General features: G+C 42.4%; 2 protein-coding genes, 1 long non-coding RNA gene and 1 other non-coding gene across 11 annotated transcripts in view; 2 read left to right on the top strand and 2 right to left on the bottom strand.

Moving 5' to 3' along the window:
* The first annotated feature begins 13,588 nt into the window (after nucleotides 1-13,588).
* Nucleotides 13,589-13,695, top strand: LOC113603756 (U6 spliceosomal RNA). Its single transcript, XR_003425443.1, has one exon. It is a non-coding gene; the product is annotated as a U6 spliceosomal RNA (small nuclear RNA).
* A 26,222-nt stretch (nucleotides 13,696-39,917) lies between these two features.
* Nucleotides 39,918-65,291, top strand: LOC128316302 (uncharacterized). Its single transcript, XR_008299949.1, has 3 exons — nucleotides 39,918-40,851; nucleotides 48,913-48,968; nucleotides 64,860-65,291. It is a non-coding gene; the product is annotated as an uncharacterized LOC128316302 (long non-coding RNA).
* Nucleotides 60,995-124,860, bottom strand: SPAG6 (sperm associated antigen 6). Of its 3 annotated transcripts, none has more exons than XM_027073608.2 (11): nucleotides 124,701-124,860; nucleotides 124,520-124,615; nucleotides 105,209-105,375; nucleotides 101,429-101,612; nucleotides 83,293-83,498; nucleotides 82,168-82,341; nucleotides 80,756-80,908; nucleotides 77,465-77,656; nucleotides 69,061-69,177; nucleotides 66,718-66,863; nucleotides 60,995-61,982 (listed from the first exon to the last, which is right to left on the bottom strand). In XM_027073608.2, the coding sequence occupies exons 1-11, from the start codon at nucleotides 124,723-124,725 to the stop codon at nucleotides 61,913-61,915; spliced, it is 1,530 nt and encodes a 509-aa protein (XP_026929409.2). In that variant the 5' UTR covers nucleotides 124,726-124,860; the 3' UTR covers nucleotides 60,995-61,912. The 3 variants fall into 3 exon arrangements, with proteins under 3 accessions (XP_026929409.2, XP_026929412.2, XP_026929411.2); XM_027073611.2 differs by lacking the exon at nucleotides 124,701-124,860 and adding an exon at nucleotides 109,120-109,153 and having other exon boundaries at nucleotides 124,520-124,605; XM_027073610.2 differs by lacking the exons at nucleotides 124,520-124,615; nucleotides 124,701-124,860 and adding an exon at nucleotides 109,120-109,171.
* A 14,512-nt stretch (nucleotides 124,861-139,372) lies between these two features.
* BMI1 (BMI1 proto-oncogene, polycomb ring finger) overlaps nucleotides 139,373-144,179 on the bottom strand; it is a 9,532-nt gene continuing 4,725 nt past the window's right edge. For 5 of the 6 annotated variants that reach the window (XM_027073604.2, XM_015085439.3, XM_027073606.2 and 2 more), the window contains exons 2-10: nucleotides 143,866-143,996; nucleotides 143,421-143,517; nucleotides 142,762-142,817; nucleotides 142,618-142,668; nucleotides 142,345-142,453; nucleotides 142,221-142,266; nucleotides 141,689-141,787; nucleotides 141,303-141,383; nucleotides 139,373-141,214 (exon numbers count right to left, since the gene is read on the bottom strand). In XM_027073604.2, coding sequence (XP_026929405.1) covers nucleotides 140,885-141,214; nucleotides 141,303-141,383; nucleotides 141,689-141,787; nucleotides 142,221-142,266; nucleotides 142,345-142,453; nucleotides 142,618-142,668; nucleotides 142,762-142,817; nucleotides 143,421-143,517; nucleotides 143,866-143,977 — 981 coding nt within the window. In that variant the 5' untranslated portion in view covers nucleotides 143,978-143,996 and the 3' untranslated portion in view covers nucleotides 139,373-140,884. The remainder of the gene's footprint in view (nucleotides 141,215-141,302; nucleotides 141,384-141,688; nucleotides 141,788-142,220; nucleotides 142,267-142,344; nucleotides 142,454-142,617; nucleotides 142,669-142,761; nucleotides 142,818-143,420; nucleotides 143,518-143,865; nucleotides 143,997-144,179) is intronic. The other variant, XM_053225380.1, reaches the window with a different exon arrangement.

Here is a 144,179-nt window from a genome sequence, read left to right as displayed (position 1 = left end):
CACGAGTGACGGAAGCGTCCGAGTGTCTGTGCCACATAAAACCCAGGAGGCATTACAGGTCTGAGGCTGTTGAGTATCTCATGCTAATGAATGTCTCACACCCTGCAGCTTCTGAGGAGGACAAAACCTGTCCCAGACCATGGCCTGCACTGCTAATCATGGCTGGCTGCCTGGGCCCGTGTCCAGTGGGTCAAACAAGGGTGGTAGGGAAGGAAGAGGAGAAACATGGGGACCCATTGCCTGGAGGGGGAAATCCCTTGACCCCGGCTTTGCAAAGAGGGGTTTCCACTTACTTGCGTAACATCCCCAGCGGGAAGGCTTTGTCCTGCGGAAGGGCCTGGTTCCCACCTGTGTCTTTGGCTCTGTTGTCCGAACTGCACCCAACTTCTCCTCAGGCCCCCACTGGCCTCTCTGCCTCGGAGAGACACGTTGCATCCACTTCCTGCCCCAGGAGGAGTAAAATACCAATCAGAGCTCAAAGTGCCTACTGCTGACCTTAAAGTGACAGGTGTGTAAGCAAGAAAGAGCCGGAAGACAAGGCTCACCAGACCCCCCCCCCCCATTCTCTCCCTGTGGCCTTCACTTAACCTCGCCAGGCTTCAGTTTCTTCGTCTATCGGATGCAGATAACAAGTTGCTGGAAGAAACCAGCAATAATTTTGTCAGCTCTAAAGTCTTACAAAAACGGAAGGTGTTATGTTGTGATTCCTGTCACAGCTCCAGGGGTTGAGGGAAGATCACTCAACAAAGCTCTTGTCTGGTCCAGTCTGGCACCTCGAGGCCAGACTCAGCCGGCTGGTGACAGACCCAGCAGCTTTCTGGGTCCTGTTCTAGTATTGCATCATCTGGGGAGGAGCGAGGCTGAGCTAGCAGAATCCAAAAACAGCTTCCAGACTTTTACTGCCAGGAGGACTTAGAGCAGTGTGTGGGGTTTCGGAGAGACAAGTTGGTAGGTGGCTTTGATCTTTATCAGGCGAGGGAGTTTCACACAAAATACAAAAAGGGCAGATTTGCCAGTGTGTGTGTGTGTGTGTGTGTGTGTGTGTGTGTGTGTGTGTGTGTGTGTGTAAAAGGGCTGGGTGTAAGAGAGAGAGAGAGGGAGAGATCCCAACAGTGTCAACTAGCAAAGAACGAATTTCTAAACGCCTGCCCCAGACTTGTGAAACCCTTCTTGGTAGAGATGAGTTTCCAAGACAATCAGAGAAATCCTCCCACTGACAGATTTCCAGATGCCTTCTTTGCTCTAAGGGGACAGGAGGCCTTTGTATTTGCCCACATCCCACCACTGCCTGCCTCCAGCCACCGCAGCAGAAAGGACACTGGAACAGGACACATATTACCCCATGTAGGCTCTAGGCCTGATTGGAAACCAGGCAGCTCAGGCTGAACTCCCCTTTAGAGAAGGCCAACCCCACACTGTCTTCCTGCAGTTCTGGGTCTTTTAACATTCACTCGACACCTGCTGGTGCAGGAATAACAACAAATAAAAGCCATTCCTGTCGAATGCTGCCCACTTCTCCCACCTCCATTTGTCTGGCTGCTCCTGGCCTCATCATCGCCTCCTCCTGGGCCACTGACCATAGCTTGCTTTCCCCCACTGCTGACCTGGGTGCTGTGGGAGCACTGACCTCCTGCCATGAACACCTGAAATGGGTGCCTCCCCCCCCCCAACCCCCACCCTGGGCCCCAGTTACCCATTTGCTGCCAGAATGTGGAGCCTATGCTAATTTTACAGGAAACTTCCATTTGGTGAGCAAGAGCTGGTCCTGCCTCTGCAGTGGCTTGCAGAAGCTGCCTACAATTCTCACAGCTACTTTCCAAGTATCTGACTCCGTGGTGGACTGCTTTTTGTCATTTCAATGGACAGTTAACTTTCATGACACTCAGTGACCACGACCGTCCAAGAGCTGACACTGGGGCCTCCAGAGCACATAGTTTCTTTTCATTGGGCCTTCCTGATGGATCTTGGGCTTCTAACGGAAATATAATGGGTACTAATTTAACGGCTGTGGGTGTACTACCTAAATCCTTATTTTGCATTGTGGACTTTCCTCCTGATGCACTTTCAATGGAAATGTATCGAGTAAAGGGACATTAATGTTTTTAAATGATCACCACAATCCCTAGAGAGTGGACAGCCAGCAGCACCTGTCTGCGTGGGGCAGCTGTTTTCGTTGGCACAATACTTCAACAGCAGTAAGTGGGCAAGAAATGGGCAGCTCCTCTTGGCCTACGATGTTGCCTTACTGAGAGCGACCAGATTGGCGCGCAGAAAGCAGGGCCTTCCCAAGGAGCCCACCCGCGGCGTGTGCTCCCTAAAGGGCTCTCGGCCTCCGCAGCTGGGCCTCCTCCCGCGTCCCCGGTGCCACGGCTCCGCAAAGCCTCCTGCAGGAAGCGAGGGGGGACCTCCTCTCGGCTCCCTAAGCCTAGGGGACACCCAGGGGAGGCGCGGGCGGGAGTGTGGGCCGGTGCCACTGAAGCCTACGGAGCAGGAGGCGGGAGCCCGCACCCCGGCCACTTCCAAGTGACCCCCAGCGTCCGCCCGCCTGTGAGCCCGCCGGCGAAGAAGGCCTCGGGCAATGGGCCAGGGCAGCGCGGGCCTGGGCGCCCAGGCGTCCCTCGACCCCCCGCTCTCGGCTTTTGGGGCGCGGGGCAAGAAAGCGCAGAGAATTGCAGCAGCCCACGACCCCCACCTCAGCCTCCAACCCCCGGAAAGGGCCCTGAGGCCCAGAGCAGCTGCCCTCCCCTCCCTCGGAACCCGCGTCCTTGTCTACTGCGAGGGGGGTGGGGGTGGGGAGCTCAGGGGCACAGGGAGGGAGCCCTCGGGGCAGGAGCGGGCTGGCGGGGCACCGACATGGAGGGGCACCGGCTAGGCCGGGCCGCAGCGCCCTTCTGGGACCCTTCTGCCACCCGCAGGCCTCGCCCCGAGCCGCCACAGGTGCCTTCGGGTCAAAATCAGGGCGAATCCCACCCCTTCCAGGGGCCACTCCTTTGTGCCGAGCTCCTCAGGCGATTGCTTTAGTAACAGGAGGTCTGGAAGGAAGAGAGGCGGGGTCCCCTCATGGCAAGGAGACACGCAGGAGCCCCGAGGCGGCCCGGGATGCAGGCGACCGATGAAAAAGCCAAAGGGCGTCAGCTCGAATCTCTCAGAGGGCGATTTTAACTCGCAGAGAGGCTCAGCATATGGTTTCCATGTTGGGCGGCGGATACAAAGAACCACTGGGAGCCAAGGGAATCTCCTGACATCGCAGGCCCAGCCATCCCGATCTAGGGGGCCTGAGTGGCAGCGGGCTGGATGTTTGGTTGAGTCGCAATTAAAACGAGATCCTTACGCCGAGCCTCTCAGCTTGTTAATATGTATCGCTGGGAGCGACAGGACTCCGCTCCCTCGAGGCGGACTTTTCAGGCCCGGGAGGAGCGGAGCCCGGTGTCTCTGGGCCTGAAGCTTCACCGGTGACCCGGGAGAAGAAAGTTTGGTGGGTAAAATGGGAGTCGCTCGCCTTCGCCGTTTCTGCTAATAACGTGAGCGGGGAAATGTCTGGCGGGGATGCGGCCGCGTCCTGCGGGAACCTCTCTGTCCGTGCGTCCTGAGGGCGGCCGAGCGGCGCCCAGCACCTCGCAGGGCCGCCCGCCGGGTCCAGGGCGGCGAGCGTTTCGGAAGCCCCGTTATTTGCTCTTTATTAATTACCCAAACATTGCCTTCCTGCAATATGTTTCCAGTTCCTGGGACAGACGGCGTGTTAGGAAGTGTTCCAATAATTAGGACTCGGGCAGGATTTCTTTTATGCTGCCTCCCTCATCTTTGAGAGCCTGTAGGGCAGGGGCGAGGGATTAAATGTGGCCCTCGCTCCGGGGAGGTTCCGCAAAAACGCGCACGTCGGGCCTCTAACTTTCTCCGTCCGAGGGTCCCTGCAGGGTGCGGGGGCGTCGGCGAAACCCTGGACCCGCGGGAGGAGCGCTCAGCGCCCGGGATCGCGCCCCCGGCCCAGAGCGGCGGGGAAGGGGGGCTGCGCGGGGCTGCGCAGCGGCCTCCACCCGGGGCTGCGCGCCCGGGCTCGGGGCTCGTGGGCTCGGAGCGGTCGGCTCCCGGCCGGCGGCCGCGCTCCCAGACACAGGGCAACGCTTTAGCAAGGGTCTACAGGGCGCACACGCCTCTGCTTTCTGCTTTCCCGCAGGGGTGCTGGGGCGGGGGGCGGGGGCGGGGGTGGGGGGAGGGAAGGCGCGTCCCTCCGCCCCGAGGGCGGGGGCAGCGGCGGAGCCGGGGGATTCTCCGGTCACAAACGCGCGGTTCCGCGGGCGCGCAGCTGCGGTTCCCATGGCAACGCGGTGCCGCGAGGCAGCCGGCGAGTCCCCGCGGCCCGAGGCTGCGCTGCGAATGGAGCTCTTCGCTGTGGCCGCCGCGGCCGCCAGCCTCTTCCTGCTCCTGGTCTTCCTCATCGTCCTCTCGGTCTACGTGGGCTCGGGGCCTCTCCACCAGCCTCTGGCCCAGAGCTGTTAGCCGAAGAAAGAGGAATTTGTAGTCGCAAGGCGTGTTCCCGATGGAGCTGCGCGCCTCCAAGGAAGGCTCCTGCTCGGTCCTGTGGGTACCCTGTCCCTGGCACCCGGGCCCAGATGTGGCGCCACCAGACAGCGCTTCGCGGATGTGCTCGGCCCGTCCGAGCCGCTCCGAGGGCGGGTTAGCACTGACCCCAATAAATGACGAGGGAGACTCCCTGTTTGTTAAAAGGGGGCCCGACGGGACTTGATTATGATGGTTTGGGGTTACAGCATAAAGGCGAATTTTAACCAAGAGACGTAGCTGGCAGTGGAAGCGAGTTTTCTTCACACATCTCTCTCTATACACACACGCACGCCTGGCAGGCACGAAATGATTCTGTTTATCCACGTAAAGAACGTGTGTTCACCCACGGATGGTGGCGTTTAGCAGCGCGGAACCGTGGCACTGGATCATTTACAATGAGGAAGAGGAGACCTCAGAACTAAAAGCAATCCTGTGTATCCAGTCCATTGCCATTGCTCCGTGTACAGCTCTTTTTGAGTTCGCCCAGTTTGAAAAAACAGTGTGGTCATGATGACAATCTTCAGTTTTATCACAGGAAAGTCAGTCTGATAGAAGGGTAATCTATTAGATGCTGATTTCCGGTAGACAAAACGCTTGCTGTTTGGGGCATATTTACACTGGCTGCTTCAAATCGATACTGTATACCGATGTTTTCTTTTTCACTTTCTTGACCTTCCAGTAGTGTCTTGGGTAACTGCCATATTATCCATTCCCCAACCCCCTTATCCTGCTTGTTTCTATTTTTTAAAATAAGCTTTTTAAATTTTAGAATGGGTGTAGGCTTGCCGAAAAGTGGCAGAGTTTTCCCACACTCAGCCCCCAGTTCCTCCCATTAACATCTCACATCAGTGTGGGACATTTGTCACAACTAATGAACCAATACTGATACCTATTATTAACTAAACGCCATACTTCATTCATTTGGAGTTTCTTCATTTTAACAATTTTCCTCTTTCTGTTCTTAGATCCCATCCAAGATACCACATTACATTTAGTTCTCATGTCTCCTTAGGCAGTGACAGTTTCTCAGACTCGTTTTTTGATGACCTTGAAAGTCTGAAGATTTGTTTAAATTGGGAGATAACTTACCTGTAGTGAAAGCAGAGACCTCACATTATAATTTTATGAGTTTCAACAATCGTATACACCTGACACAACCCACCTTTGCATAAAGAACAAATCTTATATTGGAAATCTTGTCACACAAATATTGCAAATGTATCTGTATAGATACACAATTTGCTAAAAAATTTTCCCACAGCCTTTCAACTCTACCTTAATATTTTAAAATTTGCAGTTCCAAAGGATGTTAAAGAGGTATCAGCCCAGTGTTATTTTTAATGGTTTGTTGCTCATTTAGTTCAATAGTCTTTTGGACACAACTTAAGCTACTAATTGTTCTCTGTTCTAGAACATTTTCTTCTCTATGGAGAGTACAATGCAGGCATGCTCCTTAAGAAATCAGACAAATTGGGGGATGAGTCAGTCTGGGAAGCTTACTGGGGGTGGCTTAGCAATTTTAAAAACACTTTGTTTTTAAGTTCTTAATATCGAAGCAATAATTAATGCACTCATTCATGCCTAGCTCTTGGGGGAATTGTTTCTCAGCAATTTTGTCATAGATCACTGATTCTCCTAGTTGTAAAAAAAAAAAAAAAAAAAATTGTTCCACACTTGAGAATTTGACACATGATGTAACCCCCAAACTTATCTTTTTAAATGATGTTAGCAAACAGGAAAAAGGAAACAAAGGTCTTACACCATTGTGAACATGGATTCTATAACCGAAAACTTGGTGCAGACATATATATTTTAAATCAGTGAGTAAAGCATTCAGTTAATAGACTCTAATTTCCTCTTGCTTCTGTGGTGTTTTATCTGGCAGGCTCAGTGGCTCACGTATTTATGGCTGGTAATACAGAGGTGTGGATAGGAGAGAGAAAATGTAAAATTTAAAGTCACAGGTCTCTTTGCCATTCACCATTCATGCACAACTATTTTTGAGAAACCCACACACTTGTCCAGTGGGGTAAAGACCTTCGGACCACAGTTAGTTGAAGCTGATCACATCCAAGGACGCGTCTGTCCGTAATTCCAGGACCGGCCTCTCAGAAGCAGTTTTTGACTAACACAGCTTTTCAGGTCAGACCATTTTGTGCCAACACAATTCGTGTTATCTTCCCTAGTCTACAAGTAAAACCCAAGTCAGTGAGGGTAGAACACCGTTCAAAAAGTGTGGGTGACAACAAGCAGATGATTATCGTTCTTCTATCACAACAAAAGAAGATTTAAAAAGTCTGTGTCATCAAATATATTTTCTGCCCATTGTAAAAAAAAAAAATCTCAATCCCTACTCAAACCACATAATATGAACAAATATCAATCTAGAAAGATAACTCTGATAAGCATATTAATTTTTGAGGGGTAGTGCCTTTCTAATGAAGTCCTCCCTTAATTACAGCTGAGAAAATACAAAATGGTTAAAGAACTTAGCATGTGTGCTATTTGAAATTATTTGCCTGAGTTTAGGTGAGCTGTGACCATTGGCAAGGATGTCAGAAACAAAGATCTGCGTTTTGCTACGTGCGTCTGAATCGCATGTCAGCAGCTGTCACTCATTGGCTGAGGGCTCAGCCTGACTGAGTCACATCTGCAGTGTTCCATGCAGTGGAGACGAACGAATGTGATCTCTGAAATTAGACAGCCAGGTCCCTACCTGGTGCCATCACAGGCTCGCAGGTAACCTTAGGCAGGTCACTTAACTCTGTGCCCTCAACTGTAAAATGAGGATAATGCCAACTTTGTAAAATTGTTGGGAAGATTAAGTGAGATATACAGGGGTGCCTGAGTGGCTCAGCTGGTTAAGCATCTGACTCGATTTCGGTTCGGGTCATGATCTCACACTTCGTGAGATCGAGCCCCGAGGTGGGCTCTATGCTGACATCACAGAGCCTGCTTGGGATTCTCTCTCCCCCCCTCTTTCTGCCCCTCTCTCTTTCTCAAAATAAATAAACATTAAAAACATAAATGAGATATACATACCAGTCAGAATGGGAAGCGCATAAGGAACATTGAGCAAATGATAAATATCACTGTTTTTGTTGTTGCTAAGTTTTGACCAGCTACTGAAGTATATTATATGCTGTATGTATACGTAGTATATTATCTGCTGGGTTTTCAGGAATGTGGAAAACAGAGGTGTTACTTCGGGGAACCTAAAAACGGAATCCCTTAATTTGTGCCCCATTTGTCCTGTTTTAAGAAGCACTTATTTCTGACCTAGGATCTAACATTCTGCTAAATGGTTCATGTTGCCGTGTTCTTGTTCATTATCACAAAAGAGTTACAAATGAAAAGGAAATGTAACTCTTGGCCAGCCTATCCAAGCCCCTACGTAATCACACACAGATCCTGACCAGATTCCCCCAGCAACACCAAAGACTGGATCGACTGTAATGTCTCCAGTTACTCAACAGACATCAGCGAGCAGTAAGCAAGTGCCAGCCGCTGTTGGGCGCTGGCTATTATTCATAAATAAGATCCAGTCCCCACCCTCACGATGCTTAGGGTGCAGTGGGCAAGATACAAAATTGAACATACAGTTAGGGTTCCCAGATTAAGTGTCGCGACAGATATGCAGGAGATGTTGTGTGAACACCTGGGGACACCTAGCCCTGACCGAGGGGTGCGGATAGGCAAGAGGAATCTCCCAGAGAAGATGCCTGATGTGAGCGTTGAGGAAAAACCGGGGCCCTGATCCAGCTGAGGAATGAGGAGAGCTGAGCTGAGAATGGACTGCGGATGGAGAGAAGGGATCTGGTTCTATAAGGAGAAGAGGCAAAGCCTGGTTACCAGCTGGATATGAAGAACAAGGGAGAGAAGACAGTGAAGGAAGATCGCAGGTTTCTGTTCAGGGGACTGGATGGATGGTGGAGCCATTGACCAAGAGGGAATTCTGGAGAAAGAGCGGGTTTGGGGAGGAAGATCTCTTATTTGATTTCAGATATAAGAGTTTGAGGTGTTCAGGGCACATGGCCATAGAGATGCCCAGTCTACAGACAGTCACAAGGTTCTGCATGTGTGAGGGTCGATGGGAGGGCCAGTCAGAGTCCGTCCCTGTGTCCATACGAATGAGGGGCCATCTACCCAAAGTGGTGGAGCAGAAGACATGCTAACGGGTGCCACCGTCACATGCAATTCCCAGTTCTAGAAGGTACAATACATGTTCACTCCAAAGAAAAACCAGACTTTGAGAAGCCAACCAATCTTCTGGGGTGAAATCCCTATGGCCTAAGAAGAGGGAAGATACAACAGTAGGAAAATGGGATGGAGAGGTGATACCTGACTTGGGAACATGAAAGACTGCTACAAGATATTCTAGGGTGTCCTGTATGATCATTCCTATAATCTCAATCCTTTTAGGCCCGGATAATTTCCTGTGAAAAATACACTTACAGTTTTCAGTGGGAAATTAGCACTCATTCTGGAGAAAGCCACTTTACAACCAAATTGAACACATATTCCGTTCCTAAATAAAGGATGTACAGAACTATAGGTAGTTCTCTTATTTAGCTTAAACTGTTTATTACAGGGTGTCTGTGTGGCTCAGTTAAGCGTCCAGCTTTAGCTCAGGTCATGATTTCACGGTTCACGAGTTTGAGCCCCACATCAGGCTCTGTGCTGACAGCTCAGAGCCTGGAGCCTGCTTCGGATTCTGTGTCTCCCTCTCTCTGCCCCTCCCCAGCTCATGCTCTGTCTCTCTCCGTCTCTCAAAGTAAATGAACATTAAAAAAAAAAATTTAATGTTTAACTATTATAAAATTTCTCAAGGAGTTTTAAGAACTGTGAAAATGGATTACAAAAAATACATATCTCCCCTGCCAATTCCTTTGTTTATCCTTCCTGGCACACTGCTAACCAAAATATGAAGTTCTAATACCTATGAACAAAGAAGTCATTCTCGCTGACTCAAACGGCCTGACTGGGGTGGGTGTTGAGGGAGAGAATAATTGGTAACTTCGAAGAGATAATGTGGCATGGCAGATGAGAGGCTGGCCATTGGGGTGATGGGGAAGTTGCATCCTGCCAGGCTTTTCCTCTTGGTAGCTGCCTGGCCTCGGGCCGGGTCATAACCTCTAAATTGGATACCACACCACACTTTTCATACTTGTTATAAAGATTCAATGAGGTAAGCCATGTAATCTCCTTAGCACAGTACCTGCGACATAATAGTCTCAATACTTTGAGCTCTTAGTGATAACTCACTTAACCACTTTGGAGCCAACTACTGTTAGCCTAAGTTGTTAGCTCTTGGGTTGCTTTACTTCTCAAAGTCAGGTTCTTCCAACAAGCCACCCCAGGATTCACTATTGTCCATAGAATCTTGGCTGCACTTACGATAAATGATACCAGAAGGAATGGTGCTTACCTATTCCGGGGCCTGTAAGTTTTCATCGGTAAAAACAAACACAAAGTTTTAGGTGTCGCTTCTTAGGTAAGACTTCGGGTAAAACTGAAACCTGCCTCTACGCTTCTCCCAAAAACTGTAACGGCTGCAGCAACATAAGCCTTTTTCCCTCTCTGATGAAGGCAGCGCTTTCTGGCTTGTGGTTCAGTTGACTTTTCCAACCGTCCTCCAAATGTTTCTCAAAGAGACCTGAAGGGTGAACACTGCAGACTGGAAAACCAGACTGGCCCTGTGTCAATGACTTGCTCTAGCATCACAGGTTTATTAGTGAAACGCATGTGTAAACACTGCCTCTCTGAGGGCTCCGAAACTAGCAGACTAAAACTCCACTGCGAGACGGAGCACAGTTGTCGATGTTTCTGACAGGGGTTGCATTTAATCTAGCAGAAAGTTACCTTTGGCCAACATCCCGCCCTGCTCCTCGTCCAGCCGACAGGGGGTCTAGGGCCAAAGGCCAGTGGGAGGTTGTGCCTTGTAGGAAAGCTGTTAGAGCCTTTCCAGCGTGGGGCGAGCTCAGGAGAGCACCTTGGGGATGCAGGGGATCCGGGGAGGGTGTTGCATTTTGTTCTCAAGGCTTTTGGCATAAACACAGCCTACAGGCCTGTGAGCGGGCAGCAGACAAGCTTCCCCTCCGCGCTCAGGAGGCCATCACTGTGACTTCTGCAGTTCCAAAGCTTTTTAAAAAATCTTTTAAATGTTTATTTATTTTTGAGAGAGATACAGACACAGTGCAAGCAGGAAAGGTGCAGAGAGAGAGGGAGACACAGAATCCGAAGCAGGCTCCAGGCTCCGAGCTGTCGGCACAGAGCCCGATGTGGGGCTCGAACTCACAAGCCGTGATGAGCTCATGAGCTGAGCTGAAGTGGGACGCTTCACCAACTGGGCCACCCGGGCGCTCCAGGCAAAAATTTTTTGTACACTCAGTATATGTATTTTTCAATTGCCTGTTTTGTTTTTGTTTTTGTTTTCCCTTGAGTAAGGAAAGAACTCCACGGACGCCTGGGTGGCTCAGTTGGCTAAGCCCCAGACTTCTGATTTCGGCTCAGGTCATGTTCTCACACTTCATGAGATCAGACCCCACGTCAGGCTCTGCATTGACAGCACGGAGCCTTCTTGGGACTCTCTCTCTCTCCCCCCCTCTCTTTCTGCCCCTCCCCTACTTGCTTTCTCTCTCTTCCAATAAACAACAACAACAACAACAAAATTCCAGAGTGAATCAAGGGGTATGGGGTGAGGAAGGGAAGGGCTCAAGAACCTGGAATCATATCCATGGCTATGTTTTAGGCAGAAGCATAAATATTTATCAAATAAATATTTGCTGAATGCTGAATCACTGCATAGACACATGTCTGTATCTCCTAAGCATTTACTGTAGTGATGATTCAACATCTTTTCCTGTGGGGAACCCTCATATATTATCCCATTTGGGGCAGGTTAAAGTGAGCCACACCAAATTAAGCAATTTCTTAATGATAGCAAAAAAGTCAGCTGAAATGGAATTTCAGATCCTTTAATCATGAGTTGCACCAACACACGTCACTTTCAGTATTAAAAATACCACTTATAGGGTGGCTCAGTCGGTTCAGCATCCAACTTCGGCTCAGGTCATGATCTCACAGTTCTTAAGTTCGAGCCTGCGTCAGGCTCTGTGCTGACAGCTCAGAGCCTGGAACCTGCTTCGGATTCTGTGTCTCCCTCTCTCTGCCCCTCTCCTGCTCACACTCTGTCTTTCTCTCTCTCTCAAAAATAAACAAACATTAAAAAACTTTTTTTGAATACCACATCTAGAATCTTCCTTAACAAAAAATGCAGAAAATAGCTGATGAGTGACATACACGTTAAGTGTTAAGTTGCTTCCTATGTTTTTGTATTAAGTGAAAAGGGCAGAGCAGGTGACCAGAATTCTGATTTTTTTCCATAGTGCTTGCCGAGGATTATTCTCGTTTCTCAGGAAACAGCTTGAACTACACTCACTACACAGTTGTGTTCTTCAAAAATTCATTTTCAGTGTAATTCTAGCACACATCATATGAGCTACTCACGTTTAGAAAGAAGCAGAAGCTTGTTAAGAAGGACAAGTATGAAGCCAAGGCACAAGTCTAATACCGTTAACAGCTCATTATGTACATTATATTTTCCAAACCAAATCCTGGCATCTGATCTGGAAAATGCATGTGGGAACAATATGGCAAATATTTAAAGCCAGAGCAGTTTCAGAGAATTTGGATGATCTTCTGACTGTATTATTAAACGTGAGGAACATATTTTGGGATAACTTGGAAATACATGAACATTCGATTAATATTGACCTTAATTGTACCTTTTCAGTCCTTGTTCTCATTTGCCTACCTCTTACAAACCTAAAATAACTATTAGTAATGACACTTCAACTTCAGAATCTCAAATATTGAAATATCGAATGTTACACTTCACATAATAGACCCTTCATTTTTCCCACAATAAACTCCAAAAACTATATCTATAAAGGCACTGGAAAACTATACGTTGAATAATGTCCATGTGGGCAGACCTACTGGAAAATCACGCAACATCTTTCCCCTTGATTTAAAAATCTGTATTTTCTCTGACTTGCGGGGCTGCTTTTATTTATTCTGAATTTTCGTCACGGCCGGACACATTGTTATTTGCCTGATTTGAAAGAAAACGAAAAAGAACTCAGAGAATTACAGGTGCCTGGATGGATGGCTTACTTGGTTGAGTGTCCAACTCTTGATTTTGGCTCAGGTTGTGATCTTAGGGTCAGGGAATTGAGTCTGGCGTCGGGCTTGTGCTGAGCATGGAGCCCGCTTGAGACTTTCTCTCCCTTTCCCTGTGCTCCTCAGGAAATTATAAGATCTGGAAAAACTTACTGAGCATTTACTGTCCGCCAGGGTCAGTTCTCAGATACAGAAAAAGAACCAACAGCCAAACCAACATATGGCCGATTGGCTCCTGGCCTCAAGGAACCTCTAAGGAAACACACCAATAAGGAGGTAATTGTAATACAATGTGGCAAGGTTTGGATGGGGCTAGGGAAGCACCAGGACCTGGAGAACAGGTACTTACCCTCCGTCCCACAGCCAGAGGTGGTTGGACAACATCATCCAGCATGGTGGGTACCTCTCGGCACTGCCTCTCAAGTAGTTTCCATTGAAGCAGAGTGCTTAGGATTTCACAGAATATATAGAACACTTGAAAATGCACTTATGGAAATAAGATCGGTAGTTGTCCTGAGAAGAAGTCTTAAATCACCTAGCATGCTTCACAGCGATCTGTGTCTGCTCAGTAAGGTTTAATGCCCAGTCTTATGAGTAGGTACAGAAATGGGGAACGCCCGGGTGGCTCAGTCGGTTAAGCGGCCGACTTAGGCTCAGGTCACGATCTCACAGTTCGTGAGTTCGAGCCCAGTGTCGGGCTCTGTGCTCACAGCTCAGAGCCTGGATCCTGCTTCAGATTCTGTGTCTCCCTCTCTCTCTGCCCCAGCCCCACTCATGCTCTGTCTCTCTGTGTCTTAAAAATAAATAAAACATTAAAACATTTTTTTAAATAAAAAAAAGACCAGTGCTCTCTTCAGCAGCACATATACTAAAATTGGAACGATACAGAGAAGATTAGCATGGCCCCCGCGCAAGGATGACGTGCAAATTCGTGAAGCGTTCCATATTTTTTTAAAAAACAGAACAATCTGAGGGTTGGTGGGGGGTGGGAGGCAGGGGAAAGTGGGTGATGGTCATGGAGGAGGGCACCTGTTGGGATGAGCACTGGGTGTTGTATGGAAACCAATTTGACAATAAATTTCATATTAAAAAATTAAAATAATTAAAAAAAGAGTAGGTATGGAAATGCAAAGTACAGCCAAGCTTGATAAGCTACAAATTGTAAGCTCACTGCACAGTCATTTCGATGGTGAGATTAACTCTGATTGGGAACGAACAACGATGCGTTTGCTCATTTACACATTCTAAGAGTTTGACGTTGGCCAAGTTACTAACCTCACTGTGCCTCATTTTCCTCATCTGTAAAATGGGATAATATTAGTATTGACCATTCAAGGCTGTTGTGAGCATTAAGTGGCATAATTTATGTAAAGTACTTGGAATTTTGCCTGCTACATAGTGCGATTCTAATTGAAGCCAAAATATAAATAGTGTCTGAAGTAGAGATATTAACGAAAGGGAACAGATTCAGTTTAAATAATTTGGTTTGAGAGAAAGGCAGAATTTATATTCTGAAACCTTCCTTTATGCCTAGATTTTATTTATTATTCATGCGAGAATCATTTGTTAAAAATGGAGTCCTTAGCTTTCAGAGATTCATACTGAAATATTTGTGGAGGAAATTATGTGATAGCTGGGATTAATGTAAAAATAACACAGTGGGTAAGGGCTGGAGGAGGGAGTATAAAAATGAAACAGGATTAGTCGTACGTTGATCATGGTTGAGGCTGGCAAGAGGCACGTGCAGCTTAGTTAGACGTGTCTTTACTCTTGTGTATGTTCTAACCCATACAAAAAAGTCAAAAAACAATAATAAGGTCGGGATTCATAGCTAGTGGCTGTTCCTATGTATAAATTCTCTGGTGGAGATCGAATGTCCAATTTTTCTTTACAAATCAGGCAAGCATGAATTTATGTCAACCCGGTGCAGAAATCATGTTGCTACGGCAACTCTTCACCACATTAAATAACTGTAGAGCCAAAATGGCAGCAGGTTTCCTTCAGGAGGTGATCTGAGTATCAGAGAGAGAAACCTACCCCAAAGCCTCCCCCCCAGCCTCCGTCCCCTGCTTACCGTAAGGGACTGAGAGGTGTAGACGCCAACCGAGTTTGGAGCCCAGAAGATTAGGGGATGGGGAGCCTCTGGTACAGACTCCTGGAAGAAGTCACCTACATTCAGAGCTCTCTGTGACTGGACTTCCGGTGCAGTCCACACAGCCCCCGGCGGGGGGAAGGCCCCTGGTTGTCAAGCAGTGAGATCTCCCTAGGAAGACAGACCATCCGCGACCATTTTCTTTTATGACCTTTCCCAACATTTGGGAATGAAAACTGCTCAAGGACAAGAAATGGAGCCCAATCCCCACTTCCTGCACAGGGGACTGTTTCCAGAGAGGCTCACTGTGTGTTTTTAGGATCACAAGTGAGCCACGATGTGGCCAAGGACGTCTGGGCATCAGTAAGTCCATGCCCCTGCCTTCAGAAAGATCTTCTCCAAACATCCCATGTGGGGACTTGAACAGCAACGTGACAGCAGAGGGACCCCGGCAAGAGGCACGTGGGCACATTCCACAATGCACAACAGGCTCTCTCGGCTTTGATCATTAAGATTGGCTGTGGTCCCCATTCCTTCACCTGTTTGCCGGGTCATCCTGGAAAAGTCATTCAATCTCTGTGTGTTCATTTCCTTGCTAAAGAAAAAAAAATACATGTAAAAACTCTAAAATCCCAAGGTTCTGACAAGAATGAAACAAGATAAAATCTGAGGAATGTATGGGTGATTGCGGAACCTGTGAACTGGGAAGCTGTGGGTTACAAAGTCACTAACGTCATTGCTTTTCCCTGTTTTCCTTCCTCCTTTCCTTTCTTCTTTCCTCTTCCTTCTTCTCCTCCTCCCTCCCTTTCTCTTTCTCTCCCTCCCTCCCACTTCCCTTCCTTTCTTCTTTTTAAAAAGTCCTACAGGGGCATCTGGGTGGCTCAGTCAGTTAAGCGTCAGACTTTGGCTCAGGGCATGAGCTCACAGTTTGTGAGTTGCAGCCCCACATTGGGCTCTCTGCCGTCCACGCAGAGCCCGCTTTGGATCTTCTGTCTCCCTCTCTGTCTGCCCCTCCCCTGCTTGCACATCTCTCTCTCTCTCTCTCTCTCTCAAAAATAAATAAACATTAAAAATAAATGTTTAAAAAAATAAAACATTCTACAAACCAGCCTGAGATTTTTTTTTTAGCATGTGCCCTGGACACAGTCCTCTCACATTTCCAGCAATTAGTTTCATTTGAAGCTTCTGGGCATTGTCAGGAAGCAACTAGTCCACTGCACCCGAGCCCTTGGGTTTAATCGTCCAACACATTCCCGGATAGCACCTCGTACCCTAACTCCCAGTGCTGTCTTTCTCCTTTAACCTCCCTTAAGCCAGCTGAATTCAACACTTTTTTATGCACACGGCTGGGAAGTGTCTCTGAAAAATTGCCTACACGGTACGACCTGGAAAGCTAGCTACCTGGAATTTCATCCACTCGATCAAGAAGTTGTCTTTATTATGGGAGTAATGGAATGTTTATTTTGGCTAAGTCAACGTGGAGGGCGTTTTTTTGTTTTTTGTTGTTTTATGTTTTCCCAACACTTGGTGCTGGCTGCCGGAAGCCCCCAGCATCCTGCTTGGCATCAGGGATTCAAAACATTTTTAAAGTGACAGAACGTCTGTGCTGGTGTGTATTTTAATATAGCTCAGTGGTTTTGAACAGGCTGTTTTTCACGAGGCTGCTTCTGTTCTGTTTTTTTTTTTTTTTCTTTTTTATTACAGGTAGAAATGCTGGCAAATGTAAACAGTCCTCATTTAAAGCTTTTTTATTTCTCCTTCTTTCCTTTCCACCCTTGAAAACAGTAATTCCAAAGCCTGCCTTTGGTTTTCAGAATGTGTGGTGCCCGTCAGGCCACTGAATGGTGTGTTAATTACAAAGTGATTGAGCGTGTCTTCATTTGGTTGCCACAGCGGGCTGGCTATGAGAAGTGAAGTACATTTTGCCTCGTGAGCTCCCCACAGGGTCGAGGCCCCTGGGCAGACAGGGGCTGAGGCCTGAAACGCAGCACTTGTAGCCAGGATCCTGCGTGAGGGAGGGGAATAAAAGCGTAGGCCAAAAGTCTCAGTGGACTCAAAGGGCAATGGGGAGCCACGGTAAGTCCTAGAGCACGACACAATGACGCCCATTAAGAACCATTTGTCTTGCAGTCCCTGGTTAGTCTGGTAGTCTATTAACCATCAGATCAGATCGTAAAGCAATCTACTTGATGGCCAAGCAGTCAAATGACAGATAATGGTCTAGATGGGGTTCAAACCTACTAAATCTAAGATGTGTCAGTGTTAGACAAAGGAACCGACACACGGTGAGCATACTTAACCCAAAGATTTAAAAATAGCTGTGGAACATCTTCCTCATTTCTAAGAAAAACATGCCAAGGATTTGTTAAGAAGAGGGTCCTCTGGAATTAAAGAGCTTCGTGAAGAAGATCCCTATCTCTTAGCCATATTCGCCATCGTCGTCAAAAACAGGCATCGAAATTCATGCCCCACGTTGCAACATCCTACACGAAGAAACAGGTCAAATCTCCTCGTGAAAGAAGGTTAAACTCCAACTCAGAAAATACCTACGTAGAAGATGCAAGGCCCATCCATCACACATACAGACTATTCATATACCGTAAATGTAAGCCCTATTCCCAGGTCCACCGGCTCGGGAGTAAAAACAGTGTCCAATCAACAGTCACCGTCTCATATTTCTTGGGACACAGTGTTACTCACTCAGCGGGAGCTCTGGCCCTCCCCTCAGATCCCCAGATTCCTCCCAGACGCTTCCAACACTTGGGGAGGAAGGGATGGCTGGAGAGAGTGGAAGCTGTCTTCCTTGGTTTCCATGTCTGTTGTGCAATGTGCCTTCTCTCCTGCCCCAGCTCACAGCAGGCTGTCATGTACGGCGGGGAGTGGGACAAACAGAGCCTGCCTCCGTCCCCATGGGGCTAGCTGAGGCTCCGTGTTAAGTATAAGTAGGCCTCCACCTCCACGGCCACTGGGACTGCCTTTTTGGCTCTCTGTGTTCCACGGAAATTTTAGTGAAGGTGGCGCTTTGTTTTTTTTTTCCTTTCCTATTTACCCTAATTATTATAAACAAGCACTCTGAAGTCAGACGCACTTGGGATTTGGGTCTCAGAGACTCTTCTCTCCAGCTTGGTGGCCTAGGACAAGTCACCGAGTCTCCGTTTTTCCAGCTGCAAAATGGGAATGATCACAATGGCACCTCTGTAATCGGGGTGTCCTCAAGACTGAACTGATTTCAGGTAAAAGGCTAATCCTGGTCCTTGATCTTGGTCAGGCACTCAGTGAATGGGTTACCTGTTTCCATCAATGTTTCTGTAGTTGTCACGGTTGCTACTGTTGCCTACAGTCCCCTTCATACCGGCATTTGGCCGTGAGTCCGTGGAGACAAGGCAAGGGAATGGGGTGCGTGATCCACACAAAGCTGTTGCAAGAAAACCCAGCCTCGTAAAGAACCTAACGCAATGTCTGGCACATGGCACCTCTTCAATAGTGTGGCTTTCCCCTGTTGAAAGAGTCCCTCCCATCTTGAAACGCATGTCTGTCACCTGCGGTCTGAAGGGCGCACTTCATTATATCCTGTTCTTGGGTGTTTCTTGTGCTCATTTTGATCTGAAACAGTATATCTCTTAGTGTTGTTCTTGTAGTTAACCTTCGCGTGCCCGGGCGCACCTAGCTTGTTTCCCTTTCCACCTGTTGGAAAACTCCTCCCACTCCTGGACACAGACCGCTCAGCAGCTCCGCACTGTGAGAGCCCCTACCTTTCTCCTCCGTCACCATCACAGGAAACGCGAGGAGTCCTCAGCCCCCCAGCGCGGACATCAGCTACTCCCCTCTCCTCCTCCCCAGATTTTGTTCTGCTCAACAAGCCTCGAGAGTCTTCATGGCAGTGAAGGAGTGCTTAGACTATGTTAAATAAACTCTACACCCAACATGGGGCTCGAACTCACAACCCCGAGATCAAGAGTCACATGCTGTACTGACTGAGCCAGCCAGGCGCCCCTAGACTATTTTAAACATTTCATAAAATCTAACAATAGTCATGGGCGGGCCTGCTGTAAAAGTCCCCGTGTCCGATTAAATTGCCATGACCCAGATGGGGCGCCTGGGTGGCTCAGTTGGTTAAGCGCCTGGCTTAGGTCATGATCTCACAGTTGGTGAGTTGGAGCCCCGCATCCCCCTCTCTTTCTGCCCCTCCCTCCCTCTCTGCCCCTCCCCTGCTCTCCCTCTCTCTCTTATAAATAAATAAAGTCATGACCTGTGGCATTAGGTAAGAAGTACGTCAGCAGTGTGGGCCATACTGCTGATCAGATGCTCTGAACTTAAAAAGTGGACAACCAATAAACGACACGTCTCTTTTCCATCGTGCAAGGCAATAGAAAGAGTTCTTGGCGGTAAAAGGCTGGACGCCTCTGCCTTAGTCAATTCCATTTTGCCAATAACACACTTGCGTGAAAATGACACCGAAGAGGGCAAAACAGATTATACAAGACTGTAAGGATATTATGAGCCTTTAAGGGCCAGTGCCTGGTTTCCCTGAAACCCAAAAGTCTGGCTCCTTTTAGGCTAGAGGCACCCAGGCAGCCATGCTTCACTTCATGAGGGCAACGCACTGGTGCTTTTCAAGAGAACCATACCCTAAAACCCTTTGTAGTTTTTTGACCACCCAGCAGGTAAAGGGAAGAGACACCTGGAGGAATACTCCGGCGCTTTTCCATTGCTCTTCCACCCTAGATCCACTCCTGCCTCACTCTTTGTTGTCAGCAGACCCCCTGTGATTGGCCACTTACGGCGAATGAGTAGGAATCCTCTTCTGCCCCAGAGCCCTGTGGGTATGGGGGGGGGGGGAGGGGGATAGGACTAGACTCCTCATCCCTCCCTAAACCAAACAGTCAGGCACAGAATGAACTGTTGTGACCAACTTGTAAAAGAACTTTCATTATACCTTTATATTTTTCCTGTGATGATTCTGGCCACACGGCTTAATGGGGCTTCCCAATCCATACCACTCTGAACCCGCAGGAGAGAGGCGGAGCCTGGAGAGACTTTTTCACGGTTGGGGCGGGGCCTCATTAACTCTCATTCTTAAAGTTTATTGTTCTCTGAATCGATCATCTTAATACATAAAGCATATGGAGGGAAGAATCTCTCCTAAAAAAGGAGCTCGCTCATCCTTGAAAGTTTTTTTGTTGTTGTTGTTGTTTTTGTTTTTTTTAAGTGCCTGCTTGGGGAAAATGCTGTGGTAGCGTTAACAGACAACACCATTTTAATTATGAATCTAATATATTTGTATCACAAAACCTGGCATTTTCAACGATAAAGCACCGTGATTACACGAAGCATTTTCAGAAGTAATAAACCTCTGCTGAATATGCTCAGGAACCACATTAAGATTCAATTTCGGCTCTCATTAGTAATATCAACTAATATGGGTGGGCTGATTATTTTAAAATGTATTAAATGCAAATTGATTTTGTATTGTCAGAAATAATACCAAGGGACATTCTGTAGTCACTTTTATGCATCCTACCCCAGCCTCTGACCAGTAGGTTTCTTTCTTTCTTCTTTTTTTTTTTTTTAACGTTTATTTATTTTTGAGACAGAGACAGAGCATGAACAGGGGAGGGTCAGAGAGAGAGGGAGACACAGAATCTGAAACAGGCTCCAGGCTCCGAGCTGTCAGCACAGAGCCCGACGCGGGGCTCAAACTCACGGACTGTGAGATCATGACCTGAACCGAAGTCGACGCTCAACTGACTGAGCCATCCAGGTGTCCCTGACCGATAGGTTTCTAATCACGGAAGATTTGAACAGCATTTTCATTCTTGTTATGTTATCCTGACTGCCTGAAAGCCACTTGCCATGCTTTGCTTACCACCAACCTTGGGTCCAAGATGGGCCAGGGTCCAGTTTGGGGATAAACACAGAGCACCAAGCCCAGGGCAGATCTTGGGGAGACCAGGGCAGCATCCCAAGTACAGGCTCATGAGGGAGCTGCGTTGTTTCCAGGTTTTTCCTCTTCCGGGACCACTGGCTCTGATACTACCGGGGCCGGGACCACGCCCTCAATCACAAACATGAGCTTATCATGCAAGAGTTCAGATGTTTTCAAATACGACTTTACTCCACTTTTGGCCGGATCATGAGGCACCGATTGCAAGGTTCCCTGGAACCTGCAGCAAGGGATCCGGGTACCTACCCATAACTCCTCGGTTGGCTCATGAAATACATTTCAGGGCATGGTTAGTAAATGTGCTAAGATAATCCATATGCTTCCTAGGACATTTCATCTTCTGCCCTAGATGAACATGAAAAAAAAAAAAAGGAAGCACATGGAAAATTATAGCAGAATGCAAGGCCTTCACTGATTAGCTGTATTGTGCAGAAAACACTTGTCAGGGAGGACTTGGGGGGGCACTGATGTGGAGAACAGAGAAGCATTTTCTGGGCGAAAGAGCAGAACATGCAAAGGCCTGGAGGCAGGATGTATTGGAGAGCAGGCTGGTCTGACAATAGCAAACCACCGTGGAGGTGGGAGGGAGGCTGTGCCTAGCTGGGAATTGCCTTAAATTTCAGGCTTTTGTCTAAGGACGGGAGTGGGGATTATCTCCAGGAACACATTTTATACATAGGTTGTTTTGTTTAAAACAAAACAGAACAAAACAGAAAACCCCATAGATGTGGTTGGTTCTCCATACCCTGTGTTATAGCCTCTTTCTCACTTAGCTATATCTCATACACATGCTCAGTGTTTTCCATTAGAGCCATTTTAAAATGCAAGATGGCCATTCAACATTCCCTTGTAATTACATGTTTAGATTTTTTTCAACATTTTTTATTACTATGAATTGGTGTAGTGCTGAGTAACTTGCCCATAAAGCTTTTCATCCTATTTAAAAGTGATTCTGGGGGCATCTGGGTGGCTCAGGTGGTTAAACGTCCAGCTTCGGCTCAGGTCATGATCTCACGGTTCGTGGGTTCGAGCCCTGCGTCGGGCTCTGGGCTGACCGCTCAGAGCCTGGAGGCTGCATGGATTCTGTGTTTCCCCTCTCTCTATGCCCCTCTCCTGCTTGTGCTCTGTCTCTCTCTCTCTCTCAAAAATAAATAAACATTAAAAAAATTTTTTTAAGTAATTCTGTATCAGAATATGTTCCTAGACGTCATACCAGCAATATGGGGCACTATTAATTTCCTTGCTAATGTGCCTATTTATGTGACGGTGGAAAATCACCATCTTCTAATTTCAATTTACATTCCTTAGATGACTAGGAAGACTTAATAGGTCTCTGTATTTTCCAACAAGTATTCTTAGAATGGTAGGTAAAGTCATAAAGTAATTTAGTGAGTAGATAAAGAGAACATCAGTTTGGTACCTCACCTCCCAGTGTATCTATGGAATGCACAGACCAGCAAAACAACTTTAGACTAGGCTGAAGTTCTCTTTAAAGCTATATTACTGTTTTAAAAGCAATGTGCTTTTTAAAGGCTGAAGTATTCTTTGGAAGAAAGGTAGTAGGACAAGCTATTAAATTATATCTATAGGCATGTACAGATAGTGAAATCCAGTATCCACAAGGCTTAGATACCAGAGAAATCTGTTTATGTGGTTTAGGCACAAATCTATGCCTAAACCACTGTCCGAGCCTCTAAGAACGAACTCGCCGTTTCTGTGAACAGAAACATCTTCTATTTATTGGCCTCTGGACAAGTCTGAAAAGATCTCATTGGAGGGGGGCGCTCTGGGAAACTCCAATGGTTTCATTTATTTATTATCATCATGACTATTTTATTACCATTGTGACCATTTTTTTAAAATTGAGATATAATCGACATATAAACCAACGGTTTTAAAGTAGCGGCTTCATCGAGCCACCCCACGCAGGAAAGCCGCGTTTTCCAGCCCATGAGGACAAACTCCCAAGTCAATTTACAACTGTGTTCACGAAAAGCTCAGAGCAAGAAAGCTGGCGGAGACCACTTCAAAGCTCCAGTTCTAAGAGGGGATTTCTCCCCCTCCGGCTGCCTCCAGGACAGGACCCTTCTCTTAAAAGATTTGTCTGAAATGTATGTCAGATCGGACCGGTTCTCCGCAAAATAATTACCACCGCTGAGCCCAAGCCGGGCCTCGGATGCCACAGACGCCTGAGGTCCGGCCATCACGGGAAGGCCGGTGGGTGGAGAGAGTTTCTGGCGGTGAGTGGGTCCATCCTCTTCCTCCTGGGGTTGTTTCCCACCGTTAAGCTGACACCCCCCAGAGGCCAGCCCTTGAGCCCTGGAGCCCGGGCACCGGAAGCCCCAGTAGACCAGGGCAGAGCTGGGCCCTGATGGCACAAGCTCTAAAACCCTGGGCATGGCCTCTCAACGGGGGGACTCGGTGACAGCACTGAGTCGTGGACACAGAAAGCTTTTGGAGTCCACAAATTGCCACCGCACGACGTAGCCCTCGGCCCTGACATTAGCCCGAGCCGTGGAGAAATGGTTGTGCAGAAATCTCAGCGGGCTGTCGCCCCGTGCGGCCCGCTCCTTTCAGGTGGCGCGGGGCGCCACGTGTGCGCCCTGCAGTCAACGCCCAGCGTCCATTTAACACTTTAGGAAAGCCAGTCGTTTAAAACCGGTTTTAGAAAGGGCCGTGAGAACTCTGTATGAGCCTCCAAACGCCAACCCTGAAGGTAATGACTCCTCTAGGCCCAGCCGGCGTAAAGCCACTGGGGGGTAAGGTTTAGTTAGCCTCTTGGCCATGTTAGTTTGTTCTTACCTTGGAGCCTCCGACGTGCCGTTCTGGGCCACCTCCGCGTGCATCCGACGACTGAAGGAGCAAGAGAATTTTTGCCAAAGCCCTCCTCGTGGAAAGCCAGCGTGACTAGACCCTCCTTGACTCACTTACTGTCTTCGGTATAGCCAACAAGTGGGGCATGAGCGGAGGACCTGAGGAGGTATGAAAAGTCGCTCGAATGTACTTTCTGCCTCGGGACATAGGGACTGTTCATTTAGGGGACTTGTTCTCTTCCATACACCTGAAACTGGACACCGCTCTGGGGAGGGAGGAGCGTGGAGAGCTGGGGCAACACAAAGAAAAGGGTAATTAATCAGGTCGTTCCTTGGCCCACAGCCATAGCTTCCTTGGCAACATGGATCCTTCAGCTGTCAGCAATCAGACTACAGGCAACTTTCAATTATCAACGCTATGGGAGGGGGCAGTGATGTGGATAATCCAAAACAGCAGATAATCCCTCCAAATCATTTAATTTATCTTTTGAATGGTTTTCACATGTACACATATGCAAACACACGTGATTCTTTCCTTGCTCATTATGTTCTGCGTAGGCCAAAAATAAAATTGATGTGCTTTCCCTGGGCATACACCAACTGATAAGAAGGTTGACTGAAGGAAGCTAGTCCTTGGATTAAACGTTTTCTGTGGATCATCCACTCATGGATAATCAAGGGTTTAATATATTGATTTCATAGACTCATAGCACTGGAAGGAACCAGGAAATCATCCAATTCGAGCCCTTTGCTTTGCAGAGGAAAAAACCAAGTCCTGACGCATTTGCCTAAAACCCTGGGGCTAGCTGGATGCCCATGGGTTGTCATTATTCTCTTCACAAGACTTCTCCTTGACATTATTCTCGTCACAAGACTGTTCCTTTAACCAGTTTGTTGCACAACTGGGGACTATGGAGGAAGTGATAGGAATCGCTCGCGGCTTGCATAGTGTGATGCTAAGATGCCAGGCCCAGACCGGAGGCCCCCAACCCTGGCAGCTCGTTAGCATTGCCCAAGGAATATTCAAAAAAATTTCTGACCCAGTAAACTGGACCCTGGAATTGGGGTTAGGGGTGGGGTGGGGCACAGTGCAGGTGAAACCCAGGCATCAGAGTTTTAAAAGCTCTCCAGGTGAATCCAGAGTGTAATCGAGGTTGAGACTCACTGCCCAGAGCCAGGATCCTGACTCCCTCCCTTACCAGCTACATGACCTCAGACAAACCTTCTCACCAGTCTGTGCCTCGGTTGTCTCCCCTATTAAATGAGACAATGAGGATGAGAGTTTAATAGTGACCTGACTGAGTTGTTGGCAGGATTAGATAGTTCCATACATGGAAAATACCTACAGCAGTTGTGTTATGGCTGAATGTATCCCCTCAAAGTTCCCATGTTGAAATCTTACCCTCCAATATGAGAGTATTCAGAGGTGGGGCTCTGGGGAGATAATTAAGTCATGAGGGTGAGCCCTGATGAATGGGATTAGTGCCATTATTAAAAGACATAAGAGAGGGGCGCCTGGGTGGCTCAGTCGGTTAAGCATCCGACTTCGGCTCAGGTCATGATCTCGCGGTTCGTGAGTTCAAGCCCCGTGTCGGGCTCTGTGCTGATGGCTCAGAGCCTGGAGCCTATTTCAGATTCTGTGTCTCCCTCTCTCTCTGACCCTCCCCCGTTCATGCTCTGTCTCTCTCTCTCTCTCTCTCAAAAATAAATAAAGTTTAAAAAAAATTTTTTTTTAAAAAAAGAGAGAGCTTGTTGTCTCTCTCTGCTCTTTATCACGTGAGAATACGAGGCAAAGTCAGCCATCTGCACACCGGGAAGGGACCTCACCAGATACCAGATCTGTCAGCACCTGGGTCTGGACTTCCCAGACTCCAGAACCATGAGAAATGTTAGCTGTTTAAGCCAGCTGGTCTATGGTGTTCTGCAAGAGCAGCCCGAATTGACTAAAACAGGTTCCTAGGACATGAGAAACATCATGTAAATGTCAGTTGTTATTATGATTGTGGTGGTGGTTATTATCCCTACTGGTATTTCTGAGGCCCTCAAGAAGGAACATACTATGGCTACTTCTGGAAACCCTGAGCTAAAAGGAAACCCCTTTTGAAAAGTTGACTTGGAATCTTGAAATCGAAGTTGGTTTCTCTAGTACCCAACATATCCCAGGAGGGGAATGTAAGTCACGGAAGAGAGAAATCAGCTTCTGGAAACAGATTTCCAGTTCAACTTGGTGGGAGAGGAAGAGCATTTAAACGGGCTGGATTTCAGTGCTGTCTCTGTTTTTGAGTTACTGCTGCATTTGGCCATTTTCACTTCACACTTAGCATATTGATTTTAATCACACAACGGTCTATGGTCAGAGTCTGAATTTAGAGCATTGCTGAGTCTGTTGCCTTAAAGTCACAGCTCCCTTTGAGCACCTGTGATGCACCTTGCATTGGTAGAAATGTCAAAATGAGTGTTTGCTTCCCAAGACCTACAGTGTCAGAGAACAGTTTGCGTATCTGTTTACTTGTGGTTTTAAGAAGTTGTGTATTAAAAAATAATAATAATAAATAAATAAATAAAGTTGTGTATTATCATTTCACTCTGATGCCAGGAATTTTTCGATTTCCCATTTTATTAGCAAACTGACAGATTAGAAATTATCAGTTCTTTGCCATCAGAAACAGACCTATTTACTGTTCCCGAGCAGAGTGGTAATAAGTTTCGTTCTAAGGAAGTAAAACTCTAAAAGCAGTTTCAGGCTGATGAAACTCACATGCTTCTCACTAAATGCTTCTTACAAAAATGCTAGCAAGTACGTTCCTTTCTAAACCGAGAACTACTGTTCTGTACAAGATTTTTGAGACAAATCATTTCTAATAACACAGAAAAACATCGTGATAGTTGTATATTATAAGTGCTACAAGATTTCAGAATTTAGTTCACTTCCCCTAGCAAAGAAGCAATGTCAGAGTTAATTTGTGATGGTAAAGACTTTAAAGAGAAGTGTCACTCGTTGCCCATTGTTTTGGTAAATTGTATTCATCTGTAACATACATACAGAAGAGTAGACCTGTCATAAGTGCACAGCTTGATGAATTTTCAAAGTGTACAAACCCGTGTAATGAACAGCTTTCTCAAGAAGCAGAATGTGACCAACACCCCGGGGCCCACCATGCCTGATATTGCCCCCACATAATTATAATCCTGATTTCTTTAATTAATTAATTATTACTATTATTATTTTAGGTTTATTTGAGAAAGACAGAGACAGCAGGAATGGGAAAGGGGCAGAGAGACAGGGAGACAGAGAATCCCAAGCTAGCTTTCCACGGTCAGCACAGAGCCCGTCACGGGGCTTTAACTCATGAAACTGTGAGATCATGACCTGAGCCGAAACCAAGAGTCAGACGCTTAACTGCCTGGACCACCCAGGCACTCCTACAATCCTGATTTCTAACACCATAGACTAGTTCAGCTTTAGAAAATGTTCTTCTTTTTTTTTTTTTTAGTTTATTTGCGAGAGAGAGAGCATGGGGGGGGGGGGAGAAGAGAGAGAGAGGGGGAGAGAGAGACAGAGAGAGAGAAACCCAAGTAGTCTCTGTGCTGTCAGCGTGGAGCCCAATGTGGGGCTTGAACTCACGAACCATGAGATCATGACCTGAGCTAAACCCAGAGGTCAGACGCTCAGCAGACTGAGCCACCCAGGTGCCCCAATGTTCTTCTATTTTAATATAAACAGCAACTTTTCTGGAAATGGAATCATACCGTATGGATTCTCTTGTGCCTGGCCTCTTTTGCCCAACAGGTGACAAACACACAGCCGCAGTTTCTTGCTGTGGCTGTCGAGTGTCCCCTTGCAGGAAGACGCCACAACTTTCTTATCCATTCTGCTGGAGGTAGACATTTTGATCGCTTCCAGTTTGAGGCTAATCGATTAGCGCAGGTCGGAGGATTCTAGTACACGTCTATACCCTTCCGTCGGCAATATGCCCAGGAGTCAGATTGCCGAGCTCGGAGTATAGGGCTTATATGTGTTTAGTTCTAGCAGGTGTTCCCAGTTTTCCAAAGTGGTCTCACTACTTTATACTCCTGCCGGCAGAGTAGGATCATTCCAGTGGTTCCACATCCTCACCGACCCTTGGTATCATATTTTAGCCATTCTCCCGCTGAATGTCTTGATAAAAGAAAAAAAGGAAGGATTTTATGAATGATGCTTTGGGGAAAAGCTGAGCCTGTCCTCACACTGGGCCAGGTCCGTCAGCCTGCAGCAGAATCGAGAAGGGCCTCGAACAGCATAATCGCAGCAGCAGGCCCGGCATGTTCCTGGCTGAGCTCCTTAGGCAACAGGAAAGAGAGAAGATTGTGAACAGGGCCCTGGTTCTCACTCAGGATGCCCCCTGGACGTCACACACCCTGAGCCGTGGAACAGTTCACAAATATTTGCCTAGCTGCTCCCATGTTAGAGCCTTGTCAGGAACCCAGGACGTGCCCTCACGCAGTTTACGGTAGGTCACGTTGATGCCTTGGAAGGATGTCTCTGGCGGCCGGCCACGCTGGGCACGGCAGACCGGATCGGGGAGGAACTGAAACAGGGAGGTGGCACACGTCTAGGTATAGAGGAACACGTGCTAGAAACAGTGAGGCAAAATTTCCAATGGTTTCACCTACTCACTTTCCACCTCCCTAGAAGCGAGTTTCCTTTCTTTGAAAATTCAGACTCTCGCCTTAAAGTGAATTCACTTTCTTGGCTTTGCCACAGGAGCTCATTAAACACAAATCTACTTCCCTGATACTACTTACCGGCCATCCTTCCCTGGTGTAAAAACCTATGAGAACACGCCTGGGATTTGGAGTTCAGCAGACTAATTTCTGACACTTCCGTCTGCAAAATCACAGCTCTCTGTGCCTCAGGTGCTCCATTTGGTTCTCTGAGGATGAAACTAGCTAAGTTGTGTAAAATTTTTAGTACCGCCCCTGGCCGACATTGGGCATACGGTAAAGAGTAGATAATATGATTAGCTATTATTTAACATCTCACCAACAGGATATATACAGAGAGAGAGGCAGAGACAGAGATGGAGAGATGGGGTGGAGAGGGGAGATTCATCATAACTGACTGGCTCACACAGTTAGGTAGGTTGAAAAGTCCTAAGATCCACAGCCCGCAAGCTGGGCACCTGGGAGGGCCAATGGTGTAGTTCCAGCCTGATTCCAAGTCTGAAGGCAGGGGAAAACCAACAACCTGGCCCAAAGAGAGTCCATCAGAGAGAGAATTCTTTCTTCCCCTGCCTTTTTGTTCTATGCAGGCCTTCACTGGCCTGCATGAGGACCACTCATGCTGGGAAAGGCCATTTGCTTTACTCAGTCAACAGTTTCAAGTGCTAATCTCATCTAGAAACACCCTCACAGACACACCCAAAATAATGTTTAACCACATATCTGGCCCAGTCGAGTCGACACATGAAATTAACCATCATATGTGTCAAATCAGAAGGCAGTTTGAATCAGGTGCCTCATTTCTGATGAGGCTGCTCTGACACCGTGGAGAAGGCCACCTCAGGGAAATACTCCATTACGGCCACAGGAGGTCAGGCAGACAGCCGTGCGCCGGGGAAGGGAGTCCAAAGCAGTGGTCTGGTTGCATATTTATCTTGGAAAATTCTGTCTTCCAGAAGCTCGGGTGTTGCGACTTACTCTCAGTATTCTAGGAATTTTCTTCCATGGCTTGTTAATGTCTCCACTTGTTCTGAAGCAAGACTGCGTAGTGAAGCCCAAACTGCATCAACCTTTCTGGTTGGCTTGTCATTTCCCAAATTTAAATCACTTTTTCTCAAGCTTGACCCTGCTCTTTGGCATCATTCCTTTTCCCACTCTCCCTGTGTAGTTGTTTTTTAAGTTTATCTATTTGAGAGAGAGAGAGAGAGAGAGAGAGAGAGAGAGAGGCAGAGAGAGAGGGAGAAAGAGAATCCCAAAGCAGGCTCCATGCCTTCAGCACAGAGCTGGACTCGGGCCTCGACCTCACAGACTGTGAGATCACTGCCTGAGCCACAATCAAGAGTAGGACACTTAACCAACTAAGCCACCCAGGTGCCCCTTCTTTGTGTAGTTTTAAGCCTTCAGCTATGTTCGCAAACATTTTTCTTAAGTGGTTACTGGATAAGCATACATAATCAGTTCCAAGGGTAAGCATGGAAAATGTGGGCCAAGCACTTTCAGTTCCTGGCCTAAGGAGGTTACAACTCTATGACTCTGACACTTGGATGACTTGTTGAGATTATCTAACAAATATTTATTAAACATCCGCTAGGATCAAGAAGCCATGAAGACCCCAAAGACTAATGAAAGACTGTTCTTGAGGGGCTCACAACCTTGAGGAGAAAATAATTAAACAGGTCACAAGGGAAAAGAATATAAACCAGGGTTACCAATACTCATCTCCCTGCTGCACTGCTTGTAAGCTCAGTGACCTTGGACAAGTTCGTTTGTGTTTTTTATCTTCTCTGAGCCTTAATGTCCTCCTCTACAAAATAGAAACAGTAAAACTCTTCTTGACTGTGAATTGGGAGGATTAAATGAAAGAACATCTGAAAAACATGTTCACCGACATAGTAGACTTTCAACACCCCCACTTCCCAGTTATACAGCAACACTCATGCAAACCATAAACAAACAAACAAAAAAATCTCAAGATACATTTAAAACAGAAATCGTTCTAATTAAACTGAGAAATATTTAAGTTAAACTTGCGCATATAACATTGCTATATCGATCAAACGTACACACTTAATGTCAACCCTCGGCCCTGAGGACTAACTGATTCAGTGTCCATAAATCACCGGGTGAGAGTTCCAGGTTGGGGGTGGGGGGAGAAGCACAGGATAATAACCCCTCGTCCTCAGATTACATTGGGCAAGTCCGACAAAAGAAAACGCAAGTTTTGATGCATAATCTTTAAGTTTTAGAAGATATTTATCAGAAAAAACAGCTCGGGCCATGTCAAGTTGAAGATACAGATAATAAAATATTCTTCCTACATAACCCGTAGGGTGCAAACTGATTAAGCTTATGTTTTTTGGTTTTTGTTTTTCAAAAGCACTGCTTGTGTGGGTATCACCACACCTTGTTTAACCACACCGATAAGCACCCTTGGAAACTCACTGTTTAACTCATCGAACTTTGGACTTTGCGGAAATGAACAAACTTCAGAATCTACTTCTTACTAACCCTGCTGGTGACTGTGTTTGGAAGCCATTTTCCCAAATTTGCTTTGTACCTAAACGCTGTCTGCAACTGGTAAGAAGAGTAAAATACTTCAGCTTATTAGTTGATAGATTCAACTAGTAACTAGTATACATGTCCCTTCGAAAAAACACGCGTTTCTAACAATTGGCTAAGAAGGGGAATGTCTAAATACAAAGACTGTTTTTCTAATGGGTTTTACTTATTTTTATTTATTTATCTTAAAAAAGTTTTTAATGCGTATTTATTTTTGAGAGAGAGAGGGAGAGAGAGAGAGAGCACAAGCAGGGAGAGACAGAGAGAGAGAGGGAGACACAGAATCTGAAGCAAGTTCCAGACTCTTGAGCTGTCAGCGCAGAGCCTGACGCAGGACCCAAACTCACAGACTGCGAGATCATGACCTGAGCCGAAGTTGGACACTTAACCAACTAAGCCACCCAGGTGCCCCTATTTTTATTTACATAAAGATGTTCCTTTGGACAATATTCTGGCACAAATAAATAATAAAAGCGCACACATGCACGCATTAAATTTTACAACTTTTTCACATTGAGGTGAGGAATCATCGTTTTGTTATTAACATAGTTATTGTACCATACGATGTGAATGTGAAACATTAAAGGTTTTAAAGAATTTTGTGTTATTTTTAAACAATGCAATAAAAATTCAAGCATACAGGGGCGCCTGGGTGGCTCAGTCGGTTAAGCGGCCGACTTCGGCTCAGGTCATGATCTCACGGTCCGTGAGTTCGAGCCCCGCGTCGGGCTCTGTGCTGACAGCTCAGAGCCCGGAGCCTGCTTCGGATTCTGTGTCTCCCTCTCTCTCTCACCCTCCTCTGATCATGCTCTGTCTCTACCTGTCTCAAAAATAAATAAACGTTAAAAAAAAATTAAAAAAACATTCAAGCATACATAAAAAGAGGTATATGGGTGACTCTTCCTGCATCCATCACTCAGCCTCAGCCACCACCAACCCCGTGGTGACCCCTGCCCATTCACACTCTCATCCACTTCCTCCATCCTGTAGCATTTTGAAGCAAATCCCAGACATTATACAACCTCACCTATAAGCATCTCAGTGCTTATCTCTAAAGTAGAATGTCTACTCTCCTTGCAAGTAAACACACTATCATTATCACGTCTAAAACAATTAATAATCAGCCCTTAAAGTCATCGAATATCCCATCAATGATCAGATTTCCAAAGTTTCATACCTTTTATAATTTAATATTTAAAAAAATCAAGATCTAAACGAAGTCCGTGCTTTGCAAGTGACCTGCTAGATCTTTTAAGTCTCTTATAAATTATTGGTCCTCCTCCATCTCCTTCTTCCCCCCCCCACCCCCTTGCAATTTATTTTTCAAGAAACCAGGCTTTTTATCCTAAAGAGTTTCCTCTCTCAGAATTTTGCTGATTATATCCAGGTGGGGGCCGGGGGGTGGGGGGGGGGCGCGCATTTGGCATCTTTTTCTGCCCTCGATTTTCTGTAAATTGGTACTTGGAAGCTTGATCCATATGTATGATTTTTTTTAAGTGTTTTCTTTGGTTTTCATCCCCTTTTATTCATTCAGTTGTTACTGAATACCTACTACGTGTCCATCATCACTGGTTGTCATGGAAACAAAGATGCCTCAGGAATTTAGATGAGAATGGAGGATATGCGTGCAAACAGAATTTGAATCAATGTGTTCCGTGTTTTTTAAAAAGTGTGAAATAGCTGCTCAAGAAGCCCTAAAGAGGTAACAAGTAGCTCACTCAGGAAGGCTCCTTGAGGAGGTGACTTTTGAACTAGGTTTTGAAAGATGAGTAGGAGTTTTCCAGGTAAAAAACGTAGGAAAAGAGGAAGAGGAGGAAATTTCTAATCTAACACATCAGCACAGGTGAAGGTAGAAAATTGCATAAGAAAATAAGTACAACTCAAAGATCTACCTGGCCAAAGTAGGAACACTGAGGGCCATGTTCCTGAACTGGATAAAATATCTTTAACTCGCTCCCCCTATTTCTACTTCAGGAAAATCAACTGCTAGTTCCCGCCTCCTCAGTCTCTGGAGAAGTTTGTGGCTTTTACAGAGTTGATCTTGCCCAAGGGGAGAAGGAGCAGTGTATGGAAAAGATGCCAAGAGCAGCAGACAGGAGATAAGAGATGAGAGGTCAGGGGATCTGAGCACTCACAGAAAACTCTGGGTGGTGCCCAGCCAGCCTGGCCTGTGGCTGGGGCCTTTGGCATGAAGTGACGGCATAATATTTTGTACATGTGTTCTGAGTCAGTCTTTGGGAAGAGGGTCAGGTGGGTGAAGTTTACTCTTGTCATTTCCTCAGCCCCCTTAGCACACTGTTCTCATCTCTTCTTGCTCCCTCCATCACCCAGCCCCATTAATATAATAGCAGAGTCTGATTCACACCCGAATTAAAATAAAAAATAGAAAAAATAAAACACCTACAAAAAAAGATATACGTATTCGAAAAACGGGGAAATAACAACCCCAAACTAAAATGAAGAAAAACCCAAGCTTCAGAAATCTATCAGAGTGATGTTCTCTTGAAAAAAACTTCTGTTGCTGAATCATTCGTGTGTGTGTGTGTGTGTGTGTGTGTGTGTGTTTTGGTAACTAATTGCAAATATGACTTTATGTGAGCGAGAAGTCTGGATTCCATCCACAGTGGAAGTCCACAGTTCTCTGTGTAAATGCTCGAGATCAGCAGGGTATTACTTAATAATACAGGGCATTATTGGATAAGCATATCTGATAAATGTCTGGGACACTTTGGACAAGGTTTAAAGTCATTTTTTTCTGGGTAAAGACAGTCTACTAAAGATAGACAATGGGCTGTATTCACTTTTTCAAATTTTCTAGGTATGTTTTGACTTTTGCATATGACTATAGGTTGTAATACTATGCATTACTATTTCAAGTCTATCTTACTCTACGGAGCACTTTATGAAAGCCAGCAATAATTTTTACTTCAGCCTGAAAGGTGGGTTTGTTAATTTAGAAAAAACCTAAGTAAATAATGTTTCATTTTGTGCCATAGCTCTCCTTGTCCTTGTCCTTTCCCACCAATACCCTCCTAGATAACCCAAAGATACTATGCGGACAACAGATGCTGTGACATAGCTCTTTTCTTTTTTTCCCTATGGTGTTCTGTTCTATTTATAAATATTGCTTCATCTACCTTTATTTTAGACAGTGACTTATGGAATAGTCATAGGAACTTGTCTATAGTCCCTCAGAACTAGAAACAGAGCACAGAACTCTTGCTCTTGACTTTTGACGCTGACTACTGGACCCTAGAACCTTCTGGAGTGCAAGGGATGCTGATAGCTCTCATGGTCCAGCTCTCATTTCCAGACATACTCACATGTGAGTCTCAGGGAAACAGAGGCCCAGGGCATCCTTTACCCCAAACTTCTAAGAGGCTGTGGGACAAGCGATAGGAAGACGCTGGTCAGAAGTCTGGGTTCCAATCCTGGTTTTGTCACTAATTAGCAGAGAATCCTTCGGCAAGTTCCTCTTTCTGGGCCTTGCTGGGCCATGGACCCGATGGTCTTCAAAGGTTCTATCAGATCTCAGATCTCAGTTGTCAGGTACAGCAGACTGTTTCTCAAGATAATCGCTAAGTCTCTTCTACTTCCCATTTCCTGACCTTTTAAAACAATAATTTACCTAATAATTATACCAAAATGCACACATTTTGACAAATGTATACACCTATGTGTAAAGCACCACAAAGTACGAAACATTTCTCTCATCCCCAAAAGTTCCCTCATGCCCTTTTGTTGTCAGTCACCACCCTCCAGCCCCAGGCAACCAGCGATGGCTTTCTGTCACTCTAGATCAGTTTGCCTTTTCTAGAATTTCACATAAAAAGAATCATGCATAATGTACTCTTTTGTGTCAGTTTTCTTTCATTCAGCATAACCACATCCTTTTTGCAATGCGCCTGGACCATCCTCGCATCAAGAGTGAAGTCTACTTCCCAGTCTCTTGAATCCATGCTGGCCCTCTGACTTGTCTTGACCGATAGAATACAGTGAAAGTAACGCTGTGTGGTCCCTTTCGCACCCTTGAAAGACAGCCGCCATGCGAAAATGCTTGAGTGAGGCCACTGAATTATGTGAGACCACATGGAGAGAGAGAGAGAGAGGCATGTGGAGAAGAACCGGACACGTGGATGAGGCCACCTTGGATCGCCAGCACCAGTTGGTGCCCCAGTAGAGACCACATGGAGCAGAGAAGAGCCGTCCTCACTGAATTCTCAACCCACAGAATCATGGGCAAATAAAATGGTCTTTGTTTAAGCCACTGCATTTGGGGGCTGGCTTGAAACACAGCGATAGTTCATGGAAATGATGGAGTCTGCTGCCCTGTTTTCTTTAAAGGTTCATCAGATTTCTTTCAGACTCTAGGACTATTTGCTAGCTATGCAAATATTTTACCTTTAATCGTTTCTACTTCTCTTACGCCCTTTTCTTTTTTTAAAATGTTTGTTTGTTTGTTTGTTTATGAGAAAGACAGCACATGCGCATGGGAGAGAGAGTGTGGGAAAGGGGCAGAGAGAGAGGGAGACAGAGAATCCCAAGTGGGCTCCATGCTGTCAGCACAGAGCCCAACATGGGGCTCAGACCCACAAACCATGAAATCATGACCTGAGCCAAAATCAAGAGTCAGATGCTTAACTGACTGAGCCACCCAGAAACCTTCTTTTATTCTTTTTTTTTTTAACTGAGGTATAATTGACATACAACGTTATATTCGTTTCAGGTGTAGAACATAATGATTCGATATTGGTATATACCGTGAAATAAAATGATCACTGTAATAAGCCTAGTTAACATCCATCACTACACACAGTTACAGATTTGTGTGTGTGTGTGTGATAAAAACTTCTAACATTTACTCTCTTAGCAAGTTTCAAATATCCCATACAGTATTATTAACTATAGTTGCTATGATGTACATTACATCCCCAGGACTTACTTATTTTATAGCTGGATGTTTGTACCTTTTGACCCCCTTCATCCCTTGCCCCCCACCCCCAACCTCTGGCAACTACCACTTTGTTCTCTATTATGAACTTGGGTTTTTTGGGTTTTGTTTTGTTTTTAGATTCCACATATGAGTGCATACAATATTTGTTTTTCTCTGCGTGACCTATTTCACTTAGCATAATGCCCTCGAGGTCCATCCATGTTGCTGTCTTGCTCCCTTTTCGTGTTATTCTTCCCTCAAGTATCATAAACTGCACTAAATTCTAACTACCTAACCCTGTTACTTCGATGGACTGGAAAACTATAGGGTGTTTTGTTGGTGGTGTTGTTTTAGATTTCACTTCTGCGGTGTTAAAGAAAAAAATCTCAAATTCCTTCCCTCTTCCCTTCGGATCCACTGTCTGGCATTTGATTTACAGCATGTTCTAGAGAAAAGAATGCAGAGTTTGGGAGCTGAGGGCACTCACTTCATACCTAATGAGCTGTATGGTTCAGGGCAAGTTTGAAAGCTTCCTGCACCTGATTTTCTCCATGTAAAATATTTCATGGGCTGGTAGAGAGAAGATAAACTGCCAAAACAGATGGGAAAGTTATTTGAAAGCAAAAGGATTTTTCATTTCCATAACTCTGACAAGGCCCTCTGCAATGGTATTTGTATGCCCTCCAAGTGTCACGTTCTCTGTTATAGGATTAAACATGCAAGATACATTCACCTACCTATCACCTGAAGACAAGATCAACACTCTTTCTGCCTTACGGCTTCTTGTCAGGAGAAGCGAGAGATGTGCCCGTGTGTGTGTGTGTGTGTGTGTGTGTTTTACTTTGCTATTCGTCATATAATGTTCTGTCGTGGGCCACTGTGACTTGTCAGGCAAAATCTGGTGAAGGAAACATTCTCCTGAAAGGGTGAAAGCTGAGGTTTACAGGAAGAGATGTATTGGTTTGTGGGGGAACTTAACTATAAGGCTTAAGACTTTTAGAAGCCACCCCTAGCAAAGAAAGAATTAGGGGAGTCCCATCACTCTCCCGAAATACAATTCTAAATCAAAAATCATATAAACCATAAAATAAAGGGAAAGAAGCCCCCAAAGTTTCTGATTTGCACCATGACAGTGAAGTTCGTAGTTTTGTTTGAAATAAATTCAATCTTTCTGGTTTTTCTTCTTTGTTTCATGGCACCCTTGTTTTGGGGGCTGTATCAGCAGCAGCAGTATCACCTGTGACCTTGTTAGAAGGGCTCATTCTTGGGCCTTCCCCCTAATCCACTGGATCAGAAACTCAGGGTGTAGGACCTAGCAACCTGTGTTTTTTTTTAACAAGACCTTGCGGGTGATTGTTAAGTGTTACAGTTTGAGAAACACTGCCTTAGATACTTGAGTTGTCCACTGCACTGTATCTCACACTGGCTTTCATTCACACTTCATGAGAGCTTTATAAAAATGCAAGTGTTGGATCTCTCCCCCCACTGATTCTAGTGCATTGGTCAGGGGTAGGCCCGAGAAGCCAGTATTTTTTTAAGCCTCCAAGATGATTCTACCATGTTAACCAGGGTTGAGAGTCACCAGCATGTGGGGGACAGTTCCAATCCCTAGATTTGAGCAACCGGTAGAGGAAGGTGAGGAAAGATGGGAAGGACGGAGAGGTCTGCTTCCTCTGTTTTTGGCTGAAGAGAATGAACAGGAATATAGGATAGCTCAGAAGAATGTTTAAGCGTGTTTGAACTACGACACATTTAAGTGTGAAGTAGGGAAGACCGTAGTTAGTAGTTAAGGCATAGTCTTCAGGGAACCTTTGGGCCAGTAAGCATTTTAGTCTGAACGAAAGGAAGAACATTTAGAGAAGATTGCTGCAAAAAAGCCGAGCTAGTACAAGTATGATGATATAGGCTTGAAATTCCTTCTGGTACTCGGTTACGCACTTAGAACCTTGTTATACGTTCATGTTCTGAGTCTCTATATTAACATTCAGTTTACTCCTCAAAAAACACAATTTGGGAAAGGAACGCCTGTGTTCTTAAAATTTTAACATTGCTATTCTCCATATCATGTTTTATTATATGCTACCCTAAGACTGGTCTGGTCAGGTGCAGGCAGGCTAGGTGAAGGAAACATTCTCATAGAAGGGTGAAAGCTGATTATCTTCACTTGTATAATTAGCCGATTGAAGGAATCCAGGAAAGTCATTTTTAAACTATTAAAAAACGATAGCCATAAAAGGAAAATTTGAGAGACGGATTTTTTTTTCCTTTGGCCAAAAGTTAGGTTTTTAAAAGGACTTGATTTTTAAAAGATGTAGTGGGATGGAAGGGGCTTGGAAGTGGAACAACATACAACAGGGGAGAGAATTTGGTCTGTTTTTTCCCCCACTGCTGTATCTGCAGCATCTGGAACAATGCCTGACACATAACATTCAAAAAATGTAGTGTACTTGTTGAACGAATGCATGAATGATCTCCCAGGATGCTTCCAGTCTTGCTCACCAGGATGCCATGATTAGTTGATGCCTGAGGCACCGAAATTAGAAGATCCTAAACTTACTCTTTATGAAGAACTTTCCAACCCGTCCGCTATACTCTGACAGGTGTTCTAAACTTTCCTAGCCAAGGTGTGGTCCTTTCCTAATCAAAGTTCCAAAGAAAGGAGGTTGAGACGGTCTATTTCCTTAAAGGAACTGGCTGTTCTGCTTCTCTTCACTCTCACACACTCCATTTTCATTTCCTTCAAAAAGAATCCATCAGTTATGAATCAGCAGCCTGGGGGGGCCATTTTTTGAAAGGATGTTCAGGTACAAAAAGGATTTAGTCCAGGTATAAAAAGGATGTTCAGGTATAAAAAAGGGATTTAATTTTCATGTGAAACACATTCCCCACATGTGTACTGTACATGACCTAGACACTCCGGAACAGAAAAATATTTACAGAACGTTGACACGTATCTCGTGTTCTGAATGTCCCAAAGCCCCGTGTCGTGCTCGGCAGACAGGGGAGCATGTGCCGAGGGTTACGCAGGAAAAGAAAAGGACTTCCATGCTCCCCACAGATTTTCGGGAGGCTCCCCTCACTCGCACAACCAATCCCCAGAATGGAGGGAGAGCGCCCTGGAAGCGCGAGCTCATTTATTTTCTTGTTCTTCTTTGGAAAATGGAACGGCGGTATGACTCTCTTGGCTGTCCTTATCAATTGTCCTTCCACAACGGAAAGAGCGGGTTTGAAGACACGGATGCTCCTTGCGTGTCGGGCGGCTTTTGGTTTCGTGTTCCTCTTCCCGGTGTCTTTAAAAAATGTGTCACGTCTGTTTCTTAATCACCGATGTCAGTAAATATTTACAAAGCTTCCAGTACTTTGCCAGGTACTGTACTAGGCTCCAGGGAACAACAGGACACAGCAACCCCCAGCTCTCCTAGGTTTGTATCAGGTGGGGAGAGAACCCAATAAATATGTGAAATACACATTATCAGGTGGTTATAAATGCTGTGAAGAGAAAGAAAAGGAGGGGTATGGGAGATAAGCAGAAGTTGTAAATTTCTGGTGCTATCAAAAAATACTCTTACTTCCTTCCCTCTTTTGTCCTTGCAGGTGGCGGACCGGAAGCCCCTTTCTTGGGTCTAGTTGCCTCTCGCCTTCTCCCACCTGGCATTTGCAGTGGATGTTCATAAAAATCACACGATTATGGGATCCCCCCCAAAAAAACTTTAACCTCCCACAGCCCTGCCCCCCCCCCCGCCCCGCCTTCCTCCACACCCTCACCCGGGGCTGTTCCTGGTCGGAGGCACCAGGGTCGGTTCAACAAAACAAACCATCCGTCCGTCCATGTGAGCATCGCCCACCTCCACAGCTTTCCAATTCCATTATTTCTGAGACAGCAGAGGCCGTTTAAGGATTCAAAAAGCACTCGATTACATTAAAAAAAAAAAAACAATTAGAAAAGCTAAAAAATAAAATATTAAAGGAGATCAAGTAAGTTAAGGCGGCTGGCAGCTCTTTCCTGCGGCCGACACTCAGGCTCCAATTCGAATGAAAAAGGTGGGGAGGAAAATGCAGATTTTTTCCTTTCTTTAATTGATATGGGGGGAAAAAAATCGCCTGCGGTCCCCTGCGCGGTCCCCGCTGAGGGCGGCCGGGCGGCCATTCAGGAGAGGCCGTTTCGCAACAGCTCTTTTACTGCAGACAAAGCCTCCTTGTAAGTCCCTCTGCTGCCCCCGAATAACCACGTTCGGAGTAAGAAAAATAGAGCTGCTGCGCCCGTCAGGCAGCCAGACAATAGCGGCGGGCGGGCCGCTCCACGCCACAGGGCAAAACACCATCATCTTTGTTTCCACTGCGTCCCTAAGATGAAGTCTCTAGATACTATCGTAGCGACGCGGCCGCGGAGGGGGAAACGACCGCGGCCCGCCGACCTCATCCGTTCCCTTCTGGGGGCTGGGCCGCGGCGGCCACCTCTGGAAGCGGAGGCCCGCGCGCTTCGCCGTCGCCCCTCGGAGGCGGAGGAGGCAGCGCGGCGGCGTCGCTTGGCGCCGCGCCCACGCCGACGACCCGGCTCCCGCGCCCGGTGGCCGAGGAGGGAAGTAGCGCCGTCCGCGCGCGGAGGGAAACGCCGGGGCGGCGCGGCGTGAAGCGCCCAGGCACGCGGCCCGATCGGCGGCCCGCGCGGTGACGCGGTGTGGCGGTAGCTGCGGCCGCCCCTCCGCGCCCCCGGAACTCCGCGGCGGTCCCGCCTCCGCTCGTGGAAGTGGCCGCGGCGGGCCGCTCAGCGGCAGCCGGCTGCTCCCCCGAGGCCGGCGGCTGCGCCGGGGGCTCCGACCTCGGGGAGCCTCCGCGCGGCCTGAGTCCCGAGCTGTCCGGCCCCAGCCTGTGCGAGGCCAGGCCCCATCCGCCCCTGGAGCTGGACGGCAGGTGCCGCAGGTCGGGCTCCGGGGCGTGGTGTGCGGAGCCGCCGGGCTGACCGACTGGCGGGAGTCGGCCTGGGGCCCCTCCTCAGACTCCACGGCTGGGCTCCCTGAGCCTTGGGCCCCTCCACGGTGAAGCAGGATGGTTGTGAGCATTCCAGGTGAGATAATGCAGGTAAACATACCCGACCCTTAGCACACATGGGGAGTTCTCCAAAACAGAGGCAAGAGGGACGTACCGTTAATACATGCAGCAACATGGATGGAGCTGAAAAACCTTGTGCAGTGGGGGGAAAGGTAAACACGAATGGCCTCAGTCTGTATAATTCTGTATGTGACATTCTAGAAGAGGCAAAACTGTGGTGACGGAAAGCAGTTGCCTGGGATGGAACAAAGGAGCGGATGGGAACTTTTGGGGGTGATGGAACAATCCCACATCTTCATAGGAATGAATTGTGGGTGTAAGACACGTAGTTGACGTTTTTCGCACCGTAGCCTCCAAATGGGTGAATTGTATTATATTCAAATTACACCTCAAGAAAGGGGGAGAAAAGAGTTAAAGTAGTGTCTAGGGAGAGTGGAGGAATAAGGGACACGTTGGCTTACAAAATCTGAGACCTAAAATGTGTGCTCTCTCTGAATTGAGGGACTCCTCCTCCCCTAAGAATCAGTGAACACCACCACTAGGAATAGGATACCAGACCCAGTTTCTGCAACTCCCCAGATTTGCTCAGTAACACCCCCCCCCCCCCCAGCCCCCTTAGCCTCTTGCTCAAATGCAGAGGCCTGGCCTCTGCTTCTGTGGCTTCTTGGGACAGCAGCCCTCTAGTTGAGAGTCAGGCTTCAGCACTGCCTCTCTCATACCCGGGTTCTGATGGTAGGAGGCTCTGGCTCCTCCCATCAGTCCTAGATTCCGGTGAAAAACCTTGAGGTTCAGCATGCTCTTGCTTCCCAGGCAATAGCCTGCAGAGGTCATGTGGCATACCCAGGAGAGTGGGGGCATTAGAGCCCCATGAGGCAAACTTGCACCAAAAAGGACAGAAAGCAAGAAATAGGCAGCATGTAAACTCCTATTTTTCCATAGACAGACAATCTCAAGATAGGATGGCTTTGTATGGTTTGTCTGGAATCCCTCCTTTGGGACTGAGCAGTCAGCTGTACTTTCTTGTGAAGTTGTTTTCAGCCCAGTGATGTGCTGCCTTGTATTTGCTTTCTTTGCATTTCCCCCAGCCCTTGCTGCCCTGGGATTGTACCTCCTAATAAAATCTTAGCACTTAAACTTGGCCTCAGGCTCTGCTCTCTAGGTAATCCTTCAGCAGCATTTAGGCTTTGGGTCTGTGCTTTACTGAAAATTTCACAGCCACAGTAACAAACAAAATTGAGGTTATTTTTGGCTCTGGCTTACTGTCCTGTTAACCCTAAATTGCTTTAAAAGGCAACCAGTTAAGACCAATACTGAATACATAAATTTATATATACACGCCTCTGTTTGAAGTCCATAGAGATAAAAGTTTGCTTTTTCATTTAGTGGTTCCTTAATGTCTCAAGAGCAAATTCCTAGAGTACAGTCACTTATATGTTTTAAACATTTGGAAGCTTAAAAAACTTAAAATGCAAGTAGGTGCAAAAGAAATATATATATATATATACACACATACATACATGTATGTATATGTATATATGTATACACATATGTATACATGTATATATATGCCTACATGTATATGTATGTGTATGCATACATATATATAAACATGTTTTCCATCATGATCATAAAATTGTTGACTGGGGGGTGTGTCTAGTTATATGTTTTTGGTTTATTCGTAAAGCCATGTTCTGTCTTTCCTAAAATTTTATGTAAAAGCCTTTAAAGCAGTTTTTTCAGGAATGCTTTCAAAACGGATTTTCTTTGCATTATTTTAAATATTGAAGACTTCAATAAGTTTGCATTTTTAATGATAACAGCCACTTGCTTTTGGCCTGTTTATTGCAACTCTGTCAGACCTTTCTGTTTCCTCCGACCTGCCTTGCCAACCATCTGTAACTTGGTCAACAGTTATTTGAGATGGGACTGGCCAGGTTCATCCTTTAAAAAGGACATTTCTACCTTCTTGACCACAAAATTCTTCCTTTCCTGGCCATTTAAATACTGTTACATAATCTACAAACACGTGGATCTGATGATCTGCTACATATGTTGGCAAAGGTCACACCTGCAAATCTATGTTTCTCTAGGCACATTATTTTTTATTACTTCTTTTTATTGCTTATAATCTGGCCTATCAGAGTGTTAAAAGTTGTTTTAAAAAAATGTTCTGCCTTCATCTACATCATCATAGTGAATTGGTTTTTGCAGAGAACACTTTGTCATCCTTTCATGTGAACACTTTTTAACCTTTGCATTTGAAAAATCTACATTTGTATTTGACACTAACTTCAATTACAAGCAAGTAAGAAACCAGGCTGACGTGGAAGGCGTTTAAACACATTTTCACAAAACGAAAAATCATTTAAAAATATCTTTGGTTACAGATTGCAGTGTGAGAGGACATCCCATTAAGCAAATGGTGAGAGCTACTCTTTAAATCCTGTCACTTGATTCTTTTCAAATTTATGAGGGTAGATAATGTTCTAGCAAAAGCAAATGTACTGGTTTTATATGTACAAAGAGGTGTTGGCCCCTTCAGAATGGGCCACAAGCTTGCTGCAATTGTATTTCCATTAGTCAAACATTTAAAAAATTCTTTAGAAATTTGCCACAAGGGACGGAGTCACATTTTTTTAAATGCCATCATCACATCAGTGATAGAAAAACTTCCTCCTCTAAGAGTAGATTTAATTGTTAGAAATACCCAAAAGTCATTTGAAACTATACCAACCTTAGTAACGCTGTTTAGCAGGGGGAAATCCAACAAGAACGAATAGAAATAAGTGAACTTAGTAATACTTATAAACAATTAAACTTTGAGAAAAGGAGAATTAAGGAAGGATTGAAGGAGAAATCAGTGAATTAGAAAACAACAAAAAACAATTATGGAATCAATTCTAAAAGTAGTTTCTTAGGAAAAAAATAGGAAGAAAGAGAAATATCTGGCAAATCTATTTAATAAAGAGAAGATACAAATTTTTAAGAAGAGAAAGGAGATATAATAGCTATGGAAAAATTTTTGGTTTTGTTTTTTAATTATATGAGAATACTATGTATAGTTAGCTATGAGCTAATACATTTTTTTCTGGAAAAACATAAATCACCCAAACTGAAGAAATAGAAGAAAATAAGTAGATCAGAATTGGAGAAGAAATCAAAAAAGGCTCAGCCCTGTAGGCAAATCATTGCAAATTTCGAAAGACTTTCTAAATGCATAAAGATGTAAAAATTTAACCCATTTTATGAAGCAAATATAATTATTGTAAAGCCTATCAAATATTATAAAAACACTCAAAAAATACAAACTCATATGAAATTCAATACCAAATTCTCCTTGAATATATGAGCAAATTAGGGGCACCTACCTGGCTGGTTCAGTTGGTAGAGCGTGCAACTCTTGATCTCAGGCTTGTGAGCTCAAGCCCCAGGTTGGGTGTAGAGATTACTTAAAAAAAATAAAATCTTAGGAAAATAAAAGAAAGTTAAATAAATTCAATGAAGTTCATTTTTAACATGATCAGGTAGCTTTTATTCTAGAAATGCGAGGAATTTTAATAATAGGAAAATAATAGAAATAACATCATACATTTAGGTCACAGATGAAAAACATCCTATCTTAATAGATGATAAAAGTCTTAGCACTTTTGATTAAAACAACAACAAAATTTTTAAAAACGTCTTAGTAAATACTAAATCAATAGCCAACATCATATCCTTTAATAAGGTTTTATAAAAATAATAAAGCTAATGGTAAGACATCCAAATTGTAAGAAAGAGGGGAAAATGTAGTGTTAACTCCTCAACCTCCCATGCCCACTCTTCATTCTCCCTCCCCGAGGTGACCTCTATTAACAGTTTCTTACATATCCTTCCAGAAAGTTTCCTGGCACATAAAAGTATCTGACCATCCCCTTTGAAAAAAAACAAAACAGAATCATACTCTACATATTGTTCTGCACTTGCTGTTTTCATTGTATAAAGTACCTTGGATATTTTTCCACATCAGCATATAGGTCTTCCAAAATTTTTCATAAAGCTGGGCATTATTATGTGAATATGCCATAATTTTTCATTCACCTATTGGGGAACATTTTGTCTATTTTCTAGTTTTTCACAATTATATACAATTACAGTGAGCATTCTTAAATATCTATACCCGGGGCGCCTGGGTGGCTCATTCGGTTAAGCGTCCAACTTGGGCTCAGGTCATGATCTCACGGCTTGTGAGGTCGAGCCCCACATTGGTTTCTGTGCTGGCAGCTCAGAGCCTGGAGCCTGCTTTAGACTCTGTGTCTCCCTCTCTCTGCCTCTTCCCAGCACGCGCTTTGTGTCTTTTTGTCTGTCTGTCTCTCTCTCTCTCTCTCTCTCTCAAAAATAAATAAACATTAAAAAAAAATCTATGTCCATTGGTGATATAGGATTAATGCTTAGCTGTGGAATTGCTGGACCCATTTTTGGATAGATATCTCCAAATTAGCATCCAGAAAGGCTAGATTAATTTATAATTGCACTAAAAGTGTATGCAAAAATGTTGATAATTGTTGAAGCTAGGTAATGGGCACATGAGAGTTCATTTTAGTATTCAGTCTACTTTTATGTGTCTTTTAAAATTTCAGTACTTAATGATATGACAAGAGGTATGAAGATGCCTGCTATTAATACTGTTCTTTAAAATTATGCTAAAATAGTTCTATAATAAGACATGAGACAGAAATAATAGGTAAAATATTGAAAAGCAGAAGAAAATTTACTTTTATTTGCAGATGATACTTTTGCCTAGAAAACTCAAGAGACTTGATTGAAAAGTTCTTATTAAAAATAGCTATTACCAGAGCGCTCGGGGGGCTCAGTCAGTTAAGCATCAGACTTTGGCTCAGGTCATGATCTTGGGGTTCGTGGGTTCAAGCCCTGTGTCAGGCGCTGTGCTGACAGCTCAGAGCCTGGAGCCTGCTTCGGATTCTATGTCTCCCTCTCTCTCTGCTCCTCCCCCACTCACGCTGTCTCTCTCTCAAAAAATAAGCATTAAAAAAAATTTTTTAAGTAACTTTTAAAAGTTACAAATCAGTAACTTTTCCAGTGATCCAGCAATAACCTGTTGGGATATACGTACATTTTTTTAAAGACCCAATTTACATATAAATAGTATAGACAAGAACTAGAAGGGATCTATACCAAAAAAGAGAAAAAAAAACACAGAAACAAAAATATTTGAGTACATTGAGAAATCTATTATGCTTCTAGATAAATGTATCTATTCCTTGGGAGAAAAAAAATATCAATTAGATGGTCACTTCCTACTAAACAAATACATCCTAGATGGATTAAAGAGACAAATGTGAAATGAAGCTGTAAATGAACTAAAAATCTAAGTGGATATTTAAGTGATTTTTTTTTTGATGGAAAAAGCTAACCACAAAACAATGAAGATATCATATAGATATATTTGCTTAAGCATTGAGAACTTCTCTATGTCAAAAATGGTAAAAGTACTAAATAATAAGTTGAGAAATAGAAAGGTATTTGTCATAAACATCATAAAGTGGCAGTTAGTATTTGCACAAAGGTCCTTAAAAGCCTTTTCAAAGAAGAAAATCCCAACACTTTAGGCGACAGTAGCATCATTGTATTATGAGTTATGTGCTATGTATTACAGATTCAGATGGAACCACTTTGAGGAAGAAAGGTTATTTGGAAGAATCATCCCATTTTCAGAAAGCCAGGTTTTTGTTGTTTGTATGTTTTGTTTGTTTCCACATCATTTCATGTGATGATAGTTGGATTACAAATGCTTTTTGCTCCAGTTTCTTTTTCAAAAGCATCTCTGTCTCCTCTGATAGATACTTTTAGTGTCCCCATTTTCTAGAGTACGAAGGGTTTATCTTTGTGGCTTTAAGTACAAATAGGCAGCAACTGAAATAGCAAGATAAATCATTCAAAATAACGTCATCAGAGGAGAAGCCAAGGCGAGTGAACAGGACTTAAGAAAGGGGCAAAAGTTAAAAGTGCCTGCCAGTTACACGTGTGCTCAGGATTCTTACGTCCTGCCCCATCCTTAGCTATCTCGGACCATGCCCAAGGGATATAGCCTGGCTTTCCGCAGTGCCTAAATGAGGACAGGTCCCGAAGGCCCAGGGCTGGAGAGAGACAAAGCTGTGTGGAATTAGCTGATGCCTGCATTTGTGCTAACACTTTACTGGGGCTTAAAACCGGGACTGTTCCAAGCATGTTCTGACCTTGTAATATGCAGGAGTTGTCTCCTGTAACCATCACCGAACAACCCCAGGATTTAGGTACTTTTATGATGTCCAGTTTCACATTAAGAAACTGGAGTGCAGGAAAGTTAAGTAGCTTGCTAGAGTTCTCATAGCTAGAAAATGGTATTTGAACCCGGCAGTTGGAGCTGGAGCGCAGGCTCCGTGGCCAGTGTAACCATGTAGAAAGCCCTTTCATCCACAGGAGCTCATTTGACCCTCACAACTTTGTGAGCTCAAGAAAAATTCTCCCCAGTTTACACTAAGGCCGTGGGAAGCCAGAAATGGGTTATTGGAATTAGTAATTTTTTTTTTTTTCCAGTGATCTTAAAGAAGCTTACAGCAGAGCTTGGATGGGCATGAGATAAGAAATGACTGCAGGGGAAACAAGCCTTAGAAGGCTTGGATCAGGGAAAGAAATGGCCTGAACTTTTAGAAGAAGCACAATCTGCATGGATGGGAAGGGGGCTGGGGACAGGCCAGGGGAGGTTATCCTGAGCCCAGCTAGCTCCGGAGCCATCAGGTTCATAAGGATTCGAGGTGATAAACAGGGAAAGAAATCACATCCATCATGTGGAACTCGTCTACCCTTCCTGCAAGACTAGCTCCCTACTCCACGTCACCGTTTGTCTAAGAATCCTGTTGTTAATGTATGTCTCTGTTTATGTACCTGGCCTTTGCCAGTTCAGGTAACAAGCTAGGAGTTGTGGAAATCGCCAAACAAAGCGTCTATTGCACGATAGGATTTTCACCTAGGTTTTAAGTACAATCATGACCACAAAGTTTAGACAGATAGTTTTAGAATTTCCTTACATATAAGCAAAATAGTATTGGTTAACTTCTGAACTTGTTGCTTGCTTTTTGATTACATTATTTTCCTTTTCCTGCAATGTTGTGAATACAAAGGAACTTGACAAGAAACATGCACGTTCTGAGAAACTTTAATAAAATAATCCAGTTAAATGCCCTGGAAGTCTATTTAAAAGCAGAAAAATAAAGAATTATTTTGCTATAGGACTGTCACCTACTCACTTATCTGCCGGGGAGGCGGGGCAGGGGCAGGGGCGCCTGGGTGACTCAGTCAGTTAAGCATCTGACTTCGGCTCAGGTCATGATCTCACAGTTCTTGAGTTCAAGCCCTGCGTTGGGATCTGTGCTGACAGCTCAGAGCCTGGAGCCTGCTTCAGATTCTGTGTCTCCCTCTCTCTGCTCCTTCTGTGCCCTCTCTCTGTCTCTCTCTCTTTTAAAAAAGTAAACATTAAAAAAAATTTTTTTTAAGTATTTATCTGCTTGTGTTCAAGTCTGAATTGATAGGTATCAAAAAAGAGAAATACATACTCATTTCACAATATTCTTAAAGGCAATATGCACCATCACCTACAATGGAAATTCTTTTACCTACTGTAAATTACAGCATTAACCTAAAATTTAATGTAATGTTATATCAGTATCATAAGATTCATCATAAGAACATTGTCATTACATTTTCTTAAATAAATTTGCATCTAAATCGTCTCTCAAAAGTGAGTAAATTCCATGTGATACATCCTTCTAACTTCTCTTTCCTACTCCAAACACACGTTCTTGTATAATTTTTGACCATCAAAATCTTTCGGTGACCTGTAGCAACCAAACAGGTTTCCAGTATTTGATCTCAAATAGTTAAAAATAAAAAATGGGGGATTGTTCAGGCTGAAATATTTGGCTATGCCTCAGGGGGAAAAAATAAAAGGTGCTCTTAATCCATGGTTCTAACAACATTGTTCTGATTTTTTTTTTTTTTTTTTTTTTTTATTGCTGGTGCCGGCATGAATGAAATGTAGGCTGATTCATCTAATGGGAATTTGAATGCTGGTGGAAAACTGTACAGAAAATCCAGGTGAGTTGAAGGAGAAAGAGAGCAGGGATCTGCGAGGAAAATTCAGTCAGAAAATGAGGACAGGGTCTGTGAATGCAGGAAACAAATGCAACCAGTTTGGACTCTAGTATTTGAAGCCTGCGAAAGGCCAGTGACCTAGGACACCAGGATGGGAGAAAAGCCGAGGGTGAAAAGTTTCTGAGCTGACTATTAAATAGATGTAACTCACAGGCTAGTGTGCCCATGTGGGATTTTAATTACTCAGACATCTGTTTCGCGAAGTGTACTACTAAATGGGGATCAAATACAGAGATCAAATTACGTGGGGAGGAGAGTGGAGATGAGAATCCAGACTCAGAAAGGAGAGCTGTCGGCCAGGGAAAGACCAGTCCCGGCTTTACATCTCCCCAACAGAGAAGCGATTATTTTAGATGTGGGGCTGGTTAGCATCTTAGGTCATGAATTTAATTAAATAACCCTCGAGTGGCAGAAAACAGAACAAACCACCGTATTTAACTGTCAGTAAGACATGCTGCAAATAAATGGTCCAGATTCCTCTTCCTTCCCTCCTCCCACATTAGATTTGGTGTAGTTTCTTAAATTCACAGCTCACCTCCCTTTCCCAATCTAGCCCTTCCTTCCCAGTGGCATCCAGTAAGCTCATCTAAGTAGATGGCTTGGGCCAGAGACAAGATTTGACTTCTAACATTTTCATGATGAGATACTTGGGAAGGTGGAGAGAAGGGACGAGGATTAAGTCACCATTTGAGTTCCTTTCTTGGGCTCCCTGAAAATGGCTGATACTTCAGAGAAATATCCTGGAATCAAAAGACTCCACGGCCCTTTTGTTGGCAGTTAGCACCTTGGAAAGAAAAGAAGCTGAGGGAGGGAGACTCAAAACAAGTGGTTGGAGCGAGCAGAGCAGAGAGGAAGAGGAGGCATTCAGCTTTTAAGATGAATATTTAGGGGCGCCTGGGTGGCTCAGTCAGTTAAGCATCTGACTCTTGATTTCAGCTCCGGTCAAGGTCTCAAGTTCATGAGATTGAGCCCCATATCGGGCTCTCCCATCCTCTCTACCCCTCCCCTGCTCTCTCTCTCTCAAAATAAGTAAGCTTTTTTTAAAAAAATGAGTGTTTAAAACCCACCCTTACTCGGCACTGACCCTTGCAGTCCTCTGCACGGCTCCATCAGCAGCCCCCTTGCCTGTGGCTGAAGAAAGGGGATTATTTTTAGAGCCTTCACCCGAACTCTGCACTCAGCTGTCCTTCCCGCCTCCCACCACTTTCTTCAGCGACGCCATAATTCTGCACGCAGCCAACTTAGAGACGCTGGTTTCCTCTAACGTGCATTTCTTCTGTTTGCCAATAACAGAAACCAGCTGGAGGGAACCTAAGTAAAAGTGTAAATTTACTGGAAGGATACTTAGGATCTCGTGGAATCCAGGGAAGAGTGGAACAACCACGCCTTCCTCTGGGAGGGTTGGCCCAGGAAGTCCACTGGTTCCTGCAAAGCACTGCCATCAGTGACTCAGCTGCCACCTGCCACTCACTGTCTCTCTGTCAAATCCGAAATTCCCTGGAGAGTTGGACGGAGACACACACACACACACACACACACAGTATGTTTTCAGTCTTGGGCGGTTTAATAAACTCTGAAAATTATTCATTCCTTTGAAACCGGTCCTTTTTGCTATCATTTTAAAGTCCTAAGAAGAGGGGTACCTGGGTGGTTCAGTCGGTGGAGCATCTGATTCAGGATTTCGGCTCAGGCCATGATCTCATCGTTCACGGGATCAAGCCCCACGTTGGCAGCACGGAGCCTACTTGGGATTCTCTCTCTCTGCCCCTCCCCTGCTTGTTGTCTCTCTTTCTCTCCATCTCTCGAAGTAAATAAAGATGAAAAAAATAAATACATAAAGTCCCAGGAAGCACTAGTTGAGGCAGTGCTAACTTGACTGGCTGCCAGTACAGCCAGATTCCAATGCCCAGTGTGAGTGAAGTGACAGCCAGCAGCCCTGACAGGACAGAGCTCGAAGGGAGTGTATTCTTGCTCGGGCAGGCTACTTTTAAAGTGTCCTGGCCCAAGTCCCTGGTGCCAGCATCCAGGATGGCTCAAGAAACTCTGCAATAACTATCTATTGACCTCCTACTGGGTGCCAGGCAGCCGTGCTAAGTGATACGCTGGATACAAAGATGAGTGGTTCCTGCCTGACCTGATGGTGCTGAAACCCAGACCTGTATCTCTTGTGTGAACAGCCATCTAAAGACTGCTAAGAATAATTTACCCCATGAACAATGTTTTTTTAACTCCCTCCTTCCCTCACCCCACTCCCACCCCCAACGGTGGATGAGAAATCCAAAGATTTTGCCCAAGCAGTGAGGCCATCTCATTGTAAATGAGGTTAAGATGTCACTACTCATGTTCAGAGCCTCCATTGGGCTAAATCCTATGAGAACTGAGGTGACTTTACAGGTGAGCACAGCCACGTGTCCTGTATTTGTATGATGGGATTCGGAAGGTATGATGTCGGGCGGGTGTGGAATTACTTTGGGAAATAGAGGACTGATGTTTTCTTCCCCATCTGAGTAGAAGCTTCTGATTAGCAGGAGCTGTTGAGGCCAAAGAGAGGCTAACCGTGGTTGTCTGTGCCAAGCGTCTGAAACGTTGGTTTGGGTTTAGACCTGAGAAAATTGGATGTTCTGCTTTGGTTTGATTCCAGTTTAAACCAGTTGCCTGAGTGTTCTTAAATTTGGCGGGGGGAGGGGGTTCAACTTAAGGTGTTAATTTTAAGATTCAGCAAATTATTAAGAGGCTCATTGTGGTTGCGGGTTGAGGATTTAACTCGGTCTTTTTGTGGTAAGGACATGAAAGGTCTGACCGGAAAATGGTGGCAGCTGGAGAAGGGAGGCCCTTGGCCTTGAAGAGGGAGCAATATATGTGAAACACTAGAGTCCGTTATAGTTCATCCCTTGTGCTGTTCAGATCCAGTTGCTTCTTTTTTCTTTTTTATTGTTGACCCACAGTGTTAACGTTAGTTTCAGGTGTACAACATAGTGATTCGATCCCTGTATATATTATGCTGTGCTCACAACAACCGTAGTTACCTGTCACCATACCCCGCGATTACAATACCGTTGGCTGTATTCCGTATGCCCTGCCATTCGTCCCTGTGACTTCTTCATTCCATGACTGGAAGCCTGTATCTCCCCTCACCCTTCTCCCTTCCGGAGGCCATCAGTTTGTTCTCTGTATTTATAGGTCTGTTTCTGCTTCCTGTATGTTGCTTTGTTCATTTGTTTTTTAGATTCCACATGTAAGTGAAATTGTATGGTATTTGTCTTTCTCTGACTTATTTCATTTGTCATAATACTCTACAGGGGGACCTGTAGGTTAAGCATCAGTCAGTTAAGCATCCAACTCTTAATCTCATCCCAGGTCTTGATCTCAGGGTTGTGAGCTCAAACTCTGCCTTGAGCTCCACACTGGTCATGGAGCCCACCTTTAAAAAAAAAAAAAAAAAAGCATAATACTCTCTAGGTCCATCCATGTTGTCGTAATTGGCAAGACTTCATTCTTTTTAAGTTTAAAAAAATGTTTTTAAAGTTTATTTCAAAAGAGACAGGGGAAGAGGCAGAGAGAGACAGAGAGAGAGGGAGGGAGGAAGAGAACCCCAGGCATGCTCTGCACTGACAGCAGAGAGCCGAATGTGGGACTTGAACTCATGAGCCATGAGATCATGACTTGAGCCAAAAATGCTTAACGGACTGAGCCACTCAGGTGCCCCAAGACTTCATTCTTTTTCATGACCAAATAATAGTCCAGTGTGTGTGTGTGTGTGCATACACAATACCATATCTTTACCCATTCATATACTGATGGACACTTGGGCTGATTCCATATCTTGGCTGTTGTAAATAATGTTATAAACATGGGGTGCATATATCTTTTCAAATCAGTGTTCTCATTTTCTTTGGGTAAATACCTAGTGGAATTACTGGATCATATGGTAATTCTATTTTTCATTTTTTGATGATGCTCTGTACCATTTTCCCCAGTGGCTGCACCAGTTTATGTTCCCACCACCGTTCACATCCTCCACATCCTCACCAGTATTTTCTCCACATCCTCACCAGTATTTATTTTTTTGTCTTCTTGCTTCTGCTCATTCTGACAGACATAAGGTGGCATCTCATTGTGGTTTTGATTTGTATTTCCCTGATGATGAGTGATGCTGAGTATCTTTTCATGTGCCACCAACTGCTTCTTAGAGCAAGTCCACCCACCTAATAACCAGGATTATAACCCAACTCCAAGGATTCTGGTTGGCCTGTATTGCTGGGAAGCTTATAAAAAGGTTTGTGGGGAAACTACAGTTGCTACAGCGGCAGTGGGTCTCAAGCCTCCACTAATCGATACTTTATCTCCTTCTCCACCACCCGTTCTAGATTTGCCTCAGCCAGGGCCCATGCTGGTCCAGGCGTATTGCCTGGGTGACCCAGACCCTCATCTCCCAGTGGCTTCGGACCTGGTCACTATGCCCGTCTTAGATCATGGCCTCTGTTCTTGTCTGTTTACTGTTAAAACTGGGCACAGGAGCCTCGGGAGACTCCATTGGGTCATTTGTGTGCCAAACATTCTTCCCTCTCTGCATTCTGTGAGAGAGCTCCACTTCTGCTGATGATCACGACCGATGATCCCTGCTAGTGTAGTGATTCCTTTCCTGCTGGTTTCTTGGCATAAGGAGACTAGAGCGCTTTGAGCAGTAGCTGTGTTGTAAAGTACAGTGGGACTCTGTGTCCACGATGAAGTATTACCCCTCTGGGAACAAGACCTTTTGTCCCACAGAGCCTAAGATTTGGGGGACAGAAAGCACAAACTTTCCAAGGGTACCACTGGGAATGCCACCTACTTTTCCCCGTAGTTCCTGGACCCAGTCCACCTATTGGGAACTACATAATGGTTATTGATTTAGGGTGGCATCTCAACTTCAAGATGTATCATCTCCAAACTGGTGCCTCCCCTGTCTTTAGGAGGCCATTCCACCATTCTGTAATGCCAGTGGCTTAACAGTGATGCAGTATGGGACTAGACTAGTGTACTCTTTGGCCCAAGGCAGTATTGTATGGGATCTTGTGTCAGTAGATCAAACATTCTTAATTCTCAGTTGGTGATGTTGGCTGGGTCCTGTGGAGAGGAAAGGAAAACTCAGAATATATAATAACCCTAGTCAAGATGAATTCCTGCTTCCTCCAGGGTAGAACAGGTCCATCATAGTCAGTTTACCTCCAAATGGTTGGTTGGTCACCTTGAGGGATTGTGCTGTATTGGGGAGTCAGCACTCGTTTCTGCAGTTGACAGGTTGGACATTTGTTAGTAGCAGTGGCCGAACCAAGCCCGGTGAGCCAAAGCCCTATTCGTAGCCACCACCCCCACCACGATGACTGCTCCACTGAAGTATCCGTTGTGCCAGAAATACAGCAGCTGGTTAGAGAGACTGGCAGATGGCCATGGCTGACTCACGGATGTTGTTTAATGTCTTTCTGATAGTGGCACTTTGCTATGCACGAACATGGGACACAGAATTCTTCAAACCTGGGTCCACACGTTATCCGTGATATTCTAATATTTCTCCTTCCAAGCCTCTGACCGAATTGCCACCCCACCTACCACTGTCTATGAGCCTGTGTATATTCTTACCTCGAACTATTCTTGTTTCAAAGCGGACAACCAAGTGCATCGCCAGAAATTTCTCCTCACCGCTCTCTTTCAGGGTCACCCCAAGTAGAGTTGCAGTGTGACAGGATCTCTTCTTGGCTTGCACTCTTATGCTGAGCCAGCTCATCCAGGAACAAAGGTTGGCCTTTCTCCTCTTCTGTCAGCTGGCCATAACAGACACCCCATGCAGCTGTAGTTGTGAGCTAGGTGTGACCCCGTAGCCATGAATGCCGGAGCAGTAGTGGTGGATGACGCGGAGTTGCGGGCCAACAACTGGAAAAGCCTACGTGTGCCCTCTGGCCCTCCTGCTCATGCGTGGCCCTGCATCTTACACTCCCACTTTACGACGGATTCTTGCTGCTGGGCCTGGCAGAACCCAGCTCATGATTATCTCTGCTTGCAGAGTTACTTGATGTCCATGGTCATTTGGCCTGTCTCAATCAGGGCCATTCATCTAGAAGAACTTCTTTTCAAATGCTGTAAAGTTCTTTGCTACAGAGGATGTGTCCTTGCTCCAAAGTCCCGGGAGCCTATGCTGCACTTCTTCTGGGATTACCAGTAACCGTGCACACTTTCCCACCGCAGGTCCCTCTAATACCACGGGGCCTGCTGAGTGATCGGGCAGGTCTCCTTGCACCGGGGCCTCGACCTGCTGCAGTGCTCTGTCACCCAGTAAAAGGGCCGGGGCAGTATTTTGAAATGCGGGGGGAAATAGCTACTGAGTAGACTTAGTGAGGTATTTCAGGTTCCATCCTCATAGCGACCAGCCTGTCCTCTGTCAGTTGGTTCCTGATCTGAGAAACTGGGTAAGTGACTGTGACCAAGCTGCCCTAAGCCAACTGACCATCCTTTTTGGTTTTTTTCTATCTATCTTTATTTTACAAATTGATACTTTTTATTGACTGCCTCTGGAAACACTGAGTTCTGTTAACTGTGCTGATGTCTGTCTATGGATGGGATCCCTGGTTGCCATTCCAGTTTTGCAACCCCTTGCGATAATTGCACACACCTTGCTTCGGACGGTTAAGTATTCACCTGGCCTCTGTTATTTCGGGATCCCATCATCCCTGTTGGGGAGCACAGTTTTATAACAGAGTCTTCACCAGTCAACCGTGGCATATGGAAGAGCATTACCACTGAGATTCTCGCGGGTTGTGACCCTCTTAACAACGCATGTCTTACCACTATGGTAAATGGCGTGTCCTCTGGGCTTCTCTTAGGACAGAGTCAGCTGGTGGGTTTTCCAGCCCTGTATAGGTACACCCTCTGACACGCCCACCCCGAGGCATTTGGTATCTTCGGCCGTGGCCAGTGCAACATTTCTACTTCACTTGGTATGTGATGTTGCTTTCTCCAAGCTTCCAAGAGCCGTCCTAGCACTTAGGATCCTTGCCAGGGAGATAAATCCTGTATTCTGGGAGAGTATTCTCATTACCAACAAACTTTCCCTCACCCAACGGTCATCGGTCTTCTTCATGATTGTACTGCTAGGTATGAAAATGAGCCACGTTTTTGCCTTTGGTGTACAAAAAGGTCCTACAACGATCCCTTCAATAAAGGCTATTTGGTTAGAAGAGAGTCACCCATCATATCCCAGCCCAGGTTCCGGGATGAAGAAAGGGGAACAGAGCCCCAGCAGGGTTGCTTTCCAGAGGTCTGCCATATTGCAATGACGACGTAATATTCTGGATCCAATTTTTAAAATCAAGATTAAAATGGGTTGGGGCGCCGGGATGGTTCAGTCAGTTGAGCATCTGACTTCGGCTCAGGTCATGATCTCACGGTCCGTGAGTTCAAGCCCCGCGTCAGGCTCTGTGCTGACAGCTCAGAGCCTGGAGCCTGCTTCAGATTCTGTCTCTCCTTCTCTCTCTGCCCATCCCCCGCTTGTGCTCTATGTCTCTCAAAAATAAATAAATAAATGTAAAAAAATTTTTTTAAATGCTATATGGATTATTACAAAACATACCTTGATTTTGTATATGTATATCCCCTGTGTGTTCTTTTGGTTTTTATAGATGCCAGAATAATGGCTTAATTAGTAGCTCTGCTAACTTAAATTGCGTATTTTACTGTAGAACATAGTTTTCTGTGTGGAAAGTGGGAAGTGAGGGAAGTAGTAAGCCCAAATGTTTCCAGGCTTTGTAACTAGAGATTTACATTTATAGAGATAAACTTTCACTCCTTGGTTTTTTTGAAATGAATTGCTTCATACAATAGCATTGTTTATCTTGGCTTGTCTTCTAAACCCCATTTACAAAAGTGAAAAGAATAGTAGCAAATATGATTTACTGAGCACTGATATGCACAGTTGTGCAGGTGGTGTACTACACAAGGGCACCAGCACATCTAAGGGGATGTGGTTCACATCATAGAAATGGATTTGCATATTTATTAAGAGAATTTTCCAGCAGATGGCAGTAAAGTGTCTTGGTCTAAAAATCAGAATATTACAACAATTTCTGCTAGATGAAAGTAAAGTATCTTGAGGATCGTGCACCTTTTTCTGTTACACAAAGACACCATATAGGTGGTGGCGTCACCGCTTACTACATGCCGGGCCCTGTGCTCATTCACCCTGTTTAATCCTCGGGATCCTATAAAATGGGTACCATTGGTAACTCGCTGAAGGCCACTGAGTTAGGGTGTAGCAGTTTCGAAATTCTGATATGGGTCTCTAACTCCAGAGCCTGTGCTCTGCGTGATGGCATTTCAGGACACTAAGGTGTAGGGACTTGAAGAGACGTGGCCAGAGAGCTGTGCTGCCCTGATGCCCAGCCGGCCGCTGCCGCTACTTCGTGCTTTCGGCAGTGCTGGGGGCCCCTGGGGACGGAAGACAGCAGGGCACGTTTCGTCCAAGAGAAAGGACATACTTGAGTTAGTGAAGGGAAAAGTGGGAGAACCACGACATTCTCTTGGAATTTTAATTCCATGTGTAGGATTTAAACTACCTGCTGCAGAGGACAGAGAGCTTGATACAGGTTATCACAGTAGTTCTCAAAGGATTGGACTTGTTTATATCCAAAAATACTTTGATACTTATCAAATACTTATCAGTATACATTTTGTATTTTAGTATAAATTTTAGCAGAAGTGCATTACCACAAGTTCTAGATACGTGGCAAAAATTATAGGCTTCACTTAATGTATAAGTATCTACACAAACCCACCTTGCAGAATGGTATCTTTTTAGTGTAATATTCTTGACCCAGTGTTATAAAAGTGATAAGCCATAAATAGCATTCAACTTAAAATCTGTATACCATTCACAAACTCGTAGCTTCAGGTTTGAAGAGAGAGGAAAAAGACGTACATTAAACTTCATGGTATGTTTCATAGAATCAGTTATGAAAAACAAGGTCTTTTAAGAAAACCAAAAAATATAAAAGATAAAATCTCTGTACCAAATACTAGTCAATCATTAGTAAAAGGAGCACATTTATAAATACTTTATATTGATCCTTAATTTAGCAGGAGACCTTTTCCCTACACCCACTGAAATAAAAAAAAAAAGCATGGATAGTATTAATACACTTTTCTAAATTTGTTTTATCTGTACAAAGGCTCAGAGAAGTATCTGGAACTATGTCCACTTGTTAATGACAATTATTTTCTGGGATGTGAGATTTGGAATGATATTTTTGCTTTTTCCTTTCCTCTATTGCCTAATTTTTTTAAAAAAGATTACTTATTCATATACAATAAAACTTACCATTCTCTAAAGCAGTATCACGGAATATTGTCTAATTGTATGTCCTACAAAGTCTTCTTAAAAACAAAAGGATTCATATTACTAGAAAAATAATTGCATAGACAAATTGTATTTTGAAAGCCCGGAGTCCCTTAACCAACTGGTAAATACAACAGCTATAGTAGTGAGTGTCATTTAATCTTTTTAATCTCTGAAACAGAATAGCCACAAATCAATATTTTCTAGACAGTGAATTTTGTGGTAAAATAAGCCACAGTATCCATAGGCCTCAACACTCGCCAGCACCTGACTTAAAGAGTTGGTGATTTGAAAACAGACAAATCCTTCATTCTTTCAAGGTCAGTTTTTGACCTTGACATCTTGGAGTGGAGATGACCTCCCCGAGGAATTTAAGGTCAGGGTTCATGTTGTGCAGGACCTCAAATCAAGATTAGAAATGAGCAGATCTTTAATCCTTTCTTTCAGGGGGTAGTTTTGAGAGGAAAAGATTAGAAGAAAAGGTCAAAACCAACTGGAATTAAATTAAAAACTTGAAAAAAAAAACCCCAAAAAACCACAGGTCGACCTCCTGTAAATATGAGGTTGTCATTTGCTTTTACATGAAATATGCCTGTGTCTCATGCCTATTTTACTTCCTGCATCTGGGCAAATGTGTTTACACTAGTAAACTCCACGAGGGCAGGCAATGTAGTTTTTTTTTGCATCATAAATCATCTGGCGTCAACTCTGCTTACCTAAAAGTATGGGGCCTGGTGTGCCCAGTTGCCAGCCAAAATGTGTAATCTGTTCTTGACTGTCAAGTTCCCCTTAAGTCACATGTCAATTTGCGCAGAACGGAACAGTTTACAATATTGTTACATGCGTCACTGCAGGTTAATTCATAAGCATCTTATGAGTAAGCTGAGCAAGACTATCACCCCTTCCTATTTAACAGATATGACTAGAACCCAGATTTTCAACATCTCTTTTCAGCACCACTGATAATGCACCTATTTTCACAACAGCTAAACTGTATGAACAGATTTCAACCAATAATAAGATTCAAGCATTCCATTCCTGACCTGAAGTCCTAAAAGTAAAGTGCCAGTCATGTAAGCTAAATGAAATATCCTAATGATAGTTGAATTTTAAATAAACTGCAGCAGAGAGAGAGAGAGCAGTGAGACAGGGTTGCTCTGCCCAGAGGCTAGGAATTGACAAAATTCAAACCAGGGGCGAAAGTATTAAAGAGAATACCACCAATGAGAGGTGTTATTTTGCTCTAGCACAAATAGAAAATATTTTTTTTTTTTAGTTTTTGAAAAGCCTCATGATCGTGGGGCACCTGGGTGGCTCACTGGGTTAAGCCTCTGACTCTTGCTTTTGGCTCAGCTTATGATCTCACACTCCTGAGATGGAGCCTTGTGTTGGGCTCTGTGCTGGGGGTGGAGGCTGCTTGAGACTCTCTCTCGCTCTCCGTCTGCCCCTCCCCAGCTTGCACACGTGCGCTCTCTCTCAAAAAAAAGTCTCATAACAGACTTCTCTAAAAATAAAGCAAGCTTAATTTTAAGTGTTTTATAGTAAGAAACATTTCACAGCATGTATTTTCCAGATTGCGTATGATAAAATTATAGCACGTATCCAAACAGTACTAACTGTGTTATTTCTTTGATAAGTATGAAATGATGTATGAAGTGAAAACCGACATCAACACACAGTGGCAGGAAGTACGTGATAGGAAATTCACCGTTCCCATAACTGCTGAGGGGGTTTCATCCCAGACACGCTGGTTTTTGTCATTACCAACACGGCCATCAAAGAAAAATGGTATTAATGAAGAAAGATGAGAACTACCTTTATGTTCTCAGGTGGTCGACAGGTTCACAGGAGAAGCTGGTCAGGCATGAAGGAGAGAAAGGAAACCTACACAACTGAGAATAAAAATTATTTTCTTATGCAATAAATCAAAGAAACAAAGTAGATCCCAGAAAGTATTAAAAAGTCAAACTGCAGGCAATCCTAGGATGATATAAGGCGAAGAGAAATGGGCCCAGCGTGGGTATGATGGAGTTTATAAAGACGCAACAGGGGCTCCTGGGGGGCTCAGTCAGTTAAGCGACCGGCTTCGGCTCAGGTCATGATCTCGCAGTTTGTGAGTTCAAGCCCCACGTCGGGCTCGCTGCCATCAGCACAGAGCCCGCTTCGGATTCTCTGTCCCCTTCTCTCTGCCCCTCCCCTGCTTGCACTCTTTCAGAAAGGAATAAACAATTTTTAAAAATTAAAAAAAAAAAGATGCAACAAAGTTATGCCCTGTTAGGAAATGATGACAGATGAATCCAGAAAATACCAAAATTAAATGGGTAGGTTCTTTTTGGGGGGCGGGGGGAAAGAATCCAAGATGGAAAGCTGAAAGCTGGCCAGGTTGGGAACACGGTGGCCCAAGGGCTGTCTGGTTATCATTCACCTCCTCTGCAGGCCTCCAGGGTAGATCGCTATAAGGAATCTCCTTTTAGATCAAAAGACAGACTGACAGAGACACGCACACAGACACACACACTCACACACCAACTAACCAAGACTCTTAAGCCTACTTACGTATCCCCCAAGTTCAGAATTAACACTGCAGGAAACATGCAGAGGACAATTCTAATGTTTTTGTTTAAAATTTTATTGAAACCCCCTGTCACCCCCTTTCAGCTCCCTAAGTGAAAGTGCATGCAAAGTCCAAGCCTGGAGGTATTCTTTTTAAACTATTTCTTAAATCCCTGGAAATGTGATTTTTAAAACTTGGGGGGAAAGGGAAGCTAGGACAGGGTATACTAAGGACCCATTTTACTTGCCCGCTTCCTTGTTTATTCACGAGCAGGGCTGGACTCAGAAACCCTTCAATGAAATGGGAAACATGTCCGCAGTGGAATAATGCTTAATATGGACTTCCTCCAGCCCCATGACAGGTAAAGGAACTGTTTCAGTGAGGCGAAAAAAGAGCTTAGAAAATTTGGCATCGAGAGGAGGAGAGTTTCCTAAGTTGTTAGGAAAACCTGACAGGTTATCCATAGATTCCAAGTGTTCGGTTAATGCATTTAGGTAAAGAGCATCAGAGTCTCTTCAAGGGCCTTCTACTTCTGTCATCGGTTTCCTGTTTTGACATCTCCCTTCAATGTCCTCCTGAGGAATCTGCAAGGCCACTTTCCTTGCCTGTGTCTGGGAGGAACTGGCCAGGATAGCTAAGAGTTTTCAGCATCATTTTTCACCTATATCTAGTTGGAGGTATGTGTGTTTAGGGGCTGGGGATGGTTAATGGAAAAATAACAAATGCCTTAGCACCCTTTAATGTCTTTCTACAGTTCACCCTTAGAGCAAGTCCTAAGCAAATGACCAATAGTCATTCCTCATTCAGGCCACTAATTTTTTTTTTTACATAAATTTAGAAAAGATTATCCAAAGGTATTTCACACTGAATAAATCTGGAATGCGCTCAGTTCAAATATTTGGCAAGAACGTTATCAGCTACCGTTCATAATGCCCTGTTGTGAATTAGAGTACGAAAACAGAACTTTGCTTAATTGGCAAGTGGTTGATAGCTGTCCACTCTCTGTAGAAGTGCGTCAGAATATCCAGGGGAGTAATACCTGAAAAGGAAAGTTTTCTATTAGATACTTGTGAAAGGATTCATCACAGTAGGCACAAAAGATTCGATGTAAGATATTTATCTAAATTAATTCTATCAGTGAAACCTCAACTATACCCTGAATAATTAAGCTCCAGTAATGCTTTGTGCGTAAGATGAGGGACTGTGAAGGAAGAAAACACCAACCCACAAGACTGGAGGGCTATTAGCGCACAGAACTATTTTCAAAGCAAGATACCTGGATCCAGTGATAGCATCTTCTTATAGAGGCTGTTATTATGTTAAATGATTGATGTTGCCTGAGTGAGGACAGCTAATAGGTTTTTTCATAAGTTACACAATACAGTCTGTCGTTACTGATCATCGTCTGCATTCTGGTTGCCTTACAGGTTATTCTCACTGTATGTTTTAATCAGATATGGTGAACCATAAAGACAAAAATTTCTGGGTTTATAATTCACATTAAACAACTATTTAATAAATGGTTTACAAATATCCTATCATACATACTTAGGAAATTGGTCATTTTCATTGATTTGGGGCATCTGTAGTACTAAAGTTTATATTTAGCAATTGAACATTTTGTAAAATACATACTATGAAAGTATTAAATATATTGATTAATGCATTATGGTATGCTTCGTATCTGTGGAAAGAATTTACGTGCACATAAAAGTTTGTCAAATAAGGGGCGCCTGGGTGGCTTGGTCGGTTAAGCATCCGACTTCGGCTCAGGTCATGATCTCACGGTCCGTGAGTTCGAGCCCCGCGTCGGGCTCTGTGCTGACGGCTCAGAGCCTGGAGCCTGTTTCAGATTCTGTGTCTCCCTCTCTCTCTGCCCCTCCCCTGTTCATGCTCTGTCTCAAAAATAAATAAACGTTAAAAAAATTTTTTTTTTAGAAAGGTATGTCAAATAAAATTTGGCAGGCATTCTAGAATAACCAGATAAAAAAAAAATAAGTAAATGTAATTCAAAACTTTCCAAAACACTCAAAATAATTAAACCTCCTAAGGTGTTCTCTCCAGATAAAATCTGATGTTCAAGATTTGCTTTGTCCTCGTTATCTTCTATCTTCAGAGGCGTGACTTAAAAACTCACAATTTATATTACACTAATTTCTTCTACAATTTGTCCAGTTAAGGTGGACAAGACAGAACAGTATTTTCTCAACAGTGTATTTATAGGCATAATTAAACAGACACATGCATACATAAAAGATTATCCTCAAAAATGTTTCTTCTCTCAAGGCATCCTGGCCTTGAAAAAAAATTGTCCTTCAACAGTGGGTCTCTTGGAAGTACTCTTACACTGGGGAAGTCACAACTGTTTCTGAGTTAGTCACACATTTTAAAACAGGCCTCACCTTCCTAGGCCTGATAATCGGGTCAGACACAAGATAGGTACTTTTTATATTAATGGTAAGAAGTAGATTTAGAAAACCAAAACTTAAAAAATGGTGCTGTTTCATATGGTAGCCACTAGCTACATGTGGCTATTGAGCATTAGAAATATGGCTGGTGTGGGGCACCTGGGTGGCTCCGTCGGTTAAGCATCCAACTCTTGATTTCGGCTCAGGTCGTGATCTCATGAATCAAGATCTCATGGTTCTGAGATCAAGCCCCACATTGGACTCTGCATTGAGCATGGAGCCTGCTTGGGATTCTCTCTCTCCCTGTGTCTCTGTCCCCCAGCCCCCTCCCCTGCTTGCTCATGGACACGCATGATCTTTCTCTTACTCTATCTCAAAATAAGTAAAGAAATTTTTAAAAAATATGGCTAGCATGACTGAGGACCTGAATTTTTATATTTAACTGTAAAAGCTGATACTCCGGTTATTTTCGGTGAAACTTTTAGGTGTCTTTGAAACAACTTATGAATCTACTTTTTCAACTGTAAGCTTTACATAATCTAAATACAGCTAAGTACATCTAATAAAATTTAGCATCTGAATTGAGATGCACTGGAAGTGATAAAATAACCCACCAGATTTCAAAAACTTAGCATGAAAAATGAAATAGCTCATTCATAATTTTTTATATTGATTATAATATAGTCTAGTCTAGGCAAACATCCCAAAGACAGAGGAGTTCCAAAAATACCTTCCTGCGGTGGAATGGGCCAGGATTAGAACTCAGGCCTTCCAACATCTAGTCCTGAGCTGCTTCCTTCTCATCCCACCAACTACCTTCATTAGAGATTTTTAAATACGGCAGTACGAAACAAATGCTTAGGCTAATAACAGCTGGAAGAACGTATCCATTGATAATCTGTATCATAAGGAATAATTAGTTCTAAAATAGTCACCCAATGATTCTTGAGAATTATACGATTACAAAAATAAAACCATTCTGAGTTTATATTTGTCCATTTTCATAGACAATGTTTCAAACATTTCTACAAAACACCTTTAAGTTCTATAGAACCTAATTCTTTACAAAATATAACAAACATGAAGAAGCTAATTAGAATTCTTCATGACAATTAGCCAATTTTTAAAAATGTTTGAGAGGGAGAATGCAGGCTGGGGAGGGGCAGAGAGAGGGGGATAGAGAGAAAAACCCAAGCAGGCTCCACGCTCAGTATGGACAGAGCCCGATGCGGGGCTGAATCCCACAACCACGAGATCACGTCCCGAGCCGAAATCAAGAGTTGGATGCTTAACCAACTGAGCCACCCAGGTACCCCGATAATTGGCTAATTTTTAAAATGGAATCCCAGATCACAGATTTGAGGTTAATATTGTGAGGTTAAATGTGAGGTTAAAATTTTACAATGGTATTATAAGCTAAATAGAATGGGAGGTTAAAATTTTATGGTGGTATTTTGACAAAGCACCAGATTACATTCTAATATGACAGAGTTCTCATTTTCCCTTAGTGCTCTGGAAAGTGATTCCGGAAAGGAGTAAAAAGAAGACTGCTATTCAAGAAAGTACCTTACTTTTGGTTAATTCTAATAGGTCATTCCATTTTGGGCCCTTTAGTTTCTTTTTTCATCTTCCTATAATTTTGTTTATGTATTCAGTACAACACCCAGTGCTCATCACAAGTGCCCTCCTTAGTACCCATTGCCCATCTAGCCCATCTCCCACCCACCTCCCTTCATCAACCCTCAGTTTGTTCTGTCGTTAAGAGTCTCTTATGGTCAGGGGCGCCTGGGTGGCTCAGTCGGTTGAGCGACTGACTTCGGCTCAGGTCATGATCTCACGGTTTGTGAGCTCAAGCCCATTGGGCTCTGTTGACAGCTCGGAGCTTCAGACTCTGTCTGCCCTTCTCTCTCTGCCCCTCCCCTCCTTGTGCTCTGTCTCTCTGTCTCTCAAAAATAAATAAATGTGATTTAAAAAAAAAGAGTCTCTGGTGGTTTGTTTCCCTCTCTTCTCTCCCCCCACCTTCCCATATGTTCATCTGTTTTGTTTCTTAAATTCCAAATGAGTGAAATCGTATGGTATTTGTTTTCGCTTAGCATGATACATTCTAGCTCCATCCACGTCATTGCAAATGGCAAGATTTCATTCTTTTTGATGGCTGAGTAATATTCCATTGCATATTACCACCATACACCACATCTTCTTTATCCAAAACTTAAAGAATGTATGCAAATTATTTTTATTTTCTTTTCCTGGTAAAAGATATTCATATTTCATTCATTTAATGGTTACACACATATTTTGTTTGTTATATTAGCTTTTTGTATATTATTTTCTTTGTATATTATATATAGTAGATATACATTTATGATATACTACTCCTTTGATATACTTTTTTAAATAGTAATATTTTTAAAGCTAACTTACTGGAACTCTTTTAGTCAAGCAGTCATAAAGCTCACAAAAGTACCTGAATTGTACCCCTGGAAAGAACTTACTGGAAGAATATATATGAAAAGAAGACAAATTTTTAAGTAGGAGGAAGTATATTAAACATTGGTTTAAACATTGCAAATTTATATTCTCTAATATTAAGTAGAGAAAATAAGAAATGAAAGTAGGATTAGACAAATACAGATAAATGTGTAGACAAATATTAGACAAATACAGATAAATACAGATAAACATTCTTGAATGTTTATGGGCATTTTTCAAAACTCAGATGTTTAAATCATTCTATCTTTTCTTGGTAACTTTGCTCTTATTTATTTTGGTATTAGTGGTATAGTACTTTCGACTTAAAAGGACTGAGGCTTAGGTTTAATGCTCTACAAATCAATCTTATTAAAATGATTAATCTTGAAGAGAATTAACTGCTACATTACTATGAGGCACCTGCAAATCACAAACATGATTTTTTTTTCAAATATAGATAGTAACTTTCTTTTTACCACTCAACATCTCTTTTCTATTTGTTAGACTCCTATTAATATAAATGTGAGCCTAAGGCAGCAAAATAATATGCAGGAAACCATGAAAATCAGCATCCATAGGCCCTTTCTAAATCAAGTTCACATTAAAGACTGTTAATTTAACTTGGACTCTGCATTTGGGTGCTCTTTAATAAAGCATGTGTTAGTATAGATATGTCTCAAATGACATTCCAGTTTGACTTGGAGATGTGTGTGTGTCAATCAGAACATTATTAAATTTGAGGGGGAAAAAGAGATCAAGGTAGAATTAAAGGTACACGTTGGTCTTATGTAGTATTTCCAAGACCACGTGTTGACACGGTGGATATAAAATCCAGACCTCAAAACAGAAAGCCCACATTATAATTTTGAACTTCTCAAAGTCCGTTTTTCCCACCTTACTATCTCCTCCGGGTAACAGCTGTTAATACTGTTGATGTATTCTTGGAGCAGAGAGCCGGGTCCTGCCTTTATCTCTTGAACCTTTTTCAGTCCACCACTTGTTACAAAAAGTCGTCGAGCTTTGCTGTCATATGGCAGTACCTTGAAAAGTCAAGCACGTAAAATTGTCAGCTTTCCTTTTCCAAGTGGGATTATTGCTAGTGAAAAGAAAGAATATAGCTGAGGAAATATAAAAGAGAATTTATGTGCAATATATCTGTAACATAATGAACCTAAGTTTGCTGCCGGTTAGAAGTAAAATGTAGTCTTTTTAGAAATGTATCAGTTCCTAGGAGTCTAGTGCTCTGGTATCGTTTGCTTAAGAAGACATGGGGGCACCTGGGTGGCTCAGTCGGTTAAGCGTCCGACTCTTGACTTCGGTCCAGGTCATGATCTCACGGTTTGTGAGTTCAAGCCCCACAGCGCAGGACCTGCTTGGGGTTCTTTCTCTCTCTCCCTCTCTCGCTCTCAAAAATAAACAGATAAACTTAAAAAAGAAAAGAACACAAAATTCTGCCTGAAGCAAATACTCCCAAAGGCACATTTTTGTAAGAGTATATGCTATGTGGTACTTGTCTTTATTTTAACGTCCACAAATCCCGTTGGTTTAGTGGATTTTGAACTCAGTTTTATTTTGAACTCAGTTCAGGTCAGTCTTCATTTTCTTAGCAAGTTCAATAAAACTAGAATACCTCACTCAGTCGCCTTCAAGACTAGACCATAAAATAAAACGTTCAGAGATAATGCCAGCTGTTCCTTCTCAAGAGCTGATGACTCTGTAGATGGGCCACTCAGCAACCCACTCCCTTCCCCTTTTAGTTGATCAAAATCGCTGCTCAGTTTCTAAACTAGTACCCGGGGCGGGGGGGGGGGGGGGGGGTCGGATTTGGCTTATTCTTTAGAAGCGGAAGCAGAACATAAGTGTTGGACACACACAACCATATCCCGAGGCAACCATATCCCGAGGAATGTGAAACCTTCTGCTGTCCAGTGACTCAGGTGCTTGAGGGTCAGCCAAGCTGTTGGAGATCATGGAAGACAGAGAACTGAAGGCTGTTAAAAGATAGTATTGTCTTTCAGATGAATACCTTAAACTAGACCTAAGCAGGTACAGGACCTAGTTTAAAAGTTGTAACAATATATAGTTTTCGTTCGTCATTGTTTGGAGAAATAGTATGCGAAGAGTAGTACCTCCTTTACGTTAGCTTTATAACGATTCAGAGGAATTTGGCCCCCATCTATGTGCATTAGTTTATGAAAGTCAACCTTAAGCACCTCTGTGTTTTATTTCTTAAAAACATCGTGTGGTTTTCAGTGGCGGGGGGGTGGGGTGGGGTGGTGAGTGTTTAATACGTGCCTGAGATTAAGCTAGACTCTTTACGTATAACATCTCATTTAATCTTTACAATGACCTTATAAAACAGGAACTCTTATTACCCCCTGTTTTATGGGTAAGCCTACTAAGGTTTAGGGAGGTCAAGAGTTTGCTAAAGATATTACAGCTGGTAAATGGGAAATCCGGGCCCTCCAGCTCCAGAGCCTGAGCTCATAACCACTCTGGGATGCTACTTCCAGAGACCCCGTTTTCTTAAATGAAATCTCCTGAGCACCATTTAATCGGTTCTTTACAGCCTGAGTTACCATCCTGGCCATCGATGGCCGTGGGAACACCATCATTCTTTCTCGGCCTTTGCTAGCAGCAGTCAGTCCTGCTGGCTAAGCCCACGTCCAGCAGCTTGACCTTTCTACCTTACTACTTTTAATCTGCCATGATCTAAGAAATATGGTGGCTATATTTGTTAAAACCGTTCGTAAAATGAGTCAATAAACTCTAAATGACGCTCTGAAAGCATCTCCAGAAGAGTGCACGGACTTTGTCATACGTGGCTCAGAGACCTTTTTATTTTTCTTTAGAAGATCTTTGCGGTGTTCCCAGATGAGTGAGACCAACAGACACCAGGATAATTGCTAAATTACCTATCACTATAAACTGTCTGTATTATGGGGTTTTTATATGTTGACGTACTGTCTTCTCCTCAAGAACACTAAAAAGGACAGTAGAGGCTGTGAGGAAAATGTGAAGGAGGAAGTATGAATTATTTGTGTGTGAATCTTTTTTGACTTATGTGAATGTTATTAACCTGTGTTGCCTCCCCTGTCGCGATAGTCAGTGAGAACTAAGGAGTAAAGCCCTGCCCCCATCTCTCGGAAGGAGACATTGACCCAACGGGGGGGAAAAGAAATTAACAAGCCATTGGAATGTTCTTCCCCCACTTTCAGAAAAGAGAGCATCTCTTACCTTACTGAACTGTCCAACCACGTGCTTCAGGATATTGGGGGGCGCATCATACAGAAATGGCTCAAGGGCCGGTAAATAGGTGCATTTTTGTAGGATACTCTTTATGGCTTTCTTACTCTATTGAAATGCAAAACAAAATACAGACCAAAGTAATAATCAAAGCTTGACCAAAATTCATGGCTCATGTTCCTAGAATTTGAAAATACAGTGAATTTCCAGTCCAACCTGCAGGTGTTTCATTGTTTAAGATGGGTGTCAGAAAAATTTCTATCTGGCATGGGTTTCACCTACCTGCCGGTTGCCTTCATGTTAAATTTTAGAATGTGCGGTGTATTACTGATCTCTTAAAATAACCTATGAGCAAAGTAAAATTAAGCATAAGGCTATAGACTCTAAATTAATATGTATTATATCTTATTCGTGTAAAACTTTGTATATGTTAAGCCATGAGAGCACCAATATGTCCTATTCCTTCCAACCAACAAGTAGAAAACACTCAGTTCATTGTAGAAAGTCATTATCAAACATTCTGTGTTCTCTAAAAGGTTTCATGACTTCTAGGTATAGTCAGAAAGGTTCTATGTGCATAATTCAGTGAACATTTGCAGATGTGAAACTGCCCCATTCACAAAGATCGACCCGACCATACGGGAGAGGTCCCCTCAGCAGCAGGGAAGGTATTATCCACAAGCTCAAGAAAAGGTACTTCCCCCCTGTCCCCAGCACTTTGTATTTCACAGTGACACAAGTGTGGCTGAAGAAGGGTCCTGATGTAACTGCAGCACATCCCTGAGGCCACCTCTAAGGCCACTGCTGGTTGTGATTCTGTTTCCTTGTATTAAAGCCTGCCCCCTTCACTTCGGAAGGCTCCCCAGTCAGGTTGGCCCACAGCTGTTTCCCCCTGGAATCCCACACCTGCTTGTATGTGGTTTTGTGCTTCCTTCCTCCGATCACCCATTCTCTCTCAGGCCTTAGCCAACCTGGTCTTCTGCGATCCTACTACTGAATGTTTAACAGTGCTTTTGAAATGTCAAGGAGCGTTCTGATTCTCACATCATGAATTTTACAATTGGCAAAATTGTACATTCAGGAAAAACTTTCATCACATTTGTGCTATCAGTAAAGGCCCTGTTAATTTTATGGTTTCCCAGAACCCCGGGCTAAGCAGTCCTGCATAACTTATCTCTCGATACGTTTGTCCTCAAACGTTGTTTCATAAACTAGATGAAATAAAGCAAGGAAGGTAAGAAATGCAACCCAACTTTCTTCCACAAGTAAGTTGGGACTAAACTTTCAGTCCCCGACACACCTAGTTATATCTTTGTGAGCCGTCTTAGGATCATGGTGACCTTAGCAGGCTGACAAATTTAACTTAACCGCTACTGGTGATAAGGTCTACTAATTGTGTAACACAGATCACAACCACCATACCATGGTGATATACTATCGAGTTATTAACTGAGAATTCTAGAAAAGAGTCTAATGATCCTAGAAATTCACTGAACTTTACTGTCCTTTGTCAAGAAGTATACTTGATTTATGACCCCATACTTCTAGAAAGTATATTAATTAATATTTTATTAACTTGTCAATTTCTGGGCTTTAGATTTTTTTAACAACACTTATTGAAATATAACATATACCGTAAATTCACTCATTTTAAGTACATAATTCAGTGGATTTTTAGTAAATTTACAGAGCGGTACAACTCTCACCACAACCTAATTTTTAGAACATCTTTATCATCCCAGCAAGGAACTTCATTCCATTTGTAGTGACTCCCCCACCAGCCCTGGGCAACTTCTAACCTACTTCCTGTCTATAAATTTTATTTTTCTGGACAATTCATGTAAGTGGAATCATAAAATCTGTGAACTTTGGAGTCTGGTGTCTTTCACTAAGTGTAACGTTTTTGGGGTTTATCCATGTGATAGCATTACTATTTCGAGAAATTGCCAGACTGGTTTTCAATGTGACTGCAACATTTTACATTTCCACCAGTAATGTAAGAAGGTTCGAAGGTTCGAGACTCTCCAAATAATGATCAACACTTGGTACTGTCTTATTAATTGTAGCCGTTCTTGTGGGTGTGAATTAATAGCTCATTATGGTTTTGACTTGCATTTCTGTAGTGACGAATGAGGTTGAACGTTGTTTCACATACTGATTGGTCATTTGTTGGTAAAATGTTTATTCAGATCTTTTGCCCATTGTTTAAGTGGGTCATTTGTCTTCTTATTTTTGAGTTGTAAGAGCCCTTTATGTATTTTGAATACAGGTATTTTCTTGAATGTATTATTTGCAAATTATTTTTTCAAGTCTGTGGCTTGTTTTTTTTTTTTTTTAACTTTCTTAATGGTGTCTTTGAAAGCGTACAAGCTTTCCATTTTGATAAAAACCACAAGGTGAATGTTTTTGTTTATCACTTGTGTTTAGGTGTCATTTCTAAGAAATTAATGCCTAAACCAAGGTTTCTTCTAAGAGTTTTGTACTCTTATATGTAGATCTATGATCCATTTTTAGTTAATTCTGGTATATGGTATGAGATAGGGGTCCAAATTAATATTTTATGTTTGAGGATATAATAATTGTCTCAGTGCCATTTGCTGAAAAGACTTAATCCTTTTCACATTAAATTGCCTTGGAACCTTTGTGAAAAATCACTTGACCGTAAAAGGGTCTATTTCAGATTTTCAGAATTCAGTTACATTGATATATGTACCATATATCTTGATTACCATGCTATCTTGATTGTTGTAGCTTTGTAGGAAGTTTTCAAATTGGGCAGTATAAGTCTCTTTACAAGATTGTTTTGACTAGTCTGGTCCTTTGCATTTCCATATGAATTTTAGGATCAGTTTCTCAAGTTCAGGGGAGAGGGGAAGCCAGTTGGGATTATGACAGAGATTGTATTGAATATATAGATCAATTTGGGCAGTATTTCCATCTGAACAATATCGAATCTTCCAGTGCATGAACATGGAAGGTCTCTCTCCATTTATTCCGACCTTCTTTAACTTTTTTCAGCAACGTTTGGTAGTTTTCAGTGTAAAAATCTATACTTCTCTTATTAAATTTATGCCTAAGTATTTTATTCTTTTTGATACTACTGTGAATGAAACTATTGTCTTAATTTCATATATTTTTAAGTTTATTTATAATCCCTATACCCATCGTGGACCTTGAACCCATGACCCCGAGATCAATAGTCACCCGCTCCACCGACTGAGTCAGCTAGGCACCCCTCATATTTAAATTGTTTATTACCAGCATATGAACCTATGATATATTTTAATATACTGATTTTATATCTGGTGATCTTGAACTCTTACTCGTTCTAGTATTTGTGTGTGTGTGTGTGTGTGTGTGTGTGTGTGTGTGTGTGTATTCCTTAGGATTTTCTACACACAAGATCATGTCATATGTTGGGTTTAAAATTGATTAGCCTTTAGAAAATATGCCTAATGGGGGCACCTGGGTGGCTCAGTCGTTTAAGCACCCGACTTCGGCTCAGGTCATGATCTCATAGCTCGTGAGTTCGAGCCCTGCATCGGGCTCTGTGCTGACAGCTCAGAGCCTGGAGCCTGCTTCGGATTCTGTGTATCCCTCTCTCTCTGCCCCTCCCCCATTCACACTCTGTCTCTCTCTCCACTTCAAAAATAAATTTAAAAAAAAATTTTTAAAAGATTGAAAAAGAAAATATGCCTTATGTTTGGTTATTTATGGCAGTGAACAAAATAAAATAGTTCTTACAACTTCATACTCTGAATTATAGAGAATGTATATGGTGTAAACAAACTCTTTTATTTCAGTAAATCAAACTTTGAAATAATACTAGATTATGGATTTTTCTAATTGTCACAGCATTTAGTAGCTAGTGTTTGTCCTTAAATATACATAATATATGATGATATCAGAGAAGGAGTCATGAACTGTCTATTTAGGGCAACTTGGGTTTGAGCCAGGTTTTCCTATAAAGTAGCATACCATGTACAGGTCTATATTCATTCATTTTTCTGTCATCTCTAAAAGCTGACTCTGTCCACATTAATAAAAACTATTGTAAAACCCACAGTAAGCGACTAGCAACACTATTTTTTAATCTCTTCACAATACACATAAGAATAGTAATTAACAAGATGAAATTGTCAATACTTGATACGACTTCAATTGTTTTTCACAGAAAACAAAAGAAATAACAAAAATTATTGTTGCTCTCCTTAATGGATGATCATTAATGAAAACTGCCTAAAATGAATGTTTCTTATTCAAAAATTAATTTTGTTCTGAAAGCACTGTAGCCCAAAGAGTCACAGTTATTAAAAGGAAGGGGGAACATAAATCTTCATGACCTTGTGTTAGGCAAAGTCTTTTTAGACTGGGCTCCAAAAGGGCGAGCAACAACAGAAAAAACAAACTGAACCCCATTAAAACACTGTCAATAAACTGATGACCACCCATAGAATGGAAGAAAATACTTGTAAATCATACATCTGATAAGAATTTGTATTTGAGATATATAAAGAACTCCTACTCAGTAATAAAAAGTTAACAGCCCAAATTAAAAATGGGCCAAGTGTCTGATTAGACATTTCTCCAAAGAAGATATACAAATGGCCAATAAGCACATCAAAAGATTTTTCAGCATCATTAGCCATCAGGGAAATGCAGATCAAAACCACACTGAGATACCAATTCACACCTACCAGGAGAGCTATAATGAAGAAACAAAGGTAATAACCAGTCTCAACAAGAATGTGGAAAAATTGGAACCCCATACACTGCTGGTGGGAATATAGGAAATGGTGCAGCCACATTGGAAGGCAGTTTGGCCGTTCCTCAAAGTGTTAAAAAGAGTTATGATATGACCTCGCAGATGCCACCCCTCGGTTTATACCCAAGAGAAATGAAAACATACATCCACACACAAACTTGTACAATATGTTCACAGCAGCATTATTCATGATAATAAAAGAGTAGAAGCAACCCAAATGTCCATTAACTGGTGAATGGGTAAACAACATGTAGTATGGTGATGCAATGGAATATTATTTGACAATGAAAAGGAACGAAATATTGGTATGTGCTACAATATGGATGAACCTTGAAAGTTATGCTAAGTGACAGGAAGCCAGGCACCAAAGACCACATACAATGTATGATTCCATTAAAATTTTTTTAACGTTTACTTATTATTGAGAGACAGAGAGAGACAGAGCATGAACATGGGAGGGACAGTGAGAGGGGGAAGACACAGAATCCGAAGCAGGATCCAGGCCCTGAGCTGTCAGCACAGAGCCCGACGCCGGGCTCGAACTCACAAACCGCAAGGTCATGACCTGAGCCAAAGTCAGATGCTTAACCGACTGAGCCACCCAGGCGCCCCTGTGTAATTCCATTTAAATGAAGTGTCCAGAAGAGGCAAATCTCCAAAGACAGAAAGTAAATTAATGGTTGCCTGGAGCTAAGCAGGGAGGGTATGGAGTGATCCCTAAGGGGGGAATGAAAACGTTCTAAAATTAGATTGTGGGGACGATTGCATCTGTGAATGTACTAAAACCATTGAACTGTATACTTTAAGTGGGTGAATTATATGGCATATGAACTATATTTCAATAAAGCTGCTAAAAAACGAAGGGAGACGACTGTGATGGGAAGAACACAATAATTAAGTCATGTTAGAAATACTTTCGTAACGAAGGTAATCGAATGAACCTACTCAGATGCCAACCTAAGATAGACCATTTCAGTATGATGCCCCTAAATCAAAACAAATGAAAAGGCAACTGTGTGAATAGTTTCAAAATGTATGTAGGTGAGCTTGTTAGATAAAAGTTGGATTTTTTTTTCAGCTTTTAATAAGGCATTTGAAGTAACTTAGGTGCAGGCAGATAGAAGGCTCTGTGTGAAAACATGCGAGCAATTCCAAGAGACTGCTCGTTGGTTCTCCTGGATCAGAACCAATTAGAGAATGCTTACAGAAGCTGACCTGCCTTTGGGACAAAATGAACTTCAACGTGGCCTTTAATGTGAAAGCTGCCACAGAGTAACAAATGAGAAATACCATTAGACGGTTCCTAAAGCTCTTGGATACATTTTTCCCTACTGAGATAATGTCAAATCAAACAGACTTGGACTTTCATTGTAAAGCCCTTAAAACAACCAAGGTTAGAATCCAAGAAACCTTGGGGAAGCAGAAATAATAACCAAGTCCCTACAATAAGAAAATATTTGGATGGACTTAAAAAGCCTTGGAAAGATTGCTGACAGGATAATGATTGATAAAGATCGCACTTTTTAATTTAATACCCACTGTATTTCCTGAAAATAAATGTTGTATCAAACATGGACAAAAGGAACCTTAACTTCTATTAGTAAACCTGAATGTTTGAATAAAACTAATTTTGTTAAACTTACACACAATAAAAACAATCTTGTTTCAAAAGGTGAAGTTCTCAAACTTATTTTACTCTAGTGATATTTATACAACCTAACATGATAACGATTCATTAAAAACCAAGTTATATAAACTTAGTAGTGTATAAAAAGTATATAGTGCTAAGACACTATTTATAAGGGTTTCTCAAACTATAATTACTCTTGACTCTGTGATTAATTTTTCAGTCTATAGCTAACATATGCCTTTATTTCTAAAACTTAAAGGAAAATATTATTATTATATTATTAATTATTTTATAAATAATAATTTATAAATTATAATATAAATATATATTAATATATAATCGATAAATATATAAATAAATATAAATAAATAATAATGTATAAATAAATAATTTATATTATTTTATTATTATATTATTACATATCGGGCACAGCTTGTACCTGTGGAGACCCTGCTAGGGGAGGCCGTAGTCTTTGGACCGCTAGAGGTCAGGGTGGGAAGGGTAAGAAATGAGGAGGGAGGTGGGGGGTGGGGAGGTGGGGAGGGGGGAGTGGAGGTGCGAATGAGAGAAAAGAGGGAGGAAGAAAAGGCAAGCATGGTGATGGGTTAAAAAAATATGAGGCAAAAAGAGAACTACATACATAAGTTGAAATGATACATATGTAAATCAGCTGTACTTGGACAACTCAAAACTGGAAAGGCGATTGTGGTTTCTCACCAGAAAGCCAAAGAATCACAGAACTGTTAGCCAGGGAAAGGCCTTGGCATATTGTCAGTCTTCCTCCCTACCAAGCACTGCCAGCCAGCATCTACTCGACACTGGAGAAATGTAAGGGAAGCCCTGAGTCTATTAAATCATTGCTGTGATCTGGAAAGTCTTACAAAAATTGAAAAACTGTTAGTCTTAGAAGTAAACTTCCCTCGATGAATCTGTAGTGAAATAACGTGTAAGTATAACCAAACAAACATAAATTCACTTTTATAAGTTTATAAAGCCAACAAGTGATTCTGTAACTTTCAGAACCCCTCAGCTGTATAGTTCAAGTAAATTTCCTGCCTTGTTACACCATCTAAACTTGCTTCAGCAAACATGCTTTCCGATTTGTTAATTTATTGTTTTAACTAAAATTTAAATGGAATTTAACTTACTATCATTAGTCTATTTTGAATTATTATCTTTTCTGTGCACTTTCCTCAGTCCGAGTCAATTCTGCAAACTGCTTTCAGAAAAGTATAGGGACTATCCTGGGAAACATTTTTTCTTTCTTTGAAATTCTAAAACTATTAAACAACCCATCCTAATGAAACTCATGCTTTGTGAATCTTTCTAGTAGCTGGTAATATTTTTTCAGAAAGCTTGTCTTTTTAAAAAATACATGATTTAGGGCACCTGGGTGGCTCAGTGGGTTAAGTGTCCAACTTTGGCTCAGGTCATGATCTCAGTTTGTGGGTTTGAGCCCCGCATCAGACTCTGCTGACAGCTCAGAGCCTAGAGCCTGCTTCAGATTCTGTGTCTCCCTCCCTCTCAAAAATAAAATTAAAAAAAAAATGTTTAATGCATGATATATAAATGTTTAACTTAGTGCATCTTATGGACATTTTTCTTTTAAGGAACAAACATAAAACATATAATTAAAAGATCAAGCAGACTTGGAGTTAGAAGAGGTAGATCATGGCTTCAGGAATACCCTCTGACCACTTGTATTATACCTTTGGAAAGCACCTTAAATTCTTTTAGACTCAATTTTTTAATGTTAACCGGACCAAAGTTCTAACCAATTCCACCTCCAGAATCCTGTTATTCAATTCCGATTCCATAAGAAAAGTCAACGTGTATGCAGGATACAAAACCCAGTCACTTACTTTACAAACCACACTGCACCTATTAATAAAATCAGCATGATCCATAATGATAACGTAACACGTTTAAAATGACATTATTTTTAAGAATGGGTCAGGTCTAGCAAATTTTCATCCAGCTGTTAAAAAGGAAGCGCTTACTTTTGTCTGAAGATCCTCTGAACTCTCTGTGGACATGTACAGCGAAAGCAGAACGGGCAGGGTGTTTGTGACGGCAACGGCCCGCGCGTGCTCCGGGGTATGTCTCCCAATCTGTCCTAGGGCCCAGGCGGCCGCAGCCTTAATGTGATCTTCTGGTTCTTCGGACAGGCAGACCGACAACTGGGGCACAGCCTGCAGCGTCCATCAAAAGAGCGAGTGGTATGAATCCAGAGCGGGATTAAAGAGTCTCCCGTGTCTCCCAAACATGAGAAGGCATCATTTTGGCCTTGATCCTTTTTTTCCTCAACGGTTCGATAAATGAGCACATCACAGGGGCTGTCATTTTTCAAGTCGATAAAATGACTAGAACTAATTTACCTTAATTATCTGTAACAATCCAACTAAACTAAGAACATCTCTGCTAGCGTTTCCTCCCCAAATAGGCATTTAACCAAACAACAGATGTCCCAGGCTAGCATATTACGGGCAAAACCAGATTCCACTGTGACAAAATAAAAGTGCTCAGGGTTCTGAAACCTTTTATTGGCCTTTGTTTAAAAAGTTAATTTAGAATCCTTTAAAAAAAAAAATCACCTTTCACCAAGTATAATAGATCTGACAACAAAATAACTACTATAGATCCAAAATTACAAGAACGAGCCAGAATTCCATTTAAGTAACATTTAGATGAAGTACCTTCACTAAAAACTTTCCTGAATACTAAATACTTTTCACTTATTTGGGCTAACTTTTAAACGATAGTTTTTTCCGTTTTAACGTGATTAAATGTCAAAGTAGAAATGATTACTTTTGTTATACAGATAGCATGTGCTTATATTTTGCTCAGGCTTTTTATCTCGATACGCAAAGCAGAATTAACTAACGGGTCTCAAAGACACCATAGTTTATATACCCAAGGAAGACTCAAATAACCAAATCAATTTATAATTCCAAATTCTGTACAGGCATAACTTCCTAACTCATTTGAGACTATAATAATTATCACCTCAGGGCGCCTGGGTGGCTCAGTCGGTTAAGCATCTGACACTTGATTTTGGCTCAGGTCACGATCTCACGGTTCATGGGTTCAAACCCCACATCAGGCTCCGCACTGACAAGTGCAGATCCTGTTTGGGATTCTGTCTCCCTCTCTCTGCCCCTCTCCTGCTGATGCGTGTTCTCTCTCTCTCTTTCAAAATAAATAAATAAAACTTTAAAAAATTTAGTCATAAAAAAAGGATAATTATCACCTTAAATTTAGTATCATAAAAGCCAATCTTGTCACATGGTCAGGCTACCATAGCAAAGGCCAAATGATCATGTATACTTTCTTTTTGTCTGCCTGTATTTATTTATTTTTTTTAAAAGTTCATTTATGTATTTTGAGAGAGAGAGAGGGTGAGTGTATGAGCAGGAGAGGGGCAGAGAGAGAGAGAATCCCAAGCAGGCTCTGCCCTGTCAGCACAGAGTCCGATGCGGGGCTTGAACTCACAAATCACGATCTGAGCTGAAACCAAGAGCCAGACGCTTAACCAACTGAGCCACCCAGGCGTCCCTCGTCTGCCTTTAAATTTGGTTATTAGTAAGACCAATTTCCTGAAGAAACCTGCCATATCTCTTCATTGGCTTCCTTCTTACAACTAAAAATGTGCATCTGCCAATACGACAAAGGTCAGATCTGTCTGCAGAGTGAGGAACCTTCCCAGAAACCCCATACTTCTGGGATACATCACGAATGAAGCAGCAAGAGGGAGAGAAGGCACCTTCTCCCCATCCCCCCAAATTCTGACTTACTGGCCTCGGTTGTTAGGAATGTGCTTTGAAAATTACCAAGTGTTATTTGAATGGGAGTTGTTACTAGGCCCTGTACCGCGGAGGAAAAGGCAAGGATAACGTGGCTCCGGGTGGTTTGCCTCAAACTGCGGCTGCCTCCACCCCGCTCTTCACTGACTGAAAGGCAAAGTAGGTGGGAGAGGACAGCGGCGACCCTAGACCAAAGGAGGGGAGCGCCTCCTGGTTAGTTTGGGGAAGAAACACGGGGAGCAAAAGTAATGGCTTCTTTCATGCTTTCCTGTGTGCAAGCTTTCTGACTCTGCGCGAAGAACTGCAAATCGAAAATCCCAATAATATCCCCACGGTGACCCTTCAGAAAGCGGTACCAGCGCTCTAGTCGCTATCACAGTCTTTGGTGATAGAAGAACAAAAGGAAAAGCGCAGGATAAAAAGGGAGGGGAGCAAAGAATTATCAAGGAATAGGTAGAAAATAAAGATCTGAGGTTCCTCTTTATTCTGAGGATTAGCAAGGGATGAAAAAAAAATCCACACTTCTGTTTAACATACAGCAGCAGGTTTTCTATGCTGATAAGAAACCCACACCCTAGAGGGTTGCCAGAGACTGTAAGCATACAGCTTTTGAAGCATTCTTTGGGAGATCGGTATTTATTCATTCAAGAAATATTTTTTGAGCACCTACTACGTGCCAAGGCGACACTCCGTGGTGGGTCAACACCAAGCTGAGATAGGGCCAAATCCCGAGAGCAAGGAAACAAAAACATTACCATCTGATGTGTGCTGTGAATTGCCTACCTCTGAGAAGAGAAATTAGTTCACGAAAGCTGACGGAGAGAAGGCGGGTAAAGAAGGGAAGACCTAGCCTTGTCATCTCCTACCCAAGTGACGGGAAACAGGATAATGTGGAGACGTCAGAGAATAATAAAGACGACCACCAGGAATGTTGTTTATAACAGTTGTTTTATACATAAATCAAAGTGTGCTTTAAGTGTCTGTAAATGTGTAGTCAATCCTTCAAGATCCAAATACACTTAATATTTTTTCAAGCTTATTTGTTTTTGAGAGAGAAAGAGCGCTCAGGGGAGGGGCAGGGAGAGAGGGAGAGAGGGAATCCCAAGCAGGCTCCACACTATCAGCGCAGAGCCTGCCACGGGGCTCGAACTCACAGACCATGAGATCATGACCCGAGCCGAAACCAAGAGTCAGACGCTTAACCGACTGAGCCACCCAGGGGCCCAGTACATTGACTATTTAAACGCACAAAATACCAATACTCAGAGGCGTTGATAGTTGGTTGCTACTAAACACTGGCTAAAATTGTAAACTCCTGCAGAGTAAACTTTATTTCAAGCGTTGCTTTGGGACACTTATTCATGAGCCTCGAAAACATTTCTTCAGGTAGGTCAGTTATACTTTATACTCTGTGGGAGAGCATGTGTCTGTGGCTCGGTGTTAGAACACGTCCCTGCAGTAACTAGAGGAAATGACACAAGCACAGACCTTGGAGACGATCACTGCCATCGCCAGGTTCTCAGAATGAGCCGCGACATAGCCGAGCATCATGATGCCAGGCAGTCTTATGTTTCCTTTGCAGGACCCGATACAGTCAGTCACAGCAGCCACTCCTCCCGTGTTAACTATCAGCTGGGAAAGCTAGGAGACAAGGAGAGCCAATCACCGTGACCGTGGAGCGTAAGGTGATCTGCAAATATGACTTTAGTCTCGCCACATTTTTTCAGGGAGGACCTAAAAGACATCTAGTGAAATTTGAAGTATTTAGTGAGATTATTGTATTCATTAAGGAAACGTACAAGTACAACCATCCCGCAGTTTCAAAAGTGCAGACAGACTCGTGGCGAGGAGCCACTCGGTGGTTTCAATTTTTCATGCATCGATAGCACACCTTTCATCCTGATTTTAATGGATGTCAAAATTCCTCACCTAGACACTAAGCCTAGGGCTAGTTCATAACTAGCTAACTACGGAAACCCCCAGTCACAATGCGGGAGTCTGGAGCACATTAATCACCGGAAGCCAAAAGACAATGTCAGACTGCAAATATTCTAGCCTAATTATCCCCCCTTTGCTAGCAATGATTACTGGCTGATGGCCAGTCTTCAATCTTGAAACATCTCAACCAGATGAAGATGTTAGGTGACAAAAAGAATGAGGACTTGAACTAAGTTTAGTGAAATGAAATTGATGAGTCAAAATATACACGGGAGAAAATACAACGTGAGAATCTACCCGGACTTGCTTCGTCTTTACTCCTTCAGCATCTGAGAACTCAAGCAGTTAGTAGAGGGGTGATTCGAGGCTGTGGGCCTGGCGGTCTCTTCACACCCAGAGGCACACTGTCTCTCACTACTCCCAGCTGACCTAGAATGGCCTGGATGTCAAAAGCCCACGGCCCCCACAATTTAGAAGTGGAAAGCAGGAAATTATTAAAAAACTGAGATTTTAGGCTCAAACTCCATTGACATAACCCGGTGGTTCTCACCTAGGGGCACTTTTTTGTCCCCTGGGAAACATCTGGCAATCTCTGGAGACATTTTTGTCGTGATGGGGGTAGGGGTACTACTGGCATCTAGTGGGGGGAGGCCAGGAAGGCCGCTAAACATCCATCCTATGGGGTACAGGACAGGCCCCCGCAACAAAGAATCACCCCGTCCAACGTGTCCATAGCGCCGAGGATGAGAAGCCCTCACCCAACCAGATCGTGTGGCACAGCACTCGGGCCCTGTAAACAAACCGATGTTTTACATAAAAACGAACTACGTGTTCCTGTAGCTTAAAACCCTAAAAAAAATAGATATATATTATATAATTTATATTATATTATATATGTTATATTATATATATTATATATATATATATATATATATATATATTTTTTTTTTTTTTTTTTTTACCTCCGGTGTATGTTTTGCAATCTCTCTAATTAAAGTAGAAGCATTTTTCTTCACGTAGTCATCTTTGTCCTTCAGGCAGGTGAGTACAACTGGGAAAATCTCTGCCTCAACCACCATTTCTGCCAGGTCCACGGAGTGCTTCGCAATCTGACTGAGAGCCGAAAGGACCTGACGCTGTGGAGCGAAACCCAAAATAAAACAAAACGTGACACAGAGCTTGTTGCGGAGTTCCGATCTGAACAGCTTTACACTCAAATTCCTGGATAAAAGGGAAAAGACAACTACATTTCTAATATAACCTTAGATTTAGGAGTTTTGAGACAATCAATTCCTACTCTCTTATACCTAAATACTCCATTTCTTAAATTCCCTAATCTCCAAGTTAAATGTCTTCATCCTTCTGTGGACCATTTAAGTCTCTTTATCCATGCAGATGATCAAAGAATATGACCTTTGGATGAATAATATTTCTTAATTAACACTCACATTATTAATTTATGACACGGGTGGTAATGTAGGACAAAAATGATCAAGCCGAAGTAACATCTTATTTGGGGCATCATGCTGATACCGTTTCAAAGAACTTTCCATGACTGAGTTAACATGAACTAAGATTTTAAAATCTTATAGAAAATAACTACTAGAATATGAAAGTATAGTTAGTGACTATTCACTGAAAATTAGATCGTAGACAGCTGTAGAAAAAAGACGTAGAAATAAATCTTGATACAATGAAGGAAACTAAAAACAAAATGACTGAGATAAACACGGCAATTTTCATAAGAAACTTAAACATAATAGTGGTGGGCTAGAAAACCTTTGGGCCCCTGCCCACCCTGAGATTCAGTCATTGTGTAATTAATTCCTTATTTAATAGTGTTCATACTGATGCTACGTGCAGTCTACAGCATTGTACGGATTTTAACCAGGTATGTCTATCGTCTAATCTCTACAGCAGAAGGTCCACATATTAAAAGACCAAATACATAACATACCCATATCTGTTTTCAATAACTTCCTAATTATTTTTAAATGTATAATATTAAGCTCCTCCCATTTCCATTTTCTTAGGGAATCAGAAGCCTGATTTGTCTGTTTGTTTGTTTGAACTTTATTTTCAAGTACCTTTAATTTGGAATCGGGGTTCAGGATCATCTGGGCCAAGTGAGCGATGGCCCCCACGTCCACTACGGTCTGTGCTAACTCGGGAGAATGCTTTGAAATATCACTGAGGGCCGAAGCAGCAATCCTTTTCAAAGCAATTTCTGGCTCCTGGATACAGAGTACTAACAGAGGAACTGCTCCCGCATCCACCACAGCTTGTGACAGTTCTGCGGGTCCAAGAAAAGTAATTAAGTGAGGATGGGTGACTGACCCTTGTGCAAGCCATTTTTCACCCTGACAGATACAGCAAAGAAAAAAGGGGAGGGTGTACTTCACTGTGTCGACATCTGCATTTCAAATCAGCCTTCCCGGTTTCATAAACCATGTGGACCAATCCTGAGCTGAAAAGAATACAGGTCAATAGATGGACCTCCATTTACATGAACACATTTGAGGTAGATTAGGCTGAAATGGCTTGTTATTCTTTTTTTTTTTTTTTTAAGAGAGTAAGCAGATGTCAGCTGTTTAAGCTCTGACAATTCTTCACTTCTCAATAGGCAAGCATTTTATGCATGGTTTACAATAACAGAGAAAATTAAAGTACCAAAAATTTACCAACCACACTAATTAGGCAGTATTTTGTGCTATTTACATGAGTAAACATTAACATGAATCTTGTGCCAATAATGTCAATTTTTAAATTCCTTTCATCTTACAGTACTTTTTAAAAGAATTTAACTTGTTCAAAATTAAAAGATGCATTTTCACTGTACGTGTAAAATGAGATCTACAACTGAACATGCTTTAATACATAAATGTTTATGTTTACACAAAGGAAAGCATTTCTCTTAACCATTTTGCATGTCAGAAGTAAAACCTTTTGAATATACATGCTGATTTACTTGTGTGTCCAAGAAAAACAGCTGTAAAAATAGCCCATCTTAAATTATAGAGTGAGGGAAACAAGCAGGCAGACCCATATAATATATAATATATAATATATAATATACAATATACAATATACAATATATATGTAAAATATGTCTTTTGAGAAGTATAAAACACCATACATAGTTACGGATTCTCCTCTCGTCGTATTCATGGCCTCTCTTACTGAATCGCATATACCCATTTCTATAATCTCTTCCTTTCAGATTATGTTCTCATTCTCCCAGATTTGTAGTGCCTTGGTAATTTATGTCTTAATAGCCAAGCTAAGATACCTATTTAGCATATCACTTAAAGTCTTTCATTAAGAAAAAAAACACACGGTGTTTAATTTCTCAAAAGATTGGTAATATCACATTTTCTAAAAGGAAATAATGTCAGAAAATACAGGTTACAGTGTCCAATATTTGTTTGCCTTCAATTATTATAATTATCCTAGAAGTTCCAATATTATATAAATGATGCATTCCTTCTCTCATTAGATGAGTATCAATGGAAGGTTATTGTGTGCCAGACGCACATCAACTCTGGTGCACACGACCCACTTCTTCAAATTAACACTACATTGATTAGCAAACATGTTTCCATTTTAAAAATCTAACATGAAATATGAAATACAATGGGAAGTTAATATGTAATCTCAAGAACGAGAAGCAGATAAGAGGAAGATGGTTAAAAAAAAAAAAAGGACAACAGCAACAGACTGGAATATCAACCTCCCAATATAACAGATTCCCCAGAAGCTTCTCTGGGATTCTACTGCAATTACCTGAAGACCAATGGAGACAGCAGGTGAAATAGGTGATTACTGTTATCTGTCGCACCCGGGGAAAATTGAAAGAAAACGTAAAGTGTGATACCGTATGTGTTTTATGTATAGAATTTTCGTATTTCGTTAATTAGTAACATGTTACTTAATTCGATTCAGTCCAAATAATCCAGGTGCTGTAGTAATGTCAACTTTATGTGTACATATTTAAGAGCACCTGGAATGTATACACAGTCCCGCCTTGGGATGATTTGGCTTAAGAGTTTGCAATCTGATGATGGTGTGAAGGCGATGTACGTTCAGCAGAAACCGTGCTTTGAATTCTGAGTTCGGAGCTTTTCCCAGGCCATCGATACCTACACAGGCGCTAGGCTGTCTGCTGATGCTGGGCAGGGACGGCGAAGCCTCAGCTCCCGGGGCAGCCGCGCCGTCACCAGGCGGAACAACCGATACACTCACAACCGCGCTGCACCCACGCGACCCTTCTGCGTTCCGCCTTCCGTGCCGTGCTCGCTAACTTACGGGAGACTGCGCTCCGTTACAAAGTAGCCTCTGCGTCTGATGCTTTTGCCCAACCGGAGGCGAATGTACGTGTTCGGAGCACGTTTAAGGTCGGCGAGGCTAAGCTGTAGGTTAGGTGTGTCAAACGCGTTTTCGGGGGCGTCTGGGTGGCTCAGTCGGTTAAGCGTCCGACTTCGGCTCAGGTCACGATCTCGCGGTCCGCGGGTTCGAGCCCCGCGTCGGGCTCTGTGCTGACAGCCCAGAGCCTGGAGCCTGTTTCGGATTCTGTGTCTCCCTCTTTCTCTGACCCTCCCCTGTTCATGCTCTCTCTGTCTCAAAAATAAATAAATGTTGGAAAAAAAATTTTTTTTAATAAATAAATAAATAAACGCATTTTCGACTTAGGATCTTTTCCGTTCACAATGGATTTGTCAGGACATAACCCTGTTGTAAGTTGAGAAGGTCTGTAATGGGCTGCACGTTTTGTTTCGAGACAACAGAAGGATCAGTTCATCTATGTGAATGTTCACTTTTTTTTTTTAATGTTTCCTAAGAGTAACGATATGTGGTAAACCGTTAATAAACACTGAGGTTCTTTTTTAAAAAATCGATTATCTTTGTAATTCCCATGCATTTTATCCTTTTCTTGACTTGCTGTTAGAGTGCCATACCCTCCTTTTCCTGAACTCTATCGTGTTAATAGTAAATGTTAATAATAATAATAAAAGTCTATAATGTTAATAATAAAGCAAACTCTGTTCTTCTGACTTGTTACCCAATCCCAACCAAAGCTGTTCTCTTTTTTAGTTTTTTTTTTTTTGTTTTTTTTGGTTTTTTTTTTTTTTTGTTTTTTCTGAGAGAGAGAGAGAGAGAGAGAGAGCCTGAGTTGGGGAGGGGCCAAGAGAGATGAGGGACAGAGGATCTGAAGTGGGCTCTGTGCTAAAGATTCTTAACCAACTGAACCACCCCGGCGCCCCCCAAGCTGTTCTCTATTCTGTCCAGAACAGTGATGTTAAATGTGAGGAAGGCCGGGGATGGCCCTGGAGAAAGACTTCCCACAACATGGATGGAGCCGACTAATCCTGTCCTTGAGACTTCATATACGTCACATCTCCAAATGGATATGGTCCTATACAAACTGGGATCAGACACACGTCGTTATTTGCGAATGCTATCATTCTACTACCTTCATATACACAAGGGATAAGACAGTGCCTAGACAGGTAAGAACACATTAGGCCGGGGGGCACCTGGGTGGCTCAGTTTGTCAGTTCGAGCCCCGCGTCAGGCTCTGCGTTGGCAGTGAGGAGCCTGCTTGGGATTCTGTCTCTCTGCCCCTCCCATGCTCACTCTCCGTCTCTCTCAAAGAAACAAACATCAAAAAAACACAGTAGGCCTAGAGGATGCACACTGTGCCATATTACACACACTACAGATGGTTTCATCCTGCCTCTGTCACTACTCTTTTTCCCATGGCGTAGCCTTCTCCTTTCCCTACTCCTGCTGTCTCTGGCCTTTCTGTGCCAGTCACTGTTGGTGTCCACCCAGTAGCCTTTGTCAGCCGGGGCCTGAGGAGAAGTCAACTAGAAGCATCTGTGAAAGGTTTTTCTCTGTCATAAATGGATACACAGGAGGAGGAAACACCGACTCTTTGCTGGACATGGGCAAGTGTACGAATGACATCTGGAACTCCTACATCCATCTTGCAACTATGACGGAAGAAATCGCCAATATTCTGAGGATGGCTGAGCACAAAAATGAAAAACATCTGGGTCCTCCATGATACTGTTCGGCTGCATAACCAACCCCGGAACTGCCCTGACTCTGAACTTGTGTGCCACGTAAACTAAAAAATGCCCTTATCGGTTAGGCCGTTTGTACTTGATATTCTGTAGCTTAGAGCCAAAAACATCCTGGCATAATCCCGTCCTCTCTCCTCCTCGGTAAATGTACGTATTTTCCTCTCTTCCTCTGGTTGTCAGGTGTTCATGAAGTGCTCACGGAGTGAGAGAAACTTGGCCGGATCTTGGGGAAGCAGAATAAGCCACTGTTCTGTCCTAGCAGACTTAGCCCGGGGCGAATGCACGAACAGACCCCTGCAAGTGCGGAACTAGGAGTCAAGTCTGTGGCGTGGCTGGGGAAAATGTACACGGGGGGTCCCAGGCAATGCCTCCCACATCACTTCCTTCTCCCCTTTTCTTTTGTCCTGTGCTTTTCTACCCTGAAAAGAGCAGCCTTTGTAACCAATGCACAGCACATTCTGGTACATTTAAAAATCACTTCCCATAGGAGAAATTTCATGGGTTCATTTTTAAGTCTAATTTGAAAATGAATTTTGGTTCAATTAATTATCCTACTTACAAAATCAAAGATTGATACATATAGCCTCAGGTGCTCATTAAAGTTTTGACCAGAAGAAAAGCAGCGAGTCAAGAAATTTATCTTAGTGCCTGAGAAGAGCCTCATTTAAAATTTTAACTAAATCTTCAAAACTTAGTTTTTAAAAAGTAAATCGTCTACTAGGCAATAACGTTCACCATAATCATTACCGTTAGATAATAAGCGAGATTGGAAGCAGTTATACAAAGAAAGATGCAGAGGGACACCTGGGTGGCTTGGTTGGTTAAGCGTCTAACACTTGGTTTTGACTCAGGTCGTGATCTCACAGTTCGTGGAATCATGTCCCGCGTCAGGCTCCTTCTGACAGCGTGGAGCCTGCCTGGGCTTCTCCCCCTTTCTCTCTCCTTCTCTCACTGCCTCTCCCCCACTTGCACATGTTCTCTCTCTTAAAAGATAAATAAACTTTAAAAAAAAAAAAAAGGATCATGGAAAAACTGAGAGGCAGAAGTGTGAAGAGTGACCCACACTGGCATTCCCACGCTGGCAGCACAGAGCCTGATGCCGAGCTCGATCCCATGAGATCACGACTTGAGCCAGAACAAGAGTCAGATGCTTAACCAACTGAGCCACCCAGGCGCCCCTCGTGGTCATTTCTAGTAACATGTATATATGTGGCTGATGTGCATACAATTCTTTAAATATTAACAACATGAAATTTGGGGGTGAGAACTCCTTGCTTCTTACACAGTTGCTTTTTCTTAAGAATTGCATTCCGTGCTGTTCTCAGGATCTGGGGTTTTGTTTCTTCTTTTTCCTAACAAAATAAAGGCCGAACTTGTAGTCCTCTCTCACTGACAGATGTGAAGTGTTACAACTTAAATGGGTCAAAATCTTTTTTATAAGATTATTCATTTATTATTTCTGAGAGAGAGAGAGAGAGAGAGAGAGAGAGGGAGAGAGCACGCACACAAGTGGGGGAGGAGCAGAGAGAGAGGGAGACACGGAATCCCAAGCAGGCTCCAGGCTCCGAGCTGTCAGCAGAGAGCCGGGCATGAGGCTTGAACTCGTGAACTGAGAGATCATGACCTGAGCTGAAGCCGGACGCCTAGCTGACCGAGCCACCCAGTCGCCCCTGGATGAAAATCTTTCATTTAGAAAAATCAAAAAAGCTTAGTACACTTTAATATTAAAACAAAAAGGGACACAGCATAAAGGGAGGACTTCCAAGGATGACAACATTCGTAAGATTAGTGCTGTCTCGAGCTGGCCGAACGGAAGAGTAGAAATGGCTTTATGTTGTGGCCAGAAGAGGACAGGAACGCCCGTCAGTGTATATAACAGGCATGGCTGTTACAGGTCAAATAGAGAAATCGGGCAGAAGTGCTCACAGTGGCCTCAACCCCTCAACTCGTCTCAATTGCGGCGGCTGGCTGTTTGTTTAGATCTGGGGTGGTAAACTCACGTGTCCACAGGGCCCAGGAAGGTAACTAAAAGAAATGAAGTCAGAGGGGTGAGAAAAACACGGGGAGGGGAGGCAGCAGGAAAGTGGAAAAGGCTATGCACTGACTACAAGCAGTGGCGATCCCTTAGCCTCCGCCCAGCGTTGCCACGTAGGGATAAAGGCCTCCTGCTGTCAGATCTCGGGATTTTTCGAGAGAGGCCAGAAATCTGATCGTTAATGTGAAACCGCCTGGTTTTTAAGTATTGGCAACTTTTTCTTTTCTTCCCCCCCCCCCCCCCCCACTCTGTGAGACAATATGGCGCAGGCCAAACAAAACACATCCGTCCGTGGGCCCGCTGCAGCCTGCAACCATCATTTCACAACCCTGGGCTTCAACTTTGCACCCTCTAAGACGATCTGTGGGGGGCTTCCTGGATGTGGAAAGGTAATGTGGTTTCTGCCTTTGATTCTTGAAGTCGTATCCTGGAGTCATAAAAGACCCACTGGAAATGAGATGAAATGAAAATTTCAGAGGTGAATTCCAAGAAATTGATGAAACCCTAAAAACTGGCCTGCAAAAAAAGAATCTAAATATATGTCATGATACTTAACTAATTTTCTGCTCTTAATGTGGATACAGGAGAGAAGAGTTTGAGCAAAATTAAGCGTTCTATCAGGTGAAGTCATAAAAAGGACTCAAGAGGCAGAGGCACTCCAGAAGGAAAAAATAAATGTATTTATTTAGCACACTAATTGAGAAATTATTAGGCAAACACCTCAGGAACACTAATTTCTTTTAACTGTATTGCTTTTTAAATTACTTTGCAAACACCACTTTTAAATCACTGTTTCTAGGGGTGCCTGGGTGGCTCAGTCGGTTAAGCGGCCGACCTCGGCTCAGGGCATCATCTCGCGGTCCGTGAGTTCGAGCCCCGCGTCGGGCTCTGTGCTGACAGCTCAGAGCCTGGAGCCTGTTTCAGATTCTGTGTCTCCCTCTCTCTCTGACCCTCCCCCGTTCATGCTTTGTCTCTCTCTGTCTCAAAAATAAATAAACATTAAAAAAAGTTTTTTTAAAAAATCACTGTTTCTAAACCCTACAAAAAGTTCCATTTTGTTTCATTAAAAAAAAAAAAAGAAAGTCATGGGTCACCATTTCTTTGCACTTAGGTGGCTGTGTTTATCCATTTAAAGAGAGGAGGGTTTTTTTGCATCTGGCTCTAAAATGTATCATCATTTCTTCAAAACCTTTTTTTTTGCAATAAAGCAGGTTAAAAATACATTTAAAATTTGGCCACCACTTATGTTAATCTTATGTTGTAATAATCAGTCACCCCCAATTTTTCATAATTTGGTAAAATTATAGTAAAAGCAAATACGGTGTGGGAAGATTGCCAGAGCTGGTTTTCTACTGACTCTACTCCAGTATGATTTGAGGAACGTCACTTCCAAAGTAAAATAAATTTCTCCTGGTTTTGGTCTAGCCCAGCTAATCCACCGCTTACTTAGTTATCTACTGCTATGTAACAAATCACACCAGCTTAGCTGCTTAAAGGGGAAACATCTACTGTGGCCTAGTTTCTGTAGGTGGGGAATCAGGGAGTGGCATAACTGGGTGGTTCAGGCTGGGGCCTTTCACCGGGCTGCAGTCAAGACGTCAGCTAGGCCTCCGGTTATTCGGGGCTTGATTGGGTCTAGAGGAGCTGCTTCTAAGCACACTCGTGGGAAGGTTGGAAGAAGCCTTCATCGGTTCCTCCCCATTTCTGGGGCCTTTCCAGAGGCTGCTTAGGAGGAGGCCTCTCCCAGAGCGGATGATCCAAAAGGGAGAATCCAAGACCTTTCATGATCTGACCGTCCAGAGCCTTTCATGATCTGACCGTCACTTCTGCTGTGGCTCACTGGCAAAATGTGGGAGGAGGCAACGCAAGGAGGTGAGCAGGAGGAGGTGGGCATCATTGAGGGCTGGGGGTGGGGGGCCTCATGGAGGCTGGATTTATTCCTCATCAGTGCATCTGAGAGAGACGACATCCCTCCATAGGGAACAAGGCCCATGATAACTCTGATTCTGAGCTGAGAGACAGACATCTCGCACTGCAGGTGGGAGGGAGAGAAAGGTGCAGAGGGAATTTGCATGTTATTATGAAAAGGTCTAACATATGATTTTTCTTTATCTTCCCCACCGCACAGATGATATTTTTCCCACTCTCATTATTTCCACACCACTTCTTTCCAATCTTCAGAGCCACTGGTCTAAACTGTACACATGGGTTGAGTGTTTGAGAGATGAAGGGTTAACATACATACACATGCTTTGAAGGTTAAATAATTCTGGCTCCTTTAAAAAGTCAAGTGAGTCAAATAAGCCATTGATCTGGAGTTAATGGTGCCGTAGAAAGAAATTACAATCAGCTGGGATGGATGGCACACTTACAAGGCTCCAACATAACCAGCAGCTTCAAAATAAGGCAAAGGACTGGAGACAAGAGAAAGAAAGAGAACGTGGGAAACAAGACAGACTCGGGTATGGCCTTGGAAGTTAATAGGTAACATAAGATTTAAAGCAATTTTTAAAACCCCCATTTTGGCAATTTTTAGTGTTTGACTTATAACTACTTCACAGCTAGGACTCAGCCGAGTGGAAGAAGGAAAAAAACTCCATGCAGGGGGTTTGTAGTGCTCTGTCCGTGAAGAAACTGATCTTAAATTACTTAGATATTTTACAAAATACACTTTTTGTATCTAGAAATGGATTCATTTGTTTCCCAGCCGTTGGATAGGTATGTACTGTTGCAGGCATGGTCGTGGTTTCGCTCTGCCTACAATTTTGCATCCTGCATCACCAAGAGAAAACTGACACGGAAAGTGTGCATCTTGTTATCCAGACTTCACTGGCGTTCTTTCTTTGCTCCAGCCCAGTTTTAGGTAAGCGCCTGCCTTCAAGGAGCTCGGGCTGACAGAGGAGGCCAGAGAGCAAAGGGCTGCTGGGGTGCTGGTGGACTCTCTCCAAGAACACGCAAAGAGGAGACAGCAGAGGGACACAAATGACATACTGGGTGATTAGAAGGTTGCCTAGATGCTTTTGTGAAAGTGGTCCCTGGTCCGTAGCTCTTGCTGTGGCTCCCTCTGGGTGGTTCCTAGAAGCTGCCCGTGGGTGCCCACTGCTCACTTTTATTCCTGAGGATCGATGCAGCCCAGCACTTTTAATCACTGCATAATATCCCACCGAGGAAATACATGCCATAATTTACTTAACTATCCCCCTGCTTTGGGACATTTGTTCTGCTTGATTTGGGTTTGGGTTTGGGCCATTACAAAGCACAGTGTGGTGAACCCCTCCTTGTGCATTAAGATTATTGATTGGTTATCTATTGCTGTGTCACAAATGACCCAAACTCAACAGCTTCAAACAACATCATCCGCTACGCCCCATTCTCTGTGGGTCAGGAATCCAGAAGCAGCCTAGCCGAGTGGTTATGGCTCCAAGTTACTCAGAAAGTTGCTGCCACTCTGTCAGCTGGGGTCACAGTCATTTGAGGGCACAACTGGGGGAGGACCCGCTTCCGAGCTCACTCAGCGGAGTGTGTTTTTTGGGAAGCTCCAGCTCCTAGCTGGTTGTCGGAGACCTCAGCTCCTCACCATGTGGCCCTTTCCCTAGGCTGGCTGTCCAAGTGTCTTTGGGTCACAGCAGCTGGCTTTCCCCGGAACAAGTAATGGGATACAGAAAGGGAGAGAGACCCTGGAAAGAAGCCTCAATCTTTTATAGCTGGTCAGCTATTCTCAGAAGTAACCTACCATCACTTCCACCGTATTCCAGTGGTCACACAGACCAATCCCACAGACCAATCTCCCAGCAGGAGAGAACTACACAAGGGTGTGAATATCAGGACACACGGCCTCTGAGGGGCATCTTGGAGGCTGGCTACCACTGGTCACACGTACATCTAGAATTCCACAGGATATACAAACACACATGCATGCATAGGTATGTGCGTTCATGTGTGTATTTACCTATGAGAGTGGCCCAGGGGTGCAATTACTGGGGGGAAGAGTGTTGACATTTTTTCGGGTTCTTGATATTTTTGGCTTCACCACGTGAAACTGTTTTTGTTCCGTCAGAACCAACTGAATATAGGCAATTTCATCCAGGTCAACCTAATACAAGCCAACCTCGAATGTACCGCAATCTTGTTTATTTTACAGGTATATGTCTCCACCACCCTGTCTCACCACGTGGGAGACTGGCAGTCTGGCCACTCATTTTATAAAGTACATTGTAGTCCTTACGTCGAGTAAGTGACTGCTCAAAGTCGAATCGTCATTTACTTCTCCCCAAGTGGTATTTTTAGTTCCAAATTCCTAACTTACTGCATACTACAGTTTAGTTACACTGATTAAAAAACACGAAAATTATGGATGACTTTTTAAGACCACAGCATTGCCACTATATTGCCTTTTAACAACCACAAAGCAGAGGCACGCTAATTCTAAGTCAGCACTGTCCAACAGGAATGCGGACCATGTGTATAATTTAAAATTTTCTAGTAGCCACATTTAAAAAGCAAAAAAAGAAGTAGGTGAAATTAATTTTAAAGAAATACATTATTTAATGCAATATATCCAAAACATTATCATTTCAACATGTGGTCAGCATTTTAAAACTTTAACAAGATATTTCACATTGTTGTTGTTTTTTTTTTTTTTTTCCATATCAAGTCTTGGAAATCTAGTGTGTATTTTGCACTTACGATACATCTCAGTTCAACTACTAAATTTTCACTAGAAATACTCGATCTGGGGGCGCCTGGGTGGCTCAGTCGGTTAAGCGGCCGACTTCGGCTCAGGTCATGATCTCGCAGTCCATGAGTTCAAGCCCCGCGTCGGGCTCTGTGCTGACAGCTCAGAGCCTGGAGGCTGTTTCAGATTCTGTGTCTCCCTCTCTCTCTGACCCTCCCCCGTTCATGCTCTGTCTCTCTCTGTCTCAAAAATAAATAAACATTAAAAAAAAAAAAAAGAAATACTCGATCTGTATTTAGATTTCAAAAAGTTTACGGATGAAAAAGTAGATTTATATACCCAAGTTGTTTCAGTCATGCCTAAAATATTCCCAGTACTTGAACTGGTTATCAATTTTTTAATTTATATTAATTAGAAGTAGATAAAAATTTAGTTCCTCAGATGCCCTAGCCACAATTCAAGTATGCAATAGTAGCCTGTGATGAATGCACTACCATATTGGTAAAACTGTAGTTTAAAATCAAAGGATGGGGCGCCTGGGTGGCTCAGTCAGTTAAACATCTGACTTTGGCTCAGGCCGTGATCTCATGGTTCGTGAGTTTGAGCCCTGCACTGGGCTTTGCACTGACAGCATGGAGCCTGCTTGGGATTCTCTCTCTCCCTCTCTCTCTGCTCCTCCCCTGCTCACACACATACACACACACACACACACACACACACACACACACACACAATCTCCCTCTCTCTCTTTCTCTCAAAATAAATAAACTTAAAAATCAAGTCAAATCAAAGGAGATATAGAGAAATGGCCAGTAATAGAATTATCACACAAATAGTTAAACAACTGCAGTTAATAGCTTTCCAAGGCCAGAGGTCCTATCTCGCGCAAAATGCTTTGGTGCAATTAACTTATACTACATCTTTATAGGAAGCTGCTTCATTTATCTAAAGGCACAGATGAGAGCAAAGTGGGCTAAAAAGTTAACTGTGCAAAATCAGCCAGACAACGTGGTAATTATACAGTAACTATTTTCCCTGTAGACAATGGATTTTAAAATTTATGGTAAGATAAGATAATGAACATAACTTATTCAAAGTAGAACTTTTTTTTTTTTTTAAAGTAGGCTTCACATCCAGCACAGAGCTGAATGTGGGGCTTGAACTCACCACCCTGAGGTCAAGGATCGGATACTTAACTGACTGAGCCACCAGGTGCCCCTCAAAGTACAATTCTTATACTAACAAAGCTCTGAGCCTTTAATAAGTGAACTCTTGTAGATGTTTGTGAAATGCTTAATTGCAGTACTTGCAAATATCAAATACACTATGACTAATGTACTTCTAGAAATTCAAATGTAAATAAAAGAGTGTTTTTACCCTCAACATCTAAAAGGTGTTAGAAGGTTTTATACACTAGTGATTGGAAAATAAACCAAGTTTGAAAAACAATTTTGTTCAAACCCAAAAAATAAGTTCTGATATCCTGTTCAAACTGGTAAGATACAAATACCCTTCTCTCTATCCACTCAGCACGCAATTTCATGACATTTCTTGTGCAGGTATTTGCAACCGATAGAAAACAAAGCCTCAGACTAAAAGAATATTAGGTGGAATCAGGTAGAGGAAGTATTCTGGTGGGTAGAGGGCTTTCCTTTCTCCTGAAACTGTACTATCAATGTTACCCTTTTCTTATTTCTATGCCCAAAGTCTGTCCAGTGCTTATCTGGATGTAACAATGTTCTTAAGAAGGATATAAACATTGCCCTTTCTGCAATGCTACAAAAAGCATAACCCGTAATTCTTTTCCTTGGTCCAACTTAGAATCACCCAGTGTATTATCTGTACTCTTAAGACCGTATTGTACATTTCTGTCCAACGTGCCCAGCTGTCTGCATGACCTTTATGCTCATCTATATCAATATTTCTATCTTATCATAAGCTCCTACAGGTAAGATATTAGCTGACTTACTTTACTTTGTATAGTCAGGAAGACGTGCTAACATTCCGCATAAGTGACTCAGAGACTTTTCGATGATTATAGTGATGGTGATGGTGATAAAGAAATTGTTTGCTAGCCTCATATATGAAGTTATAGGTCTCAGTGACTCAGGAATCTGAGATTACAGAATTATATGGTATTGTTGTATATTCTGAATTCTTAAAAAAAATGCACAAAAAATCTCAGAAGGTTTTATCAACCAAGAGTTTATAACTTTAAAAATTACAATAAACAAAAATACAGGAGAATTCACAACCTATTTTTTCTTTTACTAGCACACACACTAACCCTAGAAGTGACTAACAAATTAGGTAACTACTGAGTAAACTTATAATTAAAGTGTTACTTTAACACATTTGGCCTCCGTGCCAAAAGAAAATACACATTTGTTTTTGCTTTATCTTTTTTCACGACCACTTAAATAAATAGAAAAGTTATTTGTGGAAATCAATGTTAGGATCAAAATAGTTGTAACATGTAATGCATATAATCCCATATACATCATTTGCCTCCATGCGTATATGTTCCTCAACCCCTCCAAGATAAAATAAGTTGTAAAAAGAAAAAGTTCAGAAATCAACATTATTATCTACAAGCACCAGTAAAGACAGTTGTCTATAGGGTTTTTTTAAATAACTTTTAAAAATTTAAATCCAACGTAGTTTACATACAGTGTGATAATGGTTTCAGGAGAATTTAGTGAGCCATCACTTACATATAACCCCCAGTGCTCATCCCAGCAAGTGCCCTCCTTCATGCCCATCACCCATTTACCCATCCCTCCACCCAACAACCCCGCCAGCGGCCCTCAGTTTGTTCTCTGTATTTACGAGTCTCTTATCGTTTGCCTCCCTGTTTTTAGCTTATTTTTTCTGCCTTTCTCTATACTCATCTGTTGTGTTTCTTAATAAGTCAGTCAGAGAAAGCCACAGCGTATGATCCACTCATATGTGGAACTTAAGAAACAAAACAGGTGAACATAAAATAATTTTTAGTTACCAGGCTTTAGTCCCCTTCGCCCCACCACCCCCCCTCCTCACGGTACAAAGTCCCTAGTTGTCTCAGAGATGTGTCCCTAACGTGGATTTTTCAAAGGTAAATTACTGCTGCCTGAGCCTGTTCCACAGGATTTAGCCCACGGGTATTTACAGAAGGGTGACATGAGCGGCATTTGCAAAAATTTTCGATTTTTAAAATTCTTTTCTCTCTTTATCATTTCGTCATGCTGCACGAGGCGGAAAAGAATCAGGCTGGCCAGCTTGGTCTGGATTCCTCCCTCATATCATCTGCTTAGCAAATAGGGGATAATCTACTAAATGTTTCTGTAGTGCCCAAACCAGCCAGTTCCTGTCAGCGCTGCTCCTCTGGCCGCCGCTGTCCCCTCCCCTGACGGCCACTGAGCTGGCATGGAAGTCTGTCATCTGATTTAGCCCTGTGGACGTCAGTCAAGTCTATCGGAGAAAGAGGAGTCACACATGTGGAAACCAGCCACCGGGGGGATTAAAAACAGAGGTACCTGGCAAGACTTTCAGATACAACAAGGAGCTGACGATGATGAGTGATGGGCTCTCATACGCTTCCTCGCACAATAAAAAGGAAGAATCTCTGAAAGGTTTTGAGTAATTGCCACGCGGTTCCACCATCGATTGCTGTCTGGCCAGAGTAAATCCTTCACCTCTCTCCTTCAGTTGCCTCATCTAGATAATTTAGGAATTATGTGAATCCTTCAAGTGTTCTAGAACACCTAACCAAATGTACCCTGTTCCTCTTGGCCAGGCCTGAGAACAAAGTTTGCTCTGAGATGGCGGGAGTTTACGGGAGACGGCCTATGTATCTAAAGCTCCCCAAATAAACACTTACCACTTACTTTTGAGCCCAAATGGGGAAAACCATTCCTATAAAACGCTTGCGGGGCTCCTCCTTCCTCACACGTGCAGCCAGGCTGTTGCTCTCACCTCGGTCCCACGTGCCACCCTCACTGCTGCCACACCCCGGACACGAGGTCACGGGAAGCTCTCCTCCACGAAGCTGCTGAACAGTGAGGAGGCCAGAGAGAGGCCGCCAGGGGGGAGCAGGGAAGCGGGGCCTGCCTGAGGGCCTGCGGGGAGCATGGCCAAGTGCCCTTTTGGGCCCTTCCGTGTAGAAGTCCTGCCCCTCAAGAGACCCGTGGTTCTTTCCTCCTCACCCCTCACGCTCCCCGTCCACACAGGCTGTGTGCCTCACTCCTTGTATCTCCCAAAGCAAGACTGGTCCTTGGAAACAGCGAGAGGGTGACGCCGATGAGGAAAATGTGTTAGCGGAACAATGCTGCAGAGTGGGAGAGACTAGCAAGAAGGAAGAAGAACCAATCTGAGAAGAATTTACCTCAGCTTTTACTAAAGAGCAGGAAAAAATATAAAGAAATAACTTATCTTCAAAGTGAGAGGTACATGGATCAGGTGTATTCAATAACTGGTGATTCAACCACAGAAATTTAATGACAGGATTTATACAGAATTAAAAACGACAACACCGTTTCAGGTTGTTCATCCCAGATCCCTTTGAATTATCTGTAAAATGCTTCCAAATCTACATATAGAAGCGCTTTCGGAAACTGTATTTTTCAATTTGAAAAAGTCAGATGATGCCTGTTTGACTAATTGTGTGCTGACTTTATTTTTGTTTCCTAGACACAAAGCGTTTTCCTTCTATTGCCCTTAAAGGTACACTTTGTTTCTCTTGTGTCTCCATGTAAGGTGTATATTTCCTGAACTGCCTAATAAAACATTTTACCGCTAATACTAAGAAGAAAACACTGAATGAACGCCCTCCCATCAATCTAACATATTCTATTTTTAGGAGATCATTGAAAAAGAAATCAGGTTATTTAGAGGTACACCATCTATTTCCACTGATTCAGGATGTGAATGATGACTTATTTTATCGCCTACTGGGTAACAATTCCCTTTCCTTCTGAGAAATCTATGCAGTAATCTCTTCTGGGAGCTTCTGGGTCCCAGGCCCCTAACTACTGTGAAATACTGAAATTATAGTGGGAATGCCATGTGGGAGCCAGATTATAGCAAGAAATTGGAATGGAATCCCTAAGACAGATCCTATTTATGAACTATAATCATTTAGCCTCAGACTCAACAAAAGGGAGAGATGAAAAGGTTGTCTATAGGCACCTGCCTGAGAGTGTTATCTGTCTGGCTGTCCCTCAAAGCTCCTTTGTATCATGTTTTCAGATACTCATGTTAGAATCCGTTTGCCATAAGTTCCTCTGAACAAACAAACCAAAACAAAAAACACAACATAAAACAAAAAACAAAACCCCAAACCTAAATATATTCATATAGTTCCCCCATGATAACCAGCTTCTAATTTAAAACACAGCCTTAGTTTCTTCAGTCAACATATATTAAAAAATAGTCCTAATGAGAATCTATTTGGAAAACCAAAATCCATCTATGGGGAGGAAATAATTTTAACATACGAATTCAGAATCATTTTAGGCATGACAATAGTTTTTCTTTCTTATTTTTGTATAATTTTCTTTCCTTTTTCTCTCTAATAGTGTCAGCATTTTAAGAACCAAATTAAACATCACCATGGGAGAGCCTCTTCCTGTTTCTGTTTTGAATTTCTTCTTCGGTGCTCTTTTAAGAAATATTTAGTGAAGCTGTTTACGGGCAGTGGTTAATACGGGCTTTGGAGTCAGACAGATGTAGACTCAAATTCTGGTTCCACAATTACCATAACTTCAGGTATCCTTTCTAAGTCATATTTCCTTCCTCTAACAGGGAAAGTAACACCTACCCTATGGGGGTAGCTGTAATCAAAAACAAGATAACGTATCTGGAGGACACTGCACAGAGCCGGGCACACAGTAATTACTCAATAAGTGATAGCCATTATTTTATGCATGCATACACATTGAAAAATCTGGAAAACAAAGAAAATGTATCTTGAATCCTATCACCCTAGTAACACAAACATGTATTTCTTTGTAATTTATGTCCACATAAAAACTTACTTTTATATTATTATAACTGCAGTACATAATTTTATATATTTTTTACATTATAATCATGTTTCCATGTTACCACGTAGGATTCGTAATTACCTTTTTAATTTGCCAAAGGAAATTCCATTAGGGAAACTACCCTAATTTAACCACTAAATTCCTGCCAAATATTTGAGGGGTTTTGATATTACAAATACTACTGCCATAACATTAACATGAATATAACTTTTGCATTCTGTGGAATTCTTTCCTTAGGATGAATTCCCAAAGCAGGCTTTTTAGAGTAACCACAAACTCTTTCATGGCTTAGATTAATCTTGCCAAACTGCTTTGCACAGGTTTATACAATTCGTAGTATCTCCACCAATGGGCATAACCATCATATCCTCTCCAACCTTCAGTATTAATACTAATATCTTAGATTTATTGAATATTTACCATGTGCCAAGTACTGACCCAAGTGTTTTGCATATATTATCTCATTGTGCTCACAACAGATCTCTGAAGTACCTACTGTTGGGTACCCTCTTCTGCAGATGAGGAAGTTAAGGTTCAGAAAATTTAAAAGCCATGTCCAAGGTCATGCAGAAACTAAATGGTAGATCTTGGACTCAAACTCAGATCCTGTCTAATGCCACAGTGCTCTTGACCATTTGGCTGTAATTCTGATTTACTCTTTTCCCCTCCCTAAGTAATAATAACTGGGAAAAGACATTTTCATTGATGTTTTAATATGCAGTTCTCTGACTACTAGAGAAGTTGGTCATTTTTACATATGTTTAAGACTGTGTTTTCTTGTTGTATTATTTGCTCATATTATTTAGCATCTTCTGGAAAGTGGTGGGGGCAATTTTATTCCCCATATAATCTTCACCCATCGGGTCTGTCAGCATAAACTTCACAGAAGAGGTCCAGCCCCCTTCTTGATGATGTCATTAAGCTGTCAGTTTATGAGAGAAAGTACTTCTCTTTCCCCTCCTTCCTGCCCAATATGGGCTCAATACACATATGTTCTAGAAAGTTATCATGTCCATATCTTTTCAACATTACTCGTTCACACAATGTGTCCCCCACCTAGTTTGGAGCACCCCTATCATCAGAGAGAGTAAAGATCCAAAACCCCCTGAAGGATGACAAACTAAAATTTTTTCACTGAACCAATTTACCAAGGTCTTTGAGAATCTGTCAATCTCTCACTCTCCTCATTCCCCGCTCCCTCTTTCCATCCTCACACTGCTCTTCAGCTGACTGGAGTAAAGACTGAAATGGGTAGGTTTTCCGTGAATTTATGATCTGAACAACTTGGCCGTCCTTCAAAACCTATCTCCCATAATGTATGGAAACATCATTAAAACTGCAAAACCCGATTTCCCTAAAAAAATCGAAATGTTAGTAATCCTGTTTTCAAATATGCTCCGTTACCTGCATTATGTCTTGCGATATAACCCAGTGCCCAGGCTGCAGCTTCCTTGACTCCAGGGTCAAAATCTTCCAGGCATATCACCAGTGTGTCCAGGGCTCCGCAATCCACGATCGCCTGAGCTAGTTGAGGAGAATGCTTCCCCACTGCTCGTAGCACAAAGGCGGCTGCTTTCTTGTAAAAACGCTACGATGATAAAGCAGACAAAACTCAGAGTGAATGAAGCGCTTATTAAACCAAAAGTTAAAATAGACGAAAACCAACATAAAAATGACATTAAATAAAGCTCAACAGCTTTTGAATACAACAGATAAAAAACATCCTGCAAAGTCACTCTTTTGGTGTTCCCGGATTGCTTTTTGTTCAGTGCTAAACTGAAACAATGTTAAGTCTTAAATTTCGTTTCAAATGTTTTATTCTGCAACATGCATTTGGAAATTGTATAAAAGAAAACATAAACATTGTATTTCCTACAAATGCCTAAAATGATGAGATTTTCTGTATCTGCATTACACTGAAAAGTAGTTGTTTGACCCAGGGGAACTCTTAGATTGTTAGCATGTGCAACAAAAATGTCCGCTGACAAATTCATTTCCTTTACTTGCCCTCAGTCTCTAAGCGTGGTAGGCCTTTCATGACCTCAACTAATCTTTCTGGTGTCCCAAGTTATCCTGAAATAACAACCGTGGTCTGGGATGCACTTACCAATCATCAGATAAACATAAAGGTGAAACACTTGTGATACATTTTAAAACTTTTCCTGGTAAATAAACTAGCCAAACAAGAGGATGTGTGATTTATCTCCTCCGAGAAAAAAAAAATATATATATATATATTTTTTAGTGATAAATACAAATGACTTGGTATTATGTGAATTTTACGTAATGCTTCATATTTGTAATATTTTCTATATAAAATTTTATCAGATTAAGAAATCATAAAATAAAACTGAAACACAAGGCTAACGTTTTTCTTCATATAGCTAAAAAATTTAAATGTATAGGAAGTATTTGGCTGTAACACTCACTGTTGTTTCATGGTTAGCATGACACATTAATGGTCTCTTTCTTCTATGAATAGAACCCAGGTAATCCCCTGTTTTGGATTCCAAGTTTCTATTTCTTTACGGTGACTACTGAAAGTGACCAGGTGACTACAGCACCTGTTTTGAAAGCCTGCTATTTACTTAGGCTAAAAGATTAAGATAAAATAAATATGATAGGAGAGAGAGAAAATATACCAAGTATACTTTAACATATTATCTTTCAAACATTGGCCTGTGTTGATGATATAAGAAATATGCTATGTTAATAAGGATGTTTTGATTTCATATCTTTCTTTAGTTTCTTAAAGGTTAACATAGACAGAGATTAAAATGTGTTATAAAGTCCAACTTTATGTCAGTGACTGATTGTAAAATAGATTATAGATTACGAAATAATACATTATACTTAATTAATAGATTTATTAGGGCATCGATAGTCACTGCTAACCACAGTGCCTATAATTCACGCCTTCTGATCTCATTTCCCCTTTCTCCTAATTTCCGCTTCTACAAATTCCTCTCTCTTCTCTCCCATTCCTCACCAAAAGAATTGCCTTAAAAAAAAAAAAAAAAAGCTACACCAGAGGACTTTATACCTCATAAAGCAGAGATTAAACCCTGTGAGAAGTGAGTTAAAGGACGGGTAGGCAAAGTGAATACTGCTTCACATTCTCACTTTCTCCTCACCTCTGCCCTGGCACTTTTTTGTCGCTTCACAGCTAGTGCACATTCATTCGCATCTAGAAACCTTCTACTGAGGACCTTCTTTGTGGGATACCAAAACACAGACCCTGCCCCAAAAGAAGGAGCCAAGAATCCAGGAAGAACAAAGTCTAACAGTGTTTGATGACAGAAGGAACACCTGTAGGAAAAACAAAATTTCTGAGACTCCTTGTAGAGATAAGACAAGCAGGAAATGAGTCTCCAGTCTCTAAAAAATAAGGCAAAAATGTGAACAACTGGGATTTATTTTTTTATTGTGATAAAATACACATATTATTTGCCATTTGAACCATTTTAAAGTGTAAAGCTCAGTGGCATTTTGCACAGTCACAGTGTTGTGCAAACATCACCATCTAGTTCCAGAATATTTTCCTCGGCCCAACAAGAAATCTCATACATGTTAAGGAGCCACTCCTCATTCCCCTGTCCCCACAGCCCCTGGCAACTGCTAATCTGCTTCTGTCTCTATGCATTTGCATATTCTGGATATTTCCTATAAACGGAGTCATGCAATACGTAGCCGTTTGTGTCTGGCTTCCTTCTCTTAGAGCAAAGGTTTATCCATGTTATAGCCTGTATCGATACCTCATCCCTTTTTATGACTGATAATATTCCATTATATGGATGTACAACATTTTGTTTATCTAGTCATTCTTTTGTTCTAGTGAATAACGCTGCTATCAACATTTGTGTACAAGTTTTGTTTGAACACCTGTTTTCAATTTTTTTTTGGAAATCTAACTAGGAGTAGAATTGCTGGGTCATGTGGTAATTGGGTTTAACTTGACTGCTTGACTGCTTTCTATAGCAGCTGCACCATTTTACACTCCTATCAGCGATGTGTGAGGCTTCCGATTTCTCCAAATCTTCACTAACACTTGTTCTGTTCTTTTCCTTTTTTTTTTTTTATGGCCATCCTCATAGGTAAAGTGATATCTTGCCGTGGTTCTGATTTCCATTTCCTAATGACTCATGTTACTGAGCATCCTTTCATGTTGGCTGGCTACAGTATGTCTTCTTTGGATAGATGTCTGTTCAAGTCTTTTGCCCATCTTTAAATTGGAAGGTTTGTTTTGGTTCTACGAATAGGAATTGAATCTTAAAAATGTGTCAAGAAATATATATCCTGGGGCACCTGGGTGGCTCAGTCCATTAAGCATCTGACTCTGGATTTTTGGCTCAGGTCATGATCTCACAGTTGTTGATTTCAGAGCCCTGCATCAAGCTCTATACTGACAGCACGGAGCCTACTTGGGATTCTCTCTCTCTCTCTCTCTCTCTCTCTCTCTCTCTCTCTCTCTGCCCCTCCTCTGCTCATGTTATTTCCCTCTCTCTCTCTCTCTCTCTGTCTCTCAAAATAAAGAAATACACTTTAAAAAAAGAAATATATATCCTTAGGTTATAAGAAACTAACAAAATGGAATAAACATACCAAGACCCTGCCTATAGAAAGATCCTTAACTATTATCAGGTGGCAGAGTACAGAACAAGATAGGAGGGAAAACATTGTGGCATTCGTAGATGACCCTGAAAAGGACTGACATGCTTGCATACTTGCTATAAAATGCTTTACCAAACCTTCCATTACACATATCCTCCTTCATTTTGTATGCTTCTATCCCCCTGCTTCCAAGCTGTCTCTTACAGTGTCCACTAACTAGATTTCATCTGCATGTAAGGATTGCTGAAAACAACTTTCCATTTGCCTAGGGGGCCATGCACCTAAGACTGATCCTACAAATTGAAGACTCCCATACAGAGAAATACTGCCTTATATACAATTCATTTACAAACTGTGTAATCTGTTTTCTTATATTAACAGTAATGGGAGAAAAACTGCCCGTCACTTCCAAAGTAAAATACCCTAAAGGTATTATTTATGTGCAGTTCAAAGAATTGAAGGTTATATTAACGTCCTAAAATTCTAATGCCCACAAGCTTGCAACTGTGCCCAAACTAGCAGATCTTTTAAATCTAAAAAAAATACGCATAACTTATTTTTTTTAAGTCTTACATTCTGTTCTGCCAATGAATAAACAAGCTGTGGAAGAATGTCGCCCTTCACGACTGCTTCTGCTAGGTCACCATTATAATTAGCCAGTCTCCCAAGAGCCAATGCAGCAGTCTGTTGAATTGTTGGGACCACATCCAGAAGAAGAGGCCTCAGCAAAGACATTACACCTGAGTTAAGTTATGAAAGAACAGAAGTCAGCAAAACTTAAATGAAAAAGCAAATATACAATTCAGCATTTGTGCAGATAAGAAAATTATGGGGGAAAAAATCAGTAAAAACACACAAAAACTTTTCACTAAAAACGAATGGGATATTTAGAGGCCTCTAACTGGCCAAGACAGAAAGTAATACAACCTCTAATTATCAAAGCATCAGCACAGCATGAAAACAAGAAAGGCTTTGGACTTAGGTTAAGAGTTTGAATCCCTGATTTGGCAAATAGTAGCTATGTGACCCAGTAGGACTGTCATGAGGAATGTGGAGAAAGACTGTGGAGTATGTAGTCTGATGCCTACCTAGCACATGGTAGGGGGGTGGGGAGGGGCGGGGGGATAGGTGTCCCCCAGCCTTTGTAAATTCTATCTTTTAGGGCTCAGTTCAGGTCCTTTCATCTCTGTGTAGTTTTCCTTCTGCCCCCCCCCCCCATTCCAACCGTTGGGTCTTTTCTGTGATTTCAACTAAACTTGAATGTATTTCAGAAATTTTATCAGGATCTATCTCAGAGCCAGGAGAGCTAGGGGGACCACTTGGCTGGGGCCTCACACTCATGAGGGGATGCAAATTCAGATTTCTGATATTAGTCTAAAGTAACAAATTCTTTGAGATAAGGAAGTATTTTGTATTACTAGCTCTCATAATATTTACTCTAGGGTTGAATACACAGTACGTATGTCATCCTCACAGCAATCATAGTAAAAGTTAGCTTGTGTTTATCCAGCACTTATTATATGCACACATTGTTTTAAGGATTTGTTTCCATTCACTGAATTCTCATAAAAAGTCTATGAAGTTGGCCCTATTAGTATGTCTATTTTACAGATGAGGAAATGAAGGCTGAGAAAGGTTAAGAAATCATCACAAAATTAATAAATGGTGGAGCAAGGTTAGAAATTCAGGCTTTCTTCATTGATAATTGCTGAATAAATGTGCACTGAAAGTTGAGGAGGTGAAGAAAGAGACATAAAAAATAATTGCATTTTGGTCATCTGATTGGATATTCCAACTCTTCCTATTACCTTTGCCTTACTGTAAAATACCCAAAATAGGTAACTGCTATTTGGGCTTTAATGATGCCGTTTTCTTTTCTTTTTTTTAATTTGTTTTTACATTTATTTATTTTTGAGAAACGGAGTGAGACAAAGCGTGAGCAGGGGAGGGGCAGAGAGAGAGGGAGAAACAGAATCTGAAGCAGGCTCCAGGTCCTGAGCAAGAGGTCAGCACAGAGCCTGATGTGGGGCTCGAACCCACGAACTGTGAGATCATGACCTGAGCCGAAAGTCAGACGCTCAACCGACTGAGCCACCCAGGCACCCTGAAGCTGTTTTCATCTAAGGTTATAAGAAAGGTAATGACAGAGTTCAAACTGGAACAAAATGCCCCTTGACTTTGTAAACTTTACTTAATTTGCAGCAGGGATTTAACTTGATTTTAATTACATCTTTTCTTTTAAAAACATACCACAGTGATCTAGAAAAGCAAATATTCTCCATATTCTTTTATAATGTTATATATATCCAGAAACACTTGAAATAGAATAAAAGGAAAACATTCATGATAACACTTAGGATTAGACCAAATTAAGATAAATAGTACTACCAAATAACATAAGCAGAGAATAATGGCACTGATCACATATACATGTCATGATGTGATCCGTGACTTTTCACAGTTTCCACTTTCATTTCATGATCACTTTTCTGGCTAGGGTGGCTTGGTGAGGTCATCCTGGATGAGACCACAGTTGCAAGTTTGAGTCCTACTCAAGCTAGTTAACTTTGCAGGCACGTCTACTCATGCCTCGGTCATAGTTCACGTTCAACAAATCAACATGTCTATGCTCGTAGGTGTTGCTAATACTACTAGCTATGCTTTCTATAGAGGGGCGCCTGGGTGGCTCAGTCGGTTAAGCGTCCAACTTCGGCTCAGGTCATGATCTCTCGGGTTGTGAGTTCGAGCCCCGCGGCGGGCTCTGTGCTGACCGCTCAGAGCCTGGAGCCTGCTTCGGATTCTGTGCGTCCCTCTCTCTCTGCTCCTCCCCCGCTCATGCTGTCTCTGTCTCTCAAAAATTAATAAGCATTCATTTAAAAAAAAATTATACTTTCTATAGAGGTGATTTCTGAAATATCTCACAACAAGAAGTTTAAAGTGCAGAAAAAGTATTAGGACTACCAAATGCTAACATGGGTTCTTTCTAGAAAGTTGGATTTAAAACAATTTGCTGACCTCTTCTTTATAGTTGCTTTCCTACTTTTTTTTTTTTAGTTTTTTAATTGTGGTAAAATATACATGACATAAAAATTACCATTTTAACCATTTTTAGTGTGCAGTTTAGTGTAATCACCACCACTGTCTAGGAACTCCCAAGCCGTTTTCCGCAGAAGCTACACCACTTTACATTCCCATCAGCAAAGTACAAGGATTCAACTCTTTCTACATCCTTACCTATACTTGTTTTGTTTTTTGTTTTCAAATAATAGCCATCCTAACAGGTGTGAAGTGTGCCTCAGTGCAGTTTTGATTTTCATTTCCCTAGCACTGATGACGGTGAGTGTCTTTTTATGTGCTTATATTGGTCATTGTACATGTTCTCTGTTGAAATGTCTATTCAAGTCATGTGCCCATTTTTAAATTGGGTTGGTTGTAGTTGTTGAATGTAACTTGATTTTTTAATAACAAATATGCATGGTTTTCAGTAAAATAAGGCAATACTCTAAAAAAAAAGAGCTAAATTTGTTAACATATATTTGAGGTTTCATAATAAATACAGTAACAAGGCCAAAAAATATAAAGTGTGTGTATGCTTTAGAATAGTTTTAAAAGAATCACAATTATGTTTCATGTTATTTTTTTTTCCTGATGATTCTGGTTATTTCCTTTTTTCCTCCTCCTTGGATATATATATGTGAAGGCAGTGGCCTATTGTCTTTTGAAATATAATTGGAAAATCTATACTGGCTTATTCATCCTAGAGATTTTGAATTAAGTCTGGAGAACTTTGAACTTTTATGTTGAAAAATTAAAGAATGAATTCATCTATCTTGGCCTATAATATTTCATTTAGTTGTGCTTATTATTATAGTATTTAGCTACTGTAGCATACGTCTCCCCGTTTCAGAAATTTTCAGTTTTTAGTTTTAGCAGTAAAATATTTTACCCCCTACAGGTATTTCCATATATTCAAAAGAATTGTTTGCTTTGTGTATGTTCTCCTCCATCCTTCTACCACAGCTGGCCCAGGAAAATTAAAATCAATAAACTGACACACCATTCCTTTCCTTCCACCCCTGTATTTAATATCCAAGTTAGGCTTCTATGCGGATGCCTCTGCTCTATCACTCTTTTCCGATATTCCTTGGTTCAGACGGTAGCACGATGGGACTTTTGAAAATTTTTACATCTATACACCTATAAAAGTTTAAAATATCTTTGTTTGAATAAGGTCATTTTTGTTAGAGAAAATATTGCCCCAAATTTCTAGCCCTTGAATTGCCTCTTAGTGCTTCATAATCATCAGTCCCCAGGGACACGTTTTTCTCCCTTACGCAGCTTAAGCATGGAAACTTCGTTATTCTCATTACAGGTCTGTGCTAAAAACACAGATAGTGATGCAAGAGGAACTAAGGAAGGAGGTAATAAGGGAGGGAGAAAGGAGAAAAGAAGCACATACAACATAAAAAGAAATTTTTCCTTACCTTCCTTTCCATTAGGAATCCATGGTGATTGGTCCTTGGTGAATGAATGCATGAAAATTTAGAACGCATAAATTACAGCAGTTTGAATAATGGCTGCAATCTCTGATAAGCAAGGTCTCTAGTGACAGCTAATGACCTCCCTGAGGTCTCTACTGAAGGAGCCAACAGGTACTATCTAATATTAAAAATAATTCACATATTATACTCTAATCTCTATAAAACGATTCTGTCTCCTCTATAAAAGCTGATTAAACGGTGTGAAATGTTTCTAAAATTTATAGGATAAATCTTTACAATCCCTCCCCTCCCAACTTTATCGCTTTGAGTTTCTTTTCTATTTTTCTTGTTCCAGTGCCATACTGTCTGAGCAATTAGACATTGCTTCTAATACCTACATTGCAAACCCAGTTATGCGAAAACAACAACAAAGACAACTTTGCTGACTGCCCACAGTCATTGGTTCAAAACATGGACCAGGGTTTACCGCCAGCAAGTGCTAGGATTACACATATGAGCAAAGACAGCTCCTCCTCTCAAGGAACTAATAATCTAGGGGAGCACATGGTAAATTAGACTCAAAAGAATCACAGCTCTTTTTTTTTTAATTCCTTTTAACACAACACAGGCCTAATGACTTTGACTTTGCACACCAATTACAGATGTAAACCGGGACGGAAATGTCAGACAAAAAAAAAAAAAAATCCCATTCTCTTATTAAATGTATATAATGTATATACATATCTGCTGTGCTTTATAAAGATATTTAACATCCCAACTTTGTTCCTTTAAAAACAAGTACCTGCAAACTGGGCCTTTGGGTCCATTGTTAAGCCCTAGTAAAGATTTCTGGTTACCCTAGTTACCTCTCACCTTCTTTGTGCTGCTTTTCAATTTTAAAAAATTTTATTTTTTTATTGTGGTAAAATATACATAACAAGATTGATTTTTAACCATTCTTAGGTGTACAATTAACTGTTGATTAAGTACAATTGTGCAACCATCATCACTATCATTTCCAGAACTTTTTATCATCCCCTAACAAACTCTCTAACTTCCCCTTTCCCCCTACCTCTAGGCTCCTGGTAACCTCTATTCTACTTTCCGTGTCTTATTTGACCTATTTTAGGTATCTCATATAGGTGGAACCATACAATATTTGTCCTTTTCTGTCTGACTTTTTTCACATAGCATAATGCTTTCAAGGTTCGGCCATGTTGCACCATGTTTTGGAATTTCTTTCCTTTTTAAGACTGGATAATATTCCATTGGATGTACAGACCTCATTTCGTTTATCTGTGCATCTGTTGACAGACATTTGGGTTGCTTCCACCTTTTGGTTATTTGAATAATGCTGCTATGAATGTGGATGTTCAAGTTTCCATTTGAGTCTCTGCTCTCAATTCTTTTATGTGTGTGTGTGTATAGTGTGTGTGTGTGTACACATACACATAAATATATGTGTATATTTCTGTACATATCCACATATCTATCTATCTATCTATCTATCTATCTATCTATCTATCTATCTATCTATCTATCTAAGGACAGTTGCTGGACCAAGTAGTAACTCTATGTTTAACTTTTTGAGGAACTATCAACTGTTTTCCAAGGTAACTTTCTATGCACCATTTTATATTCCTACCAACAAAGAGTTCCAGTTTTCCACATTCTCACCAGCACTTGATATTTGTAATTGTTGTTGTTTATAATAACCATCCTAATGGACATGAAATGGTATCTTGCTGTGGTTTGATTTGTATTTCCCAAATGAATAGTGATGTTGAGCATCTTTTCATGTGCTTATTGTCCACTTGTATGTCTTCTTTGGAGAAATGTAACCTATGTAAGCCTTTTACCCATTTTTAAGTGGATTTTGTTGTTGTTGAATTGTCGGAGTTCTTTATAGATTCTGAATATTAATCTCTTATCAGATATGTGCTTTGTAAATATTTTCTCCCATTCTATGAACTGTCTCTTCACTCTCTTGATGGTGTCCTTTGATGCCCTTGGCTTTTTAGACTTAAAGTGAAATGATTTCTACCATATATATTCTTTACTTTCCAACTTTACTCAAAATTACCATAAGCACAAAATGTTAAACGTTATAAATTTTACAAAGCTTTAAACATTTAAATTCCAACAGTAATCTAAAACATCTTCCTACATGACCATTCACTATGAAACTGCTGCTATAGTTCATTTAAGTTTTAGAAGTGATTTCTACATGCAATTAACGAATACACAGTAAAGGATTCACCTTAGACTGTCAATGTTTCCATCTGACTGGGGCATTCTGTTTGGGGTCCAATAAGAATGGAGAAGAAGCTTCATGCTTTAGAAATAGGACTCTCTTGCCCTGCTTGTTATATGACTGCCTATGTCGAGCCAGGTAGTTAAAAGTATGTATCTAGAGGGAGATTGTTTGGGTTCAAATCTGGGCTCTGCCATTTCTCAGTCCTCAACAAGGTTACTTAACATCTCTGTGTTTCAGTTGCCTCATGTAAAATGGTGACAAACTTCATAAAGTTGTTGTGAGAATTAAAATGGGTCAAAGATTCTAAAGTGCTAGACAGATTAGTTGGGATAGAATAAACACCAGTAAATGCTTAATAAATAAAAGTGTAAAAGAAATCCATTCCCTATGTTGACCATGTTTTTCATCAACATGTTATTATTATTCATGCATATGACTCATTAATTAATCAATTCCTTTCATTGTGAAGAAATATTTAAAGTTCTGTGGCCCCACAGATTGAGCTTTTCTACTATGTGTTTTAGAATTACTATGGAATGAATGATTATTCACCATTAATTCAAGAAATATCTATTAAGAGAGGTGCCTGGCTGGCTCAGTCGGTTAAGCCTCCAACTTTGGCTCAGGTCATGATCTCCTGATTCATGAGTTCAAGCCCCACATCAGGCTCTCTGCTGACAGCTCAGAGCCTGGAGCCTATTTCAGATTGTGTGTCTCCATCTCTCTCTGCTCCTCCCCCACTCATGCTCTGTCTCTTTCTCTCTGTCAAAAATAAACATTAAAAAAAAAAAAAAGAACATGCAAGGTATTGAAAACAGAATTGTCCTTGACTTCAAGGAAGCGATACAAGGGTCATAAGAGGTAAACAAATAAAACATTATGATATACGCAACTAAAAAAGAAATAGAGGGGGAGCCTGGGTGGCTTAGTTGGTTAAGCATCTGACCTCGGCTCAGGTCTGATCTCACCGTTTGTGAGTTCGAGCCCCACCTAGGGCTCTGTGCTGATAGCTCAGAGCCTGGAGCCTGCTTTGGCTTCTGTGTTTCCCTCTCTCTCTCTGATCCTCTCCTGCTCACACTCTGTCTCTCTCTCTCTCTCTCAAAAATAAATAAACATTAAAAAATTTTTTTAAAAGAAATAGAGGGTGCTCTGCAGAAATATAGTGGAGCATCTAACCCTGGCCTTGAGGAAGGCAACCCAAGGAAAGGGACATCTACATGGAGGTCTGAAGGCTCTCAGGCAGATCACAGATTTTTTGCTGAAATAACTGGAGGGAGTGGGGAAGGGAAGGACTGGAGAGTTTTCTACCCAGAAGGAACTATATAAATGAAGCTCAGAACCAAGAGAGTTAGGGGGCACTTGGTGGCCCAGTCGGCTAAGCGTCCGATTTCAGCTCAGGTCATGATCTCAATGTTTGTGGGTTTGAGCCCCAAGTCAGACTCGGAGCTAACAGCTCAGAACCTGGAGCCTGCTTTGGATTCTGTATCTCCCTCTCTCTCTGCCTCTCCCCTGCTCTTGCTTTCTTTCAAAAATAAATAAACATTTAAAAAAGAACAAAGAGTTTGATATGTTGACAAAACTTGGAATGCAGTATGACTATAGTACAAGAGGGAGCAAAGAAAGGGTTGGGAAAAGAGGCCTAAGAGATTAACAGAGACAAAAGTACTTAAGAGCCCAATAAACTATTTTAACTGTTTTGAATTTAATCTGAACATTAGCGTCAGTGTTTTTGTACTTTGTAACGAAGGATCACCGATCACACTGGGGAGAATGGATGAAAGGAGACAAGATGGGAGGCAGGAAGACCACTTAGGAAGCTACTGTATGAGTCTAGGCCAGATGTGAAGACAGCCTGAAGAATACTAATGGCAAAGGGAGAGAGAAAAGTGACTATCTAAAGAGATATCATCTAATACCTAATATCTAAAGAGATATTAACCAGACAGATTATTGTGAAGAAGAGGGAGGAGTCAGTGATACTTCCAAGTTTCTGGCTTGGACAAAGGATGCATGATTGTCTCAGACTGTTGAAGAGGCCATGATAAATTCATACTGGCCTGAAACGTTGAGTGGGAGGGCTGATCTGGCAAGAGACAAAGCTGGAAAACTTGATTGGGGCCAGGTCAAATTTGGCTGTAGATCAAAATAAGATTTTGTGATGTTATTCTAAGTGAAATGGAAAGCCATGGGGAGCTTATTGTTTATACCACTTACACGCAGGGAAGCAAATAAATGAGAATGAAGACATTGAATAATTCCAAGGTCTAACATGGATGGCTGGGCAGGCTGTGTACTGCACAAATCCAGGGGATGCCAGTCACATTAATCATGATATAAAAGGCACTTCTAAAGTTGTGCAAAGCACAGCAGCCATCCTTGATGTAGCATGTTCCATGGTTCTCTCATTGGTTTTATGTGAATAAATGTCTTATCTTCTCAATAAAATAATAAACATCTGTAGAGCAGTTTGTTTTCCTTTTTTAGGATTTGAACAATCAGATTTTTAAATGCCATACACCAAGAGCTCTTATTTTATTAATTTCTTTACATCCAAGTTAGTTAGCTTATAGTGCAACAATGATTTCAGGAGTAGATTCCTTAATGTCCCTTACCCACTAAGCCCATTCCCCCTCCCACAACCCCTCCAGCAACTCTCTGCTTGTTCTTCATATTTAAGAGTCGCAGTGTTCATTTTATACTTCTTTTCTATTTATCAAATTACCTGGCACAGGTCTGAATATACAACTAACCCTTATTGAAGCGCTTGTGATCTTGACTCTACTACAATTTTACTACACTAAGCACTACCTACTCTATCACAGAGTAAGTCTAATTACACTTACTGATTTTTGCAATTTTACATGTTTTTACTTCTGCAAGTTATTACATGTACATGACTATATTTTTACTCAAGCAATTTCCATCACACTGATGCATTTGATAACATGTTCTCATTTTCCTTCACTGGTCATTTTTTACTTGAAAATATTGAAGTGTTCCTCCCTTGATTTTTTTTTTTTTTTTTTTTTTAGAGCTAAGAATTTTCAGGCCTTGATTTGGTTTCTCCCAGTCTCTGTGATTATATACCACTGACTACTATTCCTTCATTTGATTAAGAAATCATAAAATTTCAGGGGCACCTGGGTGGCTCAGTCAGTTAAGCGTCACACTTTGGCTCAGGTCATGATCTCACAGTTTGTGGGTTTGAGTCCCACATGAGGCTCTCTGCTGTCAGCACAGAGCCCACTTTGGATCCCTCGTCCCCTTTTCTCTCTGCCCCTCCCTCGCTTACACTCTCCCTCTCTCAAAAAATAAACACTTAAAAAAGAAATCATAAATTTCAGTACCATATCTCTTTGCCCTGTTTTCTGCGAAATACTTCTTTGCGGCCACAACTATAAAATCAGTTATGATTTTAAATGTTATATCCCTTACAACACACAGAGAGGCCTGTAACTTATTTAAAGGGTCAGAATGAATTGTGAAATGTATGGATAGTCTTTTTGCACAGAATTCACCTGTAATGATAAGTAATTCAAGAAAAAGCTATGTTCTTCTTTTTAATGTACTCTCATAACTACAGTATCCTCTGAATTTTGTTTGGTGAGTCACTGTTAATTCAGGTGTTTGTGAGTGAAGGGCTCCCACATCCGGTATGTCATTAAGTGGGGAGGGGTGAGAAGAAGCTGGGACCAAGACCACTGACTCCCACAGGCAGCTAGCAGCTCTTCTAAGAGGGCACAAAGCACACTTTACCATGTACCAGGGACTCCCCTAAGAAATTTACAAATATTAACCCATGGGGCACCCGGGGGGCTCAGTCGGTTAAGCGTCCGACTTCGGCTCAGGTCATGATCTCATGGTTTGTGAGTTCGAGCTCCACGTCGGGCTCTGTGCTGACAGCTCAGAGCCTGGAGCCTGCTTCAGATTCTGTGTCTCCCTCTCTGCCTCTCCTCTGCTCATTCTCTCTCAAAAATGAGTAAGTTTTTAAAAAGTTAAAAAAAAATATTAACCCATCAATCATTATTACAATTCTATGAGGCATATACTATTTTATAGCTCTAGTGTCTATGCTCTCCTGTTTCTCCTCCCCAATATCAATCACAGCCCATTTGCCAATGAAAACTGACCTATATGTCATACCAAAGGGTATAATCTGTTGCATTCATTCTACCATTAACACATCTGTAGCTCTCTTCCCTGATGACTGTATTAAACCAAGATTTCATTCATTCTTCCAGTGCCCACTCTTCGACTCTTAACTGGGTCATGGCCACCACTGTCTATATGAGAGATCCGAACTGAGTAAGTACACAGAGCATAAAAGTTATGGCAAGTTCAATTCATAATACGTGAGATAAAATGATTGGAATTAGCGGGTTTATAATCACATGAAAAAATATCAAATGGGCTTTTAATATAGTTTTCTTTTTTTTTTTTAATTTTTTTTTTAACGTTTATTTTTGAGACAGGGAGAGACAGAGCATGAACGGGAGAGGGCCAGAGACAGGGAGACACAGAATCTGAAACAGTCTCCAGGCTCTGAGCTGTCAGCACAGAGCCCGACGCGGGGCTTGAACTCACAGACCGCGAGATCATGACCTGAGTCGAAGTCGGCCGCTTAACCGACTGAGCCACCCAGGCGCCCCGTATAGTTTTCCAATGAACATGCGAATTCCGTGTATCCAAACCTCTATTTTCAGCTAAGATCACTCTCTTGAGTCCCAGAGCCATATATATCCAAATTGCTTACTACAGGCATGGACACATAGATATCCCTGACACTTCAACTTCACCACTATTACAGAAATCACCATTTCCTTCTGCTTTTTGTATCCCTTCTCCATTAAGGAATGGCAGCCAGAAGACTGTGAGTCACCTTGAACTCCTCTCCCTCTGGACCTGCCCCTGCCCCTCCTACGAAGTCACAAATCCTACAGATCTGTCATGCAGCATGAGTGCTAAAGCAAAAATGGGCACATGGTCTTCCTGATCCTGTTTTGATCCCCTCCAGTCTACTCTCCACACTGCTGCGAAAATCGTCTCTCTAAAACCCCAAATTGGGGTGTCTGGTGGCTCAGTCGGTTAAGCGTCCGACTACGGCTCGGGTCACGATCTTGCGGTCCGTGAGTTCGAGCCCCGCGTCGGGCTCTGGGCCGACGGCTCGGAGCCTGGAGCCTGCTTCGGAGTCTGTGTCTCCCTCTCTCTCTGCCCCTCCATCACTCACGCACTTTCTCTCTCTCTCAAAGATAAACATTAAAGAAATGGTTTTAAATAAATAAAAATTTTAAACACACACACACAAAATGGATCCCTTTGTTCCTCTAATGAAAGCCCTTCAGTGGCTTGCTACCAGTTTCAGGATAAATGCAAACTTTGGATGAGCGTCCTTTATAATTAGGCCTGTTTTCCTCTGCAGCCACGGACTTTCCTCTCCCGGCCGTATTATCTCAAGAAGCTCCTGCCAGATCTAAACATTTGTCTTTTCCATCAAGTACCACCTTTCCTCTTGCCTCTGTGCCTTTGCACATAACATTCCCTCTACCTGAGCACAGTTTTCCTCTCTCCCATCTTCATCTGGCTGTCCTAGGAAACTCAGCTGGATAATATCTCCTTCTAGAAGCCTTCCATGAAAGCACCCTTCATTTCAAAAGCTCGAGTTAGGTGCCCTTCATAGGTGCTCCGTATGTCTATATATTGGACACTTATCAAATAGCATTTATATATCTCTCCTGTAGCAAATAAGCTCCTTAAAAGTGTCGTCTCTGCCTTCTAGTTTTGCATGGCCAGCATCTAAGCATGCACCTGGCCCTTAGATACTCAATAAATGTTGAGCGATGAATGAGCAAGCTGCAAAATTTAATGTGCAACTTTCTCTTTTTAGGCCAATTTTAGTTAAAAGAAAAACAAAATAAGCTTCTGTTTGGAGTCACTTTTTAAAAGGTTTAGGGGTAAATAGTGGTGATGGCTGCATAACATTAGGAATGTAATTAATGTCGCCGAATTGTGTGGTTCAAATGGCAAGTTTTGCTATATTTTACCACAGTTTTTAAAAATTAACAATGTACCAGAGTGCCTGGCTGGCTCAGTCAAAAGAGCAAACAACTCTTGATCTCAAGGTTGTGAGTTCAAGCCCCATGGTGAGTATAGAGATTAAATAAAAAACACTTTTAAAAATTAACAATGTACCAAAACCCACTGGATTTTACACTTAAATGGATGAATTGTATGGTATGTAAATTGTACCTCAATTGATTTTAAAAACTATTTTTAAAATGAAAAAAATGGATTCTAAAATATATGGATAAACATATATAATATATATATATATGTTCGTAGTTTTTTTTTAAGTTTATTTATTTATTTAGACAGAGAAAGTGTGTGCATGTCAGCAAGGGAGGGGCAGAGAGAGAGGAAGAAAGAGAATCCTAAGCAGATTCTGTACTGTTAGAGCAGAGCCTGAGATGGGGCTCAACCCTACAAATTGTGAGATCATGACCTAAGCCAAAATCAAGTTGGATGCTCAACCGACTGAGCCACCCAGGAGCCCCATGTTCATAGTTTGTTTTTGAAATAGATGGGTTATTTAAACTGTTCCCTCGCCCCGCATCACCCCATATAGATATAATTCTATTCTAATTTGAAAGTCTTCTGGAGGGCTGCATACACTGGATTAGTCTTGTCTTCTTTCGTCAATGTGTTTCCTCTTTTAAATTTGTACCTTTGATACCCACTTGCCTGCAGAAAATTGGAATGTCCATCAATGGGGTCAGCAGAGAGTAAATAGGTTATAAAAGAATGGTCTGTTCCAAGAGGTTTCATGGGTAATATTTGGAGAGGGCTCTTTGGAAGGTAATCAGCTCAGAAGTCTATCTTTAGATAAACTGTTGTATTTTATTCATACTCCACTTACTTGACAATTTTTTGAGACAGTTTACTGTAAAAGATACACATACAAAGATAACGATTAAGAGGCATGAAGTAGAGAGATGGGGACTATTTGTCAGAAATATAGGGTGGAATAGCTGCTGCAACCGAACTCTAAATGTGTCACTGAGTTTCCTGGCAGCAAAAGCAAAACTGGAACTACTTTGTAAAATGAGGCAGGAACAAATTTTTTTTTTCCTGAAATTTCATACGTAGGCCTAGCTTGACGCGTAATAGTTAATAAAGATTGGTTGAATAAAAGAGTGTATCTTTACATTAAAAAAAAAAAAACCTTTAACAACAAAATGGACAATGTCTTCAGTGGGATTTAGATTTAAAGAGGCTATGGGGAACTCTAAGTATCTATTTTTAAATAAGGCCTCAAAAAAAAAAAAAGGCATACTATTAGAATAATTCTACAAAGACATTTCTATGGAAAACCAATGTAAGCTACTCTATGGATATAAATTAATGGTCATTCTAATGACACAGAGATAGAACTTAGAATATACAGAAAAGTGGACAGAGATAATTTCCTTGAAGACACATGCACACATACATAATTCACCTGGACGTAGAACCTGAATAAGTAGTAACTTTAAAAACGAGGCACCCTTACGACAGAAAATGGGGTATGTGGCAAAACCAAGATTTCACCTGAGAATTAGGGAAGTCTGACATGTTCAGAGGAGCCGTTCCCACCCACCACAATGCAAGACCAAATTTTTCTCAAGGTGTGGCCCTGGGGTTCTCCTAGAGCCAGTTCATCTCAGTAGAAACCCCGAAGATCTGACCTCAATGAACATGGAGTAAAAGTGCTTCACACAAAGCATGGCCAAATAAAAAAAACAAAGGCAAGTGTTAAATACATGCTCACATTGACCAGCCGACAAGTACCAAGTGCCTGCCTCTGCAAGTGCTCTACCTCCCCGTGTTGTCCGAAGGCCCAGGGGAGCAGGCAGTCCAAGGCAGCTAACCACCTCGGGCTCTGGTGAAGTCTTTCCTTTGCGCTTTCCCTCTCCCCGACCCCAGCAGGGACTCACTCAGTCTAACAGCTCTCCAAAGTGCTATCTCGGTTTGCAACCTCCAGTGGATTACTCACTTTTCCTGGGGTGCTTTTAAAGAGCTTCTGGCTTGATAAGGCTTCCCTTAGAAGCCCAAGGAAGCCGAAAGGTCCTCTAGCATTCTGAGTCCAGCATAAGCCCTAAATCCAACTCCCACTCCCTCAGACTTCTAGGTACTTCTCAATTAAAGTTACTCCTCTGCGTCTGGCCTCCAGTCAAGCTCCCATAATGGTCTTCTAGGAGACCTCAAAGCCAATTACACACAATTACTAGACAGCCATTGGTACCCAAAGGCCTAAACAGATGACTTGCTTTAACAGTGGTTAGGAACTCCTAGAACCAGCCAGAAATAGCTTACTAATACCTACAAGGTACGCAGAAAGAGTGCAATGTCAGGCAACAATTAAGAAACATGTACTAGTCTCAGTTTGGCCAGGACTGACTTTGTCTGTGATGAAGGCAATTATCCGACCATTTGGGGGCTTAAGTATCCACACTCAAGAGTCGTACTCTACCTACCTGACCTGTTATAACAACAAACTTTTAAAGAGATGTGAAAACACTTAGAAAAATAATTATTCCTTCTTTCATTCTATTTAAATATGTTGAACCTCTGCTCCACGCTCAGCATCATGCTAGGCATGGAATTTACATTTTGTGGAGAAAACAGAAACTAAATCAATCGTGATGAGTATCATTCAAGAGAAATATTAGGAGCAAGGAAAGCATAAATCAAGAGACTTAACTTACTGTGAGGGCTCAAGGAAGGTTTCCCTGAGGAATCAACATCTAAACAGAGCCATGAAGAATGAGCAGAAATTAATTAGGCGAAGAAGTACAGGAAAAGTTCTAGTCAGAGGAGCAAAAGCCATGAAAAAACATGGAAATGTAAAGAGGAGTTAGGAAGTATTTAAATAACTTTTCAAAAACATTAATTTGTCACATAAAATTTCCTCACACAAACTTGCCATTTCTAAGCATTTCTAAGCCCCACTCTTATAGGATCATCCATAGCCTGGATTTTTTTTTTTTTTAATCATCCAGTTTTTCCTAAGAAAACTAGGAGATCCTAGCCCTGGTTATATTATTTTCTACTTATGTACCAGTGGTTAGATAACAAAGCAGATAAATGTCCATGAAGGAACAAGGGTTTGGAACACAGAATAAAATTTGAAATAATCTTGTTTTTAGGATATTATTGTGTATTATTAACACATATTATTAAGTGTACACAAGTTCAGAATTTTTCTAGTTCCTGAAATGTTTTCCACTTAAGCAAACAAACAAACAAAACACAAAAAAACCACTATCCCTATCCTTTAAGAAAAGATCAGTGCTTTAATTATCATGCATTCACCTTTCTAAGACTCCTTTTATATTCATGAACCGTAAACAGCATGATCAGTTAAGGGGTTTTGTTTTGTTTTGTTTCTTTTTGTCTTTTGTTTTCTACTCACTATCTTTTCAGTTTCAATATCCTTTGGGACAGAGAATCATGGCACTTGCACCTACCAGGGTGTTTTAAACACATTACAAACGCTTACTACAGGCTTTTCCTTCTCAGCAAGTTGAGATGATAAATCATTAATCTGAGCATTTTCACCTGGCCCCCAGACACAGGACATTTAAAACCATTTTGTGTCAACACGTAAGACTTATTTCCTTGCATTCTAAACCCATCAAATCGCCTAAATTTGCAAATTAGCTTCAGGCAGATGCCTGTTGCAAGTGTCAAGCAGTTCCCTGTTCCTGCTCTGCGGAAAACGTGCACAACTCCTGATTAGGAATGTTTATTGTTTTGCAATAGGTTGCATGCTAAAGATTACAAAGTGTTACTTCAAACTTTACCCCCAATTTTTCTTACGTAAATCCTTGCTTCAGAAATAGTTCGCATAGCTAAGCAGGTTAGAAAGGGTTTCTTGGGAGGTTTTATATTAGCCTACCATGAAAAACAGAACTTCTAAGCAACCTAAGAGTGGCCTGATATTCCCAAATGCCACAAAACACGTTTCTTGTATTTTGCAACTGAACAATCACCTCCATTTGCTGAAATTCAACAACTGGTGGAAGTAACAGTGTATTATCTCTACTATCCACAAGGTGTTACATGTGTTACTGCTTATTCAAGGGGGGGGGGGGAGTATCAAAATTCATTTTTAAATAGCTGTACAGATGTATTATTGGTTCTAAGTACAGAGTTGGCGGGTGCATAAAGAGATTTTATAACAAACATTAAACTTTGTAATGTTTTCACCTATGTTTCTGATTTAGAAGGAACAAAATCTCAGTAAGGAAAAAGTAACTCTAGGTTATAGACACATTGTATACCATTTTTTCTAGCAACAATTTTGTTTAGAAATCAAAATCATTTTTTGTCCAAATACTCTGAAGATGACACCTTGCAGCCCTTTGTTTGCTCTAGTAATTAACTTGGGACATAATATTCTTATTAGCACATCAGAGATGTAATGAAAAAGATCAGAGATTTAAATGAAACAAAACTCCATTGATAGTTTTTACCTTTAAAGTTCCTTCCACAGTGAATGAATTCGAAAATTCTCAACAAGTGAACTAATACTGATTTATCGTGATGTCTATATGGGAAATATTTTTCACCTTATCTTGGATCCATGATACGTATTTAGTAAAGCAGTTCATTAAAGGAGAAAAGTGAGAAGACAAAACAAAACCCTCTCAGGTATGCAGAGAGTATGTGAAAGTCAGGAATAAAATGCATTGGTATTTTATTCTACCAAAATGAAGTCACTTGACTGGAAAAAAAAAAAAAAAGAAAGCTTGGTAAGTGATGCATATATATTGTGGCTCTTTCAAAACTATTTTAAAATCCATGTTGATTTTTTTTAAAAGAACAAACGATTTGAATGGTTTATAGACCAGTAAGTGCTCATAACAAAGCTTACAGATTATGATTATTTTAATTAAAAGAATAAATATATTGGAATATCCACTAGCTATCTTAATGTAAAATTATTAAAGGAGTGCTTAAGTTGAATCTATGTAACATGATATATGTTAAAAAATATTTTTCCTCAAGAAAAACAATCTTAGCATTCTATCAACATTGCAGACAACTTCAAAACACTGTTATATTCCTTTTGTATTCCATTCCTTCATAAGCCAGACCATGAGTGGAAATAGGTGGCTATTTAAGATGTCATATCTAAGTCACTTATACTTTGATGATCACTTAGCCTAATGATTAAATTCCATAACATATTCTACATTGTACACATACAGGAAGAGATAACCTGCCACTGTTATACTAAAATGTGATGCTCTGTATCTTAAATGTTATTTATACCCCTGTATTTCAGTATCAAATTTTTCAAATAATGCCAGTCATTTTCCCTTTCAAAAAATGTTTTAGTTTAGCTAAAATATAGTATACACATAGTTCAGAAATTACATATGTGTAAAAAGTAAGTGCCCATTCACAAAAGCAACTGAGTAGGACTGAGAGGGGGGGAAAAACTAAAACTTAAGTGCATTTAAAAATATAATATGCTCTTATAAACTTATATTAGTCACTATATATGAAATACTGTGCCCAACACTGCTATGGGTACTTTGAGGAGTACATACTCTTGCTCATAAGCACACACACACACAGACACACACGCACGCAGAAGACAATCCACATGAAACAAACAGAACAAAAGATTACCAACTTTGACATTTTCAAAAGGAGAACAGATTAGTGGTTGTCCAGGGTTAGGGACAAGAAGAACGTGGGTGTGGTTCTAAAAGGGCAAAAAAAAGTGATCCTGGCAGTAAGAAAGTGTTCTCTATCTGGATGGATACACACGGGATAAAACTATAGAACTAAATGCGCGCACACACACACACACACACACACACACACACACACACACAAATAAGTACAAGCAAAACTGGGAAAAACCGAATAAAACTGATGGACTTTTGTCAGTGTCAATTGTCTACCATACACACTTCTGAGGCACAGGGGAGCTCTATGATTTCTTACAACTGCATGTAAATCCACAATTATCCCAAAACAAAGAGTTTTAAAACATGATTATCAAATACACTTTCTCTATTCCAAATACAACCCCTCCCCCTACAAAAACATACACGGAATAAACACCCAAATCCCTCTCAGGGACAGAAGAAACTGCCGTCTAGGTACAACAGTCATTCCCCTCAAAGAAGCCAGAGTAAACGTTATGTCTAAGCACTCTTGCCTTGTCAATGCGTTCTTAAAGTTCTTTTAATTCCGTGTTCATTTGAATGAGTTTGAAAGATCACGTCCTATAAATTGAACGCTTCTTACAACACAGTAGCGATAAAATGCTACCTTAGTTTGAGTTCAGATGGTGGTGGAATCGTCCTTAATCCACCATTATCTTCTCCATCTGCTTATGTTAATTGATAAGAAGCAAACCTCCCTCCCCCCCCCCCCCCTTCCTCTTTCTAGAGGTTGCCTGAGCTCGGGCTGGGGCGGGGGGTGGAATGACAGCACCACAAGGCCCTCTCAAAGCTAACACTCTGCCTACTTGGAATGTCTTGGAAATTATTCAAGCAAACCTCTGCTCTGTCACTAATGCAAGATGAGAAATAATGTGTCCACGGCTCTGGAATTCCTTTGGTGTGAGGAAGTCGAAGGTGATCAAAGGCAGGGTGACAGGCAACGGCACCCGCCTAAAATGGGTCTGATTAAGGCGGATTCCCATTCGTGTAAAATGACTTCCAGGCAGTTCGTACGGCCTTGACTTTCAGCCTGACACTTGCCTGGTTGTGAGAAAGATGCAAGGGGGGGGGGACGCCGGGCCCCTCTCGCGCCCGTCTGGAGGCTCTGCCCTCTCGGCCTCACGCCCAGAAAGACCCGCTAAGAGAACGAATCCCTCCACCTACAGCGTGCGTGATGGGCTGTTGGAACTTAGGGACGCCGCCCTCCCGTCCCCACCCTGCTCCTCTCCCAAAGCTCAGCCGGCAGGGGAGCGGGGCGACGGGGGAGCCCGGGGTTGAGGCAGGCGGCCGGGGACACTGGCCGACGAGGGGCCCGGGATCCGGGGTGAGGGGAGGGAGGCCAGGGGGCACCGCGGGGACCAAGACCTCGAGGTGCAGGGGCGAGGCCGGGGGCGCGGAGCGACGCGCGGTCAGGGCGCGGGCTCACCCGCGTTCTGCAGGGTCTCGATGTTTTGGGGTCTGGTCGCCAGCTCCGCCACCATCTGCACGAACTGGGTCCGGGCTTTCTGGTACTGCTCGAACACTGCGGGGGTGGGGGGAGAGACACGGTGCAGCCGCCGTCCCCGCCGTCCCCGCCGCCAGCCCCGTCGGGGCGCCCCGGGCCCTACCTTGCAACACCTGCCTCTGACTCATGGCGACAAGCCCGGCGGCGACGCGGCCGGTCCGCGCCCGGCCTGCGAGGACGCCGAGGGGGCGACCGCCGCGACGCCTCGGCCTCCGACGGGAGCCGGGTCTCTCTGTGTACCCGCGTCTCCCGGGCAACCGACCGGAACCGGAACGCGACCGTCTCGCGGCAACGGCCGGCCCGGGCGTGACGTCACAGCCGCGGTCCCGGGCGCCGGCGGCCAGCCCCGGGGGAACTGCGCCTGCAGGGGCCCCGGGGGGCCGAGCCGCAGTCGCCCAGTCGCCGTGGCAGTCGTGCACCGTGGATGTCGCTGTGCTGCGGGCCACGGGCGTCCGCCAGGAGTGCGGGCGTCCGTGCTCACCGAACCCCCAGCCGCGAAGCTTCCAGACTGCGGCGCCGACTGGGTCCGGGTTGGGGGTGGGGGGGAGCCCCCAAGAGAACCCCGAGAGGCCAGAAAGCTACGCCAGGGGAGTCGTCTTGGCTTAGACGGTCAAGAGACGTCTCACGTGTGACCTTGTGTCATCTGATGCAGACATTGTCAGTGCAACCTTAAAGCCAGATGGTTTTCCCCTTTAATCCAGCTTTCATGTCGCCTGGCATTTCTGGCTTCAGGATTCCCGGAGGGTCGAGACCAACCATGCTCGTAACTTTAATTATACTGCTTTAAAAGTATGTGATGAGCAACTCCTAGAGATTCAATGAGAAAAGCAGACGGGAAAACAGTCGGATACATGTCCTGTCCTCCGTGACTTTCTCCTAGTTACTACTAACTTTGCGGTTTCCTCACTTTGGTGACTTTTAAACGTTTGTCTTTGTCTTTTAAATTTAGCCTTCATTTTGTTGCCTAAATGACATCTCCAAAAGAGAGAGAGAGAGAATCTTCACCTGGGAAGTCTTGATTCTAATTATCTTAACCAGACTTCCCTAGTTTGTAGAACTTTAATTTTTTTTTTTTTACCCAGTTTCTTTTAACAAAAATTAAGCACTTAGTCTTGTCACTGGTTTCTAGCTTGCCTGAAAAGTGTATAGGAAATGTTTCAATGACAGGTGTCAATTTTAAATGTTTCTCCATCAGAAACTACAATTTCTCCAGGTGGCAATGGAATAGATAGCCACAGCTGCTGCTGAGTAGTGACAAGGCAGGAAACTTCCTGATATCTCATCCATAGAAGGGAGTAGGCAGACTTAGCTGTTCTCATATTTGGGGTGCGTCCTCTATAATCTTTAAGATCTCACCCTGACTTGGGTTTTCTGACGCAGTCCTGATATTTAGTGGAGCCGCAGGTAGTTAGGGAAAGGACCAGTAATAAGAGAGAAGAGTAAGTGTGTTCACTCGGGTCTCTGCTCTGCCCCGAGCAGGTGGAGGTCTTTTGCTCCGCAAGTTCAGAAGTCAGTGATACTCACAATCCCTTCACCTAACTCCAAAGTCATCAGTTTCACAATGATCTCCACACTTCTCCAAGGAAAGAGGTCCTTTAAAATTAAAGTTTTTGTATGTTCCCATTTAGAGACATAGGGGAAAACAGATTGAGCAAATAATTAAAATGGCAAATAAAACCTTCACTGTAATTTTGTTTTCAGTTCCTTGTTGCATTATGAAAAAAAAAATCCCCGTAAAACTAAAAGGTTCCATATTTGGTTTCAGTCCTTAAATAATTCAAACTCCTAAGCTACCATAGCTGCCATTTTTAGTAATTGTTTTAGTATGATTTCTACTTTAAAAGTGTTGAGATAGGAACTTAATAGTGAAAAAAAATGTCTAAGTCTTATACTACGTATACAAGTCTACTTCTGGAATGCTACAAAGTTTAAAAGCTTCAGTTCAAATGGTACATAAATTATTTTTAACTATAGGTTCTGAATATCTGTCATTAACAGTGTCTCTGGGTTAAATTGTATTGTTTCTAATAAAACATAGTATAGGATTCCTAGTTTATATCTGAAATTGGACACATTAAAGAAGTAGATCTTTGCTCTTTATTCTAGATTTTTTTGAAAAACAGTCTTTAAAATTAAATGGAGAAATGTAACGGAATGATTATAATATACATATAAATGAAGTATCAGCAATTCAAATATAAAATATGGCAGCAGGTTACTTTTACTGACAAGAAAGCCAATCTATATTTTCTGACCCACTTTTCAACTTACTGACTTCAAAATAAAACACCTTCTGTTTTTCAAAGCTAATTGAATGCCCCATGATCACATACACACCTGTAACAGTTAAGTAATGAGAAAGAAAACTGTTCAAAAGGATAGTTCAGGTTTCAAAAAAGTGCTATTTAAGATGACTGTTCTTAAAGTACCATCTGACCTTAAATACAGATATACACTGTACTTGATCTATTAAACTATACATTTGATTGAGGATGAAACATGTTCTCTGAAGAAATTGCAAAAGTGTTTCTATGAAAGATTTTTTTGGAAGCCTGTGGCTCCTTTTGTAAAAAGCTAGTCATGTGTAACTTTAAATTCACTTTTGCATTTAATTTTTTTACTTATGAAAATTAGACTTAAAAAGACAACATTATAAAGCCAGTTTAAACACCTGTTCTCTTTCTCTAAAAATCTGCTTAGGGAATTCAGAAAAATCCCATTATCATGGGAATATATTCCACCCATGCCTAAAAGAAATTTTGCTAATTTTAGCATACATATATTTTTTTTTCTTCAGCTCCTAGCCGAATTTTAAAAGTTAAGGCTTTATATGTGCTAATTAGATATTAACATCCACATTTAAAAAATTGTGGAGGTGAATCAAGTGTGTGTGTTCCTCTACCAAGCCAAACATATTAAGTATCAATGTGTGCCAGACAATTGCTAATAACAGAATGTGCCTGTCTCCTAGCACATGAAATCAGGTAGGAGAAAGACATGTAAACAAAGTGTTAATTCATTCAACAAGTATACATTGCAGCCTGCCCCTGTTTTAAGAGCGGTAATTGCTCTAAACCACATAAGTGCTTTGGAAGCAAAGACAAGGGACTTAGGGGAACCTAGGTGAAGAAATGAGAATATCTACATCACCTAAATAATAAAAGCCTTCTTGTCTTTAAGAAAAATTAACTGGGTTTTATCTAGATAGGAAATCTCCCTCTCCCCTCCCTCAAAGGATTAAAACACTGTTAGCATTGAAGTAGGCATTCACTTGGCAATTGCATGTAATCATTCAAGTTATAGAATACAATAATCATTTTCCCAACAAGTCTAAAATTACTGAAATAACTCCACATTTGCATACTTGAATTAAAAATAAAGGCACTACATACCCCATAACCAAATTAGGGGACTCAAAGTATTATCTATAATGATGAAAGCAAACATATGACTCTGAAATGTTTCTCCGGCAGTCTTTTGGGGGAAACATCAGGATTTTACACTTAGGTCTCAACAGACCTTCCATTGTGCCATTAGGTTTGTCGGCAGTGCAAAAGAGACTCGGTCACTCCTATCCAGGAGGAGAAGATTAACATTTCTATGCTTATGTAGTATTTGTCTTACCTATTCTTTGCTTTTCAAGTCAATTCTTTACATTTTAAACTTTAAAGTGTTTACGTTTCAGGGTTAAGGTCAGTAAAATATTAAGATGACAGTGGTTGAACTGGCCCAAAGGATACACCTGCACATGTCTTTCTTTTCCAGTAATTCAATGGATGCTGAGACTGGACTCATCTTTTCCACTCCCAAAGTAAACCGTGGTTAGGGGGATTCCACACACGAAAAATTTCGCTTCCAAAGGTAGCATATAGCACAGTGATTGATACTAAAAATGGATGTAGCCTTCTGACATAGGCACTGGGACATGCATAAAAGTGTGTGTGTGTGTGTATCTCTTTAAAGAATTGAGTTTTCTTTAAAAATTGTACCCAAACCCCGCATCACCAGATAGAGATCTCTGGGTTCCTAGACACAGATGTTAACCACTCTCTCAACACTTCCCATGCCCCCCACCTCTTTAAAACCTTGGCGTTGTTGGACTTGTCTCAGGGAAGGTAGGTACTGTTCCTTTCCCATCTTCTTATTAGTACAGGATACAAGAGACAAAAATGGAAGGGAAGGTGTCACATAGGAAACGACCCCTGGAGCCCACCACGCCTGCATCCGGTCCAAGACCTGGGAGGACTCAGTCCCCGCACGCCTCAGGTGCGGGTCCAGCGCCACAGCTGCGCGGGGCTCCGCCAACTCCGAGCCGGCTCCGCAAAGCTGGACGCAGGCGGGTCTCGGCGCCGGGTGGACACGGGGTCCCCGGCTCGACGGCGCTGGCCCCGGCCGGCAACTGTGTTCAGTGCGGAGGGGGGTGTTGGGGCCCGAGGGGAAGGGAAGAACGTAGGACTCCCAGACGTCCTCAGCTTTTCCTTTTGTCCACAAGTTCTCAAACTCCAACGAGCACCTCCGCGCAGTTTCTAACGAGGGAGGGGGCGCCGGGAGTCGGTTGGGGCCGGGGTCAGGCTGTAGTTTGGAAACCCTCGAGGGCCCCGCCGCCAGGCCACGGGCTAGGCCGAAAAGGGGGAGTCAGGGTCGGGGGCGCAGGCAGGAAGAAGAGGCGGGGGCGCGCGGCCCGAAGGCGCGAGTTGCGGAAGCGCGGCGCAGGCTCGGCCCGGCGGCCTCCCTCCAGCGGGGCCTCCCCGAGCTGGCTGTGCGCTCTGCGGCTGCGAAGCCGAAGGGTGCGAGCGGGGTGGGGTGCGGGGGTGGAGGGAAGTCCCACTCTCCGTGCATCCTCACAGCCCCGAGGCCCGCCGGCCTGGGGATGGTGAGGGAAGGGGCCGCGGGTCCCGCACAGCCGGCGTCTGCTGGGGGGCGGGTTGCAGGAAAAAGAAGGCCTCTATCCTTTCGTTTTGCTTTCCCGGGCCAGGCCTCCAGCAAGAACCGCACCGCCACGCGGGCTCTCGCAGAGAGGTCCCGGCCCGAGCCGCGCCGCGCCACAGCTGACCCGTGGGCCCGGCAAAGGTGCGGCCAAGTCTCAGGGGCCAGCCCGGAGCGGGCGGAGACCAGGACCCCGGGAGCCGAGGTCCCGCAGCGCTGGCGCAGCCAGAAATACTCGCCGCGGCCGCTCCGGTCGGCCCTGCTTCCCCCTGACTTTGTCCAGCCAGGAGTTATAAAGAGAGCCCCGTTAGCGGGGAGAAAGCCAGGAGGTTCAGACTCTCTTTGCCGGGGTGGGGAGGGAACCCCGCACCACCTTACACCAGCCAGCTCCCTAGACCCCGCGGCACAGGCCAGATCCCAGAGGCGGGGTGAAAAGCCAAAAGCTCACTTAAAAAAAAAAAAAAAAGCCATACCTCACTGCGCATGTGCGAACCTCAATTTTTTTTTTTTAAATTTTTGACGTCATTTTGTTATATCAAGTCCCAACCCAAAACTTCTTGCTCAATGACTACTCTGAATAACAACTGACTTTATGCTCTGACCCCTAGGAAACAGTGCAAAAGTAATGAGAGAAGAGTTTCAAGGTTTCTTTTACAAAAACGGCATAGGCTGTTTATCCTCTCTGCATGTCGGTTTCCCCCACCGAGATTATCAGAGCCGAAAGTGAGCTCCGCTAAAACGTAGACTAGGATGCAAGGCGCGGCGGCACAGCATATCTAAAACCGGTATTTTAGAGGAAACATCTGAATATTGCTAAAGCTGGATTACTTTAATTTGCCTCCTACTACAACGTTACCCCATATTTATTTTGGGGGGGGTGAAGAATAAAGGTTCTCATATGGATAAAACATTAATGACTACCTATATGAAGAAAATACTAATACCATTCCCATTAGCAAGAATGGAAATGATTATAAAGTAATGCTGTTTCTTCTAGGAGTGTTTCCTCCCCCCCCCACCCCCACCCCCACCCCCCCTCTCTGGTGAAAGACTACGTAGTTGCTTTTCATTTTAATTGTAAGTCAAGAGTAAAGTTCTTAGAAGTTCGAATAAACTTAGAAATATATAAATAATGCCAGTATCTTTATGGCCAAATCCCAAATGGAAACAAACTTACTAACAAACTCTTGGCTTGAAGAGTGCCTTACAATACTATGGACACCAAATGGGGACAGTGAAGATAGAGGCTTCTGTTGCACAATTGGATAGAAAAACATTGATTCTCTTTAAAAACAATGTGGTGCTTATGTGTGATTTAAATGTGTGGCAAGAATTTAAGAGTGATATCAAGTAACTAGTATCAGTTATCTTTGTGGGAAAGGATATTCCCAGAGCCCATTGCAGACCATGGTAATATAACAGACTTGTATTGCACTAGAGTCTCTCTTCAAGTTTGGAGAGCCTATATAAATTGTGTATATTAAAGTTCATGACATGCATTCTCTTACATCTATTTTAAAGGATGCTTATATTATTCTGTTGTAAACTTACTTTGTTGTAATTAATTTCCTTAGAGGTATTCTCCAAAGTGATAAGAATTTTAATAGGTGCATAATTGGAGTAGAATGAACATTTAGTAAAAGTGATTGGGGTCCAGTGCATCTCATAACCTCTTTCTCCATAGAACATGATGGGATGGTTTGAAGAGAACCCAAGTGAAAATATTTTAAGAAAATTGTCACGAGGCATATTTAGAAAGAAACAGCTGGTAAACACATTTTCCCAAGCTTACTCTGACCGAGTTCTTCAGTTACATTAGAAAACAAACTGTAATGAATCATGTTCAAAGCAAAAACACTGTCCTGAGTTAATTACTGATAACATTAATTTTCTGATTCATGAACAACTAGATGCTTTCTAAACATCACTTTATCTTCCCAGTACGAGTCACACTTAAGTATTTTGGAAGTGTGTTTATTAAACTTGGGGTTTTCTTTTTCTTTTTCAGAAGGTTGGAAAGGAGTCAAAAATTGCGTGGTAAGATTCTATAGAAATGTAACCGATTCCAATAAATAGTCCTCTGTACGGAAGTACATTATGGAAATGACGTGGTTGTCAGACCTAATTGCTTGGCTTTTGAGTCCTCATAGAAGAAATTCTACAGCCTTAGGGGTGTAGACTCAAAAGCAGCAGCATTTCTGGTTTCAGTTTAAATAAAACAATGAAATCCATCATTATTCAAGTCAATAGCGATAATTCACATGAATATGAATGCACTTTGATCTTATCCTTCAATTCATTGAAAGACACAGTCGTAATGAAAAAGGGAGATAATCTCTTTAACTTGGTCCAAAGCAAGTTGTTGGAGCTTTTCTTTCTTGAAAGACCGTAGAAGGGAACTTTTCACTAAAGCCTTGCTTTCCTATTTTTAAGATGGTGGTGGGGTGTTTGGGCAAGCTACAGGTCATTATGTTGCCTCCAGGAACCAAGTAGTGCTAACTTTCTTCTTTGAAGTAAACTGCCTTATTTAATGAACTTGACATTTTGTGAAGCTTGAAAGTGAACCCCTTTTAAAATATCATACCTAAGAGTCATTTTAGGATGCGTGTTGATTTGAGTTTACCATCAGATATGATTAATTAAGACATATTAGCTGCTTTCACTGTGTTTTAAAGCTGACTTAAATGAAAAAGGATATTTCAAGATGCATTGCCTTGGTAGATTTGCAACATCCAATACTAGCCCCTTTAACGTTTCTGTTGAACTGTGCAGGAAGCTAATGTCTTGCCTGTGCTGTATGAAAGTATGAAAGGCACTTTAAAATTTCATCTTGCATATGGCTATTTAAACCAATTTTCAGACACCTTTAGTGGGAAAATAGCAAAGTTACAAGTTCTTATATACAATTTATCATTGTTCTTAGAATTCTGGAAACATCTGTCAGATAATTTTAGCACAATCGACCAGACTTGAAATAAAATTAGGTAAAAACATGCATGAATGAGAATATCTGGTTTCCACTAACTTGGAAAATGTTTAGCTTTTCACTGATTTCATTAAAGGTACCCAAGCTGTATAGTAGGTATCAATATATATATATATATATATATATATATATATATATATATATATATATATATATATATATTTTAAAGCAAGGGTTGTTGAACTTCTGGGATCCTCTAGAAACTTAAATATTTGTTGAGCTAGGTTAAAAGGACTCTGGAGCACACAAAGATTTACAAGACAGGTGTTGTCCTCTAGGTGCTTTAAACTTAGAAATTTCAGCATATCTGTGATTTACGTGACATTTTCATCCTTGAAGAACTAATTTAATGGCTATTTAAAGCAGGGACAGTTTTCCAGAGTGAAGAAATTTGGCAATGCACGTATTTCCCAAGTTACCCTATTAGCTAAGTGAAAGATTATGCTGGATACTTTGCCGATTTTTCTTCAGTAAAGACCTGTATAAAACACTCACAAGGTTCTGTTGAATTTAAATCAGTGTCCTAGAACCACAGTTGTTAGAAAAGGCAGAAAGATTCCTGAGGGTTAAGGTCAATCATTTTCTTTCTGCATCAGACCACTCAGTCTACACTGCCAAGGGCTGATGTGGTTCATCAAATGAAATGAAATGAAATGGGGGGGGGGGACGGGGAAATGTTCCATCCACTTATGCGTGACAAGAACGAGTATTTGGCTGTAATGTTGGCGCAAACGCAAAATATTCGTGGTAGTTCAAGAAGACGGAAGGTTGTGACTTTTTCCTGTGGCTCTCACCCAGAGGAAAGCCACCGTTACCGAGAGCAGATGCAACCAGAAGCTCTTCTTTGTGTCCACGTTGCCAGAAAGGGAGCGGGCGTCTTGCCTTGACTTCTTTCTTTACCACCGTCCTTATTTCTGATGTCAAGAAAAGCTTTCTGTTGGACCGGCCCACTGGCAAAGCGTGTCGGCTCAAGTTGGAGACCAGGGCACCTGGGGCTGGGACTCAGCAGAGCGCCCCTATCTCGGGGGCTCAGGTGCCTGTTCGGCGAGGCGCGCGCCGCAGCGTGCTCTCCAAGCCGCCCCTATTGTCTGTGGTGGGGGCAGGGCCAAGCCGGGGAGCAGGCTTCCGAGAGGAGCTGAGGGTCCCGGAGGCTGAGGACCCGGGGCGGGGGCGAGGGATGTCGACGAGGGCAGCCCCCGGAGTTGCAAATGCTCGACCCCGAAGTGGGAGAGGAGGCAGCCGAACCAGCGGCGGCTGCGGCGGCCCTGGCTGCAAATCGCCGTCGTGTGGTTGCTACTGGCAACCGAGCCTCTGCCTCGCGCGCAGCCCCGCAGCCCCTGGAAGGAAGGTGGCGAGGGGAAGCGGCTGCGGCGCAGCGGCCACGCCGGCTCGGCGGCCCACCGGGCTCTCTCGCTCCCGCCCGCGCCCCCGCGGTCCCTTCGGGCTTTGACCGCAGCTGTGCGGCACGAAGGGCCGAAGGACTCTTCCGTTGGGGGTGTCGCCGCCTCGCAAGCGTCAAATTACTGGCGCCCTCTGTGAACGCAACATGGCAGCTCCGGCTCGAAGACTGGGTTCATTCAGTCCGCCGGGGAGGCGGGGGCCGCGGACTCGGCGGAGCGCCCGCCGGCCCGGGTCCAGGCCGGGAGCCAGTCCTGCTCGCGCCCCCGACTCCGAGCCGGGCCGAGCAAAGGGCTGCCGCGCGCGCGGACTCGCCGCGCGTTCAGCCCCCGGCCCTTTGTTCTCCTCTCGGTAGGCACCTCACGCTTCGGGGGCTTTTGAATGGAAACCCTCGAAGACCCGGCGACCCTGGGCGGGACACCAGGGCCGCCTGGCGCCCTACAGATTTGTCCAGCTTTCCCGGTCCCCGAAGGTGCTCCGGGCAGGGCTGGAAGCGCCAGTGCGGGGTCCCAGAGGAGCCGCCTCTCGTCGGGCGGGTTCCTTCCCGCTAGGCCGAGGCTCCTCCCGCCCGAGAGGTGTGAGGCGGGAGGCCGGGGCAGGGGTACGGGCCGGCGACCAGACCATGCCCGTCACGCCCGCAAGGCCGCGGGATTCTCCGCGCTGGGGAGGGAGGAGAGCTGCGGGCGCCCGCAGTCGCCCCAGTCTCTGAAAAACGGGGAGAACCCCTCCCCCCCTTTCGGTGTGCGCCGGGCTCCGTCACGCTCCACCCCGGCCTTTGGGCGCGGGTGGAGGCCGCCGTCGCCCGGAGGAGACGTCCGCCGCCCCGGGGGTCGAGGGGGCGAGCCGAGCGGTCCGCCGGGAGAGGGGGAGGGGGTTCAACGCCCCCCAGGGGGGAAGGCTAGGGGGGAATTTTGAACGTTTGAAAACCGCGGCGTAAAAATGACCCTGCCACGTAGACAGGCCAGTTGTGACGTTCGGCACAACGTGCTACTGAAATACCAAAATCCGCCACCAAATGGCGGCTCCTGCAGTCTGCTGCGCTGATAAAGAGGACTCGCCCGGCGTCGCCCATTTTAGGCCGCTTTCACTTCGCCGCCGTCCCCCCCGACTCCCCTTCCCCAGCCGTTCCTTTCTCTCCCGGATTTTGGGTGCCAGTGGGAGTGCCAGGCCAGATGAGCGTCGCCACCCTGGGGACCCGGCAGGCGCAGGCTCTGTCGGAAACCGGCGGCGTCCCCGCGTCTTTCGGAGGCGACCTCCCCTGCCTGGACCGCCAGCTGCCCCGCCCGGTGGCGTGAGGCTGCCAGACCTCTCGGGTGCGCCTGGCCCCGAGACCTATTTGGGCGTCGCCTGTGGGTCTCCAGGTGTGGGCCTTTGCCCGGATCTTGAGATTCCTGTCGCGAAGCCACCCCCTCTTTGACACTGCCACCCGGCTAAGTGTCCTTCCCAGGGGATTGGAGCCGTTCTTCCCAATAAACGAGCTCAGCTGGCGGACCCTCTCCCATCGGCCTTTCCGGTCAACCGCCCTCGAAGCGCGGCCTTGGGGGAACCTTCGAGAGGGCAACGCTGTGCTTTCTTAGTAATTCAGTTTGCGGTCTATCCGATAAAATCTCAAACTGCAAGGACACCTCGTTTTTGAAGGAGAAAGGGCATAGGATTTGAAGCCGGAGGAGGAGTCGGGGGCAAAGCGAGGCGGCTATCTGGAACGGCACCGCAAGAATGCGCGTCGGTGGGCTTTGCAGCCTCCCCGGACGTGGGCCCGTTTCCTACCCGCGCTGAGCTCGAGGCCCGGGGGCCGGTCGCCGTGCCTCCGCGGACGGGCAGACGTGCTGATGTCTCGCCCGGTGGGCAAGCCTTCGGCAGGAAGGCGGCCGCCCTGGGAGGCCACGCGCACCCCGCCGTCGCCTCCCCTTGCCGCGGGTGCCGACTTTGGAGGGACGACTTCCTTTCGTCACCTCCCGAGCCCGCAGGGCCTGAGAATCTTGCTTTCAAATTTGGCGGGATCCGAGTCTGCCGAACCCAGGGCGGCGCGAGGCGAGCGGCGCACGCGCAAAATGGCCTCCCGGCGCCCCGCGGCCCTGGCTCACGCGCAGGGCCTGGCGGAGCCCCCGCGGCGCCGTGGTAACCGCGGTCTGCACGGTAGCTCTTAACGCTCCTCCGAGAGCGGCCGGTTAAAAAATAAGGACGGGGAGCATGGCGGTTTCCTCCTCAACGTGTCCTGTTGGTAAAGGCTCCCTGACCGGGAAGACAGCGCGGCCGGGAAGGGGAGGTCGTTTTTCTCCAGGCGGTCGTCCTGTGCCTTTTCCATCGGGCACCAGAATATAAGAAGCCATTTCTTTCTTGTCTTTCTTTTTCTTTCTTTCTTTTTTTTTTTTTAAGCCGTTGCTCTTTCCAGCCTAATCACCCTCGCCCCCGCTTTTTCTTCCGAGCGGCGCACTGCGCTCCTGTCTTCGGCTTTGTTTGAGTGTCTTCCACTGTTGGGGGGCATTGAGACCAGACACTGTAGTTCCTGGACAGATTTCTCTATCTCCAGTAACATCTTTATCCATCTCGGTAACGTCCTCATTCCTAACATCCCAATTTTCGACGCGTTTCCCGAGGACCCTGGTCCGAGTCTTCCAAGTCTCTGCTCTCGATCTGAGTTCTGGCTAAGTTAGAGGGACAGAACTGAGAGCACCAAATAGGCACCGACCTTGAAATCATGTATTCTGTGAAGTTTGGATTTTATGATGACCCAACAATCAGAGCAAGAAGTCATCGTTTTCCTGAAATGTAGGTGACTCCAAGGGAACGACACCTGCTGTTTTTGAAAGTTCCTTCTCACAGTGTCTGGAAGGTATATTTTAAGAGAATAATGGGAATAATTTAACTCATTGGGAGTTCTATTGAATGCTTACTATTTATTTGGAGAGTTAAATGAGATTTCGGGATGAGTCTTCCACATGCACTTGAACTTATTCAGAAAATTCAAAAGGATCTTAGAATAGCCTTTGCAGTGATAAATGACTTTTGATGTCGTCGACTTGATGAAGACGAGGTTGAGAGTGAAGTCTTCATGTGAGACCTCTAGAAATTGCACACTAAGAAAAAGAAACTGGTGCAAATAAAGGAAATCCGTTTCAAGAACCAAAAGAAGAAAAAAACGTTAAAAAAAATTAACTGCGGAAACAGGAAACACTCGACTGTGTAAACATTTTCGGAGACTTTCATAATCAAAACTGGGCGATCTTGAGATTTGCAAGGAGACCCACAGGCTCAAGGTATTCGCGGGGGTATTTCCCAAATCTGACTTACTAGGAGGTTCTAATATGTGATACTTTCTCTTCCTTGTAAAGGACTCATCTATCTGAATCGTGGTCCCAGTTTAATACAAGGTTTTATTTGGGAGGAGTCAGAATGTTTTTAGAGCGATCTTAGAAACAATCACCTGTTGTGCTATTCATCTTCTACTTGAAGAAACATCCTCAAGTGAAATGACGCTCTCTAACCCAAAAGCTTTATGTTGAAGCTGCCTTCTGCACTCTTTGCACATCAGATGTCTTGGAAGTACATACTGTTGTTAAATAGGATCATCTTAAATGTAATTTCATCAAGACCTTAGCTGTGGATAAAGTGTGAGGAGGACTGTATGAGGGAAACAATCCTAGTATTTCAGAATATGATGTAGCCCCCATTTCTTAGAAGCACTAGACTAAATCAGAATTCCCAACAATCATTCCAGGGGCAATGAGAAAAACATATATATTTACCAAACCTTTAAACTAGAAAAGAAATGAAAAAAAGAAAAAAGACCCACTTCCATCATCCCAAGATTCTAAGAGACTGGGTCCCATGTGCAGATTTTTTCTAAAATTAAACTTCCATCCCCTCAAAAGATTGCCTTAGGTATTAAAAAAAAATTTTTTTTTTCATTTCTTGTTGGCCATTGGAAAGTAGTATTTCACATGGGTTCTAGGTTGGTTTCACGAAACTTTATCTTGATAGGCCTATACCACGTGTCTTCTGAAACTCCAATGCCAAACTATTAGGAAAAGAGTAAGAGGAGAAGGACGTAGGGAAGTCCCTGCGAGCTTACTCTGTATGTCGCATTGTACCTCCAGAAATCCTAACATTTGCCCGTATGAATATTGAAACCAAGCAATATGGTTGGTAGGTTAAGTCAACTGAAGGGCAGCTTTCCACCCCCCCTGCCCCCCAACTCAGTGCAATTAACGGCCGGCAATTTTAAAAGCAAAAAGTACTTGCAAAGTGGTATGCATGTGTAAAGCAAGATAGATCGCTATTTACACAACAGTAGTAAGCCAGCCTCATTCTCTTTTTGCATTTAAGCTAAAATCTGTGAAATCAATTTAGGCATTTTCTGTGGAATATTTTGTTAGCACTAACTTTGTGGTATAGAATCCTAGAATACTTTTACAGAAACAAAAGCCAAACTTAAATCCGACTTTTCACATACCCTGCTTTTACTGCTTAGAGTCACAAAGTTAGCAGTTTTGATATGGGTTGTAAGATTGAAATGTTTTAAAGTGGTAGCTTAGCAAAAGTTTTCAATCTTAATTGTCAGAACTGTGAAAGCTGGTTATGGGGGAATGCAAAACGTAATCTTCTGTTTTATTAAAAGACAGAGACATTTTAGTTGAAATACCCTTTAACGCTTAAGCAATTTTCAAAGGGAATGGGGGGAAAATCCTTTCAAGCAAAATAAATGCATGTTTTCAAGAATGGTAAAACAGTGTTAAGGAAGCCATAAATGCAATATCTGATATTTTAATAAGGAATTCCAAAAATAAGTCCATCATAAAAAGGTTGAGATGTAAAGTCTTTGGGTTCTGTGGAGTTCACAACTTGATTTTGTGTAAGTCAAGCGACAGGTCCACTAGCATTTGAAGTTTTTTTAGTCTTTGAAAAATATTTTTTCATTCTTTATATACATGATCATCCAAAGTAAAAATATCATTTGAAATTTCCATTAACTAACTTTGCTTTCTTAGATAACATCATGAAAAACTTGAGAAGCCTAGAAAAACGAGTTAAATTCACCAAAATTGGCAAACATGGGTAACTTTTACTTCAAAGATTGTAGAGTAAATAAACAGATACATCTTTCAACTGGGCTTTCAAGCTATTATACAACAAAGCATGTACTTCTTAGCAACATCACTATTTAAGACAGCAATTGATTCTCTTTAGTTTTTTTACCTGTTGTAATCCACAATAGGGTTTCCAAAACTTCTGCACATTGTGCTTTTCGTATCAAATTTTATTAAAGTCTTAGCTATTTTCTAAATGAATATCCTTTTTATTGGAATTTCCCCATTACAAATGAAATTTAATTTTACATCTATAATTAGAAACAACACTTACAATGGGACTGTACAAATTTAGGTCAAAATAAAAATATATGTATTTCGTGGTTTCATAAAACTTCATTTACTGTATCTTTAAAGAAAGCAGAAATAACAGCAATATATGTAAAAGTAATGATTTAATGACTATAAGCAAGACAAAGCAATAGAATTGTGCTTCTTTTGCAGACTGGGGACAATGAAATGTTTAGCTACAATTTTCCCATACAAACATGAAACAATATTCATATAGAATAAACACCCTCACAAATAACTGATGGCTGATGAACACACACCAAGTTCGACCAAAGCAAAACACAAACTGAAAACTGTTGGGATTATTCATATTTTAAATTCAACATGTTCACTCTGTTTAAAAATTAATACCTGGAGAAGCTAAAAATAAATTGCTTCTATTTCAAGACAATAGAGAGAGGACATATGTCATTGTTCATAGCTGTAAATGCAACTCTTAACTTTGAAATTCCTGCTATCCAACATATTAAAATAATTTCAGATAAAATGCCTTCTTCCAGCAATTTCCTGGTTTACTTAAAAATTTGTTTTAGAATTATAGTGATGGATACGCATTTTAAAAACACATTCATTCCATCAAAAGCAATAGGAAATGAAGACACTATTTCCAAATTCCTTAGTTAAAAGTTTTTCTTTACTGCAACAATTTAAAAAGTAAATATGTATTACTAGAGAAAATCAGTATTATAATTTGCCAATTGCTTCCAATGAAATAGAATTTAGAATGAGAAAGCCACATTAAAAATATTCTATGCTGATAAGGCTCAAACAGAGGGTATCTGCAAAGGTCGAACCAGTTGGGAGAATTTTAACAACCATTTCTGAATGCATGAAACACAATATTTTCTTTATAGTATTTATAAATATATCATACAATACTGTTTCCTGTTATGTCATATACCAATATGGCATTGTACAACAAGCATAATGCCATCTGATTCTTACAAAAGCGAATCATTTAAACAAGTCAGTAAAATAAACGGTAGTACCCGCTTTTAGGCATACAGATTGTAAAACTGAAGTTTACTTTCCTTTGATCGGTTTTGTGTAGCAACAGAGAAGTAAAAATCAAACAGGAATCAAAATGGCTAAATATGCAAGAAGTCGTTATTCACAGTGACATGGCTACATAGAATGCATTATTCTATGCATATTCTTTCCATTTGTTGAATTTCAAGATAAAAAGCACTTGTTTTCTACAGGTTCACAAAACAGCATAATAACAAGAACAATCAAGGAGAATGTAATGTAGGCGTTAGTTGAGATTAACAAACTATGGCCCAATGTTTATATCCACTGCAGAGTATTTTCAAATCCGAACCATGGTTACAGAAACCATTTCCCATCTTTCCTAACACACAGGAAAACATCTTGCCTGCCTTCTCAGAAACCAATTTGTAGGAACAATCTTTCTTTTCGATTAACGTCCATATGAATACCACATCTAGTCCATCTTTTATAGCCAAATTTAATGTCACTACAAAAGAAAGCAAATTGGACGATAGTCACATGTATTAGCATCTCTAAAGCTGTAATGGCATGAAGATATCTATATAAATCAGGGACTTAAAATTTTTTTTTCCTTAACAGTCTCAGGTATCAACCAGAAGAAGTTGCTGACGACCCATTTACTGACGATTTTCGAGGTCTATTGGCAAAGGAAGATTGGTGGTTACCGCCGGGGCTGCTGCTGGTTCCGTTCATAGTACTGGAAATGTGAGGAAACTGAGGGTGAGGAGACTGAACTGGAGTGCTGGGGCTAGGCAAACAAGAAGAGGTGGAGGGGATACCTCCTGCTGGGCTGTTGGCCTTGTCACTCCCAGAGTCACTTTCCAGTTCTCCAGCATTTGTCAGTCCATCTCTCTGGTGACTGATCTTCATTCTTTTACAAGTAGGTCGAACTCTGTATTTCAAAGGAAGCGGACCATTCTACAAAGTTAAAAGGAAAAAAAAAAAATCAGTCCTCTTTAAATACGGTTTACCACAATAATCTTCAAGTATTAGATATGCTACTTACCCTTCTCCAGGTGTAAATGTAGGCAATATCCATCAGTGTATAGTAATCCTTTAAAGGTTCCTCTTCATACATGACATCGATCTATTGAAAAATGATACTTCGATTATTAAGTACCATAAAGAACAAAGGTAAATCCAGATTTTCTTGGTCATCTAAATACAATCCAAAAATGCTTCAAAAGACATTCTCTCCAAACACTTGGACAAAGAAAGACTCCCCCTGGAAACTTTAAAAGGAAAAGACGAGAAATATTTCCTGAAATTATGAAGGAATTTATATTCATAGCATAAACCAAATTCAGACTAACCACTTTAAGAGATAGTTCCAATTAAGTCCTGTATTTAAAAAAATCCACATTAAATGCACCAAGACTATAAGGCAGATACCTGGAAAGTATTAGGTATGTCCATTTTACTTCTGAGAAACTTTCTTAGGTGCATCACAGTCATTGCTGCTGGGCAACGTAAATATCTCTTATCATTCACCTAAGAATACAGTTAGAAAAGTTGTTTCTTAAAATTCTTTTCAGCTAAGAAAAAAGTTTTAATTAGACTGCCCCAATATGATAAAAGGTATGAATACCAAAGCTGAGACTGACTATATTTTCAACTACACTTTGAGTTTACTATTATTGATACTAAATAAACAGATTCCTGACATAGTAAGAAAACTTTAAATAAAACAAAGCATTAAGCATTAGTTCTTTAAAGCATTTTGTAAAAATAGTAACTACATACAAAATAAATTCTATCTAGTTACTATCAGATATAAATCACCCTTAAACATCAAATATGATCATTTTCTCCCATTTGACAGCATCATCTGGCCCTAGAATATTCTAAAGCACAGCATATACCCTCATAAAATCTAGAAGCCAAATGCTGTTTCTTCTATAGGTTTTTGTGACATGAAACATACCTCCTCCTTAGGTTTCTCCTTGTCTTTGTTTACTTTCCGATCCAATCTAAGAAACATAACTTTATTAGTGGAACAATGTACCCAGGAAAGGATTAGCATAAAACCCATTTCCTACGAAATTTACCTGTTCTGGTCGAAGAATTCAATGGATAAGCTTATTATCTCATCATCAGTTATAATTCTTTTATCTTCATCTGCAACTTCTCCTCTATCTTCGTTAGAGCCATTGGCAGCTATGAAGACATTTTGAAACTCAATTTTAGAAAATTAAATATGCAATTAAAATATTACGTAGGAAGATGGAAGTGGTACTTTAAATTAAACTCAATTTTAATAAATTACTGAATAATAAGTTCTCCCTCCAGATAAAATGTCTTTTCCCTTATAAAGATTTTACCATCAGCTGAAGGATGAGCTGCATAAAAATCCCTTCTTCTTTTCATTTCATCTAGAGGAGGAAAAAGAAAGTCTTAAACATTTGTTATAGTAGATAAAACAGATAAATACTTTGTAAAAACTCATTTGTAACCAAGTTACTCACTTTTGAAAAGCCCTGGAACTAATTTGTATACAATATCTTGGAGAGTTTTATCTGACCTGAAAAAGAATTAGAAAAGTAAATTCTTAATTATAATGGCAAAAACCTTAGATGCTCGTATCAGTTACTATACATTCTTCGTTTTCTTTCTCCTATAGTATTTTACTTGATTGTGAGAGTCTCCATCAGTAAGATAACAATTATGAGAATAAAATTTCTTTATGTAGTAGTACTCTTCAATCAATAGAAAAATACTTTTATTTTATATTCATTAATTCTTCACATTTCATGGAGTCAAGAGAAGTGTGCCTTTCAAGTTATTAAATTAGCTAATAGGAAAGAATAAAGAGAAAAGAATGGAAGTATTTTGAACACACTCATTCCTGCTTGTCATAAAGTCAATAAAGCAATGCAGAAATGGAGAACGAATTCAGATTTTTAAAGATGTGTAAATAAAAACCTTAAAATCCACTTGAACAGTTCTCAACTTTGTCTAAAGTCAGTCATCATTAAAATGGCAAGAAATGAGCAACCTCCACAAAGCATACACATCAGGTGAAGATTCAAGGGTAAATTTTGTGTGAAGAAATAAAACAGGATAGCCTTCACTAAATTATGCAATTCCAGTAACAATTACAGACTAATTTTAAACATTTTCTTACCTTATATTCAGTAGTGGTCTGGTTTTGTGAACTTGGACATCACAGATGGGACAATACTTGCTGGTCTCCAAGTAACGTACAATACATGTTTTACAGACTAGACGTAGAAAAATGAAGTTTTGTAAGTTTAGAGATTAGATGCTAAGCATTAAAATCAGGGTCAAAAATGGAAAACTAGTAGTAAGAAAATGCTAAACGCCAAAAGGTATTTCCAATTAAATAAACTTCATCAATATCCTGAGAACGCTTGTCCATTGCATACTTGTACTTATAAAATGTTTAAAATACGCATTAACAAAAATTCACCAAATCCAAGAGTAGAAAACAACTCCATCACTTTGTACCAACATTCTCAAGGACTGAGGGAATTGTTATAGTTTTCAAACATCAGAAAGAAATGTGAAATACACATGACACTAAAAAAGGTCTAAAACTTTGTACTTACAGGAATGTAGACATTCTATTATGGTTGTGGCATCAATGAAGTACCCTCCACAAAGCACACACATTAGGTGGGGATTTAGCTCAGTGATCTTGATTCTGGTTGTTCGATGCATTTCTGCTTGATAAAAGATCCTGCAAGACACAGAAATATTGGCTATAATCCACAGAAAGAGAAACGAGATTATCTCCCAACGTCTAGTAACCGTACACTCTGAAGTGCTGTGGAGTTCATAAAACTCGTTTAAGACTATACAGCTGGGCTGTCCCAACGTTTTCTACAGAAGGAATTTACTAATCAGACCTAAATCAATTACA

Source organism: Acinonyx jubatus, chromosome B4, assembly GCF_027475565.1.
Source record: "Acinonyx jubatus isolate Ajub_Pintada_27869175 chromosome B4, VMU_Ajub_asm_v1.0, whole genome shotgun sequence".
NCBI classification, from domain to species: Eukaryota; Metazoa; Chordata; class Mammalia; order Carnivora; family Felidae; genus Acinonyx; species Acinonyx jubatus.
This window is presented reverse-complemented; position numbering and strand designations above follow the sequence as displayed.

What these genes read in the sequence shown, in the direction of transcription:
- SPAG6 (XM_027073608.2), bottom strand. Translation starts at nt 124,725, where the DNA reads ATGAGTCAGAGGCAGGTGTTGCAAG. An exon ending in ATTCATTGGCAGAACAGAAT is followed by an intron (nt 101,613 to 105,208) that starts GTAAGACTTAAA and finishes TTATCATCGTAG; the next exon opens with CGTTTTTACAAGAAAGCAGC. An exon ending in TACCCGGAGGAGATAGTAAG is followed by an intron (nt 61,983 to 66,717) that starts GTGGGAAAAACG and finishes TTTCCTTTTCAG; the next exon opens with GTATTACTCCCCTGGATATT.